General features: G+C 42.7%; 1 protein-coding gene across 3 annotated transcripts; it reads right to left on the reverse strand.

Moving 5' to 3' along the window:
- Positions 1-1,624: 1,624 nt before the first annotated feature.
- On the reverse strand, positions 1,625-115,921 carry SERTAD2 (SERTA domain containing 2). 3 transcript variants are annotated; one of them, XM_072743116.1, is made up of 2 exons: positions 115,192-115,921; positions 1,625-7,034 (listed from the first exon to the last, which is right to left on the reverse strand). In XM_072743116.1, exon 2 carries the CDS (start codon positions 7,028-7,030, stop codon positions 6,044-6,046), a length of 987 nt encoding a protein of 328 aa, XP_072599217.1. In that variant the 5' UTR covers positions 7,031-7,034; positions 115,192-115,921; the 3' UTR covers positions 1,625-6,043. The 3 variants fall into 3 exon arrangements, with proteins under 3 accessions (XP_072599217.1, XP_072599218.1, XP_072599216.1); XM_072743117.1 differs by lacking the exon at positions 115,192-115,921 and adding an exon at positions 27,101-28,250; XM_072743115.1 differs by lacking the exon at positions 115,192-115,921 and adding an exon at positions 24,345-24,634.
- Between the last annotated feature and the right edge of the window lie 28,258 nt (positions 115,922-144,179).

Genomic DNA, 144,179 nt, shown 5'->3' on the forward strand with positions numbered 1-144,179 from the left:
GCAAGAAGGACCGAGCTGCTTCTGGGCTTCTCCCACATGGTAGAGAAGAGAGAACTATGTTTTTTTCTTTTTTTTTCTTTTCTTCTTCTTCTTCTAATTCAACAGATACGCCGAGTGCCTACTACGTGCTAGGCACGGCTGTGGGCAGGAGGACGGACACTACCTGTACCTTGCATTTTCATTGCACTGCGAACATTTTCCGAAAGATTTAGGACCTGTGACTTTATCTCGCCCTCACAAGCACAGAGAGCGTGAACGACCTGCCAAAGTTAGCCCTCTAATTAATAGCAGATGCTCATACTGCGGGGACCAGCCACTCCACCGAGCAGCGCGCTCTTATTTCCAGCTGCCTAAGGAGAATCTTCCACCGGAATGTCTGGAGAGAGCTCATCCTGCCCGTTCTGCCCTGTGTGGGTTTGCTGGGGCTGCCATCGCAAAGTACCACAGACCAAGTGGCTTCAACAACAGAAAAGTATTGTTCTGGGGGCTGGAAGTCAGAGGTCCAGGTGTCGGCGGAGTTGGTTCCTCCTGAGGGCGGGGAGGATCTGCTCCACACCTGTCCCCCAGCTTCTCGTGGTTTGCTGGCAGTCTCTGGTGTTCGCTGGCCTGCAGACGTATAGGCCGCTCTCTGCCTTCATCTTCACACGGTGCTGTCCCTGTGTGCTCCTCTGTGTCAAGACCTCCCCGTCTTATAAGGACATTAGTCATATTGGATTAGTCATTTTAATCTGGTGATCTCTGTGAAGACCCTACTTCCAGATGTAAGGTCACATTCCGAGGTCCTGGGGGTGAGGACGTCAGCACATTTTTGGAGCACACAAGTCAGCCTGTAACACCTCCCCGGCACCAACCCCCCACATATTCCACTGCTGGCTGAATGGAACCTTCATTACACAGGCCCCTCGGGTCCAGCTCCATTCCCTACCAGCTGCTATGGTGGGCCAGGAAGGCCTGGACCAGGCAAGGCTGGACCCCGTGACTCCCATCAAAGAAGGTTGCCCAGCATCTCCTCCGTGAACCCCTGGAAGATGATGGTAAGGCGGGCAGGGAGGGGACCTGCTGGAAGATGAGGAACACGGTGGCGAACCACTGGTGCTTTGTAACGTCAAGTCCAGCCTCAAGGATGTTAGAGAAACCTCGGGGGCACTCACAGCAGATAGGAAGCAGCTGCGGCAATGGGAGGCAAGGAGAGGCGGGCCCGGGGTAGGGAAGCTGTGGTCGGGATGGAAAGGAGGCAGCCCGGGAGCGCGGATGTGGTGGCGCGGGGTGGCGGGGACTGCAGGGAGGCCCGGAGGGGCAACAGGGTGAGTGTGAGATGGCAAGGCTGGCAGATGCTTCACGCCAGGGCCTGAGAGAGAGGGGCAGGAGCTGGACACCAGTTTTCATAGTCCCAAGTGGGTCAGATCCCGCTGGGAAAGAGAAGTGAGAACGAGGAGGTCGAGAAGGGTCGAGAAGGGTCGGGGGGTGGGGGGGTGGGGAGAGCCAGGAGGCCAAGACAGTTTGAGAAGTTCAACAGCACCAACCCCAGCACAGGCCGCCGAGTGGGCCGTTCCTTCGCACAAGCAAACTGTGACACCCCAGCTGGTAGTGCTCCAGTCAGAAGCAAACTGCAAACACGCCTCTCTTCATCTTTTAACTGTTTATTGTATAATATAAAACTACAAAAGTAAGACTGCTCATTTCCATGTACATTTAATCTGTCCAATTGTTTAGATTACAGCCCGAACCTACGTGTGAATACAGCTATCTGGGTTCCGATGTAACGTCTGTAATATTGCATAGAAAAGGCACAGCTCTCAGGTCTGTGGGGGAAAGGTTACACCTCCTTTCTGACAAAAGCCTTCCTCAAAAACCATGCACCAAACATGTCACTATGTACATCTCTTCCAAAATCTTGTTTGTTTGCTTGTCTGGACTGCACTTCTCTTCCAAACTTGTTATCCCCAAAACACGTCTGAAATTTTTATTGGCTTTGTCTGCAATAGCATTTGATCCTGGCTAATTTTCAAGAACCATTTAGACTCATTCTTAGAAGCACTGAGAACAACTGTACACAAGCAGGACGCACACACCTCGCTGCCTTCGGCAGTTACAGGAAGTTAACCATTCACAGCCAGAACAGGTTAGGTATGCTCTTTTCAGTATTTTCGGAAAATGTATAAAGGTCCAATTTGTAACAGCAAGGTTTTGAAATTAAGACAATTCATACAGAGGGTAACAATCGCTGCACAAAGTAGAGTCTTTTTTTTTTTTTTTTTTACATCTGTCATTTAAGAAGGCTGCCCTGTGGTATTCATAATTCATTGTTTACCACAAAGGTGGTTAATAAATTTAAGCTTTAAAAACGATCTGTAAGATGATACTTTGGCTCTTTGGAGCTTATTTATTTAAGAAATTTTCCTTGATTGACCTCAGGGCAGTTGGGATACTCCACGGGGATATGGCAATAAAAAGCTCAATTGATAAAGACACTCGAGGTGTAGCGGAGGCTCTGGCTAGTTCTCACCCTTGGGGGTGAACGAGGGTCTCAGTGTGGTTGCCCCTTCTGTCATCAAGAGAAAGTGTTACTAAAAAAAGTTTAAAAATATCAACCCTTTGATGCTTGATTTTCTTAAAAATTTGGAGGTATTAAAACATTCCTCATCCATACCTTTTGCATATTTCAAATAGACCTATACAGAGAAGAGGATAAAACTGAACGTGGACGGTGCATACAATGAGAAGATCCAGGGGTCTGGCTCGGACCCCCTTTGAACACAGACTGACATTCCTACAAGAGAATGAATACATTCCTACCATACATTCTGCACATGGTACGATCCAGATGTTGTTAGAGCTCCACAGTAAAATAAATATATTTACACAGAAAAAAAAAAGGAATAAATAACTTATGAAAAAAATCACTTCAAATTCAAAGCTCTTATTATTCTGCTCTCATCTTGTCATTTCATTGCACATCACTGTCAATAATTTTCCTCTCCCAGCCCCACCCAGCACGTCTTTCTCATAAAGGCACCTCAAACAGCCTGCCTGACTCCAAATGCCACACCGTGTCCTTTAGAAAGGGGGAAGGCACTACAGCCAGGTGGAGTCTGGAAGCGTATCCCAACACTCAAACTGGGGCTTGGAGATCACACCCAGGCCCGCATTCTTCCCCATTGGGACTTCGCTTTGAAAAAAATAAGACGAAGATAACTTGGACACTTGATGTTTTTGTTCTTCGTAAGATGGGCCACTAATTTCCCATGTCTTCCTCAACAGACCTGGAATATCGAGCATCTATGACAAGGGTGTCCAGCGTTAAAAAGCACTTGCCTGCTGTTGTTGGGGGGTTTTGTTTTGATTTTGAAGCCCAGCCTTACAAATATGAGAGAGTCAGAGAACCATGTTTGGGCAACACTTTGCTGTGCTTATTTGAACTGTTGCCCAACATATGGGATTTGTTTAAACACACGATTTGCTAATCCAACCAAAGTACAGTTGTTCTAAGTTACTGTAAATCAGTTTTTAACAATGGCAAATCAACCGCCTTGCCCTGTTATTGTTCAGAATAATCAACACTATTGTGTCTGTGTACGTACGTATGTGTGTGCGGCATGTGAGGACTTTGCCGGGTTATCAGAAGGATGGTGTCTGGGCGGACTTGTTCTCCACAGGAAAAGGAAGCTCTTAAAATGGACAGGCACAGTGACACGGAAGCATCTACAACCACCCTCACCCTAACTGTATGGTCCCTGGTCCTGTCAAAGGAAATGACACATCTGCAGCAGTGAGAGGTGCCCAGGTGGAGGCTGCTCGTAGGAGAACAAGTGCAATTTGATCTGTTTCTCACTGCTCTGAGTTGACAATTAGCCTTTAAAAACACATTCAAATGGGGGGGGGGGAGTAAATTCGATTATAGAAAAATTTAATCCTATCACACACAAATCTTTTGCTTAAGTGAGCAGTTCCTTCATCACAAATGTATTTGCTTTGCCATGTGCATTATAAAAATAAAACTATCTATGGCTTGTTTAAAGTGCCATTTTATAAAGCTGTCTTATTTTAATTGGCCAGAAAGACTCAATTTTATCCATGGCAAGAAGTGAGCAGAATTGGTGACTGAATATTGACAAATGACCAACAACAAAGACAACAACAATAACACAAATCCCATAATTTAAAAATTCTTAAATAAATATAAAAGTTATTCCTAAAGAAGCCATCTGCATTTCAACAATATAAGGTTGTAACCAGCTAAAGTACCATTGGAAGAAAGAGAAAAAAAAAAAAAACTGAAACGAAAAGGCCATCAACAATTTCGGCAACAAGCATGATACATTGCAAATGTTTTAAAATTAAATGTACACCGCTAGGAATAAAAAGCTACTTCTCAAGTGTCCTGGGGGTGGGGGTGGGGGGTGGGGTGGAGGGGAGGCAGGGGGAAGGAGGAGGAACATGCATAGAAAGTCCTGTCTGTGTATTTGGGTAAAACAGCCTTGTAAAGTGTAGCTGAAGCGGTTGATTCAAGGAAGCAACCAGACTGGAAGCTGTGACATAATGGTACCAACTCCAGGTTCAAGAGCCAACGGATGTTACAAGACAGCATCCCTGGCCGGGCCGAGGTGAGCTGAGCTCACTGTGGTGATCATCAGGATGCCATTTTCAGCACTTAGCAACAGAGGGAACAAAAAGCTCTAGGGAAGGGAAGCTGGAAAAGACAATTGAGCAACACAGTGGATGGATGCCTTCTGGGGTAGTTTCTTCCTTGCGAGCCCTAAGCATTGCAAACAGGGTTTAGTTAGTTCCACGAAGAGGTCGGTTTCTTTTCAGAAAATTTTGTTCTCATGTAAAATTTCAGGTCATTGTAAAAATTATGCCAAAAGGGAAAGATCTGGGTTTCTGTCTAAAAAAATAAGAACAATTAAAAGCACAAACTTGGCATAAATACGGTGAGTATTCGGTAGCCTTCCCCTCAAGAGAGGGAGCTAAAGAGAACCATCACTTCAACCCCCCCTCCCCCGAGCTCCAAGGCCATCTCCCGCCAACTGCTTAATGCAAGTTTGATGAGCGGATATGGCTCTGGCTTTGGAAGTCACAGTGCTGGCGGGTGTTCATGCCAGGGGGTCGGTCGCCTGTGGGATTTGGGTGTGATGCATCGCCTGGCCCTTTCTTAAAGCAGTGTGTGTGTGTGTGTGTGTGTCTGTGTATGTGTGTGTTTGCATTTGGGGACATCGACTGCGGATTAATTTGATCCAATTTTCTCTTTGCACCAAACACATATAAAACATTACAACTCTATAAAAGTACAAGTGCAACTTGTACATCTGAAGTTTTGCAGGAACTATGTGAGCAAATCCTATCAAAATAGCTATCTCATATGTATAAACAGCATTTGTTTTTAGAAAAACAATATCATAAACTGCAGAATCTGTACAAAAATATAAAATAAATTTGGGCAGCAGTTTCTAAACAGCCATGTAAATGCAACACTTAGGAGGAGTAGTTAATGCCTCTAAAAAGGCTGAATTGCCAAGTCAACCTATACAGGGCGAAAAATGCCAGAAAAGGTACTGAGATTATCTAAATAATATATATATATATTTTTTTCTCTTTTTACCTCTTGCAATAAAACTTATAGAAAAAATAGACAAATATGCACATGCAATTTACAGCTTTTCCAACTTCTTCCTTGTGCTTCACTTGAACTGTTTATTTTTTTGTCAGTCGGCATAGCCACGTGGTCTTCAAAAGTGTTCCTTCCTATTCCAGGGCAGGTAGGTCTCTGGGAACCACTCAAAACGGCGTATTGAAAGTGGTCCTACGTGGATGAAGGCACTCCAACTCTGCTCAAAGCAAAAAAAAAAAAAAAAGAGAAAGAAAGAAAAAAAAGAAAAAGAAACAAACAAAAAATACCCGAAAAAACAAACTAGTGTGATCCTCGTGTAAAACGATCTTCTCTGGAAAAGGCAAGCAAGGGCGCATGCGCAGTGCGGAGAGCGGAGGGTGCGCGCCGCCGGGCGGGCGGGGCGCGGGGGCGCGGGGACGCCGGTCCGCGGGGCCCTCAGGAGCCGACCAGCACCTCCATGATGTGGTCCAGCTCCGTGAGGTCCATCTTGAAGGGCTGACTCGGGGCGACCGGCTGGCTGCTGTACGGCGCCAGCGTCTTGAGGAGGTCGTCCGCCGACACCGACACGGGCGCCATCTTGGAGGCCGTCCCCGCCGCCGACGTGCAGGGGTCGAAGTCGTACATGGACGTGTCGATGTCGGCGAACAGGATGTCGTCCAGGGTCAGGTCCGTCAGGAAGCCCGTGGACGTCGTGATCTCAAAGTTCCCGGGCAGAGGGTCCATGAGCTTCGGGTCGTCGGGCTTGGCGGCCGCGCAGCCCCTGGAGCCGTCGGGCCCCGCCGCCGCCGCCGCCGCCGCCGCGGCCCCGGGGGAGGTAGGTGTGGGGCACAGCTCCTCGATCTCGTCCAGCGCGGAGGCGAAGCTGTCCTTCTCGGGCGCCGGCGGCGGCGGGGGCGGGGGCGGCGGCGGCGGCGGCGCGGGGGCCGGCAGTCTGAGGGGAGCCGCGGGCGGCGCGGCCGGGGAAGTGCAAAACGTGCCGTCGTCGTCGTCCTCGAGCAGCGAGGCGGGCGTGAGGCAGGCGTCCAGGGGCGTAGTGCTTCCGAGGTCGCCGCCGGCCGGCGGGGGCGGGGCCGGGGCCGGGGCCGGGGGCGGGGCGCTGAGCGCGGGCGGCGCCTCCCGGTAGCTGTCGCTCAGCGGGCCGGGCGGGGGCGGGGGCGCGGGCGCGGGCGCGGGCCTCAGGCTGCCTTCCTGCTTGAGCTCCTCCTGGATGCGCCGCAGCATGTTGTTGATGAGAACGGTCTTTTGCAAGCTGGGCTCCGTGAGGGGCCTGTGGTTGTAGAGCTTCATAAGGGAAATGTTGAAGATAGTCTGGCGCTGTAAGGTGTAAGACACCTTGGACGGACCGTCGGAGGGAGCCAGGATTTTGCCTTCCAGCCCATCTTCATGCTCGTCAAACTTCCGTTTTTCCCCTTTACCCAACATATATCTGCAGAGGAGAAAGGAAAGGGAGCGGCATCAACCACACGGAAACTCATTTTCTGCCCTAAAAGGGACGCCGATTCGGGGTTCAGGGCTTGGACTCCAGTTGCTTGCCCCAGGTTGGTGAGAAGACGCGAACTGGCGGGGCAGGGCGGGTGTGTGTGGGTCTGCTGGAATGCGAGAGCATTGGGAAATCTACCTTTGTATGCTGGTGGAGCAATTTTTATCACTAGGTAGTCTGGTGAATGTATTTCTTGAGAAATGTGTACGACAGGGACAAGTTAAACGTTACCATGGAAACCATGATTTTGACTTTCTCCACTCGTGCGCTTGCGTTCGCCTGCCTAACATTACCATGCAGGTTCAGTTTCCCTCCCCCAAACAGATTTATTTTTAACGCCCAAGAAAACACCTACAATGCTATGACCTAACAGATAAAGGTGTCCCAGATTACAGCTTGAACACATCTCGAAGGATTAAAAGGACCAAGGTGGAGAAGGGGGGGGGGGGGGGGAGGAGGGCGCACACAATTTTGCTAGAACCCTGTGTGCTTTGCAAAACGTCTTTTCCTTCCTCAGCGTGCACAGAGCTTTTCTGCCTGTTGGGTGACATGTGGCGTAGCACCCGGCCTGTGTTAAGTGACCACAGCGATGGAGCGGCCACCGCTTCTCAGCCCAGAATAAAGTGGAGGAATGTGGCTTTCCCAGCCCAAGCGCCAGTGGCTCAATTTGATTGCGTACAGTTAACGTCTGACTGCAACCGCACGAATTTAAAAGTAATTTGTTCTGATTATAAGACCTGCTGTTTGAGTACGTGAGACATTTCATAACGAAATACCTACTGTGATTCCACAGATACACACGTGCTTCGGAAAAGAGCCAACCACCTCATATCTCAGACCTTGACATTTGGGAATGGCGTGAGTTTTAACACCTGCCCTGCCTCACCTGCCGCTCCCTGCCTACGCCGCCTCCTTGCCTGCTCTGGCCTTACTGAGGACTCCCCCGGCCGGCTGCACCTTCTGGAGAGTGTCCCTTCCTTTCAGAACTTCTACCGTCTAAACAGAACAACTGTTCTGTTTAGTTCTGTTTCAGTACAACTGCAAGCCCACTGGCCTTTGCCTCACAGATCTCACTTTCTAACCATTTAATCAGGAAAGTTGTTCTGCTGTCCAGACCAGAAGACGTGGTTCTCATTAAGCCGGGCCTGTGCTTGCTCCCCCAGCCCGTCTGCAGCACTTACCCACAGGCGAGTGTTAATCCTCTCCTGGGTGCCACTCACTGATATCTTCATATACAAGTAGTTTGTACTTATTCAATTTTTCTTCTAAAAGCGACTTGCCTTTTACTGAATTGCTTCAGCTGATTTTGATGGAGCCTCATTCAGTCTTTATATTTGTTTACTCATTCTGCATCTATGCTGTCGTGGGCACTCTGCCAGAAAGTGGGTAGTCCTGCCAATGAATAAAGCCTGGTCTTCAAGGGGCTGAATATCATCTCCTACACCTCATTAGCATTTTGAGTTGAGTCTCATCCTAAAGGAATAAAGCTAACCATAATAAAACCTCACAGATCTTCCTTGCAACACTTTGTGAAGGAAGACCACGCCACACCCCCCATCCCTCCAAGGCGGACAAACATGCAAGTGGGTCACAGGACACATGAGTTCCACTTGCAGTAGTCACTGCCTTCACGTGCCTCAGTCCCCGGGAGAGAGAGACAGCCGCAACCCATCAACGTCAGAATCAGCTTGCGAATTTGTTAACGTTCATGAAGAATGTACAGTTACTTGTATGAAACACTCTGCCTTATGTAAACATTAAGAAAATGGATGTCAATCACAAGGACCAAAGACCTGTCCCATACTGTTCTCTGAGGCAAGGAAGATACGCTAGTAATAACTCTTATATCTACTGCTCCACATGACAAAAACATTTCCTACTGTTTAGTGCTAAAAAGTCTCATTTGTATATATACTTTGCATAGAACATTTCCTATCTAAAGTATCTGTGCTCATTTAAACTTGAGTGTGAATCAGAGAGGAGGTGATTCCATTTCACGTTACAAAACATTTTTTCCTTTATGCCTTAGAAGTGTTACTGGACGACTGTGTTTTGAAACAGTTATACTATTTGTATCTGCTTAAAATTTAACCTTTAAAATACTCACTTCTAGGAAAATTCCATTTTTGCCAAAGAGCTCAATGAGCATGTGTAATTCTCATTATAAGGCTATTAAACGGTCTATGTTACTGGATACAGGTAATCGCACCTGATACATGTAAACCTGTGCAACAGTACACATATGCATACAAATACACTGTAAAACAGTGTTTCTCAAAGTGTGGTCTGTGGAAGGTGCCAGTCTGAATTGTTACTGGCCCCTGACGAGTTAAACAGAGATACTGTGTTATTTAGAAACTTTTACATCAAATTTACAGAATAATTGTATATCTGTATATCTAATTTCTAAAATGGGGCTTCTATTTTTGTCTTTGTACTTTGATTTCACTTCTCTAGTAAGTATTTTTATGTTTTACTAAAGTATTCATCTATGAAGGAGGAAAAAACAAGATGATCCTTTATCACAGAAAGTTTGAGAAGCACTGTCCCCAAATGTAAATCAAAAACAAAGAACAAACAACTAACAATAAATTACAGCAAAGACTTTCCTTTTAGTCATCGATACAGGATTGCCTTTTTTAAAGAATTGGTGCCAGGATAAACAATACTTTCTCAATAACTTTCTCAGCAAGGATTACTTACTTCTCTAGAAATAATTACTGAATCAATAAAACTCGAATATTTACCAAGCATGCAGTACTATGGGCATTTAGCAGAACTCCCACAGCTGAAGGAGACGGGTGGCAATGTTTTGGACGAGATTTCAAAGTGAGAGCACTTAATTTCCAAGTAGAATGATCCAGCTGGTCATAGCTGTGTGATAATCCTAATGATTTAGGAACAGCCTGGTAAGATGTTGTAATGCTGGAAGGGGAAGGTGGAGGACCCTCGTAAGCAAGATAGACAAATCGAACCTTGGATGCTTTTCAAGTGTGTAAATAAGAACCAATAAGAACCCATGATACAGTATGTCTCAAAGCAGGTTTGCCTTCATTTCTCTATAGCATTTTATGAGGCAAAACTGGCTCTACACACCCAGTGAGATTGCAAAACACACACGATCCTGATTCGTATTCCTGATTCTATCTACATTGTTATCAAAAGGAAGAAAATGCAACAATATAATAAAATCAGCCCCACATTTTCCCTTAAAGACTTTAAATTAAAAAGAAATTTTGTTAAAGGTCAAAGTTTTTCCAGAGTTTGCTTTAGCGCATCGTCTGAGTCCGGTCTTCCCACTGACCACGTTCAGAGGAGGCCTCCAGCTCCTGGAGTGGGAGGTTTTGAGAACTCTCACTCGCAGCGCAGGAAGGGTGTTAATGACCACCTTCTGGAGCAGGGCACGCTTCAAAGAAGATGAGACAAGCCACTCAAGAACCTGAGGGCAAAGCCAAATGGTGTCTCTGGGCCTGGAGCTGGGCTGGCCAAAGCCAGGGTCAGCAGCTCCTCAGAAGCCTCTTTCCCCAGGCACGCTAAGAAAATAACAATAGCTCTTGAAAGCACGCCTAGTGGAGACGCACGTGACCTTTTAAAAGGCCTCACTAGGCTGCAGCTTGAAGATGAAGCAGTAGCTGGGGCTCATTTAAGGGAACCCTGGGGCAGGGGGTGTTCCGCTGTTCCTGCCTCAGAGGCCCTGGCTGGGGACAAGGGGCCTGCGAAGGGGCCTGCCGTCCACTGAAAGGAGGGGCTTGTGACAAGTGTGGCTTCTAGGCCATCCAGAGCCCTGACCCCCCTCTTTGTCTCCTCTCCTGGCTTGTGAGGACTTAAGCCCAAAGCACATGTCTTCCACCCAAGTTTTCAAAGATCCAAGACCAACCCTAGAACTTAAGGGCTTGTTAGCGACCTCCTCACATGGAGGAAGGAGGTGGCTGCTTCCTCCCTTTTCTGCCCCTCCAAAGGAGCCGAAAGCCAACCACAGGCACTCTTCTCTTGGATATCCGGTGGTTCTTAATATAAGCTTCTTGAGATAAAACACCCTTCTTTCCAATAAACCTGTTAGAAACAAACTTCTAGCGTACTGATTCTCTTAACGTAAATTTTAGCAAGTATTCACTACAGCAAACTAAGTTTTGAAAATAAAGAGTGAAGTTCTTGAGTACCAACATAAATGAAAATGTCTCTGGGGTTTTCTAGGAAGTTTAATACTGAATACAACTCTACACCAAACCTGGCTTTCAGTTGCACAGCTTTCACCAGAAAGGACCCTGCCCTCAAAAGCTACAATCTGCCTGGGCAGAAGATCAAAAGTAACAAAGGGTCACTAGGGCAGTCTTCGGAAGAAGGAGGACCAGAAACACAGGGGCTGATTTTACCTCACCCTGGAGGGGTTTGCACTTCCAGATTTTACTTTATTTATTTACTTATTTGAGAGAGAGAGAGAGGATAACGTTATTATTCAGCCCTTAACTCTGTAACTCAACAGTATCAAACTACTTTCACCTTTTTAAAAGTTAAAGTTCTTAAAAAAAATTCAAAGTTCTATATTTACTATGGTATATATTTATTAAGAATTTAAGCTCTTTTGAACTATGAGAAAGAGAGAGAGAGAGAGAGAGAAGCGGGAGGGAGAGAATCTTCAGACTCCCACTGACCCTGGAGTAAGGTGGGGCTGATCCCAGGACCCTGAGATCACAACTGGAGGAGCCCTGGAATCAGCAATCAAAAGTCGCCTCCTTACCTGAGACTGAGCTACCCAGGTACCCCTGCACTTCCAGATTCTGAGTGACATCCATAGCAAGGTTATTATGGGCTGGGGTGATAGGAAAGACTTTTGGAGATAGGATTTGAGATTTAAATTTAAGGCGGGACTGCCTCATAATGCCTGTTTCCTACTCCAGATGGTAAGCTCTATGAGGGCACAGACTCCGTTGCCTTCATCTCTGGATTCTCAGGACAGGGCAGTCCGCAACACACACAGAAGACGCCCCATAAATAATTCCTGACCAGGGACACCTGGGTGGCTCAGTGGTTGAGCATCTGCCTTCAGCCCAGGGCGTGATCCCGGGGTCCTGGGATTGAGTCCCACATCGGGCTCCCTGCAGGGAGCCTGCTTCTCCCTCTGCCTATGTCTCTGCCTCTCTGTGTGTCTCTCATGAATAAATAAAATCTTAAAAAAAAATAATCCCTGGCTAAATGAATGGTAAATGGAAAGAATGAGGAAAGCCTCTGAAGGGCAGCCAGAGAACTGTAAGGCAGAGACAGAGATGTGTGTGTCTTTCCCTGAGTGTGAACTGTGCATGGGAGGGAGGATCTGAGGAGGAGGAGAACTGAAAGACCTCCCAGGTGACAGCTGTACGGGGCGGGACCTCGTAAGGCAACTCGGCTGGACTGAGGCACGTCGGGTGGGCAGGGAAACCTTAGCTCTCAGAAGGCTGTCTCGTGAATGAATGCCTGTCACACTTCTCGAACATGGGGAGCATCCGACCCACCCGAAGGGCTTGTAACACAGAATGCTGGCCCCCTTGCCGCTAAGATTCTCATCTAGCACATCTAGTGTGGGACCCAAGAATCTGTATTTCCAGGTTTACAAGTAATGCTGGTCTGGGGACCCTATTTTGAGAACCACAACCACCTCTTTTCCCCATCTGGCCATTTCATGTTTAAGCCTGTGGATATTTTTACCCAATTAATCTTGAGTCCAAAGGTCCTCCCTATTTGTGTCTAAGCAAGTAAGGAAAAAAAAAAAAAAAAAGAAATGAACAGTGCCTTTGCAATGGCAACTGACAACTGACATTAAAAAAAAAAAAAAAAAAAAAGCCTATGCCGAATTAAAGGGTCTTCAGCTTAACTTTAATGGTGTAAAGCTCAGCTTCTCAGCCTAATGCATCAGATCCCACTGCTCAGTGGGACCCAGATTCTTCTTGCTGTGATCTCAGAGTATAAGCTAGTGAGGCCTTAACCCCAGTGTCCAAAACGGAACTGAAACAGTACCTCTGTGTTACCCATGTGTTAAAAGGCTGACGTTTCATAGCTTTTGAATTGTTAAGGCATTAAGGAAAAAATGCAAACTCAAAATAAAGAAAGAAAGAAAGAGAAAGAAAGAAAGAAAGAAAGAAAAGAAAGAAAGAAAGAAAGAAAGTTAGTTCTCTTTAACTCCATGTTTTTCAACTTTTTAAAAGCTGTGCCTTAAAATTTAAAAAAAAAAAACCCCTCTTCTTTAATGCTATTTGAACTGTCAAACATAAGTATTATATTTAAATTAAGACTATTAAATCTAGGGACGCCTGGGTGGCTCAGCAGTTTAGTGCCTGCCTTGGGTCCAGGGCGTGATCCTGGAGTCCCAGGATCAAGTTCCACATCAGGTTCCATGCATGGAGCCTGCTTCTCCCTCTGCCTGTGTCTCTGCCTCTCTCTGTGGGTCTCTCATGAATAAATAAAATCTTAAAAAAAAAACTATTGAATCTACTTTTGCAAACTACCACCTCTGTCACCCACCCACATCCCCACCCTCCCAACAACCGGTTGCTTTAACCTGCAGGCTTTCCACAGCACTCCTAGGGACAGGCCCCAGCGCCGCCCCCCCCCCAGCATCCCTGGTCCTGTGTGGCCCTGAATAGGAAGTCTCCTCAGCCCACCAGGAGGGCTGACTTTCTGACTATGTGCTGGTCCAAAAGGGATGTAGATCATTTCTTCAAAACACCTCAAGGCCGAACTGGTTCATACCTTGTGTGCGTTTTCAAGAGCCTGTTCCAATTTCTTTTCGACTAGTAAATAAAAACTAGAAATCCAGTGTTTTCCCTTCTCAGGAGTGTTAGCAGGCTTCACGATTGACATGTTGTTTTAAAAGTCAGTTAAGGAGGCAGAGCTAAGCCATGATGTCTGCAGTCAGGGAAGGGTAGGTGGGGCGGGGGGGGGCATTGGCATTGCTCCTCGGGGGCCGGTCACCAGCCTGCACACTTGGGGTCTGTGCGTGTGTTTGTGTGCATGCTATACTTTCAAAAAACATGTTTTAGGCATCCCTGGGTGGCGCAGCGGTTTGGCACCTGCCTTTGGCCCAGGGTGCGATCCTGGAGACCCAGGATCGAATCCCACGTCGGGCTCCCGGTGCATGGAGCCTGCTTCTCCCTCTGCCTGTGTCTCTGCCTCTCTCTCTCTCTCAATCTGTGACTACCATAAATAAATTAAAAAAAAAAAAATAAAAAAAAAACATGTTTTAAAAATACGAGTTAATAGCTCTCGAGAAAAAGGCTCCCAGTTCAAAGGGGAGCTTTGGAAGCCACATCCCTAATCTCTTCAACTGTATCCTGCAATGTGACCGCTGGTTGCTGAACGGTACAGAAGTACCAAAGCTGACGCTACAAATCATAAAAACGAGACATTTACAGTGATGCCAACAATTCAGAACCATGGTTTGATCTCATGGATCAACTTCATCTGAAGAAAACAAGAACCTAAGACAAAATGTGTGACAAGTGTCTTCGGAAAGGCTAGCAGGGGCTATTTCCTCATCTGACATCCTGTGCTGCCAAAACCCACAGCCCTTTAAGTGGAAACACACACATTCTTTCAGTTTCTTTTGGGGGTAGTAGTAGAAGGAAGGAGTGCCCTTGGCAAAAATCATTGTGCGTGCGTGTGACAGTCGACCAAGACCCAAAGAGAGGCTGGCCAGAGAAATGGCTCAGAGACAACTTCTGAGCACGGAATATTCTCATTTCTCTTCTCCTCCCCCCATATACTTGCCTTAAGATGCATTCTGGGTCCTGTGTTTGAGGTGGTCCAAACAGAACTTCTGTGCCTAAGAAAGGACACCTCCCACCGGCCACACGGCACAACTCTGAGAAATGGTTCTCCTGTCAGACTGTCACACAGCAACTCCCAGGCAGGACGGAAAAGCCGGATCCAACTGGGGGTGGGGGTGGGGGGGCCAAACTTGCTTAGACAACTTTTTACACTGGTAAAATAGTACACCTTAAAAAACACACAGGACTCAGAAATCTGATAATGTCTACACGTTTTAACACCCTCCCTCCCCCAAGTAACAACAGAACACACCCAGAAACAAAAAGCAAAAAGGCCACCCTATAAAGGACGCGGTAGGTTGAGGGGTGGCGGGGGCAGGCGGACAGGATCACGGAAACAGCAACAGGAACAGGCCCAGTCCTCCAAGGGCTCGCCACCCACGGCTGTGCCGAGCGCCACGCTGCTCCTGGAGGTGGTAACAGAACCCCCAGCTCGGGGTGGGTGGTGGTGTGGGTGGGGGAGACTGGGCGGAACCAGCCCTCCCAAAGGCGGCCTTCAGACCCCAAAGTGACTGCCTCTGGCCTCGGGGAGTGGCGGAAACAGGGGCAAAATTCCAACGGGGAGCAAGCCTCTCTGCTTATTACAGGCAGGGCCAGGACTCCCAGAGGACAGGGGACAGTGTCAGTAACAGAACCCCTAAAGCTGCCCGCACTGGGAAGGGGTTTTGCTTTGTGTGTGTGTGTGTGTGTGTGTGTGTGTGTGTGTGTGTGTGTGTTTTAAACAGAGCAAAAAAAAAAAAAAATCCAACCGAAGCTCATCCAGGATGAGGTCCCTGCAGTAACATCCATGCTAATTGGTAAGTAAGACAAAGCCTTCCCTAACAAATCAGCAATGTAATTATGAAGCCAGTCACTAGATGAAGCCAGTTAGGCGCGCTCGGGCGCTATTCTGAAGCTGTAACCCGACACCACTGTTTGCCGCGGCGCCTCCTCCGGCTCTGCCCGCTGCGCTGGGGTCTGGGGGGGCTGGGGGGACACCGCCCCCCCCACTGCACTGCCTTGGGGACCCAGGCAACAGTCCTCTCTGCTTTCTCGACAGCGCCTTAAAGCCTAGAGATAAAACCCAAACCTGGCCAGGGAATCCGCCTGTAACTAAACTAAGAAACATAAAAACAAAAAACTTTTACTGTCTGCGAATGAATGTCTTCTGAAGTCCACATTTTAAGAAACTCCAGCTTTCCCTCTCAGGAGTTTTACTTCCAAACTTCCGTGAAACTGGGGACAGTTTCAGACACAGTTGGTTTGTCAAATGTAATCTTTTCTCTTGGAAAAAAAAAAAAAAAAGCAGAAATTTAAACCTGGACAACTAACTGCGTTTAGCAGGCAAAACAGACTCAAATTCTGGGAGAGAATGTTTCAAGTAAATATTTCTTTGGAATATATTATGGCCTTGCTAATAAACATCTGGAAAGAAAAATGGTCTTTTCAGAATGTAACTGTTCAGTAGTATAAAGGGTTTCTAATAGCCTCCTTATTGGTTCCTCTACCAGCTGGGCATTTTAGGTTCTAAGCTAACCCTGAAGAAGCTGGGGACACCAGTCACCTTCTTCCAAAGACAGGGGAAATGCTAACTATTTAGTTTATTTTACCTGGGGATTCTGGCTAAAAGCACCACACCCTTAAAATAAAAGACTAAGCAGAAATATACAGATTCCTAAATTGAACAAAAACATAACCAATACATGATGCCTGGACTTGCTTTAAAATGCTCTAGAAACAAACAAACAAACAAACAAACAAACAAAAAACCGGCCATGGAGATGAAATAAAATCGACAAAAAACGTCGACAACTGTTGAAACCGGGTAATAAGTACAAGGGGATGCGTTACACTCTACTTTTCGAGTGTTTGGAATTTTCCATAATAAAAAGTTAAAAACACCCTCCCAACGCCACGCGTCCATACAGACTTGAAATCCCACGAGTGTGAGAAATCAAGTAAGCGCACCACATCATCCGCACCGGCGGCGAGAACTCTTCCACGACTCAGGGTGAGCCTCCCCACAAGGCGCTGTCAGGCCGGGTAAACAAGCAAGCCCGGGGCAGGTCCACTCCTCTCCAGCTCCGAGAAGAGGCGCAGGCACAGCCGCGAGGGGGCGCGCCCGGCAGCGACCTGGGGATCTCCCCAGGCCCGCACAGGCCAGGAGGGGTCCCACCGTCCAGGCCAGGCGGGACCCTGCGAAGCAAGCCAACAGCCCTGCAAGACCCGACTAGGTCATGTTAGGCTACGGGTCAGGCTCTGAAAATGCTGTCCTGAGAGAAGGGCCGTTGCCTGTACCCAAGTGACACTTGCCGTTTCAAAAACCACAGGTCGAATCCCCTGGAGGAGTCCTGAAGTGAGAACGCACAACAGCAGCAACAAACATACACACATACAAACCCGAGTGAGGGCTTGGGAGAAGCCAACAGTCCAGAATTTCCAGGGGCGGGGGTGGATCCTAAAGCGGACTCCCAACCACACCAGGAGTCAGTCTTGGTGTCAGCATTAAGAATTGTACTAGTATTGAAAAGCCTTCGACAATCCTAGCGCTTCTTCAGAACAGGATATTGCTTCCACTGCTAAACAGACAGCTGCTTCAGGCAGTTATTTGGGAAAACTTCATAAAGGATGCGGGGAGGAGCCATTTAATTGTAAAATGTAACAAAGTTAACCTTAGATAATGAAACCAGTTACTGTGTAACTAGCTTGCTGAAGTTTTTTTTTTCTACTCAAATTACAAGTTGTGGTTCTATGATGTTGTATGTTCCACAATAATGTCCATAAGCCATGAACTATTATCACCAATCTTTACACTTGAAACTTTAAAAACATATTATTTTTATAATAATTTATTACAATTGTTAAAATTACGATGCTAATTCATACTAATTGGGTGTCAGGAACATCTTTTAACACACTGAATCTAAAGACTCATAATCAATTAAGGGAAAAAATTCTTAGACTTCAATTTCTTTCTTTCCCTTGAGATAATGTGCCCCTATAGGCGAGGCGGCCTTGCCCCACCCCCATTCCCGCGCATAATGAAAATATTTTTTTCTCCTGTATTTATAATTGCTTGGATGGGATTCTGGTTTCAACTCTCCTGTAGCGTCTTTTCCCCAAAGATACCTTGTTTTTCCCCTCACGTTAGAGACCCTTAATAAACAATGTCAAGGGGAATAAAAAGGCTTAGGGTAGAAACCAGATGCTTTGCCAAAAGTTAAGGGACAGTTTTTTTGTATGTTTTCTTTTAAAGAGAGCCATCGGATATATTAAACAGTCACCCTAAAACAGGCCAATGTAATTTGTTAGAATGAATCTGTATATAAAAAAAAATTGCATCTTTAGTTAAAACAAAAGGTTGTCTTCCAGGCTTTGTTAGCCAACTACTTGCCACTGAAACTAACAAAAACTAAGTATGTTACTTACATCAGGAAGCATTTCTATGCAAGTGTTTCTTATAGACTATGAAGGGTTTTTGTTTTTTTATTTTATTTATTTATTTATTTTAAAAAGATTTTTTTTTTAATTTATTCATGAGAGACTCAGATAGAGAGAGGCAGAAACACAAGCAGAGGGAGAAGCAGGCTCCATGCAGGGAGCCCGATGCAGGACTCGATCACTGGTCTCCAGGATCACACCCTGGGCTGAAGGCAGGTGCCAAACCGCTGAGCCACCCAGGAATCCCTATGAGGGGTTTTTAAACTCAAATTCAGAATGCTTTATTACTGTAAAAAAAATCATTTTAAAGAAGACAGGTTATGAATATGCCTCACAAATATCGAACAAATTTTGTCTTTTAACTTCCACATGCAGTCTAGTTATTTTTTTAAATACACTTAATGAGTAAAACTGAACGCTGTACCGTAATGGTACAAATGTGGTTTCCTTAAAAGAAATTTCTACAACATGACATACATGAGAGGACATACATGAGAGGATAGAAACTAACTGAAGGTATAGGATAACAGAAATATACTTAAGAGACACATGAAAGGGAGTAAACTATGGAGGGTGCAGTCCCCTATGAGTGACATCCATACTTGGCATGTTTATTTTAGTTACTCCTAAGAATTAGGCAGGCTAGTGATAAGGTTTTACAAAGACAATTTAAACTTTATATCATATACTTGAATAATTTCACAAAGTAGAAAAAAACAGACAAACTAAACCAGAGAGCAGTAGATGATAGTTTGTAAATATGGCCAGCATTCATTTTTAAAAGTAATTTTGGGGCTACCTTGAGATAAAACGTATTTCTTTATGAGGACTTCTGCATATTGATAATTAAAGACCCATGGAATGGAAAGTCACTTGGTGGAAGACAGTAGGAATAGCCAGAGTACCACACTGAACGTGGTAAGTATAGTTTTCTAAGGAACCGACCTCCTAACACTTCAAAGACCTTCAGTGACCCCTAAGCACAGCCTTCCTCCAGCCTACTGCACTTGCTACCCCTAACATGCCGTTCGCCCTGCCTATCTTCAGGAGTTTCAGAAGCAAGAAGGCAGGTGCCACTGGAAGAATCCACGCTTTGAGTCTGTAAACCGTTCGAGCTAACGATCGTCACTGGGTGAAATCGATTTTATTTTACGTTTCCGGATGCAGTAAAACATATTTTTAAAAAATCAGCCTGTTTTAAAAAGTACTCGGAAAAGAACATCACCAAACTCATGCCAAGCAGAGAGGCAGCACAAACATTTCTTCTTCAGCTGCAGACCACAGAGTTCAAATGCACATGGAGGCTCCCTCCAAGGAGAGAAATCTGAAAAGCAAATCTGTCGCATGCGTTATTTTAAAATGGGCTAACCACGCAGGGAGGATCAGTTTAAAACAGTTGCCACCTTGTTATCTCAGTTAGTGTGGCTAGAGTTTTATGCAAACCTGTTTTGGGGTAGAGATGACCTTGGGACTTTGAGATTCCCTGAGTTCAACTCCGGTAACACTTCTAAACACCAGGGTGGGGTGCTCCAAGCCCCAGGAGCTGCGGCGTGGCGTGGAATGATAAGCAGCCACCAGGAGAGGAGAGCAAGGAGCTAAAGGTTGATCTGCAGCAAGCAAGTGGCATATCCGCGTGTAACTCTGTGACCGTGGCACATTCAAGTAGTTCTTTTTTTCTTTTGTTCCACGGATTCACACAGCCCTCTCTAACCATGAGTGTGCCTACAGAAAATGCCCTTAAGAGCCGGAATCCCTTCCCTTCACTATTCCACACGGAACACCCTAGAACCACAGAAGATGCCTGGTGTAGGGGGCTTCTTGGCAGTTAACTGCCTATGAAGCTTATTACAGCAAAAACCTTAGAACCGCTTGGTAACTCTGCAAAGTTAAAGGTTCTTGCAGGGAGACAGAAAGATAGTAATTCAGACATGAATCAGTTTTAAGAATTTAGGTTTGCTGCTACCTGGAGTCACCAGAGAAACAAAGCTGCCTTTGGGCACCTAAAACTAGTCAGACCTGCTGTAGCGGTTGCACGGTGGCTCGAGCTGCCCTCCGCTCTCCTCCCTCCAGCCCCCGCCCCGCGCATCCGCATAGCTCGCTTCCCCCAGGGCGGTGCCGGGCCGGGCACACTCACCCCTCATCCCGCCGTCCCTGTCCCAGGCCTGCCTGTCCCTGGCCGGCCAGGCCTGCTCGGAGGCGGGCCCAGCGCTGCACGCCCAGCGGGCGAGTGTGAAGGGAGGCCACACGGGCCAGCAGATGCCCGGCTCCTTTCTGAACCCAGGGCGGCCAGGGGGACAGAAGACAGCTTGTGCGATCCTGGGTTCCTAAAATACATAAATCAAATAAATGGTGGTGTCCGTGTCAGTGAATCCTGGCAGGTATTTCCAGTTGAGTTCAGACGAGGGACAGAAGACCTTGACTGGAGACGAATGAGCCTTTCCAGGTTTTGGAACCCTCAGAACCACAAAGAGAGCCGAATTTCCAAAAGGGAATTTGCACTGTCTCAAGTGCTGAGGGGAAGTGAGAGGCATTGGTTTTGTTCTAGTAAAAGTCATATGTTTTCAAAGATACTGTGATTTTTTATTTTGAAATTTTTATTTGTGTTTCAATGAAAATTTTTTTAGACTGCCAAGCATGTTTTTGTTTGTCTCATGATCTTCAGGAAAAAAAAAAAAAAGAAAGAAAAAGAAAAAGAAAAAGAAAAAAAAAAAAGCACAAGGCATCTATTTATTACCCAGAATAGGAATGTCGTCTTATTGGCCTGACATATGCCATTCACAGATTCATACAAAGAATGAACTGCCACACAGTGCTCATGGAGAAAGACACTGCTCCACACAATGAGTGATGGGCGCTCCAGGGGACAGTTCTGTTCACAGGGTTTCCCAGCATCTGCACAGAGGGCAGAAGTTTGCTTTTCATACCAATTGCACTGGCCATTGGAGACAAAAAAAATTTTTTTTTTTTAAAGACACGCCAACTTTGGTGAGTAGCTGTTTCCTTCAAGAATATTAAAACTAAATATTCACATACTTCTTAAGCAGGAGTCCTAGCTTATGGATTTCTATCACCTGTTTAAGTTATAAGTATTAACAGTAGGTAGAAAATTATGGTTTATGTATATGCAAGTGTCTGCAGAATTTTTATGTTCTGTTGCTCAGTATTAATGGAAAGATCTATGAAGGTAGGTGCTACCCTTACTGTAAGGCCACTTTTTGCTTAAAACTGAAGCTTGCCCTCTGGTGCCTTTAGCATATATATGATCTTTGGACTCAGTAATCAAAGATACCTCTCTCTTTCTCTTTCTGTCCTGTGCCAAGAAACTACTGTGAGTAGAACCATCTCCTACAGGATATGCCATAACAATAAATATGAAATTTCTGTAGCAACAAGAGTTTTAAAAAAATTCTACAAGTGAATTAAAGTTCACACTCCTCAATATCACATTTATCTCTACATGTTTGTAATCTACATACAATACTGACAGTGGTCTTGATTTTTCTGATATAAATGGAAAACGAAATAAAGCTTCGTGCTTTTACTAGTAATCTTTAACAAGAAACCACAGCAAAAAAACCAAAAACAAACTCGAAAAGTTCCTGTTGTAGATTTTACCTTTTTTAGTTCATTAAAGTGTAAAATATTTTGACAGAGGATAGCCTTGTAATATAACTTGATACCAATAATTTGTAGTATGCTCCTTTATTTGAGCAAAAAAAACCTCCCCTTTATGCATTTGTCTGTATTTTTGACCTCCCCATACCTTTTTTTATGTTTTGTGTCTGTGTCTCTCTAAAGTACTGTTGTACTTTTATTCTGCCATTGGAGCGTTATTTAAAATAGTGGATACCAAAAATATCAGTTGCTACATACATTTGAGTGAGTTTTAAAATAGCAAAATTTTTACTATTTTCTATGCTCATTATTAATAATACAGTGCATAGCAACTGAGTAAAATTTATATTTCAGTTTCTCGCTAAAAAAGCTTCCAAGAGGGACAATTCAGTAAACGGGAGCCTAAAGAATTTCAAATCTGAATTAATATCCTTCTCTTAGTTCTTAAAGGGCAACAAGCCTGAGCAGCTGTTACCTAAGAAGCTGTGACACTTGCGTGACAATAACACTGTTCCTTAGGACACCTCTTGTTGTAATATACTTGGTTGGTATTATAAATTGTGAGTCCGCTCTCCTACCTGTTGTAATAAAGCAAGGAACAGACTGTTAAAAAGGGGGAGAAAAAAAAGACTATCAAATCCATTTCCTAGGATTTGTCACCTGACAGCAACATGGTTATGTATGTTTTAATGGGGGGGGGGGGGGGGTATTTCCAAGGGTTCCAAACTTGATGAGCAACATAAACAACTTCACATTAACATATAATTTCTCTAAATCAGTCAGTGAGGCTAAAGGAAACCTTTCCAACACTTGTCTTTCTTTTTTTTTTCCACAAAGAAACTGATAAAATTAACAGGAAAAGCAGAGATCCATGTAGCAGCTATTCTTGCTCAGGCCAGAAGCTGGGTCTTCCGATGGGTATTTTCACCCTCACAGCACACCCTCGCTCACTCAAATCAGAATAGACTGCTATAAAAAGTGGGAGCAATGGGAGGAGCTCTTGGAGTGAGGCATGCCTTCTGGTTAGCTGAGCAACTATCCCCTTCACCCCCCTCAGCAAAACAATGGAGAGGCTCTCAGGTGGACTGTCCTCCAGGGGTTGAGTGGAGCCAAGAGCCCACTTCAATCTTGTCAGAGACTAGTCCTTAATTATAAAATGCTACTTTGAGCACTTAAGGCCTCGGGGATCCTATTGGCTGCGACAACTTCTAGGTTCTTTACACACATTATGGACATTTCTTAACATACATTGGGAAATCAAAAAAGCTTATTTCGCGAACAAAGCTCGAAAACACGTTCTGCCTTCCTTAAGACTAAGCGGGGCTGCCCAATTCAGTTCGAGTAAAAACTGCAATCGTGTGAGGCTGTATGTCTCGCCCTGCTGACTGCCCTTCCTCATTCAGAGCCTCTAAAAACTTACTTTCTACCACCCGAAACATTCTGAAACTGCCCATGTTGAAAGCAAAAAGTTATCCTAAGACAGGCTACGTACACCTAACCTTTTTGTGAAATTTAAGACTAAACGCAAAAGACTCCTCCTATCTCTATCCCTGCTACTTCTGCTAAAGGTAAGCTAACTGAGGGCCAAGAATAAAAACAAGGACAACTTGGGATTTCCTCTGGATGCGCTGGCCCTCTGATGGCACCCTCGGTCCTAGTGGTACAAAGTCCAGGGCCAGGGCCAGCTGGCTCCCCTCGGCCCCCTCCCTCTCAGGCAGAGGCGGTTACCACCAAGATGACTTGTAGGTTTCTAACTTAAAAGCCAGCGTCACGTTAAGTTTAATACACACACACATATTCAAGATCCATTCACTTGTCACGAGCGGAAGGAGGGTGGAGAGGGGGAGGTTTTCGAGCTAAAAGCACAGGCAAACTCACAGAAACACACCATAGCAAGTTAGATGAAGACCCGGTCAAGGAACCCACAAGTGAAGCAGCCTTCACTCCAGCAATCCGAGCCTTAAAAAAAAAAAAAAAAAAAAAAAAAAAAAGTCTCGTGCGTTCACAACAACACAGCGGCCACAACACGCACACACATCCCAGCTGCAAGAGCGACAGCTCAGGCTGCCTCGGCCCCAGCGCTGGGCTCCGGGCAGCGCCGACCCCTCCTGACCCGGGCCCGTGACTGCCCGTCCCCTGCCCTTCCCCCAGCAGATGAGCCCGCGCAGGCCGGGGGGGCCGGCGCCCGCCCCCGCCCCCGCCCCGCCCCGCCCCCGCCCCGGGGGTCTCAGGGTGCGCGGCCGGGCAGCAGGGGGAGGGCGCGCTCCTCCGGGTACCTGCACCGGGCCAGGTCCCCCGGCCCCGGCGCCCCCCGCCGCGCTCCGGGCTCTCCGGCCCCGGCCCGGCCCCAACGCCGCCCCCCACCCGCCGGGAGCCCGGCGCATCCGAGGATCCCCTCCAGCCTGGCGCCGGGAGAACTTACCACATGCAGCTCCACCTGGGAACTAACGCATCAGGAGGGGTTTCCGCCCACTCCTCAAGCTACTCCCTGTCCATGCGGAGTCCCCGCTCCGGGGGCCCGAGGGTGGCGCCGGGGAGCGGGCGGCCGGCGAGACCGAAGCTAAGACTCCGCAGTCCTCCGCCGGCGCGCTCGGAGCATTATACAATGGTGGCGGCGGCGGCGGCGGCGGCGGAGGAGGAGGAGGAAGCGGGAGGCGGGCGGAGGGGGCGCCCTGCCCGAGCGAGCGGCAGCTCGTGCTCCAGCACCCGCCGTGCAGGAGTGACGTGCGGCCAGCGAGCCTCCCGCGAGCTCCGGCCCCGGCGCCGCAGGCCCCGCCCCCGCCCGGCCCCGCCCTCCCCAGGCCCCGCCCCCGCCCGGCCCCGCCCCCTCCCCCGGCGGTCCCGGGAGGCGCGATAAAGGCCGAGCCGGGCCCGGCCGCCGCAGGCCCCGCCCCCTCCGGCCCCGCCCTCCCAGGGCCCCGCCCCCTCCAGGCCCCGCCCCCTCCCCCGGCGGTCCCGGGAGGCGCGATAAATGCCGAGCCGGGCCCGGCCGCCGCAGGAGCAGGAAGGGGCAGGCGGAGCACGGAGACGTCGGGTGGCAGCGCCGCCCCCGCTCCCTCTCGGGCCGGCGCGCCCTTTATTTTCTCTTAAGCAAAGACTTACGGCGACGGCGAGAGGGACGGAGGCGGTCCGGCCAGGGGGCCTCCGCCAGCCGCCCGCAGTCCCCTCGCACTCCAGAAAACACTCCTGCAAACGACCGAGCGGCTGGTGACAAAGGCGGCGGCGAGTGCAGCGCGCGCACAGCCCGCTGAGTCGCGCGACCGCAAATATGACAAGCATCTGAGCTATTCGGCAACTCGGGGCCGGTCAGCGGGGCGGGCAGGGTCCCGCGGGGGAGGGGGGCCGCGGAGGTGAGGGGCCGGCGTTCGACCCCGGGGTCACCGGGTCCTCGCGGTCCCCGGAGGGCGGGGGGGGGGGGCGGCGGGAGCGTCTGCAGCCGGGACCCTCGCCTCCGGGCGCACGCGTGGCCCGCAGCGCTGCACCGGGGCTGCACCGGGGCTGCACCGAGGCTGCACCGGGGCTGCACCGGGGCTGCGGGGGTCGCCGAGCCAGCCGCACCCCGGGAGTAGGACGGAGCCCCGCCGCTCCTCCGGGCGGAGCGCTCGCAGGTAGGGAAGCCAGGCTCGGGGTCGGAGGCCGAACTTCCCAGGGCACCACCGTCCCCACCCCCACCCCTTAAGAAAGCACCTACTTCCACGTAGCAGGGGCATTTCTACCAACTGCGAGAGCTGAGCCAATTTACAAACACCAGGAAAAGAGAGACAGGCTCCCCCTGGAAAATGAACGCTCCGTTTAAAAATTGCACGCGCGTCCAGCGTCAAGATGCTACAGAAAAGTGATTCGGGCACCTTCGGATTCTGGCTGCCACTCCAGTCACTACCATCTCAGATCCCTGGCGTTTAGTGGTTCACTACACTAGTGATAGTTAAGGATAAGAAAGTGCTAAGGCCTAGCTAACCTAAAGGTGATGAGAAGTCGTTGCCATCAAGACGGGTCGAGACCTATTCAAGTCTTCTGGAATAATTTTGTTATCAATTAAATTGATGATCTTATTGAAATTAAACCTGGGTTAAAATGCTGGTAGGGACGGCGTTGTTTTCTTGTTTTATCTCTAAGGAGAATAAAAAAGGTTCTTACTTGACCCTCACTATAATTAAAATCTCACGGATTTTTCTTTTAAGTGTGACCAATGCCCAAGCCTAACTATTTGTGGATGTCTCTGGAAAGTTTCCTTCTAGTCGCGCTCCATATTACACATCATGGAAGTAGTGCTCGGGGCCCTCTGCAGGTCCTGCTCAGTCTCTGCCTGGGTGGCGGAGCATTCAAACATTTTGCTGCGAAAGCCAAGATATTTTTCATTTCCAGAGTTCTGCCTTTTAGAGACAACAGTAACTACTAACAGTTTCCTAACCACCCACTCACTTATACTTTCAAGCGCTCACTTTAAGGAAAAGCCATCGAAATAGAAGCTGCAGTAATCTCTTCCTGTGATATCTTTGCAGCAGAGGCCAGAGGCTCTGTTGAATTTAAAATTTAAATTGTTATTCATGAATGGAAGTTAGCAGCAAGTTAGACTTGCAGAATTTTTGTGACACCTGGGTACTCTCTACCAAATGGATTGCCAAAGGCAGCGTTCCTGTACAGAAGAACTGAGGTCAGAAAAAAGAAGAACTGAGGTCAAAGTGACAACTGTTGCGTCTCCAAGTTCTGACTTCCTGGGAGAGCAACCTGAGTCTTTGGGGGATAAGGTTTTCACCTTTCCACACTTTTAAAGGAAGTAGCCTCTTAAGAGTGTGCCCATTATATATACGGGTTCCACTTCCCCCACTTTTAGATTCTGGGATCTTTCACCAAAGCATTAAGTGGCAGCTTGGACAGCTGCTACTGTGGTGCGACACAAGGTGATTAACCGCCCCTCCCCCAGGCCGAGGCCCCCCCCCCCCCCCCAAGCCTGCACCGCAATCCCTGCCTGGCCCTGGGAGCCCAACTCCACAAAGATAGGAAGAGCCCTCCCTTGGGCTTTTGAAAGCAACTCCCTTCAGTATGCAGTGGTCTGATTTTTAAGAAAGCCTTGCTTATTCCTAGCCAATGAACAAGAAATGTTTCGTGAACATGTAAGTGTGGTTTTTCACTCTCACTCTTTGGAACATTTAAGAAGCCCGTTTAAAAGAATCCTACCCTCAGGATTTAGAGTTTAGAGTTTCTCCTTCTCACTTTCACGTATGAGAAACGAGGCCAGCCGTCCACACGTAACTATCAGGAACATACCCGTCTGGGGAGAAAACAAACGTGGCTCTTGTAAGTACAGAACTGGTGATGGCCATTTGCAAAAACACTCACTAGTCTAGTTCCAGAGAGGTGCTTCTCAAGCGTGCCTTGTATTCTGGGTACTAGTTTGCACTTCACTGCTTCTCTTTGAGAGTTTCTGTGCCTTCAGGTCTTGCAAACGACTAGACTACTTCATAACCGAAGGCCACTTTTAGCACTTCATTAGCATGCACCCAAGAAATGACACCAGGGCAAGCCGGCTGTAGAAACCAGAGAAACAAAGACTTTAAAACGGTTCTAAACTTTAATTTTTCCTTTCTCCTTTACTGTAATTTATCTGTCAGGTTCCACTTAAAATACTAGTAGTAATCATCTCCACCTATATACCTGGGAAATGTTGGCCTTATGGAGAAAAAATAAGATAAACATGTCAGTTACTGAAACACATTGTATGCGGCCAGCTGGGCTAAATCATCTTTTCATGGAAAATACAGACATCTCACTGAACCTGGACGTCCCATTTGCTGATAACTTAAAACCGTTAACTTCAAAATCAAGTTCTGGAAGTCACATCACCCAACTGAAATACCAAGGAGTTGATACTGGACACAGTGATCCGGAAAACTCTACTCTCTCACAAAGATGGCACAGACAGGTTCAGTACTTTGCAGCCACTAGCAATTTAAAGCTTCGTGGTAGCAACCGAGCACCTTAACACATCCACTTCTGCAGACTCCTCTCCAGCTCTTCCTCCACCTACTTTTGTCAGGTTTTTTCCCTCTTTCTCCCTGAAGTCATGGCTCACACAAGCAGAACTTCAACTCCAGAGAAGGGCTGCTTTTGCAAAGCTTCCCTAATTCTTACTGGCCTGTTTTGCATTGACAGTCCTTCCCTCATGTTCTGAGAGAGGGTTATTCTTCTGTTAGCGATATGCCTTCTTCTCTTTTAAAAATCTGACAGTAAAAAAAAAAAAAAATCTGACAGTAAAAAAAAAATCTGACAGTATTGAAATCCTAATTTGGGACAAAATCTTAATGATAATATTTGAAGAAAATGCTTTTAAAACCTTTTTTATTTTCCTAACATTGTTGATTAATCCCTTCTAACCATTACTAGAAAAGATAGTTTCTGTTGGGCATTAGCTTCTTTCCTATTCCATTTGCCACTACTTGACGTTAAAATCTTCAGATAAACTTTGAGGTCCAATGGGGAGCAGCCCTTTTTAAAGACTCCAGCCTTTGCTCTCACTCTTTTCTCAGCTAGAAAGCGAAGGCCCTTCCTGGTAACAACTCCAGTGTTTCCTTCCTGCTGGATGCTGCTCCACTAAAGACTGGTGGTGGCTTCTTAAAAGCATCTTTCCTTGTCCCCAGTTCCCTGTACAGCACCACCCTCTCAGTGGCCTCTGCATGCTGACTCTGTACTACTTGTCTGTAAACCATCCTCCCTTCTTGAGAAGTTCATAGTCTTCTCATGATACTTGGCACTACTGGCATCCACAGAAAACATCAAATAAATGTTAGAAATTGTGTGGCCTCCAGGCCTGCCTTGTCCTTGGGAACCAGCTTGATGAGATGATGAGTCCTGGAGTAGGAGTTGGAAGATTTTGTACAAATACATCACTTAACTGTGATTAATTGTTGACTTTTTAGTTTCTTAATCCATATGACACAGATTTAGGGGCAGCACAGGTTCTGGGGAAAAGAGCACAGATTGTTGGTCAGGAGATTTCAGGTCTAGTTCCTCAGCCACAGCCAGCAGGGCAGCTGAATCAGACCCTTGGCATCAGGGGGCCTGCTTTCACAGCCTTCAAAAGGAGGTGCTCAGGCTCAAAGACTTCTATAGCCCCTTCCCAGAGTTAGGAGTCTATAAAAAAGTGATTACAATGGAGATACCCCCATGGGGGAGTTTTAGGCTCCAATGAGATCATCTGCTCAAACTGGAGGAATATAAGGCTAACTTCACATTCACACATTTCAAAAAGAAAAGTACAAATAATGACAATATACTCTATTCAATAGGATATGTTCTTGGAATTACTTTCATATCTAGAAGACAGATTTGAGCAATCTATCCACATTCTCCTGGATCTGTTGCCCATTTTGGTTCAGGTCATTTAGCAGGGAAATCTGTATTCCTGCCGACCCCCCTGCCCGGATGCCCTTCCCCCACCTCCCCAACGTTTGGATAGTAGTGGGTGGTTTACAAGGTACTTTCATGTGGATTTACATGTTCACACTGCATAACACCTTCCCCATGCCATAGGCAGGACAGGTACTCCTTCCCACATCTTACAGAGGAGTAAACAGAGGCTTGGGTATGGACTTGCCAGTTGAACTCCTTTATCAAGCTGACTCCCAAGGACAAAGAAAGTCAGGAGGCTGTGAGATTTCTAACAATCACTGAAATTATTTGTGGGAGCCAGTAAAGACCCAGCTGAGGGTCCTGAGAAGAGAAGAACATGAAGTCCTCAAGAAAGGAGGGTGGTTTCTAAGCAGGAAGTACAAAGTTGACATGCAGAGGCCACCAGGAGCATAGTGCCGTGCCATGACCTGGAAACCACTTTGCTTTGACCCTACACTAGAGTCATAAAATAACAATTCTACTTCTTACCCAAAGAACTCCAACCCCGCAACCCTCCCTGTCCTTGGCTTTGTTAGCATCCTATTTTAGTCCACAGAATTAATAACCCATAAACACTACAACAAAAAAAGAAAGAAATTTCATCACACCCTTCAGTCCCCTCACTCATTTCTACTACGGTTCGCAAAACTGGCATTCTTGTTTACCACTTTGTCTCTAGCCTCTGGAACAGTACCTGACACAGCAGGTATTGTAAGTTTTCACTGAACGAATAATTCAAAGAATGCCAAAGAGTTTACAGCAGCTTCATAAACTCAAAGGGTTAATCTTTCCTGCTAATGTTTTCCTCTCACTGCCTTTTCACTAAGCGCTGTGTGTGTGTGTAAATAACACGTACAAATAACCATATACCATGAATTTTTAAGTGGTATTCGAGGACCTTCATAATTAGAAGAATCACTGTGAGTAATATAATATTGTCCTTGTAACTGCTTTTCAGCAATTCTAAAATATACCAGTTGGGTTTAACATAGTTACAAGGACTAATGGGCACTCCCATAGTACTGTTTATCTATACAGTCTCACTATGTGGGGAATAACCTTGCAGATAAATTATGCCCTAACTCTACCATTCTGTACTTCTTTATAAGGATTTTCTCTTCCTACTTTAGAATTAAGTCTTGGGGCACTTGGGTGGCTCAGTCAGTTAAGTGTCTGTCTTTGACTTGGGTTATGATCCTAGGGTCCTGGGATGGAGCTGGAGTCAGGCTCCTTGCTCAGCAGGGAGCCTGCTTCTCCCTTTCCCTCTCCTTGCTGCTCCCCCTATTGCTCCGTGTGTGTGTGTGTGTGTGTGTGTGTGTGTGTGTCTCTCTGTTGAATAAATAAATAAAATCTTAAAAAAAAAAAAAAAAGAATTAAAGGTCTCAATCAAACGATATTTAAAACCACAGCAGCATTTGATAATTACAGAGGGAGTGTGTGCAAAGACTCGCCTATCCAAATTTTCAGTGATTATCTGAATGGTTCAAATGCCCACTCATAACTGACACCTTTATGCATTCATGGTCATGAAATATAAAAATATGCCAATAGTCAAATACATTATGAATAGCATCAACCAATATTAACTTCCAGGAAAACTTGGCAAAATGATGACAGGAAAAATAATTTTTTGAAAGTATTACTCTAATGCCAGCTGTCTTTTATGTTTTAAAATCAAGCATTTATATGACTGGCTAGGCTAAATTCTCTTTTTGGCTACACAGAGTCTCATATCTCTTGTAGAAACTATCTAGGATGTGTACCTTTAAATCACCAATGAGTACAGAAGTCACTTAAGAGAACTCTGGTAATTTGGGAAATGTAAATAAAATATTTAAGTCATTTTTGAAGTCCCAGCTGTAAAAATTCTACTTTGAGAAGTTAAAAAAAAAATGCAAAGCTTTAATGTGTATAGATGCCCAGGAAATGCCTCTAACTTGAGGCTATGAGGTATCATTAGAAAATAAACATGTGGCCAGAGAACCCAGTTTAAATGTAAGCATAGTATACAACTAAAAATGAATCAGCTTGTTTGCCACTTTGAATTTTTACTGGGTTTTCTGGAAGATAGGTAACACTTGGGTAAAATGGTATAGACTTTTCTTAGTCACCAGTGTAGAACTATTTTTTTTTAAAGACTTGTTGCCAGAATAAACAAGAATACACAATTTTTTCAAAACTATCCAACTGTCCAATCATACTGGCCCCTTGCTTTAAATTGAAAAAAGGCTATATTTTTTAAGTTAAAGTTTTTTTTTAATTTAAAATTTCAGAAATGCACAAAGTGAAGTCAAGTAGGAAAAACCAAAGCAAGCATCCCAGATAAACACTGACACATCAGATACACTTGTGTGGCCAGTCAGCTGTTTTTCTAAACATGCTTTAAATATTGAACAAAAAATTTAAGCGTGCTAAGTAACACTTGTTTCAAAACTGTTTTCTTAGAGAAGTCTCGTTTGAGTTATATGAAACTCCTTAAATGGGCAATTATCAGAGAAACTGGCTTTTAAGGAGAAAATAATAGTGTGAATGAGCTATATGTAACTTCCCTTTTTAAAAACAGAAGTTGAATCTGAGACACCAAATTTAGAAAGGAGAGCGCGAGAATATCATGTTATAGCATAGACGCCCACTGGTGTGCTGTTCTGTTACAAATCAATGTACACGCTATGAATTTGAGTTTGCTCACACAATATATGTAGTTAATCATTCCTAAAGATGATTCTTTTAGGAGAAAACATAAATGTGAAAGAGTTGCATCATCAAAACACAAAAAACCCTCACTTTTTAAAGGGCCAGATTCCCTGATTTTGCAGTGATTCATTTGGCCTTATTATACAGAGCAGTATTGTCCACGCTGGGGATGCAGGTAACTAGCTTTTGTGGGAATAATACTTGTAATTTCAAGAACATTTATACTTCCTTTTATCAATATTTAAGAAATTAAGGCCCAGATTACAAAAAGATTGGCAAAAATTGTCATGAATCAGATGTTCATTTTCAATCCATTCTCATTTGTTACCACTTTAGAACTGTTAGACATCATACCTTTAGTTTGGGTGATAATAACAGCTATAAAGATAAAGACTCCAGAATTACTATATTCACATTTGGCTAAAAATGAAAAGTGAGAAAGCAGAAACCTTTCTGAAAGTTCTTCAGATGAACAGAATTTATGGAAAGCTATACCATTTATGGACAGGAATACTTAATACTTTATAAATATCACTTCTCTCGCCCCTCAACTCATCAATAAATTAAATGCAATTCTAATTTAAATCCCATTTTTTTTTATGGGACTAGGTAAGGAAATCCAGAAATCCTCTGGGATAGCAAAGGGTGAAAGATTGCTATAGTAAGTTTAAAGAACAAAATGGGGGATGTGTCCTGTCAGATATCAAGGCTTATTATAAATTTCTAGTAAAGGAGAGTGTTGTGTCATAGGGATAGATAAATAAATCAACAGAACAGAATTGACAGTGCAGAAATAGCCCCACGCATATATGGAAGCGTAAAATATGACACAGGTCATACTACAGATCAGTGAGAAAGAACAGATTATTCAATAAATAGCTAAGGGTCACCTGGTTAACTTCATGAAGAATAAAATAAAATGAGGTTCCTAATATTTTCCCAAAAAATACATTTCAGGTGGACTAAGTCTAAATATGTAAAACAAAATTTTAACAGGTTTAAGGAGAGAATATAGAAGAATATGTTTATGGCTTCGGGATAAGGAATGTGAAATTACTGTTTGATTCCTAAGATTCACTCTCTACTTGCCTTTGCCTTGCTCCATGCCTTGAAACATTGACCCCCTAGGAACTAAGCTCTTTTGCCAACTAGTTGCCAGCTGGATTCAGTGAAAGCAAGGCAAAGAAGGAGACCAGTGGGCCAGAGGGGAAAGAGGCTGGGGTATTCTCTCCTGATCCTTCCTTCTTCGAGCCTGTCATGGCACTATCCATCCCTCCACACCCACAGCTCCTGTGGGTGGCCCCTTCTCCAGGGTGTCAACTCTAACAAATTCAAGCAACACCATTCCCCCCACCCCCTTCCCCTTTAGACTTAAGGATAGGAACAGCTTCCTAGAGTTGTTGGTCTTCCATGCCTCAAATTTTGTCACATCTCTGTAAAAAAATCCCTTTACTAAAGTCTCAGGAGTTGTATCATTTGAATGGAATTCTGTTTCCTGACGGGACCTTTTGACTGTTCAGAAACAAGACACCCGGTACAGAAACCATAAAGAAAAAGATAGATAATTTGATGACATTAAAATTAAACATCTATTAAACCAAATAAAGGCAAGCTAAAGGCTGTGGAATGATGTATGTGATTCATATGATCAACACAAGATTCGAATTCAGAATAAAGAACCTTTCTGAATCAAGTTTTTAAAAGGCATATACATCCAACAGAAAAAGGGGATAAAGAGGAAATTTAAAGGTCCAATAAACATGTGAAAAGACACTCAAACTCGTCAGTAATTAGAAAAATGCAAATTATAAAAAGATAGTTCACAACTACCAGACTGACCATCTTGGGGCTGGAGATGATTTGGCATGATCTGGTAACTCTGGAGACACATACGCCCTACCCACAGACACGCAATCTTTCTTACTGGGGTTCCATGAAAAAGTAAGCCCTACAGAAAATGATTCAAGTGACTATTTCCTTAATTCTCCCACAGATGGTATAAAGCTAAAAACCAGCCGTGTGCTGGTAAATGTTTAGCTAGGTGGATGAGGAAAGGAGCTTTTATTTGTAGCATTTGTTGATTTCTGTGGTGTGAATACCCCCATCACGGCTGATTTCAAGCTTCCCAAAAGGACTCAAGACTCAGAAAGAGATTCACACAACCGCTCTCAGAAGCAGGTATCACTCTCTGGCTCCAGCCCAACCCTGGAACCATTCTAGACTTACAGGAGCACAGTTGGTAACTCATTACATATGATGGATGCCTCAGGGTACTGGAGCTTAATTCTCTGGAGGAATTCTGGATGAGAAGAGCTAAATCTAGAATCCAGAGAAACTCTAGCTTTTATGCCCCATGGAGACACAGAAGAATGTTCGTAGCAGGGATCCCTGGGTGGCGCAGTGGTTTGGCGCCTGCCTTTGGCCCAGGGCGCGATCCGGGAGACCCGGGATCGAATCCCCACGTCAGGCTCCCTGCATGGAGCCTGCTTCTCCCTCTGCTTGTGTCTCTGCCTCTCTCTCTCTCTCTCTCTCTGTGTTACTCATGAATAAATAAAATCTTTAAAAAAAAAAAAAAAAGAATGTTCGTAGCAGCTATTGCTTGTAATAGCTAAACACTGGAAACAACCATAATGTTCATCAAGATGAGAACCAACTGGTACACTTGAAAACTATAGTGGTTAAGAAGTACTAAAAGTACCATATATCGACATGGTTAAATCTTAAAAACATAAATGTTGAAGAAAACAAAGAAAGCTGTTAAATATGTACAGTATACTACCATTATACAAAATCTTTTAAAATGTGCAAAATATTGCTGTACATTTGTTTACAAATACACAGGTTTGCAGTTACAGAATATGAACATCAGAGATAAAAAATATTTAGGAAAGTGGTTACCTCTGGTAAACAGGAAGATAATGGAATCAAGGAGAGACACACAGGTGCCTTCTCTTTTATCTATAATGTTTAATTTCTTTTTTAAAAACATGAAAAGCAAGGAAGTATGTTGGACTAAACAATTTGAATTTCTTGATTTAGATTTCATCACGTTAAAAAAATACCTTTCTTTTCTTTCTTCCTTTTTTTTTTCTTTTCTTTCTTCCCTATGGTTCCTGTGAAGTAGAACTTCCTAAGTTTTTTCCTACAATTTCCAATATCTATTAATAAAGCACTGGGCAGTATTTATATTTGATGTATCTATTTATCCCCCATTATTTCAGTAATAACTTATTCTTTTCATTCATTTTGATATATTGTCCTTCTCTCTCTCTTAATAACAGACTGTAAAAATCCAACGATAACACTGTAGTAATCTAAAGTTCTTAACAGGAAGCCCAGCTGACAGGTCAAGTATAAGAGAATAATTGGTATAAAGCCCGGGTTTGGGGTGTATTTCTCACCTGCGAGGCTAACTTCTATCATGCTAGAAAGGATAAAGGCTTCCTCACAAAATATGGAAGGCTTGTTACTTCCTTAATATGCCAAATAACGCATTTAGCACTAAAAAGTGAGGTGTGTGTGTGTGTGTGTGTGTGTGTGTGTGTGTGTTCAAACAACGGAAACACATTTACCCATGAAATAAATATCTTTCACTTGTTGAGGTGACCACTGGCTGCTATACCAAATGCATTTTGATTCTTTCTTATTCTATGTCTCTTGATAGAGGGATAGAAATAAAGCCCACATGCTCTCTTGACCTCGGGGAACGTGATGTTGTCTCAGTGCACGGGTAATGTGACTTTTTTTCAGAGATTGTCTTGAAATAAGCCTATGTTTTAAATACACACTTTTCTGCGTGCTAGCAGGCATTCTGAAGCTAGGTGGTTCTAAATAAAGAACTCTAGTCAACAACAGGAAATAACTCCCACAGAAAAAAGGGGCAGAAGACAAACTCTCACCAACTCTTGTACACAGTTCACAACGGCCTTTTGTTCCATGCACATTAAGCCTGAAATCTTTACTTTTCAGAGCATGTCTGGGCCTTTGCAGAGCAATTAAACCTTTCTTTTCCCTTTGCCGGTGTCCTTGCCTTCTTCTCTCTTCTCTCCGAGGAAGTTAACCTTACAACTGACTTCTTACTATGAGGTAGCAGATCAGAAAACGGGACAGTTTCTATTCTGAAACATAAAGTTTTTGGTTTTTCTAATGGAGCTTCTCACGGAGGAAAAAAAAAATCAATTCTCAGTTCATTCAAAACTCATTTTTCCTTATACGACATACAACGCCACATAAACACGCACGTATGTTCTAAAGGAATCTGTTCATCTGCAGTACGTTTCTATGTTTCTATGGGCTAATGTTGACGAGGATACATCACATCAACCTCTAAGTCTACACTGATGGGATATTAACACTTTGCTAGTGACTTTTCAGCAAATCAGTACAACTGGAAGATAAATTTACATTCTATTCAAAGGTTCCCATCTTGAGTCTTTTATGAAAAACTGGGAGAAAAATCCAGATCCCAAGCTAACCAAATAAAAAGACATCTGAACGATAGTTTTCAAAGTCAAAGTGACTCCTACTGGAAAGGGCTGGTGGCATTCAACTAGAGGACAGCACGGGTACTCCTGACAAGAAAATGGGGCCAAGGAAAACAGCCTGAGTATGAGTGCAAACTGCTATTTCTTCCCTCTCCTCTACACTCAGCCTTGCCCTCACTACTGGCTCCTTCCTGAAGTCAATAAATTATAGACTCAACACTCTCTATCTTCAATTTTAAAACAAGAAACAATCTTCCTGTTCTTCAGTGCTGCAGGAATGCCTGTGGCTGCTCCTGTCTCTACCTTTCACAGCTCTAGTCCCACCTCCTTCCTCTGGCTTCTGCAGGACAACACTGTAGCCACCCCTTGGCCACCTTGAGAAAAGAGCACCAGTGCCCTCCAAGCACCAAGGCCAATGGACACTTCCCAGGTCCTCATATTACTGAGCCTCTCTGCAGCACTTGACATTACTGGCAGCTTCCAACCATCTCTTTCAGTGACTTTGTTTAAACTGTGGTCTGCTGGTTCTTATCTCTCTGGGCACTTATAGTTTCCTTTGCTGGCTCCTCTTCCTCTGACCCCCGCTATAAGCCAATAGTTCTTGACTTAAAAAAAAAAAAATCACCTCCAGTTGCAATTGGGACCAGAGAATGTCAAGGAGGTGAGTGGGAGATAGAGATGATTGGAATCTTCACTGGAGACATGAGTGTTTTGAAAAAATTTTGCCAGTCGATAATCACTATCTAAATGTTTGTATTCTCTATGGTTTTCTTTTTGCTCCTTCTTCTCTTCTCTCCTATAAACTCTCCCCAGGCAACCTCACCCACTCTCAGGGCATCTATATGCTAATGATTCACAAAACATTAACCACATTCCAGACCTTTCTCTTTGAGCTTCATATCTGACCTTTATATAGAGAGAGACCGCATATCCCAGTTTGTCAGGGTCATTCCTAGTTTATGTTTGTCCTGGCATAATTATTAATAGCACCCTGTTTCAATCTCAAAACGGTCCTAGTTTGAACAATAAAAGTATATAATTAGCCTCTTTGTATCCCATTGCCTATTAGGCATCTCCACTGGGTATCATAAAGGCGCCTCCAACTCACAGCACATCTAAAATCGGCCTAATCGTATCCTCCTTAAATCTGCACCTCCTCCTGAATGCCTCAAGACGGTTAAGGTACCTACAAGGTACCCCTGGTGTCTAGGCTGGAAATCTAAGATTCAAAGTATCTTCCTGCTCCCTTTCCCTCACATTTAACCAGACATACAGTCCTGTCAATTTTCCCTCTTGAATATTTTTCACATATGCCCCCTCCTCGCCATTTTTCCCATCACTGCCCTAGTCAGGACCCTAATCATCTTTCATCTTGATTACTGCAACAATCCATCTCCCTACTTCCGGTCTTGAATGCTCTCCCTTTACTGCATCTACACCTCCTACTGCGTGACTGGTAGCATGCTATGTACTAAAAATGCAAAACGAACAAGAGCGGCTCCCACCAAATCCACAGGGAAGACTAACTCATCAATGAAATGCAATCAGTTACATGGTGATAGAGACATGTGCAGGGTGACAATGGACACTTATGAGTGGCCACAGAGCCTGGCCAGTGTGAAAGCCATGGTGACGGCTTTAGGGTAAATGGGGATTAGTCAAGGTCATTAAAGGCAGATGGAGCAGCAGAGATGGGGAGGTGAGAAATACCATAGTATATGGGTGCAGATCTGAAGTGTAAATTGTAAACAAGGAGCAACAACATACAAGAGTAAGGAGTTTGGCCACACAGGTCTAGGAAGGCCTTGGATGCCACATTAAAGGGTCTGGACATCATTTTTGTTTTTTAAAGATTTTATTTTATTTTTTATTTTTATTTCTTTTTAGATTTTATTTATCTATTCATGAGAGACACACACACACACACAGAGAGAGAGAGAAGCAGAGACACAGGTAGAGGGAGAAGCAGGCTCCATGCTGGGAACCCAATGCCAGACTCGATCCCTGGACCCAGGATTACGCCCTGAGCCGAAGGCAGGCGCTCAACCGCTGAGCCACCCAAGGATCCCCTGGACATCATATTCTGAAGGCGGTGAGGAGTCATTAAAAGATTTTCCATGGGGGAGCGGCATGATATGATTTTTTATTTTCAGACATTAATTCAACATCTATACCTGAACTTGACAGAACAATCTTAGAAGTTATTTAGAATAACCAACAAATGGAGAAAAGTAAATTTTACTGAAGATGTTAAAAAGCTATAATAATACAGTTGGGTTCTGGCAAAAGAAAAAATACAAATGGATCTGCATTGAAAAACTTAAAACAGATCTTAGTATAAAGATCTAACATAGTCAAAGATGGCATTCTTATTAGGGTGAGAGGAATGTGTGTACAGGAGTTTGCTATTTAAGTGGAAAGAATGGATGTTAGATTTTTGCCTCAAACAATGTGATAAAACACTCGAGATGAACTAAAGAATAAAATATATTTTAAAAAAAACACGAGAACTAAAAGAAATTACAGAGGAATAACTGATCATAAAGGTAGATGAGACCTTTCCGAACATAAAGCAAAAGAACCATAAAGTTAAAATGGATTACACTACAAAACTATACACCAAAAACACCATAAGCAAAATTATTATTATTATTATTATTATTATTATTTTTATTTTTAAAGATTTTATCCATTCATTCATGAGAGACACAGAGAGAGAGGCAGAGGCACAGGCAGAAGGAGGAGAAGCAGGCTCAAGGCAGGGAGCCCGATGCGGGAATCGATCCTGGGACTCCAGGATCATGCCCCGGGCCAAAGGCAGGAGCTAAACGGCTGAGCCACCCAGGGATCCCCATAAGCAAAATTAAAAGGACAAACTAGGAAAAAATATTTGTAACACAGTTAACGAAGAGTAAGTAACCTTATTTCCTAACAAGGTCTCAGGAATCAATTAGAAAAACGCCAATACTAAATTGGAAACACATTGACACTGAATTGGAAAAATGAACAAAGGATACAAGCTAATGATCACCCAAAGAAAAAAATGCATGAAACAACAAACACCAATTTACCCAATCAAAGCAATACAAATTAAAATAGAAATATGATTGCCACACACCACGCTGGCTACAGATGTGTTAACACGGATAACCATGTGAGGGCACAGTGGGCTGGGCTGTCAGATGAAGGTGTAACTGGATTCAACCTTGAGAAGACAGGGTTTGTATTATGAACCTTTTAAAATATCCATATCCTGTAATATGGACCTTTTGCTTCTAGGAGAAGCATTAGTTTCTCCATAGAACTAATCAGAGCTGTGCGTAAAAATTATATTCGTTCAACAACTACTTATTGAATGTCTATCGTGTCCTAGGTTCTGGGAGCTGGAATGTGGCAGCAAACAAAAAACCCTACAAGGATCCCTGTTCTCATGGCCCTCCCATGCTAGTGAGGGGAAAGAGAACGCACAGAATAAATGAGGATATCATACGGCGTATCAGAAGTTAAGCGTTATCCAGAAGAGTAAAACAGGAAAGGAGGTTGCGGAATGTGTGCTTGGGTGTGTATGTGTGGAGCGGGGGTGTGATTTTGAAGAGGTGGTTAACAAAGCCTCACAAAAAAAAAAAAGGAAAGAAAGAAAGAAAGCCTCACTGAGAAGATGGCAGTGAGTAAAGACCTGAGGGAGGGGAGAACTGATGCCAAACACAGGAGCTTTCCTGGCAGAGGGAACAGAAAAGGCAGACATGCCTGAGGGCTCCATGTCCAAAGGGAGAGGGAGAATGGAAGGGGAGGAGGTACACAGAGGGGGCAGGTGGTGGAGGGCCCTAGAAGCCAATGCAATGACTTTGGTTGGCTTTTACCTGGAGTCAGAAGGGAGCCGATGACTCCTGACCCCTAACGATGCCCTCTCTAGACAGTGGCCAGTGATGCTTTTAAAACAAAAGTCAGGTCGTGACGCTCCTACTCAAAACCCTCCAATGATGGTGATTGTGTTTTAATGACCGATGTGCTTAGTGTTGCTTTGAGTTTTGTTTTTTTTTTTAATTTTTATTTATTTATGATAGTCACAGAGAGAGAGAGAGAGAGAGAGAGAGAGAGAGAGAGAGGCAGAGACACAGGCAGAGGGAGAAGCAGGCTCCATGCACCGGGAGCCTGACGTGGGATTCGATCCCGGGTCTCCAGGATCGCGCCCTGGGCCAAAAGCAGGCACCAAACCGCTGCGCCACCCAGGGATCCCTGCTTTGAGTTTTCAAGCTCTTCAAGTGTGCCAAAAATTCTAGTGTTTGAGAATGTGCCACGGACATTAAACAACTGAGAAGCAGTTGTGTAACCAGTGGGTGTAACGGTTAAGAGCTTGAGCTTCACAATTAAGCAGACCTGCCACTTAGGAGCTTTCCGCCACTGAACCCTGGGCATGTTAATCAATCTCTGATTCTTAACTATAAAAAAAAGAGGAGGGGGAAATATTATCGACCCCAGAGTGTTACGGAGATTAAATTAGATAATGTATTTGTTTTTCAAAGTGAAGGGTGCCACTGATGGTACATGAGGTGATTTAAAAGGTACAAGGAGCTGGCACTAAAGGATCTTCTTGGAAGAGAGAGGTAATAGCTTGGTGAGAGGTGGGTGTTGTTTGAGGGGATGCAATGGTTTCCCAGGAGGAGGAGGACTCAAGGTTTCTTGCTGCTGCCTCCCTCCATGCTGCTGGAGGTGGCCAGGTGATGCAGTTTGGGCTGGCGGGATGTAAGGGGAAGTCAGTTTGCCGGGAGCCCTGGGGAAGAATTTTACCACTCTGATTAATAAGTGAGGGACACACAAGCTTACAGAGAGAGCCCTCTCCCCTGTTCCTGGCTGTGTGTGAGGATGCGGTGCTTTCCTGTGTGCATGATGTAAAAAGGCTAAGCACAAAAGTCCAACACACTGAGGCTGGTGGGGCAGAGGTCGAGGTGGAGCCTGGGTCCTTGACATCACTGAGCTAGGGAGAACCACTGGCGCCAGGAATGCCCACTCTGAACTTCTGAAACAATAAATGGCTTATGGGTATGTTTATAACGCTGTAGGTGAGGTCCAAGGGCCATGGGCCTGTGAATCACCTAGGGACTAGTTTAACCCCCATCCTTGGACCCCGCTCAGCTCTGCTAAAAACATTATCTCTGCGGGAGAGGCTTGAGAGGCCTAAGAATCTATCTGCCTTTTATATTTCTCCTTTGTACTGGTTTCCTATTGCTGCCGGAACAAATTACCATAGACCTAGTGGCTTAAAGTGATGCAATTTATTCTCTTACGGTTTTGGAGGTCAGAAGACTAAAACTGCAGTGTTGACAGGGCTGCATTCCTTCTGGAGGCTTCGAGGGAAATCTGTCTCCTAGTCTTTTCCAGCTTAGAAAGGTCACCTGCACTCCTTGGCTCATGGCCCCTTCTCCTTCAAAACGCATCATTCCAATCTCTGCTCTGTTGCCACATCCCCTTCTTCTGCCCTAGACCTTCTTGCCTCCCTCTTATAAGGACTCTTGTGATTACTTGGAACCCACCCACGGAATCCAGGATAACCTCTCCATTTCAAGAGCCTTAATTTAACCGCATCTACAAAGTCTCTCTCTCTCTCTCTTTTTTTTTTTTTTTACAAAGTCTCTTTTATCAAGTAAAGTAACAGAAGGGGCTGGGGCGGGGGGAGGATGGATGAAGGGCGCTCTTCTGACCACACTTCAGCTGATTATGAGACCATCACAAATCACAGGTTTAAGCCACTGTTTGTTGGCTTTTCTGTAACCTGCACATGAAAGCATCCTAGTAAATCACTTACTGGTCATAAAAACTTAACCTAGTGGTCCTCAATGGGAGCAGAGATGAGGGGTAGAGGATGGATAAAAGGGTCTGGGAAAGTGAAGAAACATTAGAATTGTTTGGGTTTGTTTGTTTTTTGTTTTTTTCCTCCAAAATATGTGTGTGTGGGTCCTGCCCCAGACCTATGGAATTGAACTATCAGGTATAGACACCGGCACGTGTGGGTAGACAAGCCTCCCTGGGAGATTCAGCTGGAACCCCTGGCTAAATCCACTGGTAATCTCCAACCTTCGTTTTCTTATCTGTAAAATATGAAAATAATATATGTCCTGCCTATCTCTCATGATCATGTAAAGATCAAGCAAGGCAAAGTACATGGGGGCATTTTATAATTGGTAAAGAGCTATAGAAGTATCACTGATGATTAGAGGAAACTGATGCAGAATGATGGTATTGGGTGGTATGATTCATCCAAAGAGACTCCAGGTATGTGGAACTAACAAAGCAAGCAAAAATAAATCTTTGAGAAAAAAGAAGAAATCACAAAGCCCATGCACCAAATCCCATGCATTATCATGTATTTCCTGAGTGTCTATTTAATCTTAAAGACAATTTTAATTTTTTCCCCTCCAAACCATAGATTGTAAATGGAAGTCAGAAGACAGAATGGATTGTACATGATACTAGCCAAAAGAGGGTGTTGGAGGCAGCTAGCAATTTGAAAGAGGAGAAGGGTTTCAAATGTTGATAAAAGAATTCCAAAAATTTGGTGATGTGGGATTATTTAAGGTAGTGGTAAATAACACTATGCCCCTCCCTTGCTACTAACCCTGCCTTAAGGTATTCCAATAGAATACTTTAGCAATCTGAATGATCCTGAATTATGAAGAAAAGGTAGGATTACGCTCAATGCTCTCTGTGGGGAAAAACATAATAACAACAAGAACAATAATGGTATAGGGCAAGATTTTTATCAAACTAGCTCACATTTAACAAGTTTGGGTGCTTTTTTTTTTTAAGATTTTATTTATTTATTCATGAGAGACACACAGAGAGAGGTAGAGATACAGGCAGAGGAAGAAGCAGGTTTCCTGCAGGGAGCCTGATGCAGGATCCCAGGACCTGAGCGGAAGGCATTTGCTCAACCACTGAGCCACCTAGGCGTCCCAACAAATCTGAGTGCCTAAAGGGAAATTTTAAATATCTATAAAATGCATGTGTATAGAATGCCTGTATGCTATATAAAGTCATTATATGAACTATAGCTATTATAAATCTATACATAAGTCTGCTGATGTGAAGAAGTCCTCATGCATCATAAGAGCTCAATAAATCTGTGTTGTTTGAGAGACCAAAATTGCCACTGTCAGCTTCGTGAATGAGGGATGGTATTAGATCAGTCCATCTGCTGGCTGTAAAGTATATGGTAACAATTCCACACCTTAAGGGCTGTTTGGGTGGCTCAGTCAGTTAAGTGTCTGATTCTTGGTTTCAGGTCAGGCCATGATCTAATGGGTTGTGGGATCCAGCCCTTCAGTGGAATCTATGCTCGGTGGGGAATCTGCTTGAAGATTCTCTCCCTGTGCCCATCCCCCATGTGGAATGCACACATTCTCTCAAATAAATTAATTAATTTAAAAAAAAACGATACCACGTCTTTAAATCTATATAATTACTTATTTACACATTAGAAAGCATGTTGACATCATTTTCTTATTTGGTCTTCGAACTCCCTAAAGCCCCAAGAGCCAGCTACTATTATACTGTTTTTCTTTGAGGAACTGAGGTTCAGAGAGAACTTTCTCAAGATGCCACAATGACCACGCAGCAAAGCCCAGACTGGAATCTAGATCTGATTCAAAATCCACTTTCTATTTCCAAATTTACATTATGGTAAATAGCACTTCACTTAACCATGTAATAAAGACTCTTGTCAAGGCACATTTCTTTATTTTAAAAAAGATTTCATTTATTTATTCATGAGAGACAGAGAGAGAGAGAGAGGCAGAAAAAGAGGCAGAGGGAGAAGCAGGCTCCATGCAGGGAGCCCAATGCGGGACCTGATCCCAGGACTCCAGGATCACGCCCTGAGCAGAAGGCAGGTGCCAAACCGCTGAGCCACCCAGGGATCCCCTCAAAGCACATTTTTAAAAACAAATTCAGATGGGCACTTTAAGTGTGGGGATCTATCTCTCTACTTACCTACCCATCTACTTATTTACAAAGCACAATGAATCAGAAAAATTTCAATAGATCTTTTAATATACATATATTATCTCTTTCTTTTTAATATGCCCACACACCTGCTAAACTTCTATAAACAGCTTTAGCTCCAACTGAAATTTTATGACTGAATCTCAAACACTTAAATAAATAGAAAATGCTGCGTTGGTCTAAGCTAGTAAACAAAATCATTAGCTCTAAAAACAAAAAGCTCAAAATGTGCAGGTTTCACAAGTATTTGGTTGCTGTAGGAAACGCTGCCGTTATTCCAATGGTATATTTTACTCTTATTTATATTTCTAGTGGACTACTATGCTTCCATGCAATTTCAGCCCACATACGTTGATGACACAAGCAGAGCTTAAAATGCCATGATTCATCAAGGCTGCCACAGTCGTGCAGCCCAGTGATATACCCATCGGATGTGAAGCTGCACTCTGCCTAACGTAATTCATGCTCTTTTGCTCCTACCACACGTTGTGTGTAACTCCAGCAGAGCATATTTATCCACCTCTGACCCACCCTCCCACTTGCAGGAGAGACAAACTGTTAAACTAAAGTAAATAAAAAAGGATTCTGTAAAGAAATCGTCTTTTCTACATTAACAATAGAAAAGTCTTCACTCTGACTTAGGCCACTCATATCCATTACCTTTTGATTCTTTGCAGAAAAACCAAAGTACAAAATACAGAGTAGTCAGAGATTATTTAACATGTAGCTAAGCAAACTATAGTCAACATTTTCTGACATGCCTAATAACACTAACTTTGGAGTCAAAAGGTCCTGAGACAGAGTTTCAAGTTCCAGTTTGACCATATGTTGGCTATCAGACCTTAGGCAACTTGCTTACGCCTCAATTTTCTCAGCTGTAGATAGGGGACAGAACCAGGACCTGAGGCTGGTGTTATTGTGAAGGTTAAGTGAGATGATGCATGCAAAGAGTTATCCATCTCAAATGTAAGAGTGTCCAAATAGCAAGTATTTCAACTTAGCACAGTTACCCCAAATAAAATCTCTTAAGTATTCTCTTAACACCAAACGAATGGGAGAGGATTCTGGGAAGATGGGCAGAGTGGAAAGCACCAGGAATCTGTCACTCCAACTAGGCAACAAGCTGCACTAGCAGAATCTGTCTGATGTAACTATTTTGGAACTCTGGAGTCTGCTGAAGGCATACAACTTCCTGGGAAGACTTACACAGTAAATTACAGTGAATTTTGGTTAATTTCAGACAAGTTCAGCTCTTAGCACATTAGCAGCTACTCATCCCCCACCCCCAGTTGTATGAATGCTCCTGGAGAAGCTCCCAAACAGCTTATGTGAGCCAGGAGGGCAAAAAAGAACCTCCCCCCCTCCAAATACTGGGGATCTATGCCTTGATTGCTTTTTCCTAAAGTAAGCTCTCTACCCAACACGGGGCTTGAACTCACAACCCCAAGATCAAGAGTCACACATTGTACCAACTGAACCACCCAGGTGCCCCATACGCCCTGTTTGTTGATTGTTGTTTCCAGTCATGGAGGGGCAACGAGGTAGGCAGACATTTTTGTGGCACCTCCCAGTACTGCTGCAAGCCTTTCCCTCTTCCCCTGAATTGACTTCCAGGTGACTTAAAGGGCCAACACCCTTTGCCTCCACTTTCTTTTTTATTTTTTCTTTTCTAACCTTTTGGGGAGCTGGACATTAAAGGTTAGGACATTTAATAAAGAACTACAGTATACAGGGAAAATAAGAAAGTGACCAAGCACGCCCAGAGAAAAGCTCAGGAAAAAAAACCTGAGGAGACTTTAAATTTATACCTCAGGGGCAGCCCTGGTGGCTCAGCGGTTTAGCACCGCCTTCAGCCCAGGGCGTGATCCTGGAGACCGGGGATCCGACTGAGTCCCACGTGGGGCTCCCTGCATGGAGCCTGCTTCTCCCTCTGTCTGTGTCTCTGCCTCTCTCTCTCTCTCCTCTCTGTGTTTCTCATGAATAAATAAATAAAATCTTTAAACAAATAAAATAAAAAATTTATACCTCAGGCTGATCCTTGACACAGAGACAGCCTATAGCAATAAAAAAAAAAAAAAACCAAAACAATAAATAAAAATAATACAGAAAAACAGCAAATGCTGAGGAAGGGGGAGAGTCTGATTTCCAAGGTTGCCACACTATTCGATTCCAATGTCCAGTGTTCAACAACAACAACAACAAAATCACAAGGCATTAAATAAAACAAAACAAAACAAGAAAATATGGCCCATTCAAAGGAAAAAAGAAAAATCACTAGCAAATGTCCTTAAAAAAAGACCTTGTGGAGATATAAAGACACCCAAAGAACTAAAGGAAAATGTGGAGAAAGTAAAAAAAATTACATGTGAACAAAATGAAAATACCAATAGAGAGATAATCTTTAAAAAAAAAAAGTGAAAAAGAAGTTCTGGAGCTGAAAAGCATAACTGAAATGAAAAGTTCACTAGAAGTATTCAAAAGTAGATTTGAGCAGAAGAAAGAATCATCTGAAGATAGGACACTATTGAGTCTGAGGAGCAGAAAGAACAAAATTGAAGAAAAGCAAGCAGAGCTCAGAGGACCTGTGGGACAAGTGGAGCAAAAACATCCACCGTGGGACTCTCAGAAGAAGAGGGTGAGGAAGGAGTAGAGAGAATATTTGAAGAAATAATGGCTGAAAACTTCCCAAATTTGATGAAAGACATGAATATAAACATCTAAGAAGCTCACCAAACTTCAAGGAAGATGAACTCAAAGAGATCTGCACTGAGACATATTATAATAAAATTTTCAAAAAACAAAGAATCTTGAAGGCAGCAAGAGAGAAGTCAATCATCACATCCAAGAGCTCCTTAATAAGATTATCAGGACATTGCTCATCAGAAACTTTGGAGGCCACAAGATAGTTAGCTGATATATTCAAGGTGCTAAAAGAATGAAACCATTAACCAAGAATCTTATATCTGGCAAAATTGTCCTTCAAAAGTGAGGAAATATTCAGACATTTCCAAATAAATAAAAGCTGAGGGAGTTCATGACAAGTAGGCCCATTCTGTAAGAAATGTTCTAGGGAATCCAGCAAGGTTAAATGAAAGGACTCTGGACAGAAACTCAAAGACATATGAGGAAATAAAAATCTCAAAAAAGGTAAATAATACATGGACAATTATAAAAGCTAGTATTATTGCAAAACTAGTTTTTAGCTGCAATTTTTGTTTTCTACGTGATTTAAGACACAAATAGATTTAAAGAAAAAAATAATTATCAGTGGAAAAGCTAGTATTACTATAACTTTGGTTTGTACTCCAAATTTTGTTTTTTCTACAATTTAAGAGACAAATACATATTTGGGATGGAGCTACAAAGGAGCAGTTTCTACATGTTATTGAAGTTGGGTTGGTATAAATTCAAATTAGAGTGTTACTACTTCAGGATGTTAAATGTAATCCTTGTGGTAATTACAAAGAAAGTAGCTATAGAATATACAAAAAGAAATGAGAAGGAAATTTAAACATTTCACTACAAAAAAATCAGGTCAGCACAAAAAAGAAGACAGTAATACAGAACATGAGGGACAAAAAAAAAAAAGCTATTAAGTCATATAGAAAACTAATACCACAATGGCAGAAGTAAGTCCCTCCTTATCAGTAATCACATTAAATCAGTTGCATTTCTATACATGAACAATGAACAATCTGAAAAAGAAATTACAAAAACAATTCAATTTACAAAATCGCCAGGATTAATCAAGGAGGTAAAGGACTTGTACAATTGAAACTAGAAAAAATTACTAAAGAAATTAAGGAGGAAATAAATAAATGGAAATACATCGCATGCTCATGGACTGAAAGACTTAATATTGTTAAAATGTCAATACTACCCAATGACCTACAGATTCAATGCAATCCCTATCAAAATCCCAGTGTTGTTGCCTTTTTGTAGAAATAGAAAAACTATCCTAAAATTCATACAGAATCTCAAGGGACTCTGAATACCCAAAACAATCTTGAAAAAGGACAACAAAATTAGGACTTATAGGGATCCCTGGGTGGCGCAGTGGTTTAGCGCCTGCCTTTGGCCCAGGGCGTGATCCTGGAGACCCGGGATCGAATCCCACATCGGGCTCCTGGTGCATGGAGCCTGCTTCTCCCTCTGCCTGTGTCTCTGCCTCTCTCTCTCTCTCTCTGTGACTATCATAAAAAAAATAAAAATAAAAAAAAAATTAAAAAAAAATTAGGACTTATACTTCGTAATTTCAAAATTTACTACAAAACAACAGTAATCAAAATTGTGGTATTGGCACAAAAACGGATATATAGGTTAGTGGAAAAGAACAGAGAGCCCAAATACAAACCATATATCACATATAAGGGTAAATGACTTTTGACAAGGATGCCAAGACCCTTCAATATGGAAAAGACAGTTTTTTCAACAAATGGTGCTGGGAAAACCAGTATCCACATGCAAAAGAATGAAGCTAGATCCTTACCTGATACCATATGCAAAAATTAGCTCAAAATGGATTAAGTCCCTAAATATAAGACCTGAAACAATAACTCTTAAAATGAAAACATAGGACAAAAGCTCTACAACATTGAATTTGGCATTGGTTTCGTAGCAAAGGCACCAGTAACAAAAGAAAACAGACAAACTGGACTTTCTGAAAAATTTAAAATTTTGTGCAACTAAAAACACTGTCTACAGGGGCACCTGGGTGGCTCAGTTGGTTAAGCATCTACCTTTGGCTCAGGTCATGATCTCAGGATCCTGAAATCAAGCCCCGCATCAGGCTTCCTGCTTGCTCAGCAGAGTCTGCTTCTCACCCTCTGCTCTTCTCTGCTTGTGCTCTCTCTCATATACTTTCTCTCTCTCAAATAAATAAATATAATCTTAAAAAAATAAAAATAAAAATAAAAATAAAAACACTGCCAACAGAGTAAAAAGGCAACCCACAGGATGGGAGAAAATATTTGCAAATCATACACTTGATAAGGGTTAATCCCTTATCTTTATCTTTATCTTTAATGTCCAGAATATAGGGAGAACTCCTAGAAGTCAACAACAAAAACAAATAACCTGATACAAAACATGGGCAAAGGATTTGAAGACATTACTCCAAAGAAGATATATGAAATGACTGACAAGCCCATGAAAAGATGCTCATCACTAATCATTAGGGTAATCCAAATGAAAACCACAATGAAATATCATCTCACATCCATTAGGAGGGCTAATATCAAAAAAACAGAAAACAACAAGTCCCGGCAAGGATGTGGAGAAACTGGAGACCCTGTGCATCAATGGTGGGAATGTAAAAATGGGTGCAGCCATTGAAAACAGTAAGGCAGTTCTTCAAAAAATTAAAAACAGAATTACCATACGATCCAACAATTTCCTCACTTCTGGGTGAAGAATCAAAAGCAGGGTCACAGAAAGATATCTGTACACCCACGCTCACAGCAGCATTATTCACAATAGCTAAAATGTGGAAGTAACCCAAGTGCCTATCAATAGATGAATGGGTAAGTGAGACGCGGTATACACATACAATGGATATTATTCAGCCTTCAAAAGGCTGAGTTTCCTGAAGGAAATTCTGCAGGATGCTACAACATGGATGCACTTCATGCATGGATGAGGACATTATGCTAAGTGAAAAAAGCCTATCGCGAAAAGACAAACACTGTATGATTCCACTTTTATGAGTAAGTACCGAGGGTCAAAATCAAAGACAGAAAGTACAGTGGTGGCTGCCAGGCCAGGGCTGAAGGTAGGGGAGAATGGGGAGTTACTGTTGACGGGTATGGAGTTTCAGTTTTACAAGATGAAAAGAGTTCTAGGGATGGATGGTGGTGACGGCTACCCAACAGTGTGAATGTATTTAAACACCCCTGAACTATATACACTTGAAAACGGTTCCTATGTTAAATGCTGTGCTACGTGTCTTTTACCACCAAAAACAAAAATGAAAACAAACAAACAAAAAACAGAATGAAGTAACCGGGGGAGTAGCTATAACATGGATAATTAACAAAACTGGCCGTAAGTAGTAAAAGACTGGGCTTAAATTTATGATTTCATTGTGGGGAAAAAAATGAATGAAGATATCAAATGATTATTAACAACTGAAATGGCTTTGTATTGGTCAGTAATGACCACAACAGCATCCTGGCTTACTCCTATAACCCTTTTCTCTGAGGAACTCCATATGTTTTCTACATATATTAACTTTTCTCACGAGGTCAAATGAGAAATTTTCCAGAGGATATCTGCATAAGGTAAAGGAGAGAAATACAGGATTCTAGAACCACCCAATGAACCCTTGTGCCAAGTACTATGCTAAATGTGTTACATATGTGCCTCATTTTCTCCTCCCAGGGACCCCGTGAGGGATTCGGAAAGGTTAGGTAAGCTTTTAAAGGCTATTCAAGAGAAATGCAAACTGAGTCTCATTAGATTCACGAAAGCTGAGTGTGCTGAACCGAACAGCCTCTTCATTAACCCAGTAGTCACCCCTGATCAAAGAGGTTTGCAAGGCGAGCCCTTGTGAGTGGTACGTCCAGTGAAACAAACAAAAAGGTCTCAATATTGAGGTCAACATAGTCAAGTCGTCGGTGCTAGACCCGCAGAAGACGGGAAGAGAAAAGGAGGAAGAGAAAGGGGGGGCGGAGCTTTGATCACTGAAACAACTCCCAAACACTTGCACGAATTAAAACCACGTCACCTCGGGTACTCTACCCTTTAATTCAAATGTAAGCTCACAGATGGGTGGCTTTGACATAGGAAATTAAACCTTAAAGAACACGTATGCAACATATTCAAGTCCAGAATATATTCAAACTCGGCAGAGTGTCATATAGCCACTAATTAACATTAGGATTTGGTCCTGAACATAGTTTCTAACTCAATCAGAGCTTATTTCTAAGTAATCATTCTCTGGACTTTCCCCTCCCCCAAAAAAGTAGTATTACAGCATTATTACTAAGCAAAATACTAAAAATACTAAAACACAATGGAAGCTATTCTTCCCTGAGCACATATACAACTCCCATTGTTATTAAGAGAGCTGAGCACACACTCGTTTGGAGGAAAAAAAAGAAAGAAATACCGTGTAAATGCCTCAGAGCTATTATAAGTGATGCATTAGCTTCCTACGATTAAATAGAAAAAGCAGAGACTGGTTAGATTTACAGTTTTCAAATATGTACATGTCCCACCAATTACTTACTTTGTGTTAATTTTAATTTAAGGAATTGTCCCACATGAAGTGGTTGCATCACTGATAGATTAGATCATGACACTCTTTTCAGAAAAGCAAAGATAAGTTTAGTAAGTTCAAAAAATAGACTAAATAAAGGTTCCCTTCTTCATCTGAGAAAACATGTGAGTTGAAGTCAAGTATGGGGACTTCTGGAGTCAGTTTCATAATTACTTACAACCCCACAAGCAGTTAGAGCAAAACTTCTTTATAGGAAAAAACTTTTAATTCACAATTATGTGGTTGCATATATACTCACCACTAGCTGTGCAGAATCATAAGGTCTCAAAAGCAAGTAAGTACACTCTTTGGGTTTTGAGACCTTGGTCTTTCTTTGAAGAATGGGTGTGGTGGTGGTGATGGGGAGGGGGGGACCCTTATAGCCAGAAGAAGCCTGGAAAGCTCACCCAAGACTTGCATATGAAAAAGATAGATAAGCCAACACTGGGCCCACTTACTGAAGATTAACTGCCTGGCTGCAATATCACGGATGTATTTCTTTTACTGCCGTGTATGTGTTGAGGAGGTTGACATGATTTTTAATTGGATGTTACCAAAATGAGTTCATGACACTTTTTATTTTTAAACTAACAAACATTTTTTTAACTACAACATTTATTCCCCCCAGTGGACAACCACTTGGCGCCCCTAATGGCTTCATAGGAGTTGGTTTTTAAAACCTGGAAACTGATTGGGTGATATTTAATCTCCAAGATTAAAATCACTTAGTGAATATTGTATTGTTCCACTGTTCTCACTGTCATTTTGGCATTTGGGGCCTCGCTCTGCTGCTTCTGCTGGCGCACTTACCAGCTAATGAAACCTAGCCCAGGAGCAGCTGCCTGAATCTATGTCAAACTGCATCTGGCACCCATCTATCTTCCAGCCATCTAAATTCACCTCTGAAATCATACAAAAGCAGCGCAGAGCTCCCTGCAGCCACACCAACACACCAGTCTTTGTTTCATGGAGACTGTAAAGCAATTTTAGACCTCTTTTTTTTTTTTTTTAATTTGCTACATATTTTAGAGTGGCAGCTTTTGAAAGGAATGATGGAAAGTTTTTGTTTTGGATTTTTTTTTTTTTTTTTAATCATGAGACTATCAAGTCTTAAAAATATCCTGTTAAAATTTGGTAGACCATCATTAGCACAGTTTTGGCTGAAATAGTACATTTAGGGGCTTGCCAGTAGAGACACACTGGTGCCGACAGATCCCAGACAAGGAGGCGAGTCTGCTTAAAATTCTTGAGTTGTCACGGTTATTAAATATGCTGTGCCACAAAACCTTCCAGTACTCAAGGTTTTCTCCATATCAGCTCTGCTAAATTATCAAAAATGAGAGTTTTAGTAGGAAAATATTTACATGTGAATTCAAGGAACATTATTTTCAAGGACCATTGTGTGAGAAAGGTTTTCCTGGTGAGGAATCTATACTTAATACACATATATATATTTAATATGTATGTATTTAATTTATATAATATATCTTTTAAAGATGAATCCTTTTCCCAAAAATAGTAATTAATTGGATCATTCTGTAACAAGTGACTCTTCTGTCATCCTGAGGACAATGACTTTAAAAAGGAATACTATTTTCTTTAACTGCAATGGCTAAGGCTTGAGCCAGTAACAAGGAGTGTAATAAAAGAGAGAGAGAGAGAGAAAGAAAGAAAAGAGTGAAACAAATATGTGCAAAAGGATCTACACAGAAAGCCAAATCTTAGATAATGCCTCAAGCAAACTTAGTTCTTAGATCAGAAATAAGTGAAAAACAGCTTTTCTTTTTTTACTCATTCATTGATTTTATTCTAACATAATGTTAGAATTAAACATATATAATCAATTTCTCTTTTAGACATATGTACCCGCATCCTATACTTTCTATTATGCATTTGCCATCCAAACTTTTTGAGGTGCACAGTTCAGTGGCATGAAGCACACTCGTATTGTTGTACAACCGTCACCACTATCCACTTTCAGAACTTTTTTTTAATCATCCCAAACAGAAAGTCTATACGTTTTAAGATTTTATTTATTTATTCATGAGAAACACAGAGAGAGGCAGAGACACAGGCAGAGGGAGAAGCAGGCTCCATGCAGGGAGCCCGATGTGGGACTCGATCCCGGGTCTCCAGGATCACACCCTGGGCTGAAGGCAGACGCTCAACCGCTAAGCCACCCAGGCGTCCAAGTCTATACGTTTTAAACAATGACTCTCCATTCTCTCCTGCCCCTCAGCCAGCCTCTGACAACCTCTATTCTACATTTGTCTTTATGAATGTGACATTTTAGGTACCTTACATAAGTGGAATTGTGCAATATTTGTTCTTTTGTGTCTGGCTTATTTTACTTAGTATGTTTTCCAGGTTCACCTATGTTGTCACATGTATTAGAATTTCATTTTCTTTTTAAGGATGAATAATATTCCGTTCTAGGTAGATACCACATTTTGTTTAGCCAGTCAGTCATCTGTCGATGGACATTTTCGGTCATTTCTACCTTTTGGCTACTGTGAGTAATACTGCTCTCAACACTGGCCTACAAGCGTCTGTTTGAGTTCCTGCTTTGAGTTCTTTTGGGGATGCCCTAGAAATGGAATTGCTGGATCATATGGTAATGCTATAGTTTTTTGAGAAACCGAAAAGTAGCTTTTTAAAACAGCTCCTAAAACTTAAATTTGTCCTTGTAATGACTCAGTTTCATGACTGAAATTCTTCCTCTCTGATGTGTGGAGGTTACCAGTTCCCTACACATTGCTAAACCCAATGGTCATTCTCGGTCCTTGTCCTACTGGACCCACACAGTTGATTGGCTGATCACTCCCTCCTCCTTCAGGAAATCACCTCGTTCACTTGGCTTCCAGGATCCTGCACTCTTGGTCTTGGGTCTCCCTCTCTCGCTGGCCATAGCTTCTCAGCCTCTCTCAGCTCGTTCCTCTCCCTCTCCCTGACCTCTATAGGGTCCCCGGGGCTCAGTCTTTGGACTTCTTAATTACATTCCTTCCTTGGAAATTTCATCCAGTTTCATGGCTTTATTTATTTTTTTTTTCATGGCTTTAAATATCATACAAATGCTGGCAACCTGCAAACTTAAATGTCTAGTCTGTATACCTCTCCTCTGAGCTCCGAACTGGAATATCCAACTGCCCATTCAACATCTCCACTTAGGTGTCACAAATTCAACATGCACTCACCTTCCTCCCAAAGCTGTCCCTTTGGACACCACACACACCAAGCCCTGCAGTTTCCCCCATCTCAATGGCAACACCATTTGTGCAAGTCCTCAGCAGAAAAACCTTGGAGTCACCACTGGTTCCTCTTTCCTTTGTACCTAACATCCAATCTGACTGCAAATCCTGTTGGCTCTGTCTTCAAAATCTAAATACAAACGAATCATTTCTCATACCTGTACTGCTATCACCCCTGTCCAAACCACCATCACTTCTTGCCTAAAATACTGAAATAGCTTCTGAAGTACTCTTTCATGCTGTTACCCTGTTCCTCTACTATCTATTCTCAACACAGCAGCCAGAAGGATGACCCTTTTGAAAATGTTAAGTCAGGTCATGTCACTGCTTCATTCAAAATCCTCCAATATCTCACATTTTACTCAAAGTAGGACCCAAAGATGACAACATCTTAAAGGGCTCTCTCTATGCTCTGCATTTTCATTGTCTAACTTTATCAGTAAACTACTCTCCCTCACTCATTCTGGTTCCTCCCACACCAGCTTCACTTCCTTGCCGGTTCTTGAACATACTAGGACTTTTCTTTTCTTTTTTTCTTAAGATTTTATTTATTTATTAATGAGAGGCAGAGACACAGGCAGAGGGAGAAGCAGGCTCCATGCAGGAAGCCTGATAGAGGATCAGGTCCTGGGCTGAAGGCAGTGCTAAACCGCTGAGCCACCCGTGCTGCCCAATACTAGAACTTTTCTACCTCAAAGCCTTCACACTGGCTGACCCTTCTGCCTGGAACTCTCTTTTTCCCCATACCTGCTTGGTCTTTCCCTTACTTCCTTTAAGACTGCTCAAAAGAACTGTCCTTTGGGGATGCCTGGGTGGCTCAGCAGTTGGGCGCCTGCCTTCAGCTCAGGTCCTGATCCCAGGATCCTGGATGAGTCCTGCATTAGGCTCCCTGCAAGAAACCTGCTTCTCCATCTGCCTGTGTCTCTGCCTCTCCTTCTCGGTCTGTGTCTCTCATGAATAAGTAAATAAATCTTTTTTTTTTTTTAAACTGTCCTTTGTTTCTAAATCCTCTTTAAAATCGCAAATTGCAGCTCTCTCACTCCTGCCATCTTTTCTGTATCAAACCCCTAACCCTAAACAACCCCTTAAAACTTTTTTTCATAGCACTTCACATCTCCTAACATATTGTATAAGTTATGTATTATGCTTGGTTTTTGCCCCAGTTAAACTGTAAGCTCCATGAAAGCTGGGGCTCCCTTCCCACTGATTTTGTGTATTTCTGGCATTTAGAAGAATGCCTACCTTGAGGTAGATGCTCAACAGTTGTTAAATGAATGGGTCAGCAGACAGACACCCTTCATTTTGGGATGTGTTTAATATGGCCACCTTCAAATATTCTGCAGCTCTCACTCTTCAGGAAACCCACAAACGTTTTAAAGCATCTTCTATGAGTCCGGCACTGTCCTAGCTGCTGGGGGAATAGAGATAACCCTTTCCTTTACAAAGGTCACAGTCTAATGGAGTTGTAAGAAGTTCATAATTTTTAACTTTGAGATAAGTATATTTTCACATGCAGTTGTAGAAAACAATACCAAGAGATAATACCATGTATCCTTTACTCAGTTTCCCCCAAGGGCAGCATCTTACAAAACCACAGCACAGGATATTAGCTTTGATGTAGTCAGGATACAGAACTTTTCTGTCACCACACTGATCCTTGCCTTTTTTTAGCCGTATCAACTTCCCTCTCTCTCACCCTCTACCTTTCTCAACCCTTGGGAATCACTAATATGTTCTCCACTTGTGTACTTTTATCACTTCAACATCGTTATGTGCATGGAATCATAAAGTGTGCAACCTTTTGGGATTGGCTCTTTTCATTCAGCACAATTCATGCAAGTTGTGGCGTATAATCATTAGTTGGTTCCTTTTCGTTGCTGAGTAGTGCTGCATACTAGTTAGTTTAATCATTCCCTCGTTGAAGGATCTGAGTTGTCTCCGGTGTGGGGCTATATGAACAAAGCTGCTCTAAACATTCACATACAGGTGTGTGAATGAACCTGAGTTTCTGTTTTTCTGAGTTAACTGTATGGGTATGCAGCTGCTGCGTCATGTGGTTGTGGCATGTTTAGCTTGCAAACTGTTTACCAAAGGGCCTGTGACATTTTACATTCCTACCAGCAATGTATCTGTAATCTACTTTTTCTTAGCAGCCTCACCAGTATTTAGTGTCATCGCTATTTTTTATTTTAGCCATTCCGATAGATCTGTATGCATCTCCTTGTGGCATCAATTCGCATTTCCCCAGTCTGATGTCCAACATCTTTTTGCCATCTATCCCATTTTATCCCTTTTGGTGAAATGTCTCTTCATGTCTTTTGCCCATTTTTTAATTGGATTTTTTTTAACTGTTGAGTTTTGAGAGTTCTTTATATATTCTAGATACTAGTTCTTTGTCAGATATTTTCTCCAAGTCTGCAGCTTGTCTTTTCATCTTTTTAACATAGTCTTTCATAAAGCAAACTTTATCTTTGATGGCTTAACTTGCCAATTCTTCCTTTCACAGATCATGCTATGTGCAATGCAATTTATTTTGTAATGGATCTGGGTCTTTACTGAGTAAGAGTTTGCCAGATTGAGAAATGAGGAAGAACATTCAGGGCTAACGTGTCAGAATGGTAATACCAGCTATGATTCCAGTTGGCTTAAAAAAATATGAGAACTGCAGAACTCTGATAATCCTTTCCTTACAATAATACTCTATGTGTAATCAGAAAGTTCTATACTCTTTACAAGATGGTGAGGATGGGAAGTAATAGCTGTATGTTTGTAATATGCAATATCTGGGACTTGGCTAATACGGAGAATTTCTTTAAAAACAATTTACGAATGCCAACCACTCTAATATATAATTCTAGATACTAGAAATGGAACTCAGAAAGAATTTTTCTATACAAATAACGTGGAGGTAATTAGATAAAGAATATTATAAGTAGAGGGGCCGCTCCTTTATTTGACAGGATCATGTTCATAGAATGCTCTACATAAATAAATTTTCTAAATAATTAACGAAACTTACTTCTTTGGGAGTGCCAAAATGTTTTCTCTTTTCACCACAACGGAATACTCTGGATCATTGTTACTGAATCTAAGTATTTTACTAAGTGGTAATGTTGTTAAATGAGCAAAGCTTTGGGGCTACCAGAAAACTGTATGCCCCATATCAAATTTCTCTGAACTGCCAGCTTAGTTTTAGCCTCGGCCTTTTGTATGTCCATATTCGTTACTGGACATTCTGCTCTCAATTTTCAGAGTTGTCAAGATGCCTACTTCTCACTACACTTCCTCCTAATCTGCAGTGGTTTGGGAAGCCTTGTAACTATGCTAATAAGAATTCTGTCTAAATTAAAAGTAATAGGCTCTGAATGAAGACATGATTTTACTCACCTCTGAGTAAAATGCATTAATGCATGGCCACGTGACATCCATTTTAATGCTGTTGAAAGCTTTGCGCAGAGGCTTCTAGCTTGCCCCAATATATATTCTCCCTTTCTTCAATAACAATGTAATTTTTAGTTAAGGCCATGACTGCCCAACCAAAGACTAAATTCCCTAGCCTCTTTTGCAGCACTGGGGGGTGGGGAAAGAGGTGGCCAGTTGACTAAGTTCTGGAAAATGAGATTTGGGCTGAAATGACAGCTTATGTGACATATGTGTGTGCCCATCCCCCCCACCCCTCCCCAGCCTGTTTTCCCTTTCCAGTGGCTGTTTTAGTGGATGTTGCACCATCCTGGACAAAGGTAATGCTCCAGGGTAGTGGAGCAAAAAGATAGAAGGTGATATGATAACAGTTCTTGTGTACTGTTCCCTGGTCCCTTATCTATGACATCTTTTGAGTATCACTAATATTTTCAAGAAATGCTGTAACATTCTTAGTAAAAAAATGAATTCTAAGTTAAAATACATATTACGTAGACCTTTCTGAGAGGAATGTTGTAGGAGGCAGCCTCTTACATGGTCCCCATCGACTCCTGCCTGCTGGTATTCAGGTCCTTGTGAAATTCTCTCCGCTTGACTATAGGCTGACCTGTGACGCATTTCTAACAGAGAGACGAAGCAACTGTGAAGGGATTTCGCCTTCAAGATTAGATGTACAAAATGATTGTGGCCTCCATCTTACTCACCCATTCTTGCTCAACTGCTCTGATCGAAGCCAGATGCCATGTTGTGATCTACTCTAGACAGAAACCCACAAATTAAGAAATTTCTTCCAATAGCCCATGAGGGATGGGGGCCTTCATTCCAACTGCCTGCGAGGAGCTAAATCCTGTCCTCAACCATGTGAGTGAGATTTAGGAGATCCTCTTTCAGTCAAGCCTTCATTTGAGACCACAGCCCGGCTTGGCAATGAGAGATCCTAAGGCACTCAACCAGGCTGCACCCAGATTCTTCACTCACAAAAACTAAAATGATAAATGCTTATTGTTTGAAGCTAAGTTTTGGGGTAATTTGTTATACAGTAACAGATAATATAGCCGTCCCAAAATATAAATATCGATGATAAGAGATTGCAATTTCAAAAAGTTATATATATGTGCTGTCAAAGTGAGCAAAAAAAGGTCATATATAGATTTCCTCTCATGGTTTTGCTGCTTTTATACATACTAGAAATTTGTAGGTAGTGCTTATGTGAAAAAGAAAGGAATATATTACCTAGAGTATGGAAATAACTTTGTTTAGAGTTACACAATTTGGACACTAGCAAATCAGATTTTGAAAGTGACCAAATAATTAATTTTTCTAAATATTTTAGGACTAACGTTTTCACATCAAAGTAATGCTCTATATTACATAGTCATACAGATATCTTATTTTTTTCCACCAAAATAAAATAGTATCTTGATAATAGTACAATTTAGTCTCAAACTCTAATTGTGGCATTTATAAAATGTTATAAAATCCATGAGATATCAAGAATACTAAGCAAATTTCTATATGTTCAAATTTGGAAATGTTTAATTATTAGTAATTTAACTATTTATATTTTGGTAATCCCAACCCCCTAAGTAGACTCTAGTACAGAAAGCAGCCAACTTTTTTTTCCTTCAGATTCATTTTTTTAAAACACAAATACAGCAGAGAAAAAATTTTAACAACTTTATTAAGATATCACATACCATATGACCCATCCATACAAAGCATCTAATTCAATGGCTTTTAGTGTAGTCACAGAGTCATACAACAAACTAATTTTGCACTTGATGTTTTGAGAGGCCATGATGGAAAGAAAAGTAGCAAAAAGGGACTTTCACAGAAACTATCACCCTTTTCAAAGGCTAAAGTCCCATCTTCCAAAGCTAAACTGCAGGCATTTTTTCAAAGTTTACTCTTCTTCAGACAACTGGCTAAAATTCCTAGATTCTGGGGCGCCTGGATGGCTCAGTTGGTTAAGCATCTGCCTTTGGCTCAGGTCGTGATCCCAGCCCTGGGATCAAGCCCTGAATCTGGGCTCACTTCTCAGTGAGGGGCCTGCTTTTCCTTCTCCCCCTGCCACTCCCCCTGCTTGTGCTATCTGGTGCTCTCTCTGTGTCAAATAAATAAATACAATCTTTAAAAAAATAAACTAAAATTCCTAGATTCCTTTTCAGTCTTTAGTTTAATGATGCTGTCCTCCATCCCTCTAGTCTTACAGTTGTTCCTGGCCACTGCTCTTTCCCCTTCCTCCTAGCTGCCGATCCAGAGGCCTCCCAAAGCACATGATATTCTCTAGTGCAGAGCTTTTGTACAGTGTGCAAAACGTCACAGGTGGGTGGCAGGTATGCTGAGATGCTGATCCCTCAGTCTGTAAGGCAGCCCAAAGCAATGGAAACTCTTCAGCCAGTGCAGAGGCAAGGCTCACCCTCTTCAGCATTTTCTATGCATCACAGCAGGAAAAAGATTGTGAAGCATTATTCTAATTTGATTTATTTGGTGAACAAACATCAACACCAATCTCGTTCCATCATGCTGCTGCAGACTGGGGCAACAAACCAGACTGGGGCAAAAAGACAGTCAGTCCCTTATGGTATGGCAAAGGGGACGTATAAGTATTTCTAATACACTGTGATATGAGCTCCAAAGTAATGATGTCACAGGATGTAACATAGAAAGCTCCTAGAACTGGTTTGAGAAAAGAGAAGAGAGAAGAAAAAAAACAGATGAGAAAAGGCTGCCTCTAAGCCAAGGTGCTGCCTTCTCAGGGAACCTGGAAGCGAAGTGCCACCTTCTTCACCTCATCACCACATCCCAACACCAGCACAGTGCCTGGCTTATTCCAGGTAGTAAATAACTAAGCTGTAAGAACAGAGTTCAGGCCTCTTCTTATGCAACGTGACCCAATAACCAAGGGTTCCCTTTTGTCACACTCTGAAGAATTACAAAACCGTTGGAATGCGTGATCTTTGTCTTTTGTCTCCTGGGATTACTTGATCCTTTTGGGGGACTCCTATGATCTGGTATTTCTCAATCCTTCATTAAATGTAAGCATAAGAATTCATTTAATTTAATTCAACAAACAATTAATGAGTGCCCACTATGATAGAAAGAAAGCCTTTTACTGGAAAGTTTACAGATTTCACAATATTCTTTTTTTTTTTTTTTTTAAATACTATCTGCCAAATAAACTTGGTAAGTAAAACTAGGTTCTAAGAAAGTTATGCCCTTTCTTTTTCTTCTTCTTTTTTTTAACGTAAGGAAGAAGCTCTGAGAAGAAATAAACAAGAACCACCTTGCCCAAGAGGAGACACCTGGGAACATTAAGAAAGAGGGAAGGCATAGTAAAGAACTTGAACTCAGAACAGGGAAACAGTGCAATGGTCACGTTCATTTTGTATCTCCCTGGCAATTTATGAAGGCTTCAGACTTCATCCTCTGCAACAATGCATCTCAGAATTCAAGTTTGCTTGGTGTTTATTTCCCTTTATTTTTTAAATACAGCTCCAGACAAAGAAAAACAACCCCTCCTATTAGAGAGTGAAAAAGAAAATCACGGAAAGTACAAAGTGACAGCCAGAACACCTTCTATTTACTTTGAACTATAAAAATATCACTGATGCACAGCTGTCAAATATAGCAAACTCAAAAAATGTAGAAGGAGGACGTGAATACAGGAAATAAGAGTGCAAGCAATTCCCAACAATAAGGCGTGTAACTATTACTCTGTCACACTCAGTCCCTGGGATCCACAGCACTTAAGGAATTCCTGGTGGCTGAATCTACACATAGGAAGAATGATACTCGGTCCTTAAAACTGACTTTTCTCTGGGCCAAAGATCATCTAACTCTGAGCACTGCACTCGATCTAATCAAACAATCCAAACTCCCCCAGAAAAAGAATCCTAATAAAGTGTTCCTTGAGTCTGCCCTCACAGCCCATTACCTCTCAACCTTTTGTCTGCGGTAAAGATTCACACTTCAGAAGGAAGATTATCAAAACCAGAAAGAAACTGTTCTTGAGAAGCAGGTGGACAAACATATTACAATAGCTTTGAGACGAATAAATGAAGTTAAAAATTAGAATCTGGAATTGAATTCCACCTATAATCCTGAAATCCTAATTTTGGTTGTTTTATCTTTGTGCATCCTTCCTTCCCCCACTCCTACCCCCTACACGAAGAAACGTTTTAAAAACACTATTAGAATGTAGCAGAACTGACTGGTTTGGTTTTAAGTACTCCTTCCTGTATCTGGGAGGCTCATAATCAGTGAAGTGTTTCAAAAGATGAAGAGCAAAAGGAAACTGAATGAGGGGGCTGGATTATGTAATTTGATTCTAACAGAAACAGAAAACTGTATAATCCCTGAACGGAATAATCAGATAATGAATCATCAAGAAAGGATATACATTTACCAAATATCCTAGAGATTAAGTGAATTTTCCCTGATTTTATTTTTCCCTGGACTAGTATTCATTTTTTTGCTGAACACTATAAGTAACTAGCTTATTATCTTACAATTCAGATAAAATTGAATCTTTAAGATCACTTTAATTAAGGACAACATGATTCCTTACACATTTTTACCTCACTTCATCTTTTGCTTCAACAAAACACCACAAATTGTAGCACAGATTATTTATCAGTAGGCTTGATAACTGAAGAGATCAACTATTACACTTGTACATCATCATTTGGCACATTAACGGTTTGGTCTCTGTACAGTTTTATTTCTTTTGTCAGGTATTTGTTTATAATCTATGGTGCTGTACAACACCCTGTAGTAAATGTATACTATGAAAACATGTTTCTTGCAAATGAAATCTATAAATGCTCACTATGTGTTTTTCAGCATCTTTAACTGGATTTTCCTGGAAATTTTATTATTGTTCTTGATCTCAAACTTTTTATTGCCTGTTTTATATACATTTCTTGTTCAAAACTGAAAACAAAAAACAGAACATAGAAATTGTGAAGGGTTCTTTTTTTTTAAACAAATACTATTTCTCCATAAGTATAACAAATCTTTCCAAGGAATCTGTCTGAAATAAATTAATCATAACTAAATTTGCAACTAAGACTTGTTTAAGGGGATTCCTGGGTGGCTCAGCGGTTTAGTGCCTGCCTTCGGGTGTGATCCTGGAGTCCCGGGATCGATGTCCGCATCGGGCTCCCTGCATGGAGCCTGCTTCTCCCTCTGCCTATGTCTCTGCTTCTCTCTCTGTGTGTTTCTCATGAATAAATAAATAAAATCTTTAAAAAAAAAAAAGACTTGTTTAAATAACTTGTATTATATCTCAATAACCAGATCTCAAAACAAGGCTATGTATCTTAATTAAATAAAAAACAATTAAGCAGTCAATGTTTTAGTTTTCAAAATTTCATTTTAAAAAGGTACTGTGTCGTATTTTAACGATGCAAACAGGAATCAGACTCATAATACATTCAATTTTATTGTTCTTTGCAAAGAACCAGTTTTTGTTTCATCATTTAAAAAATATTCTTTGGTCTTTTTCCTATTTTGTTTATTGATTTCTCTTTATTATTTTCTTCTTTCTATTTACTTTAGGTTTAATTTGCTTTTCTTTTCCTACTTTATCCAGGCAGAAACAAGTCATTGATTTTGGATCTTTTTTCTTCACTAATATAAGCGTATACATACAAATGTATAGTATATACACTTCTCTCAGCACTGCTTTAACTGCATCTCACAAATTTTAATACATTGCAATTTCATTTTCTTTCAGTTCAAAATATTTTCTATTTTCCCTTACAATTTCTTTAAACCACGTGTTATTTTAAAAATGCAAAGTTTAATTTCCAAATATTTGGTAAATTTCCCAGGTGTATTTCTGTTGTAGATTTCTAGTTTGATTCCATCACGGTCAGAGAATATATTCTCCATGATTTCATCTTTAAACATTCACTGAGACTTTTTCTATAGCCAGTAATATAGTCTATCTTGGTGAATGTTCTAATACACTTAAAATAATGTACTTTCTGCTACTGTGCTCAGATCACAACCTGAGCCAAAATCAAGTGTCAGATGCCCAAGTGACTGAGCCATCCACATGCTGCCCCAGCACAATTACTCTGAAATCTATTTTGCCTAATAAATAATAATAATAAAGCTTTCTTTTGATAAGTGTTTGTACAGTTTATTTTTCCCTATTCTTTTACTTTTAACCTTTCTGTGTCTTATATTGTAAGTGTATAAATAATATATAATTATAGATGGTATTATATAGTTGGGCCCTTCTTATAGTTGAATCTTATTTTTTTTATCCAGTCTGATTCCTTTTAATTGTATTGTTTACAGCATTTACACTTAATGTAATTATTAAACTAGGTTGGCTCTAAGTCTAGCATTTCATCTGTTCTTTGTTCCATTTTCTCTCTTGTCCTCCCTTCTTTTGGGCTGAGTATATTTTACTATTTTATTTCATTTCTTTATTAGTATTTGCAATATTCCTTTTAAACCTAACACAATATACCTCCAAATAATATACAACTTCACATAATGTAAGAACCATTCCTGGTACTACTGATGTCATTCACCTTTCTTCTACACTATGCAATAAGACTTACAATACAATCTATTTGTTTGCTTTATAGTAAATTGTCAAAGAGTTTTGTTTTGTTTAATATTACATGGAGAAAACTCTTTTCATTTATTCACATATTCCCCACATCGAGTCTCTTTATTCTCTTGTGCACATCAAAGTTTTCATCAGGGATCCCTTTCCTTCAGCCTGAAAATTTTCCTATTATATTTCTGGGTGTGCAGGTCTGCTGGCCATAAGTTCTTTCACTTTTGTTGTTTTGTTGTCTCAGACATTTATTTTGTCCTCATTTTTGTTTTTTTTTTTTTTGTTTTTTTTTTTGTTTTTTTTTGTCCTCATTTTTGAAGGATGTTTGCACCTGGTATGCAATTTTATATTGGCTGTGTTTTCCTTCAGCATCTATAAGATGTCATTCCACTGTCTTCTGCTTGTATAGCTTCTGATAAGTAGTTTATGATACTTTTCAAAAAAATTCTCTATATGTAAAAGTCTCTCTAAATAACTTTTTTCCTCCTAGCTTCTTTTAGCATCTTTATCTTCATATTGGTTTTCATCAATTTGGTTATGATGTAGCTTGGCATGGTTTTGTGTTTGTTCTGCTTCAGATTCATTTAGCTTCTTGAGTCTGTAGGCTTAGTTTTCAGAAAATTTGGCTGTGTCCTTTATTTTGTCCAATATTTTTTCCCTCCATCCTTAGAACTTCAATAGATATATCAGACCACATATGCTGTCCCACAGGTTATTGAAGCTTTGTTCATTTTTCTTTTCTTCTTTTTGGCAGTCATTTCTCTCCATGCTTTGTATTGAATAGTTTCTGTTGCTATGTCTTCTAGTTCACTGACCCTTTTACTCTCCATTTCTAATCTGCTGTGAATACCATCCAGTAAATTTTTCATTTCAGACATTGTACTTTTTAGCTCTAGAAGTTTCTGTTTTTAAGTATTTCCATTTCAGTCCTTATTTATGATTACGTTTCAAATCCTTGGTCATACTGATAATAACTGTCTGCTAACTCATCATCTTAGTCATTTCTAGTCCTCCTTATACTAAGTTTTGTTTTTTTTTTTCCTGGTAAGGAATCATATTCTCTACTTCACATGCCTAGTATTTTTTTATTGGATGCTGGACATTATAAATGTTGTATTTTTAAGTGTCTGGATTTTGCTGTCTTCCTTTAAAAACTGTTACTTTGTTTTGACCAGCATTCAAGTTACTTGCAGATCAACTTGATCCTTTCTAGGCTTGTTTAAAGTTCTGTTAGGATAGCAGGGTTTCTCAACCTTGGTACTGATATTTTGAGCCATATAATTCTTGGTCAGGGGCCTGCTCTCTGGATTACAGGTTGTTTAGCAGCATTCCTGGCCTCTACTCATTAGATATCAGTAGTACCTCCCAGTTGTGATGACACAAACTGTCTCTAGCTATTGCTAAATGTCTTCTGATGGGGAAAAAATTATTCCTGGTTGAGAACCACTAGTCCAGGGTAGCTTTTACTCTAGGTCTGGTTCAGACCTATTTCCAAGGTGTGACCTTTCTGGTACCTCTACCAAATGACCCCCTGGCTACTCAGGACTCAAATAGCATAATGCCGTAGGTGAAGTCTGGGAATCATTAGCTTACAGGTTCTCCCAGTTCTTTGTCTGGTGTACAGAAAACAGTTAACATAGCAGGCCAGATTGCTATCTTTTGAAAGGCCTCCTAGGAACTTGGACTTCAGAAGTGTTCCCAACATACTAACTGATAAGAGTGGCTCACTGGACCTAAACTGTTTGTACAAACAATATGGTTTATGCTGAACATCTGCTTTCTTTGTGAAAGTCTGGAATTTTGGTATGTGTCAGGTAGAACAAGCCTACGTGACCAGCTCCTAATAAAAACCTTGGTACTAAGCCTCTAATGAGCTTCCCTGGTAGACAACATTCCACACGTGTTGCCACAGGTGATTTCTGGGGAAATTGTGTCCTGTGTGATTCCACTGGAAGCATTCTCTTGGAAGCTCACACCTAGTTTTTTCCAGACTTCACTCCATGAACCTTTTCCCTCTGCTGATTTTTGCTTTATATCCTTTCATTGTAATAGATCTGAGCCAGGAGTATGACTATATGCCAAGTCCTGTGAGTCGTCCTAGAACATCAAACTGATGGTGATCCTGGGATCACCAACATACCCAGCTTTGTGGAGTTTAACCACAGACATGCATTGCTTAGTATTCAGCAACAGACTTCAGGGATGCCTATGTAGATGTCTGCATAGCTCTCCCTCTCTAGTGCATGGCCTCGCAAATTCTAGTCTCTTCAGCCTCACTGAACTCTAATCTGTCTCTCCTCAGTTCAGCTACAATGTGGACAAACAATGCTCCAGGCAGAAACCTGTAATGATCTCAGGGCTTACTCCATTTCCCTCTCTGAGAGATCACAATCCTGTACTGCCTGTTGAGCAGTTATGCATCTGCAAAGGGCCAGGCAGCCACCCATTGTCACTGATAGTGATTATATCCTCTGTTACTACTATTTTTATCAATGTTTTTCTTTTATTCACTTAGCATACCTCTTGATAATTTTTTTGCTTCTTATCTACATCTCATTGAATAAGACTATCTCCTATCACTCTGTCCTACATGCCTGTTTATCTGAATCACATTCATTTATCTGTTCCAATAGATATTTATTATGCACCTAGTATAGGGGAACCTAGTAGGTTAATTAAGAGCAAGAATCTATAACCAGGACGCCTGGGTTCAAATTCTGTTTCCTCCCTTTAATAGCTTTGTAGTCTTGGACAAAGCTCTTCTCTGTGCCTCAGTTTCCCCATTAGTTAAATGGATACAACAGTATCTCCCACACAGGGTTGTTATCAGGGCATGTGACCCTCTCAACAACCCTATATGAGAGAGACTGTTAACAAAGTTCTTAGAATAGTGCCTGACACATAGGAAGATCTACAAAGGGGTGCCTGGCTGGTCAGTCAGTTAAGCATCTGCCTTCATCGAGGTGGTCATCTCCAAGGCCTGGGGTTAAGCCCTGCGTCCGGCTTTCTGGTCAGCAGGGAATCTGCTTCTCTCTCTCCCCCTGTCCCTCACTACCATTCTCTCTCTCTATCTCTCTCTCTCAAATAAATAAATAAAAATCTTTTTAAAAATAATTTTAAAAAGGAAGATCTACAGAGCACTTGCTGCTGCTGCTACTACTACTACTAATGCCAAGCATTATCATAGATGTGAGTAAGACAAAGCCCCCCCTTTTTTTACAAGAAACTTAGGACCCATTAGAGGGTACACAAAAGGAACAATGTAATAATATTTCAGTAGTTTATATAATTACAGTAAGATAATATTTACTGAGCACTAAATAGTTTTATCTGCCACTTAATCTTTATAGCAACTCCACAAGTTAGAGACTATTATGACATCCATTTTACAAAGAAGGAAACTGAGTACTTAAAGGTTTATAACCAAGGTCATATAGCCACTATGCTGCTGGGATTTGTACAGCATGATACAGTTAAAATATTGCTAAATGACCACACTGGTGACTGGGGCTGTCCAGAGCCACCACTAGCCCCCCTTCCCCACAGAAGAGCTGAGAAGATTGGAGCTGGAGTGTGAGGAAGAGAGCTGGGCTTCCAGTTGAGATGACAAAAGGTTGGAGAGAGATGTAATAACAGGAGATAGAGCATTTAGGAGCGTAAACTAGAGTCTGGGTTGAGGTAACAAATTTAACTCCAGATATGCTGAGTCAGGGGAATGTAGGACATTTAGAAAGATCCTTTGTAATACCTTACTGGAGATCAGACGGAAGGTCTTACCCATTATCTCCTTTTCTTACCTTAATTAATTATTACCTTTAGTGTTGCTTTCAACCCACATGTCCAAAAGTCTTCTGGATGTATGAAAAAGAGCACTGGTGAATATGTTTGGAGAAATATGTCTATGAGTTTGGGGGGGAAAGTGGAAGGGTTAGAAGACAGTGGTGGATGAAAATTATCACATTTTTAGAAAAGTGACAAATACAGCTTCTGGTGTATCCTTACAATACGAGCACAGTCAACAAACAGTTCTTAAAAGTAAATAGGAGGTAGCCAAACAATCGGATTTACTAGGTATTAGGGAAGGTAGAATTCAATTGTGCAACACTGGAATTTGCCCAAACCATTAGGGGCAAGTAGTTAAATGTAAAAGGTGCTTCTGATCACCTGGATGATAAAAATGTCTGCCATCCTTTGCATTAAAACAAAACTTCTAATCATACTGGCTCTTCAGTTTTTTTCCTTAATTTTGAAAGTAATCTACCACACTTAGATGTACAACCAAAGGATAGAAAAGATAATACCCAAAAAGATATATGTAACAAAAAATCTAATTAGTGATTTTTGAAATAGTTTAATCTGTGTATTAACAACAGTAGGTCTGTAAAAAGAAACCATGTGGAGAATATACCAACATTTAGTTTATGTTTTCACAAGTATATGCTGACTGTCTTATAATTAAGTACACAGAGCTCAGAACAGCCAACGCTACAGAGAGCTTACCCTGACTGCTAACCATTACAGAAGAGGTTGAAAGATATTTGCTAATGACTACCATAAAAGGAACGGATGACTAAGAACGGAGAGGATGTGTGACTAAAATGTCCCACTACAGTTCTTTGAAAATTCCCTGAATAACTAGGCATGCCAAATGTGGTCTGTCATAAAATTATTTGATGCTAAACTCTGTAGTTAGACAACAAATACATGCTTTGCCCAAAGGATAAAGCCTTTGTATAAATCACTCAATTGCAGAGTGCCAAAGCAACAAGATCATTAATAAGTGAAAGTGTTCATCAAATTAAAGTGTGGCCCCAAGTTTTAATGCCACTAGGCTAGATTAGGCCAACTCCACAGATAATTCATTTCCATTCCATTCCAAGGGTGTTGGGCTACACATAGGGCTACTGCTGTTCTTTCCTATACCGGAAAATGTACAGAAAGTTTCTCACAGATCCTCAAACATGAGAATAATTCAAGTCAGCACATTATAGTCTTATCTTTGGTGAATCAACTTTTACACCCCAAAGGCTCACCACAGCTACACTCAACTGCAGATATCAAAAGAAAGTCCTACTACACAGTTGGGAATGCATCTTATTTCTTTCATATACATGCTGTCTCTGCATATGCTGACACAGTTGATTTTCCAAAGAAATGTTATTTTCTCCCAAATAGTAATTCCAAATTGTAATGATAATTAATAGTTACTATACAAATAATGTCATTTTGTCCTTAAACTCGTGAGGTAGATATTACATCATTTTTCAGACGGGGCTGCATGCTCATGGTCACATCATTTAACATCAGATTGAAACTCAAGTTTGCCTGACTCTAAAACTCATGTTTGTTTCACTACACTTCACTGTTTCTTGATATTTTTCTGTTTGTTACCAGCACTCATGGTAGAAAACACATTGAGCAAGTACTGACTCAAATGGGGAAACAGTTTTGAATAACAACAGAAATATCTTGTAACACACGACAGTGACTTTTCATGCCATGTAACTGAGAGTATAAGTATTTATCTTTTCAGTTTTATATTTTTGGCTTTCCTAAACATGTTTATAGCGTGCTATCATATTTTGATAAAATACGGGTTTTTGGTAAAATGTCCATTTTCAGCATGTATGAATCTTCAAGAACCCATGTTCTTATGTATACAATGAAAAAGAAAAAGTTCTTCATTCCTCTACACAGCTGTCTTTCATTCAATATAATTGATTCAAAATGAAGGATGAAACTTACTTTCTTTATTGGGTTTTTAATATTTCCTCTACCTAGTGACTGATGTACAGGGAAAAAGAACTTATTTAATAAAAAAAACATTTTAATTTTCTGAAACAATAAATTACAAAGTGGCATTTTGCTCTACTGAAAGAATGCAGAATCCAGTATTATTAAAAATGTCAAGTACCATCATTACAGAGGACATCTGTTGCTTTTGTTGCATCTATTATTATTCTTCCATAACAGCACCGTACTTTTCTTTGTGAGCCACCCCTCCCTTTTTTTTCAGTCCAGCTGATTCTACTCTCAATACAGGGATGGGCACATGACATAGGCCTGGCCAATCAAAGGAGTCCATCTCCCTTGCCACGGTGACCAGTTCATACTGATCAGATGCATACATGTCCCAAGACAGACCAATGAGATCCAATGCCAAGATCTTTGCACAAACGACTGGGAAAGAACTGCCCTCTTTCTGTTAAGGATACCAAAAAGGTAAGACCATTGCCTCTGGCTGTCCCCACTATCACATAGGGTCAATATACCTAAGACTGAAGACACCACAAGAGAAAACAATGAAGAAAAGTAAGGAAAAATTACATACATATTCTTGATGCTATTATTTGAACAGTAGCAGGTTCAGAATGGGAAGGCTGGTGTTAAGAGCCTATCCCTGTCATGTGGCTACAGACGACTCAGCTTCTCTCGACCCCTTGTTTCTAGCCTTCCAGGCAATTCGTGGTGATTCAGGAGAGCACCTGGTCCATTTATGGCTTAAGTAGAAGAACAAAGTTAGTTTCTGTTTTTGCAACCAGGAACCCTAGCTGGTGCGATAGGCAAACAATTTTATGATCTTAGGCTGGAGAAGGCCTGCCAAAAAAGATAGATCTGACTACATAACAATCTAAAAAATAGTAATAAAATAAACAAAGAAAAATAAATATGTGAATATGCAATTCACAAAAGAATACTAGTCAATATATAATTTAAAAAATTTCAAATAATGAAAAGAAATTAAGGTAAAAAGGCGAACCAGAAAGATACTAGTCTCCCAAAACCACAAATCCTGGGAAGGCAAAAACCAGTTTTGTGTTGTTTATCATTGAAACCCTAGCATACCCTGGCACATAGTAGGCACCCAGGTATATATTAAATAAACAAGTGAATCAGTTTAGGAAATAAGCAAATGGATATAATATAACATATAACGGATTTTGTCACGTACTATTAGGAGGAGCACACACTATACAGACAGTGGAAAAGAAATCGGCAGTATTAGAAGTGTTTTATTTTATTTTTTTAAAAGATTTTATTTATTTATTCATAGAGACACAGAGAGAGAGAGAGAGGCAGAGACACAGGCAGAGGGAGAAGCAGGCTCCACGCAGGGAGCCTGACGTGGGACTCGATCCCGAGTCTCCAGGATCACGCCTTGGACTGAAGGCGGCGCTAAACTGCTGAGCCACCCGGGCTGCCCTTAAGTGTTTTAATGTACATTCTACTAAACTCAGCAAAACTATAACAAATTTATCTTACTAAGAAAAATGGAAAAGTGTGCAAAGATGTAAGTGTAAGTGATATTCCCAGCAGTACATTGCTTCCACGAAAACAAATGAAAAACAATGCAAATGTCTGGCAATAATGGTTCAGTGAGTATATTATTATACATCCATTCACATTGGAATACAATGCTGCTATTTAAAAAGATAATCTATATTGACATGGAAAAGATTCCCTGCCTGAAAACAACAGAAAGCAAAACGGCTTCTATAGTATGACTTTACTTAATGAAGTTATTAATTTCTATATATCCCCTAGGGGAGGGTCCAGAAGTTTATTCATCAGAATTATGCCAGCAGATTCTGAGTGGACGATTTAGGGGAATTTATACTTCTATGGTTTGGATTTCTGCAACAAACAAATATTGTCTTTGTAAACATACAAAATAATAAAATGACACACACGTGCCTATGCATGTAGAATTAGTACAATATCTAAAGGAAATAAATTTAGTATGTCGTCAGATAAGATATGAGAGACTCTTAATCACTATGGTATTGTAAGCCTAAAACTGACCAAACTGGCTTACCCAGGAATAAAATCCTCCCCCCATCACACCTTCATTCTAGTGGTGTAAGACCCAACACAGATGCTAGAGAAGCTACCCAGGTAATGCATTCTGAGAAAAGAACTAGTTTTATCTTATAAATAATGCTTTACTGAATTAACACGAAAAACAAGTAAACTGAGGGAACTGAGGGGGCAAACCAAGGCTGTCAGTTGTTCAGATGGTCACTGTATCAGTTCTGATCACCCAGAAAACCCACACTAGAAAACCCATCCAGGACGCCCGGGTAGCTTAGCAGTTGAGTGTCTGCCTTTGGCTCAGGGCCTGATCCTGGAGACCTGGGATGGAGTCCCGCATCGGGCTCCCTGCGTGAAGCCTGCTTCCCCCTTTGCCTGTGTCTCTGCCTCTCTCTGTGAGTTCTCTCATGAATAAACAAAAATAAAATCTTAAAAAAGAAAGAAAGAAAGAAAGAAAGAAAGAAAGAAAGAAAGAAAGAAAGAAAGAAAAAAGAAAAGGAAAAGAAAAGAAAAGAAAAGAAAAGAAAAGAAAGAAAAGAAAAGAAAAGAAAAGAAAAGAAAAGAAAAGAAAAGAAAAGAAAAGAAGGAAAGAAAGGAAGGAAACATCCAAAATGCAGTGGAATTTTTTTTTAATTTTTTTTTTAATTTATTTATGATAGTCACAGAGAGACAGAGAGAGACAGAGAGAGAGAGAGAGGCAGAGACATAGGCAGAGGGAGAAGCAGGCTCCACGCACCGGGAGCCCGATGTGGGATTTGATCCTGGGTCTCGAGGATTGCGTCGTGGGCCAAAGGCAGGCGCCAAACCGCTGCGCCACCAGGGATCCCCATAATGCAGTGGAATTCTTTTGTCCAACACCGTCAGAATGTCTCTCATTTTGCTGCAAACTATAACATATTCACCCACCACTGATTCCAAAATCCTCAAACATATTATCAATTTAAAAAGTAGTAAGCAGGGGCCCCTGGGTGGCTCAGTGGGTTAAGCATCTGACTCTTGATCTCGGCTCAGGTGAGGATCTCGGGGTGATGGAATCCAGCCTCTCGTCGGGCTCTGGGTTCATTGCAGAGTCTACCTGAGATTTTCTCCCTCTCCCTTTGCCCCTCCTCCACGCCCACACTCTCTAAATAAATAAATAAATCTTTAGAAAAAGAAAAAGTAAGTAAATTGTTTGGCATGTAATATAGAAAGCAAGATTGATGCAGAAAGAGGTAATGTAATACAAGTTGTCAGTCTAATAACAGTAAATAGCACAACCAGTGCATCTAAAAGTCTTGTTTCAATGGCCTGTAATATCCTTAAGTACTCAAAATCTCAAGAACTCTGCCTTTGGAAAAAAAAAAAAAAAGAATTCTGCCTTTGAAACTGAAAACTCTCTGCGGGGTATCATAACTTGTACAATCCATCCAAGTTAATATCGTGAGCTTTTTCTCTTTCTCTTTCTTTCTTTCTTTTTCTTCTTTCTTTCTTTCTTTCTTTCCTTTTTTCTTTCTTTCTTTTTTTAGAAACAGCACGTGGGGGACTGGGGCAAAGGGGAGATGCACAGATTGAGAGGGAGAGAGAGAATCCCAAGCAGGCTCATGTCCAGCACAGACCCCAATGTGGGGCTCAATCTCACAACCCTGAGATCATGACCTGAGCTGAAATCAAGAGTCGATGTTCAACCTACATCGGAGCCACGCAAGTGCTCCAAACTCTCTCCATTTCTTTAAGAAATAAGATATACAGCAAATGCAAGAATGTTAAACTCCATCTCAGAACTTACATATTCAAGTACAGGCAGTGTAGTGTAATGGTTAAGACTTTGGGGGCAGATGGTCTGTCACATACTAGTTACGAAATCCTGGACAAAATAAGACCTGCTTCAGAGCTATAATGATTAACTGAGTTAATACACATAAAACACTCAGAACAGTTCCTTATACAGAGAATGCTCAATAAATGTATTAGCTATTACATGATTATGGGGCATAAATGACTCTAGTACTCTAATGCAGTGGGATAGCCATGGAACTAGCCAGGCTAAGTTTAAGTTTTAAGGCATTTATAATTCAACTCATTATGGTTCTGACTTTTTAAAAAAGTAGTGAATAATTAATTTTACGTCTTTGAGATGCTTTAAAACTCTGCATTAACTAAATGTTATTCATAAGCTTACACAGTACAATTGTTTCAAAGAGTTCAGAGGCTTAATCTAATTAATTTTCTGAGCCAAAATGTGGTAATTTTTTTTTCAAATAGGCAATTTGTAAAAGTGAGTATGTTTATCAGTTGCAGGTTTTATTCTGAAAAGAAAAAAATCTTTGCAAACATGACACACATACTTCAAAGAACTGGTAATGAGTTGTTTACAATAGTAATTACTACAAATTTGAAAGGGACCATTACAAAATCCAGCTATATAAAAAGCCTCATACTAAGAAATGCTCTAATCTTGGATGTACCTTTCCCCCACTTCATTATATTAAAATGAAGCTTGCTTCTTTTTGCTTCTTTCTCACTCCATTTTGAGCCATCCCTTCATTTCACTAACAGATCACTAGACTTCATCGTCCCTTTTCAGTAGGGATGCTCTTTTAAAATAAATGTCTCTCTATTTTTGCGAAAAATCATGAGACCTAAAATCTGGCCAACTCACGGTATCACTTAATCGACAAGAGTGCCTTCAACACATAGCAGAGTTGGTTTTGGTGAAGATGATCTGTAAAACACACATTACTAGAAATCCACAATATCCCAGCATATTTGCCATTTATCTTAGTGTAAAGGTCTCTGGTGTGATGACTGGTGATTCTGTTCTGTTGTGAGATTTGAGGAAGTCCCCTTTGCAGCAGGTTCAATTATTTAGATGTCATAAATATGGCCCCTGTTTTTGGTTAGTAAAACATCTTAACCACTGTATTCTACTCTCTCAAAATAATTTGGGACAAGCAAGAAAAAACACAGTAGTGTGAGGGGCATATGGGTAGCTCAGTCAGTTTAGTGTCTACCTTCAGCTCAGGTCATGATCTTGAGGTCCTGGTTTTGGGGTCCCTGTCCTCGTCCGGCTCTCTGCTCAGCGGGGAGTCTGCTTCTCCCTCTCCTTCTGCCCCTCCTGTACCCCTCTCTCTCTCTCTCTCAAATACATACATAAATTTTTAAAAATACAGTAGTGTAAGCTGCATTAGCATGCATTTAATTTACTCAAATTCAACTATTTGTGCTCAGTTAAAAAAAGGAAGCTGGAGGGGATGCCTGGGTGGCTCAGCGGTTAAGTGTCTGCCTTCGGCTCAGGGCGTGATCCTGGAGTCCCGGGATCAAGTTCCATGTCAGGCTCCCTGCATGGAGCCTGCTTCTCCCTCTGCCTCTCTCTTTGTGTGTCTCTCATAAATAAATAAAATCTTTTAAAAAAAAGAAAGAAAGAAACTGGAAAATAGCAATTTAGGTAGCAAAGGCAACTCCCTCTGTTTTACTTATTTTATCATGCTCAAAAGGACAGGAGAGGGGAAACGAATTTTGCACCTTTAGTCCATTTCAGTATTTAAGTATCCCTCCTTAATGACTCAAGAGAGTATTTAATTAAGCGGAGTGTGGTTTTAGTATTAAGAGACCTTTTTCATATAACATTAGTTATATGCAAGTCAACTATTTCATCCGGGCCCAAGTAAAGAAACCGTGATTAGTCCAGTTTTCTAGGGAAAACTGGCTCTCTGGGGAGACGGAATGTCAGTTCACTGTGCACCTTCCTGGGGATTTACAAGAGCAAGTTTGACCAAATGCAATTTCTGCCTTACATGCTATCTTCAAAACTTATCTCCTGCCTTAGATGCAACTCCACCATATGCATGAGCGCTGTATGTGCTACTTCAACAACAGTGAGTAACAGAGGCCAGATAATTACAGAATGCAATTCATGCTCATCTAGGCCATTACTGCGGCTTTACAGCCTCTTACAACCTCTCACAGCATCTGTTCAGTTTCTCCCCCCACTGTCCACAAAGTCCCAAATAGATCCACACCCCATTTACAGTTAGTGGCTGACAATAACACCTACTTTATAAGATGATGGGGGCTATGGAGTATCAGTTCCTTCCATTTACTTCACTTTCAACTCCCTGTCTTGAGGAGTCAGCCCCTCCTCCCATGGACTGGAATCTGGTCTCACTGCGTTCATTACTGAAATGACTCTTTGAAAGCCACTGATGACTTGGATGCCAAGTCCAAGCACGACTTGGTCTTCATCATTCTCTCCCTACAGCAGCGAGTCTCAACCTTGCTACCAACGAGAAGTACAGTACAAAATAAACGCTGATGCCAGGGCCCCACTTGCAGACTCCAATTTAACCGGTCTTGGGTTGGCAGAGGGCTGGGTCCTTGCTTAAAGCTCCCCAAGTGATTCTAATGTGCAGTCAGGGTCAGGAACCACAGCTTTGGATGCCTGGGAGGCTCAGTCAATTAAGCACCTGACTCTTGATTTTGGCTCAGGCCACGATCTCAGGGTCCTGAGATTGAGCCCCTCATAGGGCTCTGTGTTCATCAGGGAGTCTGGGGAGATTCTCTCTCTCTCTCTCCCTCTCTCTCTCTCTCCCTCTGTCCCCCACCCCCTCACTTGTACTCTCTATATAAATAAATAAAATCTTAAAAAAAAAAAAAAACCATGGCTCTACACTGCCTCTGTTCATCAACTCACCCCTTCCACTTGAAACTACTGGTCACCATGATACCCTGCTCCTCGGGTATTTCTATTTCTATTGTTCCTCTTCAATACCCTTGTCTGGAGTATCTTCCTCTGATCCATTTGCTCCGCCAATTGATCATTTTCCTCTCAACCCTTAATTTAAGGTTCCTAATGATCTGAAAGCCTACATCTAATCTTGAACTCAAGCCTCAGCTCCAGACCCTCCCCTCACATAGATATTGTCCCTCTGAATTTAAACTCCACATAGCAAAGCATCATATTGTGCTAGTTGCCACTCTCCATTCTACTAATGGCTATTTCAATCTTTCTGCATTTTTCTCAAACCCCTACCACATCTCTCTTTGTTCACAGCAGAAAACCTTGCTCCTACTTCACAGAGAAAACAGAAGCCTTCACACTCTCTTAGCACCACAACAGGTGGTGCACCCTGTCTCTGCCTCCCAATCCCTCTGGGGTTTTTGTTGTCAGCCACCATAGAGACCAGGACCTGTGGATTATTTCCTTTCCCTTTTCTGGATCCTTCCCATCAGCATCTAAGTATACTGAAACCTTCTTCATTTTCACAAAAGAAACTCAGAAGATTGTTCAACTCTACACTGTCTCTTAGGCATCACCATCTCTCTTCTCTTTGCAGTCAAAATTCTTAACAAGTGCCTATATTGACTTTTTCCCCTTCCCGTTCACTGCTCAACTCACTACAAGTTTCCACGCCAGCACTCCATCTAACCAGTTCTTGTCACAGTCAGCAAGGGCCTCCTTGTTACTAAGTCCATAGAAACCTTTCTAGAGCTTAGCTTTCCTGAGCTCTGGACAGGACTGTAAACTACTGTACCATATTCTATTGTTTTTAAACGTCCTCTTCCCCTGCCTTCCAAAACGCTTCACCTTCATTTCTCTCCACTTCTCTGGTGAGGGTCAAGTATTTCGTAGGATGCTTTCCTCACCTGCTCACTTACATCCTCTCCCTGTCCACCCTCATCTACTTCCACACACCAACTGTGGGCGGTATCTGCTGACGCCTCCTAAGTATTTCTTCACCCAGATCTTTAATGAGATTTGCACTTACACGCTCAAATGCCTAACTCTACTTCTCCTCTGAGAATTCTGTCTTCTTGGTATTTCGAATTCAACATGTCCAAAACCGAACTCATTCTCTTCTCAAGCCTCCCCTCAGATCAGCCGCTCTTCTTCTTTCTCAGTAGGAGGCATTAGCCTCATCCATTCAGTTTCCCATGTCAGAAACCTGAGCACCATTCTCATCCCCTCCTCTTTCTAAATGCACAGCGTTCGAGCAAGCACCAAGTTTTGCCCATTCCACTCCAACTGTTCCAGTGTATTTCCAGCTGAAATTGTCCTGCTTTGAATTTTACTGGGACAGAATCCTAACTGGCCAGTGTGATCTCTGGTGTAGATCTCATCATGTCACTCTGCTGCTTAAGACTACCCAAGGTGATGCATTTTATATAGAAATGGGAATACACAGACAGGTTTATCAGATGGAACAGAGTTCAGAAACAAACCCAGAAAAATAATTTTGTATGTGATGATGCTTAAAGCAGCATTTAAAATCAGTGGGAAAAGATTCAATTAATGTAGTTGGGATAATTGGCTATTATTTTAGTCAGGAAAAATGAAAGTAGTATCCTTACCTCATGTAATGAACAGAAATAAATTCCAGATAAATTCAAGATCTAAATGTAATAAAAGAAATCATAAAAGAACACGGAAGAAAATATATGAGAATATTTTTACTAATCTGAGGATGATTAAGGCACTTGAATAAAAGACCCACACTCGAAAAGGCTGTATAAGGACCCTGGCTCACCTCCTTAATGTCATCTCTCTCACTGCTCCTACTCCTCCTCTCCAGTCATGAGAACATCATCTTGTTCCAAGGGAAGCACCACACACTCTCTCTCATTTCAGGGGCTTTGCAACATTCTCTTTATCCCTTCTTTCTATTTATTGAACAGCCCATTTTCTTCCCTCTGATTACAAAAGCTGTATTTATCATATCTTAAGTTTGATTCTATGTCTTTTTTTTCCTTCTGGATTCTATTCCATTCCATTGATCTGTTAGTTTCTTCCTGTGCCAATGGCATATTTTTTTTTTTATCAATGGCAACATTTTTTAATGTACTAATTATGCTAGACTTAAGGTAGAACTATACCCATTAGGATTATTTCTTTCACTATTTCTTTCTTTCTTATTCCTTTTCACTATTCTTCTTATTCAAATATTGAGAAACAGTAGAATCAGCTTATCAAATTCTATTTAAAAATTCCATTAGGACTTTTGGTTGTAATTGCACTGAATCTATAGACCACTTTGGGGAAGACTGGCATCTTCTCATCTAGGAATATGCTTCTCTATATATTCAGTCCTTCAGCAAAATTTTGTTATATGTCTTACAGAATTACCATTAAAATCTTTCCTGAATATTACACAGTTCTAATTGCAATGGTGACTGGGGCTTTATTTCACTACATTTTCAAAGTGATCACTGATGATGTACCGGGAAGTTATTGAATTCTGTATATTTTCTTTGCATCTGGCCACCTTACTGTTTTTTTCTCACTAGCTCTAATGGTATTTATTTCTACTAATAGTTATTCTAGGATAGTGAAAGAGTAGTAGATTCCACAGGAAAGAAAAATGACAGGTAGTTGAAGCAGGTCTGTATGCAAGATAATGAGGTCCATATAAGAGGCTGAGTTTAAAGTGATAATGTTATACTTAACTAGAGATATCCTTAAAGTATACAGAACTGGAACAGAGAGGAGATGTGAGGTGAGGGTTGAATAAGAAGTAGGAGTCATGCGCATACAGGTTAAGAGCTGAAAACAGCAATGTTGATGCCAAAATTTGCTACAAAAAATAAAATGAAAAAGACAGTTTTTTTCATTGTGTGGTAGTTTCATATAACAATTACTGAGTACAGACCGATAAAATGTATTTTTCCAAAAAGAATTTCAGAAGACCAAGGGTGGGGTCTCCCAATAGTGGGTCTGACTATTACATTACTACTGTGAGATTCATGTGAAAAAAAATCCTGACGATCAAAAGTAAAGGCAGGAAACGGGTGGCGGGAAAGGGAAATGCTGAACTACAAGGTCATGGTCAGGAAACCAATTTGGCGAGGTATGTGGAAAACCAGCACATATAGAATCAAGTGCCACATACAGTAGTGCACAGTCCAAAGGCAGCTTTGTTTCCCTAACAGGACTCGAGTGGCAAGGGGAAGGCCAGTGCCTGTGATCCATAGAGGGAACCACCTTGAAATTCCCTGTCAAGCTTGTTTTCTTTTAGTCACTCTTACTACTGAGACAGACTTTCAAATGGAGCTCAGACAAAAGGCTGCCCAGGTCCTAAGAAACGCATTAGTAATAAATGCCTGATGTTTGTCAGCAATGTATACAAAGTCCCCTTTTAATTCATTTCCACTATTTTTTCAAACAAGTCAATGAATAATACTTATAAATCACACAATGAAAGAAAATTAAGATCTACTATGTGCAGCCAAATGGTAATTTTATGGAAGAAAGGTCACTGTGTGTGTGTATACACTCTATGTGTGTGTTCATGTGTGTGTGTATTCATTGAAAAAACAGCGGAAGAGCATTTGTCAAATTGTTAAAAGTATCGCTAAATACCACAATTCAGCATAATTTTTATTTTTTAACTTAATCTTTTCTGCATTTTTACATAGTTTTCTATGATGAATATATGTTGATTTGATAATATAAAAATACAATACCAGGTGTTATAAAAAATCAAAGATCCAGATAAAATTTTAATATCAAAGAAAAAAATCACAACTGTAATACAGAATTTCAGATTACTCAGGAAGATAGGAATTCTGATTAAGTCTCCAAATTTTCAGAATATAAGTAAAAAAGGAAGATGTACATCTAAATTTCTGCTCTGGAGAAAGCTAAAATAAAAGGGTCTTTTAAGGGGTAAGTGTGAAATCCATAAAGTCAGGGTAGCAGCATGAAAAGAGAACGTAACTGATGCTCTCATTACATTGTAGACTGGGAAAGAGGTCAGAGAAGATAATCACCTCCAAACTGACCTCTTTAAAAACAGCAAGTCAAGATGGGGTCATACTATTTGGAAAATGAATGCAACATCTCTCTAAACCCAATGAGGTGTACAGGGTTAACTGCAGGAGGGAGCTGCTTCTTGGCACAGTCATGGGGGAAAGGCAAAATGGGTGGCAGCTAACCCTGCCTTCCCCTGAGACAGCTATTTCCTAGGCTGGACTCTCACCTTCCAGCATCCCCAACCAGGCTGCCTTCCAGGTGCCCGGGCCTTCTGGAGAGTCCCTACCAAATCCTATAACCCAGACTCCCACCCTCCCTTCCTCAGGACACGGACTTTTAAAGCTCAAAAGGAAGAGGCTAGGAAAAAGCAGCTAAGTGCACAAATTAAGAGTCCTCTAATTTGAAGCTAGAAGACAGTCTGCCAGAAGATAGCTGCCTAAAGCCAAAAGTAGTTTACTTATGATCAGATGTGAAAAATGGGTATGTTTATTATGCTCAGTTGAACACACACTGGTTTGGTGTCTTCTACAGATGAGGTACTTGCTAGGGGCTGCAAGGGGGATATAAAGAACAATTACCCTCCTAAGGGAGCTAGTGCTGACAGAGGTGTGTGTGGGGCGGGAATAAAGTCGGTCATACAATAATGAGAAGGAATACTGCACAGGGGGTGAGAATGGGCTCTGGAGTGAGAGAACTGAGTCGAAACACATGGTTTCCTACCTGTGTGACCTTGAGCAAGTCACTTAACTTCTCTGTGTCTTAGTCTCTTCATAGGTAGAATAATGATAGCAGTGGTATCAACCCACAGGGTTCATGGGAAGGGTAATTAAAACATAAGACCTAAGAACAGTCCCTGGCACATAATTTTGTGTCCCTATGTAGCAACATGCTAATATTTTCTATCTTGTACCTTATATTTAAAAAGGGGGGTATCATTAGCCCTGTTTGTAGGTGAGGAGACTGAGGGCCAGAGAACCATGTTATTTAGATACAATCGGGAAGGAAGAACCGAGTTATACAAGCCCATTTCTGCCTGAATGCAAAGCTTAGGACTCTTATGACTACTTACTATTACTATGAAACAGTAGCAGTCAATATTTGCTTAGTTCTTACCCTGTACCAATTACTGGATGCAGAATTGCAGCGATTCCCACAAGATACTATTTGACCCCATTTTATGGAGAGAAGAAAGCCTACACTTCGCCCTGCACCCATGCTGGAAATCATTAAGCTGGGAAGCAGCAAAGCCAGGATGGAAGCCTGTGTCTGCCCTCTCCCAGGGTAAGTCAGCCCTGGCCAGCGGTGCTCTACCGGGGGAGCTTTAAAAGCGAGGGACTTCAGAGGGTCCTACCCCTAGAGGTTTCTGGGGTGGGGGGCCGTGGCAGCCAGTGTCCTCACTGGGGGTTCTCAGGAGCCTGCACAAGCATGTTTTGTCGTCGGTCTTAAATGCCAAGGTGAAAAGTTTACACTCAATTCATCTAGAAATGGGGAGTCAATTAAGGTTTTTTCAGTGAGGTTTTTCAGTAAGCGGTGTTTTAGGAAAATTAATCTGGGGGTAATGAATAGGATGGACCAGAGGGGAAAGAAAAGTGTGGCAGAAACCAACTGGCAAGGAGACTATTCTCAGCCACAAAGCTTATTTTAGTCTTAACATAGCTATATATCAGACACACAGAAAATAAGCCCTTGGAAAAAGACCCACCTAAACACGAAACGACTTGCAACTGCAGAAAAATGTATTTTAATATACCAGATCAATATATAATAGCTCAAATAAGAATGAGGTTTATCCTTTTTAAAATTAACAAAAGAAAAATATACAAGCGTATGTACAAAATACCGAATTTTTAAAGGAAACTCTGAGACACAGTAGGTATGTAAATATGATTGAATTGACCTAGTATATTATGAAGAAAGGAAAAAATGGGATTTTAAAAGAATTTTTTTTTAATTTTTATTTATTTATGATAGTCACAGAGAGAAAGAGAGGCAGAGACATAGGCAGAGGGAGAAGCAGGCTCCATGCACCGGGAGCCTGATGTGGGATTCGATCCCGGGTCTCCAGGATCGCGCCCTGGGCCAAAGGCAGGCGCCAAACCTCTGCGCCACCCAGGGATCCCTTAAAAGAATTTATAGTTTAAAAAAACTAGTGAGATGAACTTTCTGGAAATATTAAAGAAAAGAGAAGATCATGTGTGGGATTTATTTTACATAATAAAGGATATCGGTTATTTAGATAATAAATTCATGAACTTAAGTTATTTTTAATTTATAGTACAGCTATAAATGTATTTATGAGATCCTAATTTTAAGGAAATAGTATTTGTTGTCAATCGGAGATTAAAAAACTAAAATCAGGGGGATTCCTAGGTGGCTCAGTGGTTGAGCGTCTGCCTTCGGTCCAGGGCGGGATCCTGGAGCCCCGGGATCAAGTCCCACATCGGGTTCCCTGCATGAAGCCTGCTTCTTCCTCTGCCTGTGTCTCTGCCTCTCTCTCTTTCTCTGTGTCTCTCATGAATAAATAAATAAAATCTTAAAAAAAAAAAAAACACTAAAATCAAGGCAGCTCAGTCAGTTAAGCTACCGACTCTTGGTTTCTGCTCAGCTCATGACCTCAGGGTTGTGAGATCAAGCCCCACATCAGACTCTGCACTCAGTAGAGAGTCTGCTTAAGGATTCCCTTCCTCTGCCCCTCACTCGCATATTCTCTCTCTCTATCTCTCAAACAAATAAGTCCTTTTTAAAAACCCTAACATCAAAATTGCAGTAAAATAAGAAAGTTTTATAGTTTCTAGGTTTATTATCATTAGAGCATTGAGCAGATACAGAAAGTACTCATTTTTAGAAAGGAACTGACACAAGCACCATAAAGTTATTATTATACCCTCTGACTAAATAAATCTACTCCCAGGAATCTGTTCGAGGAAAGTAACTGAATAAAAGCAAAATGGCATACGTAGAAGATACACAAGCAGCGTTTTTCTAGTACCTAAAAACAAGGAATAATCTAACGATCCAGAATTAAAGAATGCTTGATAAATTATGATTTATAAATCTAACAAAACTTGTATAATGCTAAATTTCTATAATAAAAATGACATAGAGATACAGGAAAATGATTGTTATATTTTAAGTGCATATTGCAGACAACATCATGGCATGAATTTTACTTATCCTTATATAAATAGTATACTTGGAATAAGGCAAATGTCAAAAATAAAAACAGTAGTTCAATGGCTTTGATTAGGTGTCTTTCCTAAAATAAAAACTTTAAATATTGTTATATTGTCTTTATACCAATTTTTAAATTTCTTTAAGGTGGAAGAAACTTCCTAAGGCAAGGCCACCTCCCATCCTCATCCCATATCATAACCTCTCTCATGGATGGTTTTTGCCTAATTAGTCTCATTTGTAAGACAGCAGTAACAAGCCTTTCTTCTCATTCTTAATATTTATATTAACTGGAAATAACATAAATCATGATCCCTTCTCAAGATTCTGAGTCCAGGGCAAATCCAGGCAAATCCAGGAAAGGTGTCCCCACACCCACATGCCTTCCTGAATTTTTGGATAGCACAGCTCAGCAGCCACACGGGTTGGCTTGCAACAAAACCCTTCCTATTTCTAAATAAAGTATTTCTCTGTGCTCATAAGTGGAAATGCACTCAGATTCTCCCAGAGTTCATTTTATCTGGGCCATTAGATAAAGAATGCCTGACAAAGGGAGAATGAGATTCAGGGAAGTGAGAGCTGCAGATGGTTTTCCAGAGAAGTCTGTCTACTGCCAGGTTTTTAGAAATAATTTGGGGGTGGTTGGGGGGAATCAGCAGTTATAAGCAGGTTGCAATAGGAACACCTTATCTTAAACAATTTTTCTAATGTTCTACGCTCAATTTCAGAGAAAAAGTCTTGGGGAAAAAGAGGTAGTTTTCAAAAAATTTTTTTCCAGCTTTTTTTTCTGCACCCTTGCATTATGAGAAATAACCCAAATCGTGGTTTGAAATGGGCCAACACAGATCTTGCAGAATAACATGTAGACATCGGGCAACCACAGGTCGAGCAAAAGAACTGAATTTCCTCTCCCCTGATCCAGTTGCCTCCCCTCCCGTTTCCTGTTCTCTCCAGTCACCCCACCACCACTGTCCACTGCCCATGTACTGTTCCCTCACTCCTTCACGCAGCCTCTATGTCTTCAGAAAAGACAGTACATCCATGAAAATGCACCTGCTTCCAGTCCTCTATCCTGAGTACCATCAGGAAGATTCGCCTTCTTCTTCTTTAAAAGGCAGCTCTCTCCACATTAGCCTCTGCTTCAAAACACCCATTAACTGGCCAGATACCTCAGCATAAACTTCAACTCTCTCCCTAGCTGGCCCATCCAGTGTTCCTATGTACACCTTGGGCTTTTCCATCTCCGTATCTCTGCTGACAACATTCCCTCTCTCTGGAATGCCTTTCCTTCTCCATCCTCATGATCCAGAACTCTACCCATCCTTTAAGATTCAAGTCAAAAAGCACTTCCTCTGAAAAGCATTCCATGCTAGCACGTATGAGTGCTTCCTTCCGCTGAACTGTCATCCTAATCTCTGCCTCTATTATGGCATTCATGACATCTCAGAAATTTTATGGTTACTTATGAATAAACTTATTTCTTCACCATAAAAGCGGTGACAATAGCCTCTTCTATGCCCCTCACGACCATAGACTCAGCAAAGGGCTAAGTTTTGGTGAAGTTAAGAGTGTATGTCCATACTCACATGTGCATGAGTGCATGCCCATGCACATGTGTACGTAAGAAGACCTCACTTGTTTAGGACTTGGAATGGGCAGGTGTCCAGGCTAACCTCCACAAGTATACTTAACCCACACATAGCTCGAGTGCCTCCAAGCCCTGGCTGCACATCATTTCCCTGAGGTGCTGTTGGGTCTCACCCCTGAAGAGATTCGGATTTGAGGGACTGGGGCAAGTTCCAAGCACGGGTACTTTGCAGACGGCTCTGTGCCTGAATGTGCAGCGGGAGGGCAGAAAAGGTCTTAACAACCTCAACCTGAGGGTGGGGTCCTGGCAACAACATGTATGTGGCTCAATAGGGAGGAGAAAAATGATTTCTCCCCCTTTTCTGGGGGAAGAAGGCACCCAATCCCATTTCTTAGTCTTCCTCTCCCCATTGCACAGAACCTCATGATGCTCTAAATCCCCTGCATTTCCCACCTTCACCTGCCCCTTTCCCTAGAATCTCTCTGCCAAAAGTTCTCTCCTATCCTACCACTCCTGAAACGTCAGTTCCTCTAGGGAGCAGAGTTCAATTAGATATTTGCAATAAAACATGGTCATAAAGAAAATGTATGCTAGAGGGATCATTAATGAACCTTTCAATTTTTTGCATTACATGGTAAGAGCTACTATCTCCCGAGAGCTTACTACATCCTAAGCATGGGCCCATGTCTGGTGTACGTACACAAGTCTTAATTTAATCCTAGAGTGACCTTGAGAGGGAGTTATAATTATCCTCATTCACAGAAGACAAAATAGACTTGGCAGGTGAAGGAGAGCCACCTGCCCAAAGATTCCACAGCTGGGACGTGATTTCAAGTCTGAAGCATCAGACTCCAAACTCATGCTCTTATCTTCCCTGCTACATGTTAAAGAAGACTCTTGCTCCCCCCGCCCCCTCCCCACACACACTTGTTAACTGTGTTCAGTGGCACTTGACGAGGATGAGTAAGAAGAACTCTGGTAGCAAGGCAAGAAGGCAGGAAACTGCCACAGTGTGACCAGACTGGTTCTGTTCCTGGCCTCCACCCCCCTGGCCACTGTTTCCATAATCTTCCCTCCTTCCTCTACTCTGACCCTCAGATTCTATGAGCACAGATAATGCCTCCCGTGGCAGCAGCATCTGGGTCTGGTTAAAAGGGGAAAACTGGGGCAAGAGCAACAGCCATTTGTGTATAGGGTTGCTTATAATTAGACTGCCCTATTTGAAATGCATCAGTAAAAGTGCAATTAGTAGTTTCATTTCTTAGATTTCTGTTATATCTCACTTTGTGAAAGACTTGGGTTAAGACCTAAATCTTAGAAATAATATCCTGGGAGGAGTTAAGGAGAAAAATATGTACTGAATGTGGGTCCTGGTTGTGAAACAACAAGGCCTATATTATCCAAAAATGTTTTTATTTATCTAGGGACACTAACCCTTAGCAAAGGTAAATATCACTTCAAAAGAAAAAAAAAAAAAAAGATTAGCCCGGACAAACTATAAAAAGAGCCTTAATTTATTTTCTAACATCCTTCACTCTGTTGGCAGAGATTCTCAGCCACTTTCGTGAAGACTTCACATGTCCACTTAAATCAGAGCTTGTTCTATGGGCATATCCTCCAGGGTCCAGCAATCTTTGTCTAATCTGTTGCAACCAAGCTGGGATAATGCTCTTCTCTCAGGGCGCACACTCTTGCACACACAAACCCAGAGTGTGTGAACCTCTGCCAAGGAACGAGAGGAAAGTCCTGTTGGAAGACCAGGCACATCTGCAGCCCAGCTCCACCGCTCCGCAGTCATCCTGACAACTGAGAACCGGAGAATAAACACTCCTCTGGGCTTATGGCGCGGGGATGGGGGTTGAAGGCCATGATTAGTAGCCGAGAATTCACACCTCAACGGACTCGGTTCCTAACAGACAAAACTGAAATGATTTAGGTCTTTGTGGTTTTCTAAATGTCCTCATTCCAAGGCTCAGAACATGAGGAAGCACAGTAGATGGTGCTCATGTACATACAGAACACTGACCGATGGTCCTGATCAAAAGTGGGAGAGCCTGAGCTCGGCCTGCAGCAAGAGGGCCAAAGAGGTAAACACAAAAGAGTCCGCAGCTTGGTAACTGTCCCGAATTCCTTACAATTCATCTAGCTTCATGGGAAAAGCAAATCCTAGGAGTCACGCAATCTAGACTAGTCTCTGCTTTGGTACAGTTAGTTACTGATCTTTTCTGTGCCTCGGTTTTCTTACCTATGAAATACAAATCTTAGGACCTCGGTGGGCTTAGTTCATTGTCACAGAGATAAAATTTGGCCACTTATAACACACGACCATAAGTAAGAAAATCCAGTAATGCTGAAATCTCATTACTATTTCTTCTTTCATTTGTAGTCACCAGAGTTTTATGATTTAATAACAGCAGAAAGAATCAGAAATGGTTTTAGTCTCCATTTAAGTCCTCACTCAAGTCACTTTTCACTCTGTTCCCCTTCCAGAAAATAAGGATATAGGAACAGCTTCTACAGAAAGGTTCCTAAGTCTCAAATAACTAAGTACTACATGAAGTTTTGAATTTAAAAAGTTTCCTGGTCATAATTTTTACTGCCTTCGCCACGTCAGTAATGAGGAGGAGGAAAACGCACCTGAAGTATTTGAATTCCTACCTCAACTTGTGATAGAACCAAAGGAACCACAGCCCAAAAAGCAGAAGAGGTTGGACAAATACATCCCGCATCCAGTATAAAGAGGGGAACACTGGAGGGTGGCTCCTCCCTTCTCAACACCCCATCTTGCTAAACCAGAGACTAGCAATATTAGCAAAAGTCAGAGAACTGGACTTGTAACTAACAAAAACAGAGAAAAGTGCATAAATACAGATGGACCAAGTTGCACATTATAGAGCGACATCCCCACCCAGGTCAAGAAATAGAATATCGCCAGCATCCCAGAGGCACCCTCCCCACTAGACACCCCTCCTCGACCCCCACTAACATGTATGGATCCTGGTGTATCCTGGTGCACAAGAGCTGTGCCTTCTCTAGGGCAGCAGTCGTCAAGCATAGTCCAATGAACACCTGGAGTGGAGAAGGGGTCCCAGGATCCCAGACCCCTTCACTACTGAAAAACTGGAAAACTGAGGGGGCACCTGGGTGGTTCAATCGGTTAAGTGTCTGCCTTGCACTCAGGTCATGATCTTAGAATCCTGGGATCAAGCCCCATGTCAGGCTCCCTGTTCAGCGGGGGGTCTGCTTCTCCCTCTCCCTGCAGCCCCTCCCCTGAGGCTCCTGCCTGCCCCCCCCACCCCCCATTCCCAGCCCTATCAAATAAATAAATAAAATCTTAAAAAAAAAATTGGAAAACTGGGATGGGTTCAAATGACATGAACAAAGGCAGGAGTACCAAACTGCACAAGCAATCACTGCGTTCCTCGCCTCCGCACACTAAGGAAAACATGCCAGCTTCGCGTTAAAACGGAGCAGTAAAAATATTAATTTTGTTCCATCTCTACCCTTGAGAACATGTCTTTTTAATATTCTGTGACAAAACGGGAGAGTACACATAAAGCACTTCTGCTGCATACCAAGGTTCGAAGGTTGCCTGGAGAAAGACACTTGGGCAATTGTTTGCCTTTGAGCTGACGGTGGCTGCTTTTTTCACGGGACACCATTTTTACTGAAGGAATGACAGCCAGACGAACTCTGGTTACTGAGACTTGAGTATCTGGCAGACAAGGAAGCCTATCACTTCAGAAAAACAACTGACAGTTTTGGTGCCAGTGATAAAATTCGGGCTTTCAAGTGAAAATCGGAATTTTGGAAAACTTGTATCTGCCACTAGGGTGCTTGACAGCTTCCCAATACTTAAACACTCTTCTGATGAGATCAGTAGTGGAGTTAAAGAATGTGACATCTTAATGTTGTACAATGAAACGTGTCAACAATGAAAAGATCCGCATAATTCAGTAAACTAGTATTTTCCAAATAATTGGATGTTTGGTGTTACAAAATCATGCATGAGTAAAAACCTATGCAACGTGCAAGATGAACTAAGATATTTTAATTAATAAATAACTACAAACTCATTGACATGGTTTCAGGTTTCATACTGCTACCGAGTTTTAAGAAACTACCATTTGTGGGGCACCTGGGTGGCTCAGTGGTTGAGCATCTGCCTTCGGCTCAGGTCATGATCCTGGGGTCCTGGGGTCAAGTCTCACATCAGGCTCCCCAGAGGGACCCTGCTTCTCTCCCTGCCTGTGTCTCTGCCCCTCTCTCTGTGTCTCTCATGAATCAATATTTTAAATATAAAAAATATTATAAATTATAAGATTTATATATAAATTATAAAAATATCATAAATATAAAAAATATAATTTTTTTTAAAAAGACAGAAAAACTACCATTTGTAGTTTTAGTTGGACATCAAAGAAGAATATAATTGTTCGAAAAGGTTATTAAAATACTCCTCCTTTTTCAACTACATACCTGTGCAAGGCCACATTTTCTTCATCACTTCAACCAAAACAACATACCACAACAGATGAATGCAAAGGTGCAGATTAAGGACCCAGTTGTCTTCTATTAAGCTAGACATTAAGTAGATTTGCACAACTATAAAACGATGCCACTCTTCTCACTAATTTTTGGTTTGTTTTGGTAAAATTTAGTTATCTTTCATATAAAATGTTACTTATGTCAACACATAATGGGTTTTCAATGAGTAAACAAATATTTTTTAAATTTCTCTGTTTTCTAATAAGGCAGATGATACCATTAGCTATAATCCACATAAACAAAAGTTCTTTGAGGTCCTCCATAATTCGTAAAAGTATTAAGTGAGATCAAAAGGTTTGAAGAACTGCTGCTTGAAGGTATAATCTGGGAGTGAAACTGCTAGGTCACAGGATATCTTATCTTCAGCTTCGCTAGATACCACCAGACTTATTCCTAACACAGTTGCACCAGTTTACACTCCCACGACAGTTCTTTGTATTCTGAATATGAGTCCTTCATTGTTGCTGTCCTAAATGCTTTTCCCAATCTGTTTGTCCCATCTTTGTAGTGAACGGAAGTTAATCAATCGTAGTCAAATTTATCACTCTTTTCCTTTATGGTCAGTACATTTTGTGTTTTGTTTATGAAATCTCTCCATATTCCTGACTCTATATTCTCCAATATGCTCTTCTCAACGTTTCACCGCTTTGCATTTCGCAAGTGAGACTCATGGCACTGCATGCTTATCGGTTTAGGACCTCTATGAGCTCTACTGGGCCTCTCTGCATTTCCATGTCTCATTCAGGAGTCATTCCATACCTTGGCTTTTCAACTGGCTCTTGGGTAAGTAAATATATCCTCCGTCTCTTTATAATGTTACAGTGATCAGCAAAGCTGCCCTTCACGCTGCCACAACGAGGTTTTCAAGAAAGTCGTGTTGATGTTTTAAGAGAGAATTGAAAGCACTTTGGGAAATTTTCTAGGTCTACAGATTTCAGTATTTCTCAGCAAAAGGTAAATCTAAAACAGAGTGAAGTGCATAATTGACAGAGGTCTGGGTAGTGGCTCCAGGATTCTTCAGTAGGAAAAGCACCATCATATTCACCATGGGAATTGGGAAGGGCTTTCATGTCACATATTTGTCACCCTGAGACTCCAGCATCTTTTTAAAATGTAAGTTATTTCTTCAACAAGACTCAATAAATATTCATGCCCAAGTATCTGTTTTCATATGAACTGTCTGCTACTTTTAACGTCTAGCATAGTATTTTTTCAAACTAGAGATCATTATCCACTAATGAGTCATGAAATCAATTAGGTGAATTAAAATCAGTATTTGTTTAATGAACTACAATAGAATGTAATAGGAAATATCAAAATGCCTTAAATCATAGCAAAGGTGAATACTGCTTCATGAAAAATAAATATTTAACGTGGGTCTAATGTGCGTCTCGATGTAAAATGTATTTTTTACCATGAGTTTCTGTCAAAATCCTCGAAAGGCATTAGCCTGGCATGTTGTAGTGAGCACACATGCTACAGAATTTTCTTCCCAACGATCATCTCTTATCCACGGAAATACCCATCCACCCACCCACTTCTAGTTGTGTGGGTAAACACATGCGTCGCCATGTTCCTACATGACCCCCACCCCTGATCCTTGCTGAGTGTTCCAGGAATGGACACATGACCCATATTGATCTGATGAGTTCCCCGACTATGATTTTTTTTTTTTAAGTTGCCCTTCAGAGAACTTTCTGGTGACAGAAGCTAAAAAATAAACTGCTGGTGGCCATGCTTCCAACTCTGTGGGGAAATGGTCTGCCAGGAGAAGGAATGAAACAAATGTGCAGAAAGAGGTGAAAGGAGAACTCTGACCACGTTCAGGCCAACTGCAATCCTACACTTCACATGCGTACCACAGTTGGGTGACCCAAGCCTTTCTTAGATTCTGTAAGTCAAGTCTCTATTTTCAAAGTTACTTTGATAGGTTTCTGACACTTTCAATCAAGCAGGCAGACGTGCAGTGCCTGTTTTTCTCCTCAAGTCTTGGGGCCTGAAGTGATGAATTGAAAATTTAATCCCAATGAATGACGACTTGGGTTCTTGCCCTAAAAATCTATGGAACTCCCCTTCCCCCCCGCTCCACCATTTATCATCTAAGACGGAAAACTAGCACAACTCAGAAGGAGGCTACAAATATGAAAAAGGCTGTTATTGAAGTTCAACTTTGGTCTTCACTACCAAAATGAAATAAAGAACACTTGGGGAGAGACACGGTAAATGGAGGTAGGACCCTCAAAGCCTCTTAAGCAAAGTTCACATCTGCACCATTTATAATATTTTGCCTCTGCCTTGGGCCTGATCTGAAGCCGGTAGCATTACAGTAGAAAGGTACTGCACAGGCCTCAGTCAATGGGATATCTGTTTATTTTTTAAAAGCCAATCCAAAAACCATTCCATCAAGTTCTGAGGCCCTGGAGACTTGAGGGAGGGCAGCACTGCCTGATTACAACCAAGTACTGCTGAGTGCGATTCAAGGACTTGGAGGCAGAAACGTGAGAGAATGGAGAGAGACTGGCTGAAGAGCAAAACCTGGAGCTCACAGAGGTGAGTACGAGCCAAGTCAAGAGACGGGGAAATTGAACACAGCTTTTAAATTAAAGAGAAACGCCTCTTCCTCTAAGAATGTAACATAGCTTCCTCCTGTATGTGCTTTACTGGAGGCTAGTTTGCCCTCGAAATTTATAATCCAGCTGCCTTTGTGTGTGTACCTGAACATTTCATGCACAATACTGCACAAACTGACCCACTTACACAATGCAGTTTGTTCAGCTTTGGAAACAGCTACTGAGAAAGACAAGTTTAATTCTGGTGCTAGGAAGGTCTATAAAGGCATTCCATGAGTGTTTTTGTTGGCAAAGTAATCTCTTATATAATGGGACTTGTAATTATTCTGATCATTTTCTGCATTCCCTATCAATTCAGCTTGACTTGGAGACTGCCCAAATCATGAGAGGCTTCAAAAAGGTTCTCCAGGTTTTCAGCTGAAGAGCACTCATGGAGGGCTAGCAAGTGTGTGACATGCTTGCCATCAGCTCCTTGAAAATGTATGCCAAGGAATTAAAAGTAATCAGCAGAGCTTTTGTAACAAGGTACAATAATATATGATGTTCTCAGTCAAAACTTGTAGGGACAACACCCAAAGAAAAATCTGATGCTAACAATTTCATTTGCCGTTTTTTTTTTTTCGGTCCAGATTATTTTATTTACTCACTTGAGAGAGGGAGAGTGTACACGAGCGAGAACAAGAGCAGGGGGGGAGCGGGAGAGAGAGAAGCAGACTCTCTGCTGAGCAGGGAAGCAGGGAGCCCAACGCGGGGCTCGATCCCAGGACCCCGGGATCGTGACGTGAGCTGAAGGCAGACACTTAACTGACTGAGCCACCCAGGTGCCTCTCGTTTGCTTTCAATTTACTTTTATTTTTTTAAAGATGTTATTTATTTATTCATGGGAGACACAGAGACACAAGCAGAGGGAGAAGCAGGGTCCCTTTGGGGAGCCTGATGCAGGACTCGATCTCAGGACCCCAGGATCACATCCTGAGCCGAAGGCAGATGCTCAACCACTGAGCCACCCAGGCATCCCTTCAATTTAATTTTAATCTTTATACCTCAGTTTCTCAGGGAGGAGCAGCATTTTTCTGAAACGTTCCAAAGTGGTCGCAATTGTCATTTCTTCATACAGATAGAAGGTTATATAACAAAGAGCTTCTTCATAAATGTTTCCAGAAGGCCGAGGTCAAATCTGAGTTATCCATGAATTGATCTATGACAGTTCTGGTCTTTCAAATGTCTGAACACTGAGCACTGGGGGCGCCTTAGCTTGAATGAAGTCTCCCCCGTTGGTTCCCACACTCCTGCGGCTCTGGGTCCAGCACCGGGCTCTGCACAGGGCAGGCACTCAGGAATGTCTACTGGAAGCTCCTGTCAAATTAGCTCCTGGAATGGCAATTGTAGCCTCTGTGTAGGGACGTAGACTTTTATTTATTTATTCATTTTTGGGAGAGAGAGGGAAAAAGGGAGGGGGGCAGAAGGAGAGGGAGAGAGTGAATCTTAAGCAGGCTCCACGCCCAGTGCAGAGCCCAACATAGGGCTTGATCTCACAATCTTGAGATCCTGACCTGAGCCAAAATCAAGAGTTGGTGCTTAACCGACTAAGCCACCTAGGCACTCCTGGGAGATATACTTTTTAAAAGAAAGAGCACACTCATCTGGGTCTGGGGAATGAGCCCTAAGTCTTATTTCTTGCAATTAAATGAAGTTTCACTCTCCTAATGGAAGAGCTTTACTGTAGATTAAAAAAAAAAAAAGTATATTAAAACTGAACGGTCCCTAAGGTTCATTCTGCACTACCATTCTGCTTCTAAGTAAGAAATAACAAGACTGCTCTTTTTTTTTTTTTTTTTTTTATTGGAGTATTAACTTCAAAGTCAATCAAGAAGCTGCCCTTTGATAATATATGTGCTCTTACCCTGAACATGACCTGGTCAGCAGTCCAGATTTGCTGGCTGGGGTTTTCTGGGGAGATACGAGCATGAGAGGTGGGGAAGACTGCGAAGCTGGATGTCATCAAAAGTGCTTTGCTCCTGGGACGCCTGGGTGGCTCAGCGGTTGGGTGTCTGCCTTTGGCCCAGAGTGTGATCCTGGAGTCCCTGGATCTAGTCCCACATCGGGCTCCCTGCATGCACTCTGCTTCTCCCTCTGCCTATGTCTCTGTGTCTCTCTCTCTCTCTCTCTGTCTCTCATGAATAAATAAAATCTTAAAAAAAAAAAAAAAAAGATTAACTCTACAAAAGTGCTTGCTCCTGGCTTGGTGGAGGGAACACTGGGGCAGGAGGTCAAAAGCCAGGGATCCCAGTCCGTGCTCTCCTGCTTACTCCTAGGTACCCTGGACAAGCCATAAACGTCCAGAATTCTCCTTATGCATAAGAGCAGAGAGCACGACCCCACGAGGTGGCAGTGGCCGTGGCTATGGGAGAGGGTAATGCCCCTGGAGCGCCTCCAAACCATGATGCACCATGCACCTCGACGTGGTGTCATGATTTGTAAGACGTCTGCCAAATTACCGTTTTTCAACAAACTCTGAACAGTTAAAAATAAAAAGCTAATGCTTCTATGAAGGGTTAAAAGTAAAATTCCCCCTTTGTTTCCCGCTCACATCAGAACCGCCCCCCCCGCCCCCCCCGCCGGGGGAACAGAAGCCAAGACCCTTACCCAGGAGTCCCGGCCCAAGGCCCGCAGGCTGAGCTCCTCACGCCCGCCCCTACCTCTACCGGCGGCGTCTAGCCCATGAGGACCCCCACCTGGGCTGCAGGAGAGGCTGAGAGCCTGGGGCACGGCTCCCTAACCTGCAGGGCGGCAGAGCCGGGCCGTCCTGCAGGCCGGGGGCTTCCCCAGGCTTCCCGCTGCCCGGCCGCTGGGGGCAGCGGTGACTCCAGGTGTCCCACGTCGCTGCCCAGCAGGACTGAGGGGCTCCGACTGGAGGCCGGGACTGACCCCTTATTCCTGGTCACCCACAGGTCGAAGGGAAGGACAGTGAAAATGTAGTCACCTGCTTTCTCTCTTTTATGTACTTGGTCTCTATTCCTCTGGCCCGCTGGGACTGTAAAAGCCGGCAGTATCATCTTTTAAAGGCAAAAACGATTTTTTCCCCACTCGATGAAATAATAAATAAAATGCAAAATAAACAGCTCTTTTGGTTCATGTTAAGTCATGCAATAAAATACATTTCTTTTCACCCCAAATGCACTTTTTTTTCCCTTGGGTATATATTTCAGTGAGCTCCTGTACAGATGCTAGCTTATCGAGGTTGCCAACATAGTTGACTTCTGATTATCATAGCTTCATTTAAAATTCATTTTTGAGTGCCTACTGTGTTCCAAAGTGCAGCGCTAGATAGCAGCCTTTTAAAAAAATTGTATTTGCCTTTTGGATACATGGAGTTTTAACTGTTTTTCTGTCAAGGCTAAGGTAAAATCAAAATCAGTTTGCATTCCCTAAACATACACCTCAAAATCAGGGTGGCTGGCTCAGGTTAGGGCAGTCAGCGGAGAAGTTGAAGTACAAGTAATTTCTTGTGGATAATCTACACATATTTAAAACCCTCCCTGCCTAGTCCTAATGTCACAGTGAAAAACCATCTCAGAGTCACAAACAGAAAACCAAGGGTTATCTACAAACCTAAAGTAGTCCAGGGACGCCTGGGTGGCTGAGGGGCTGAGCATCTGCCTTTGGCTCAGGTCATGAGCCCCGCCCCGGGGGGGTCCTGGGATCGAGTCCTGCATCAGGCTTCCCGCAGGGAGCCTGCTTCTTCCTCTGCCTGGGTCCCTGCCTCTCTCACTGTCTCTTACGAATAAATAAATAAAATCTTAAAAAAAATAGTCCAAAGCCATATATATGCAACTAACTATAAATCATGGAAGGTAAAACTCTTCTTTTTCACTTTTTGCAGCTGCCTGAAAATATACTAGAAGTGGCCACGTGAGAAAGACAACTATTTTACATAACAAATAAATTATATTCTTACCAGTGGCTCAACTCTCCTCTCCTTCCCAATAAAAATCTGACTTCTAACTAATAGAACGGCTCTTTCATGTTGGTTTTGTCTCTTCCAGTTAACAACACAAAAGAACTGTAATCATTCATTCTCTCAATTTTATGTTGCTTTCAGAAACCAAATGAAAAACAGGATCATCTTGTTAATAAATCTTTCCAATTACGCTGGGGAGTGTAGACTTACACTAGATTTTCCAAAAGGCTCTGAGACAAGGGAGTGGGTTGCCTTACTGTCAAAGGGTTCCCAAATGCATCAAGATTATCTGATTTTAATGCGCAGATGTCTTAACAGGAAAAAAAAAAAAACCTCATAAATCATCATCTCCACACATTTCAGAAGGGAGAGGAAGTAACAGAATAGAACAGTTAACAATTACTAAAGAAGTTACTTAAAACAGTGGGAAGAGAGACAAAACCGTGTTTAGAAGGCCTGAATCTCAGCAATACCACCACTGGCACACTTTTTAATTCTCTGGACTTGAGTTAGCTCATTTCTAAAACGGGGAAAAAGTCCAGTTCTCCCGCTCATCACACAAGTTTCTTGTTAGGATTCTATGTGCAAATTCAAGGATAAAGACTTTAGAGACAGCTTGAAAGGCCTACCCCGGATTCCTGACAGTAACAAATTTCCCTGCATGAGGTTTACTCGAGTGAGGCTGAAGGTGACCAAAGCCCGTGACAGGCCTTCAACTGCGCTGCCAACGGAGAATCTCTAAAGTGGGTCTGCTATCACCGCTGCATGGGGTGACGTCAGGCTGTTGTTTACAGGAGAAGAAAGGCTGCCAATTTCCAGGGAGCAGAAGACCGCAGTGGCCAGCCTCCTTCAGCTGCTCGGGGGCAAGAATGGACTCTTTATGTGTGGCATGTGTATACATGCGACAGTTCATGGGAGCCGGGGGGGGGGGGGGCAGAACACGAAAACTGCTTTGTATGTGTGCACCAGCACACGCTTTGGGTCTTAGGTTTTCACTAAGATGCCTGATCAAAATTGATCAAAATGCAACTTTCACTTTTGTCATTCTGAAGAAAAAAAAAATGCCACTCCCTGAAACTTCATTGTTTGATTTTTTTTTAAAGTATTTTTAAAGCAGAACAGTCAATTCTTCTGGTTTTAACAGACTGCTCAAGTTCCACAAACATTCACTAACACAAAGAATTACGGAAGATCTATTTCAAAGCACAAGATAGATTCATCAGAGTGCAGTAACCAAGTTTTATAAGGAACGACTTCATTTTCAGAGTGGCTGGAGCTGCTTCCTCCTAGAAGTTCAGGAAGTACTCACTCAAGTATTAACACACACCAACTGAATCCACTTTGGGGAGATATTTTGTTAAGTTTATTACTGTAAAGAGGTGGGGGGGAAGGTCTGGCTTTATTAACATATGCCCATTCATGAAATTTCCTGGCAGAAAGCAACCTTATATTAAATCAAATTTAGAAGGGCAAAAGAAAATAGGGACTGTATTCATTATATTCTTTCTTCATTGATCCATCACCTTCTGGGATAGCAGTCAAATCAGGAATAATATGGCAACAGAGCATGTTTATAACTGGCACAGAAATTTTACTTCAGACAATAAATCTAGTGTATATCTTAACATTTGAACACTGAAGAAGAGACATGGGAAATAGTTTTGGTACCTGAAAATGTATTTTCTTGGGTCCTGCTATAAGTATAGCTGAAAAGAGGAGAAACTACAGCTCGGTAACAAATGAGAATGAATTCTGAGTTCTGCTTTTGGCTTTGCAGCTGATTATCATATAACGCTAGATCAAACACTTAGCCAAGGCAAGCCTTAGTCTCTGTATCTGAGAAATGGGGATGATAACAACAAATATTAGTCTCCAATTTTTAGGAAAATGTAAGAAAAAAGAAGCTAACTAGTGAAAGTCTTATGTAACATTACAATACACTACAGGAACTAGAAAATAATGGAAACATGGTCTGGGAATCCAGCCTGATATTGGCCAACTCCTTTGAGAGTTGGGGAGGAAAACGTGTTAAACAAGTAGGAAGTGTTATTAGCACTTCTTTCATTTTATAGTTAGACATAACAGTAGCATGAAAAATATGGCACCAGTTCAACTTTTTTACGGCCAGTTCCAGCAAATAACATTGGCGACATATTCTTAACACACACCAAGAAACCTGAAAGGCCATCTCTGGGCTCCTCCTTAACGTGGAATGACCAAAATAAAATAAAATAAAATAAAATAAAATAAAATAAAGGATGCCAGAAAACCCTGCAGGGAAATATGGAAGTAGGTATAAATTATACCTGAAAACGGCTGTCATCAGCGTCATTCCTTCACATGGTGAAGAATACCTGAACACACAAGTCCATGATGATACAGAACAATGGTAAAATGGTGGCACACAGGAACATTAATAGTCTGACAGTCACAGATGTTTTACAGTCACAAGTATTTTATTGACTGAACAGAGCAGTGATTACAGCAGAGCTTCCCACATCCTGAACCAGTACAGAGTTCATGAACTTTTTTTTTTTAAAGAAATAAAACTGCATATAAAGTAAAGCGGTCAACTGATAAAGCAACCAGCAAGAGGAATAGTAAGAGAAACCAAACTGATGGTAATCCTCATACTTAGTATTTTTCCCTATCCACCTTACTTAAAACTCTAAAATCAACGATTTGGGATTGATTTTTGTTGCCCAGCTGCCAAATTGACAGGATCGCTATAGAGCGCACTGAGAAAAATGAAGGTGTATGAAGAGGAGACAGTTTTAACTGGATGGACCAAGTGCCCGAGTTTCCACTTGACACATCACGCTGTAACTGCTACATTCCCGTCCACCAAAACATCACCCACCGTGCGGCACACTATTTAGAAAAGTCCTAACACACGTGCTTGCTATACATCTGCTTCACAAACCGCCTCGGTGAGAGTACAAAGGGTTCCAAGAACTCAATACACTAATGCTCACAGGCGACTACTGAATCATTGCAACTTCAAAGACACAACTAATAAAAGAAAACTCAGTTCCATCTCAGTCACTGACTGAACAGGACAGAACTCCCCTTTGCCAAGAATTTCTCGCTAGTCATAAACACGTCTCTTTTCTTCTCATCACATAATGGTGTACTGAGCGTGTACTAATACCTGCATCCAATATTCAAAAGTTAAAGAATAAATATTCCAAAGTGCATCTCAATGCACTCTATATTCCTCAAGGAAGCAGGGATACTGCTAGCTGGAATGTCAACCCCTTGGACAAAAACCAAATGGAAAGCTCTGAAAAGGCTAACTCTCACACCAACCATGCCTACCAGGGTACAAATGGTAATGGAAGATGAAGCAGAATAAGCAAACAAAAGGCTTCCACTTTATTTTAGGAAATGGCAAATCCATTTAAAAAAAAAAAAACACCTTCTTGTTCATACAATTATTCAAAAATAAAAGTCACAGTTTCTGCAAAGGAAGTGAAACTGAGGCCACCAGAGCAGTTGCCAGAGGCCATATGAAATGATCACACAGATGAACAAAAAGTGGTGGCAACAAGCACCTCTCCTCCATCACCCCCAATATAGATTCTTTGCCCATCTCCCCGTCTAGTCATCACACAAGAGCAAAACATTTAAAAAAAAAAAAAAAAAAAAAGAAGAGTGGTCAAATGCCTTGGTGATCCTAAATTAGTCCAAATAGAAAATGTGTCGGTTGTCATCATATTGTTCTCAGGGCGCATAAGTACTGCAAAGAACAAAACCAAAACTTCATGACCCACATCAGTGTAGCACACTCACCACTTGGTAGTCTCTATGTTAGCGGTAACATGTGAGAGGAGCCTCAGTGTAACTTGACAATGCTGAGAAGACAGGGGCGTCCCTGTACTCCCAGGTTTTCATGCTCAGTTGGGAGAAAGACAGGCTGTACCACCAACAGGGTCCATGACTTGGTTTACAATAAATCTAAACGTATTGGCTAATTACAGACAAATTTTCTGACATTCAACTTTTTACTTAAGATTTTATTTATTCATGAGAGATACATAGAGAGAGGCAGAGACATAGGCAAAGTCCCCGCTGGGAGCCTGCTGCAGGACTCGATCCCAGGACCCCGGGATCACGACATGAGCCAAAGGCAGACGCTCAACCACTGAGCCACCCAGGCGTCCCTCAGGTTTTTTAATAACACAATTCCAGTACTCTCAAATGACCCTTTGCTTTTGTCCAGCTACATATTTTTTAAAAATCACTTCTCAAAACTCAAGATGACCAGTAAGTACCCCCAAATGCTTCATGACTCAGTCACACAGCATATAGTTGAAGATTTATAAGTTGGATGGCACAATGCTCGAAGTGGCAAAATGTATTCATGGCCCTAAAATCTTCCATGGTACTGGGTCTTCTGCAAATAATAACAAAAATGATTCTCCAAGTATAATTTCTTTCCCAAATAATTTTTAAAAGCCACTGTAAATGTATTTTTCTTAGCTGGTCAAGAATTTTTCATTGATCATGCTGTGATTTTCAGTCAAAATAGGAACTCCGTATGAAAAGTGAAAATAAATGACCCGACATGAAAGCAGTTTGCCCTTAGAATCTATTCCATACAACTTAGACCCAACACAGAAGAAGCTCCAAGACAGAATACAGAAATGAAAGAAAAAAGGAAGAAACAGAGACAAAGCTCTGGCAATTACTCTGTCATTAAAGTCCTGGGTAAAAAGAGGCGATTAATGCACTGCTCTCCAACCCACTATCACTTAGATTTTTGTTCCATTCTCTCAAGAAGCACAGTAGAAACATTTCTCAGTAGGGAGTTATAAAAGTTGAGTCAATCTCAACCTCTAAGCCTTGATTGGTTTTTACGTGCCTGATTGAGTGTCTGAAGACAGGGATACATGCCGATCCAACTACTAATCCCAGCAATTAGTATGGCCAACTGTATAACTATGAACAAATGTTTCCTACGTATGACTCTTCACATCATGGCAAAACTCAGGCGTATTCTAGTTAGGAAATTAAATTTTAGTTTGAGCTTTTGGAGCTTGATCTTTGCTTTCTTTTCATTTCTTTTTTTAACACTGCATAGTGGAAATAAAAATAAAATCTGGTATTAGATGGGAAACAACAGCCATTTCACTTTTCATTTTAGCCTGTGAGCCACTGGTAGCAAACCTTAACTAAACAGTAAAAGCATTTGTTACACAGCAAAGGGAATCTTGTCCACAAAACTTTCTGGCAAGGCACTAAAATTAAAAATCTGCCCAGACAAAATCAAGTTTCATAAGTTATAATCACATGTCACCATTTTTAAAAGTAACCAATAGCAGTCTGAGGAAATGCAATACAAATTTCAAACTTCTTTTTCTAAAACTCTAGCACTCTTAACTAAAGTTATAGCCACAGCGTCCCTTAGCTGGCTTCTTAAATAAAATTATAACTTATTTCAGAGTTCTGCTTTGATTGTGCTGCTTCATAACTAAATGTTTAGAGAACATTTAGTATAACATTCTTATACATTGAGATGTATAAGAAACATCAACACACACTTAAAAAGTCCCTTTAAGAAATATCTCTTTGGGAGCACCTGGGTGGCACAGTCATTTGAGCTTCCAACTCTTGGTTTCTGCTCAGTTCTTGATCTAGGGTCATGGGATTGAGCCCAGCGTTGGGTGCCACACTCAGCACGGGGTCTACTTGGGGTTCTGTCTCCCTCTGCCCCTCCTGCCTGTGCACGCATGCTTTCTCACTCTCTCTGAAATAAATACACCAATCAACCAATCAATCAATCAAAATAAAAAATATCCCTCTGGCTAAAATGATTCATGCCAGCAGGTTTGACTTATAAATGGAACCACTCAAAATCTGACCATTTTCAGTATTCACAGAGCTTACTAGATTAATAGATACCTCAACAACAAAATTAAAGACAAAGAAAAAAAACCGTAACGGAAAAAAGATGGGCCAAGGTTCAGCATCTTCTAAGTCGGGAGAGATGCTGGGTTTGTCATTGTTCTTTTATTTTCTCGTCATGGAGGTTAACAGGAATTCAATATTCTACTTGAGAGGTCAAGAAGGAGCAATAGCTTCCTTTTAAGAGTGATCTGATTATTTAGGAAGAGAAGTCAAAACCAAGGTGATGATCTTCCCATGTGATTGGCTTGTAATAATTCTGCAGAACTTCATAGGTGTTTCAGAAGTGCTTTAAAAATTCCATAGGGAGAAAAATATGACAATCCTTCTCTACATATTTTGAAAAGGGCACGTCTGAACAAAGACCCTCCAGTGTTCACACATATTGGAAAACACGACTTTGGAAGATGACTTTCTCACGGTAGGTGAAAGAAGGTCAAAACCAAACAATCAAAAAAAAAATAATAATAACTGCTGGTAAACAAGACACAATTCTTTTTAGAAAGTAGGTTCTGAAGAAGTCAGAGTAGCTACACTATGATGATAAGCCTAGATTTTCCCAAGGTATCAAAGATCTGGGTTATACTGGACAAATAAGATACTATATTTCAAATATAGCAATTTATTTTGCTGACTTTTTCACAGGTCATGGTGCACTTATTTTATTTTAATAAAAGGGGAAAGAATCTATCTCAACTTTGTTGTTTTTACAGATAGTGACATTAAAGAGATTTCTGCTCACATTTGATCTGGATCTTGATAAATACATACCCACTGTTGACAGTTTCACTTCCCTGGCTCTGAATTAATATAAAGTGAAGCTGAAATATATAAGAAAACATAATATGGGCCAAAACAGGTTAATGGAGGGTATCTGACCAATCTACAAAGCTCACATAAAATGCTTTGCCTTATATACTGAGGTGAGAGGATGCACAAGAGACCAGGTAAGGAAGAGTCACTTATTATGTGCTCACTAGTATGTAGTGTGACAGTGTCAAAGGAAGACAGAATTTTTTATAAAATGAAAAGGAGAGATATAAAATAGGAATTGGCGTTATTAAGCATCAGTTTTGTGTTTGTCGCTTTACCTATTTTATGTCAGTTGATAGTCACAGAAGTAGTAGACACCATTGTTCCTATTTTACAGCAAAGAAAACAGAGGCTTGGAGGAGTGATGAACACTGTTAGTGGTATACCCAACGTCCATTCCTCCCTTCTTCTCCCTAAGAAAACCCCATTACCGGTCGCTGGTCGGTAAGTAGGCAGAGATGTCCAATTAGACAGAAAGACTGACAGATCACACCTGTGGGGAGGTTTCTGACTTCCTCTGATTGGCATAAAGTATGGATGTGAACCAGCTTGAGGGAGGAGCCCAAAACTAGTTGGAGCCAGTAAGGAGTCTGGCATGGCGGGGCTATGCAAAGAACCCAAACGACAAAACTGACCAACCCCAGAGCCTGCCCTACCTCTGGATTTCTTGTAAAATAATAAATTTCCTGATCACTCCAGTGAGCCTGAAGGCAGTTTCTGACAGCATCCTAACTAATATAGAATTTTGTATCTACAAGGTCACCTGCAGTAAGTGGCAGAGCAAGTGTTTGAACCAACATCATTCTGCTCGAAGCTGGGATTTTTTCCATTAAACTCCACTGTGGCATGAACTTTGGTAAGTGACTTTTTTTCTCATTACATGATCATGCGATGTGAGAGCTAGGAAGGTTCTTACCTCGCCATACATAAGAAAATGCATTTATCTCAATAAAACGTTTTAAGCAAACACAGAGGAAAAACACATCATTAGCAAGAACTCCCAGAATTTCATGTTCTGAAGAATTTATTTCATATGCACTTAATTTTTAGTAGAATATGAATTCATATGCCTTTAATAAATGGAATTGAGGTCTTAAAGAGCATTCTAAGTTATTATTAATTTTCTTATGTGTCATAATGGTATTGTGGTTATGTAGGAGAATGTCCTTATTCCCAGGAGATGCGTCCTGAAGTATTTAATAGTAAAGAGTCATGATGTCTGAAACCTATTTTCATATGGTACAATAAAGTATATATGTAGAGAAAAGAGAATGTGAGCCATAAAGCAAATGCTGCAAAAGGTTAATAATTACTGAGTCTAGGTAGAGAGAATACAGGTATTTGCTGAATTATTCTTCCCAGCTCTCTACATGTTTGAAAGTTTTACAATAGAAAGTTTGAGTGTGGGGGAATAAAGTTTGAGTGCGAGGAAATAGTGTGTATGCACACTGAATAACCTGGCGGCATTAAAAAAAATTCTTAAATGAGGGCTTCACCCTGGGATTGTGCCCTGGGCACGGGTAATCCTAATGTGTATGGTTGGTATGGTAGAAAGAGCCTCAACTTTCAAGTCACAACTCTGACAGTCCCAATCCTGTAAAGATAACTCTGAAAAATTTTCTAGACTATTTATTATTCATAAAAAATTGTCAGGGTTTTAAACTTAAGCATTATTCCAACAATAAAGAAATTTCCCTGAAACATACATCGGGTGACATAAGGAATACTCAATTAATAGCAAATCATCATTTTAACAGAACATATATTAAGCCTTCTCTGCTGTGCTCAAGACCATGGGGCATGAAGAGTGGAGCAGATTTAGTTCTTCCTAAACAAATCTATTCATAGAGTCTATAGTTCAGCATGCCAAAATTTAGTTTATAAAATGGAAAAAAAGGGGGGGGGGACAATATTTAAGAGGAAGCATTAAGCCATTTAACCTCTTTTAAGAAAAAGAAGGTCTTACTAAAATCATGTTCTTTACTCCATGCCAAAGATGAGTCATAATCTGTTAAACTACAAGGAAAGGAGGATTTCTTGAAAAATATACAACTCTAATTCTCTAAATTCAAATGTGTACAATTTACTTAAAGATACTCCAGTGAGCCTTACATATGGAAAAAAGCTCTCTAAGGTCCCATATCTAAATTTCAGCTGACGCATAGGCCTCCTCAGTTCTATTTGTCTTTCTTAAAATATATGTGTCTGGGGTATAGGACGGAGGTGAATAAATGACAGATAAAATAAAAGAGAGAAATAAAAAACAAATGACAAGCTTTAAAAATATAATTCTTATAATGGAGATTTTATCTTGAAAATACACCTTAAGACCTAAGTGGCTTTTTAAAAGTTTGATATACACAGATTTAAAGTACATAATTTCGTAGGTTCTGACATATGTGTATATCCCTGAAACCACCATAGCAATCAAGATGATGAACATAACTACCCTAGGTGGCCTTTCAAATCAAATAGATGTGAAATGGTTCTTGCCCTGATAGTTTTCAGGAAAAAAAATTCTTGATAGAAATTGTTTTTTAAAACAATAACAACACCAATAAAGAAATCTATACACAAGTGTCCAAATACCTTCAACAGATGAAACATTTTATCAACAGATAAAATACACATCAAGGCTTTGGATTTTTTTTTCCTTCTAATTTAAATCTAAGAGACAAGCACGTGATGTGTTATTCTATCGTAGACGAGGTCCAAATAAACAGATGTACTCTAAAAACAAAGAGATGCTTATTAATACCTTCAAATATCTAGGGAAATGAAAACAAAAGCCATAGGCACACAGATTTTTGTTTGAGAATTTAAATACACACATATCAGGAATTTTGGCCAATTCTGAAGCAAAACAATTTAGAAAGATGGTATCTACGTATTATAGCATTACATACAGACTTGCTAAATTTGGCACATCAGGCCCAGAGCATGCCTATCTCACAGGCAGGGCTGCTCCAGGCAAAACTAAGGAAGAAAGAGTGACGGCCAAAAGCCTCAGCAGTCTACACTTCTTTTCCTTACCTCTGAGTGCTGCTTCTGCTTTTCAGGAAACTCCCCTTGTTTACAGGGCCTCCATTAATAGATCAGTCTTCTCAAACCTATGGAATAATTTTTTGGCCTCAAGAACCTGAACCATATCCATGGCGTCTATATGCACACTCCATTCACAGGCGAAGTTTCTGCCTCTGACACGCTTTGCTAGTGAATGTTAAGAAATGCCTAGGATGTGGGCTCCATTCCCTTTCCTTTCCCTTCCTTGCTGAACAGTTGCAGTGGCTAGAAAGGGGACTGCACTGCCCTTAGGTGCCTACGGCACCAAGAAAGCCTCTTTTAAGGCTTTGCCCAAACTGAACAGGATAGATGGAGTCCCGTGAAGGCTAGCCAGGGCCTCCAGGAGGCAAGTCCATTTGACCAAGGGCTCAGCTTACTGGAGCGGCCTGCAGGAGACTTCCCATCAAGCTAAATCCCATACTGCCTAACAGAAGAGATTTGATTTCCATGTGGGGATATTTTGTCTCCCAAATAGGGCTGTGAATACAATTATGAACAGGTGCCATGTCTTATTAGTCTCTGATACCCCCAAGCACTTGGGACATTTATCAAATATTTATGAATAAAAATTTAAAAGTAAAAATCATTATATTATATCGTATCATGTTAATGCTGTCTATACAGCAAAAACACTTAGATATATCTAGTATCTGGGGTGGAAATGTACATTAAGGGTTTTATTTGTTTGTTTAAGGAATTACATGGTTTTGACAATCATGGAGACAAAAATTAGTTTTTAATTTTTTATTTATTCATGTGAGAGACACAGAGAGAGAGAGAGGCAGAGACACGGGCAGAGGGAGAGGCAGTCTCTCTGTGGTTAGCCTGATGAGGAACTTGATCCCAGGACCCTGGGATCATGACCTGAGCCAAAGGCAGACTCTCAACCACTGAGCCACTCAGGCGTCCCCCCAAAATTAGTTCTTTACGTACACTAGACAAAGCAAACTTAAGATTTTCTTGTTAATTGTGCAATATAGCTGAGATGACCACATTTCCATTGTGCAATTTTCAACGTTACACATTTTTTTCAGGCTCTGTCACAAAGAAAACAAAGCAAAAGGAGAAAACAACTTTAAAAGTGTAAAGAAGGACCACCTGTGTGTGGCTCAGTCAGTTAAGCATCTGCCTTCAGCTCGGGTCATGATCTCCGGGTCCTGGGATCCAGCCTTGCATAGGGCTTCCTGCTCAACGGGGAATCTGCTTGTCCCTCTCCCTCTGCCCTTACCCCCCACTCATGTGGGCCCTCTTTCCCTCTCTCTCTCTTTGAAATAAATAAGCAAATAATCAAATAAATTAAAAAATGTATAAATGTATAAAGAAAACCAAGAAGAAATTTCAAACTGTATCCACTGGTAGGTTACCCAGGGTTCAAAAATGAGGCTGATTGCAGGATTTCTGGTGGAAACATCCAGCAACATTATAGGCATTTAACACTTCAGCTCAAACTCAAATGATAATTGTCCGTTCAAATGGAGTTTTGTTTCAGGAGTTAGGATTCCTTTTATGCCAAGTTGAAGGACATAAAATCCGTATGAAGAAATCTTACTTTTTTCCAGACCATTATTACACAATGTTTAGTTATGACTACTGCATATGGTAAATAACAAGCTTTATACACACCAGAATGGACTGGAATGTAATTTCTACAAGGACAGGAATATTTGACTCTTTTCCCCAGTAAGAATAGCTGGTACACAGTAAATGTTAAATAAATATCTGTTGAATGAACTGAATAAATGAATGAATGGAAGTGAGGAAAGGGATACAGGTGTGCCTTAAAAAAAAAAAAAAAAAAGATCAAGTTTTTCTATGAGGCATAGGTTTCACAAAGTACAATTCTGGAAAAATCTCTTCCTTAACACTAAAATACAGCTTATCTAATCTTATATTTATTGAAGTTAAAAAAAAAGTAGCAATGGACTGTTTATTATCTAAATCAAAAGGAGGAGTCATTTTGTTTAATAAAACTGAAAGGTTTTCTACTATTGATGTCTGAATAATGTCAGATATTTAGGGAAACTATTAAACATTCTCTCCAAATCAATGGATGTGGGTCCTTAGGAAACTTTCTACCCAAAGGATTTTTATGTAAATCTTTTTTGTTTAAAAATACATATTCATTTTCATACCCTTTGATTTTCTGGGTGAAAAGAACCCTTAAAATCAAAACAAAAGTTAACTCAAAGGGATACATTTCATTTGAGTTGAAGCCATGGAAGACAATAAAGCTGATGGTTACTTCACCAGGAACCATTAATCATTCAACAATGGTGAACCCTGGAAAACCTCACAGTGGACATGGTCTGACATTCTGTCTGGTTTTAAGGAGTTAACGACAAAACAAAACAAAACAAAGGAGCTGCTCTTTCCGGCTAACGTGATGTTCTCAGGCCAGCCGCCCCCAACGTGGTCAGGTGGCAATGGTCACTGCTGAGACAGCTCCAGAGCTTGCCAGCACGCTGGACACAGAGCAAAAGGCGCACCAGAAAGCCTGGATGTTTGAGATGTCTCAAGGTAACATGGATGGGGAAAATGCTGTGGGTATTCCCCAATAAGAGAGGCAAACAGAAAAGCAGTAAATAATAAGCATGTCACAGTTTTGCCTTTTTAGTACCTCACATAAGCCAAGACCTGGTTGTAGGTTTACAAAATGGTCCCCTGAAATCTTGTGTTGGTAAGATGATCCGAGAGTTCATCTGTTGAGATAAGGCCAAGCAAATTTTCTATACAGAAAATGTTATATGTTGCCACAGTCTCATAAAAGCAGACTGAACTAAATGAAAACCCCTCCTCTATGCCTTACACAGAGGCAAAGGCAAAAGAGAGCTAAGGAGAAAACCTGCTGTGATAGAGGGGAAAGAAACCAATGCAAAAAGGAGATGGAGCAAATTAGAAAGATGCTGCATTAAAAGAAAGAAACTCGTGGAAACACCAAGAAAACTGAAAACAATGGTAGTACAAGGGGTAGAGGGTTGTGAAAAACAGATCAAATTTAGATAAAGGATGAACTGTCTTGATCATTTTATTTAATTGCTTAAAAGTAAACATACAGTACTATAGAGTTATACATATCACCACATAAAATTATAAACATCAATGTAGACTTTAAATTCAAAAGTGGAGAAGAAATCTGATCATTCCCCAAGTTTCTATCATTTGGAAACTTAACAATAAGGACAAAAGGACAATATATTTTTAAAAGTTGCTTTCTGCTTAGCAACCTTGCATTTGAGGATCATTGTTCCCTATACCTAATATTAAATGGAATAAATAATATTTCTCATATGTCCCACTTGTCTTAATAGGTATTACTCTGAGTACACTAGAATTTCATTTCAACTTTAAAAAGTGAGTAATGTCATGAGGTTGTGACAATGCTTCTCTAGTAACCAAGAGAGAGGAAAAGCTAAATTCAAAGAAACTTACATAATGTGCCAACTCTGGGCTTTTTACTTTTAAAGACTGCTAACTTCACTTTTAGAGACAGAAAAAAAAAAAAAAAAAAAAACTAGTTGCCTAACATACAGCCTTTCCACATGTGTCTTCACTCACCTTCCCAAATAAAAGATTAGCTATAATAAATGAAATCTTCCAAATCACTATGCATATTCTGAAATGCGCATATTTCAGTGCATTCAAGGTACAAAATAAATGAGCATAGGGAAAGCTCTTACAGCCAAGTAATCCTTTTAAATTTAAAAGTAAATAATATGATTAATTTTTCTCTTCGAATATACGTCTAATGGAATCTGATATATCTCAACATTTCTTTCCTACAAAGTATGTGCAGGTTTTACAAGCTTTAACTGAATGAAATGAGTTATCTCCTCGATACACACTTTGTTCTTCAACATCAACATCTGCTCTAACTCAGGATATACCAAAATTCGGTGGCAACATTAAAATCCCATTCAATTAAACCGGAGTTCCTTGTCTTCTTAAAAGGTAGCTTACACATTCTTGTGAACACATCAATAAGAAGTCTCTTCAAACACAAAGTTAAAAGGAAAAACGTCCTTCAGACAAAAGATCTAAAAGGTTACAATTTTTAAATAATGATAAACAAACATCCATTTCTAAATGCTAATGTTTATTTTGTGTTTGCTTGCATTTTGTCCTTCTCCAGTGCTTTTAAAAAGCACTTACAACCCCTACAAAGTCCTCTCTGAGTGAGGGCAGGGCAATGCCTTCCCTCTTCCCACTGAAAGGGTAAGAACATGGAGAGTAGAAGTGAAGCGCACCCGCTCAAGGTCACGTGCCAATCAGTAGCACTGCTCAGTCTAGAACTTCATGGACCTTACTTCTAAGTTGGTCAGTAGATAATGCACATATTATTTCCTCTCTTTTCGATCACTAACAGAGTGCACAGTTACTCGTTTTCTCAATGTTTAAAGACAGGGATAGAAATCACAAGTCCTGAAAGTTATTTCTATCCCTCTCCTCTACTTTCCAAGCAATTCTTCATCAGAAACATTGCTTTTTTAAAAGTTGGACCCATCATATACATCTGCAAAATGCTAATAAATACTTTACAAAAATGGTAAAGAGATATGAACAACAGAAACAATGTCATGCTAAAATGTGTCAAGCAAAAAATAAGTAACTTTCCATCAAACAGACCAGATGCTGAAGTGTAGTTTCTAAGTGTCCATAAGTTAACGTTTTTAAGTTTCATTTGAGATTGGCTGCTTTAAAAGTATATGGATAAAAAAGGGCAAGTTTATTAAATTAATTGTTTTAGCCAATAAAAATGCAATACATTCAGCTAAATTGGGTAACCGATGATTCAGTTAAACAAAGGATTATGTATACCACGGTGTAGTAGATAGCGCACATACTTGAAAAGTTTTAACAATGTTATGAAACACTGTACACTCCTGAGTAGATTAGTATTCAGGTTTCTTTGCTGAGGATCTCTCCTTCATGAAAGTCATTTCTTGCATTTTATAATTTCAGAGGGCACAGTAATTAAACTGCATTTTATTGACAAGTAAAACAGAATGATTCTATAAATGAAGCAGCTGGTAGGCCCCATCAATTTTGCTTATTTAAAAATATATATATTCCCCAATTGTGTAATGCCTATTAAGTGTGCAGTGAAGTTTAAAGTTTAAGTGTTTTACTTACTAATTACATATTCCTCCTTTATGATTCCTATTACACTATTTACTACAGCTATTTCAAAAGTTAATTATTTATTAAGAGTGCTCAAGAAAAAGAGTTTTAGTCTTGAGTGGAAAGAGAAATGAAGATTTGGTCCTTAAGGAAATGATGTTTGTTTTATTTTCACAGTGTGAGTATGATAAATTCTCCTTATTATTATTAATTCTGAAGCCAATAACAACATCATATCATCATTTGGGAAACTCAAAATAGAATTTGTATAATTCATATTAATTATAGGAACACCTAACTTAGCGACAGAAAGTTTGGGAGTCAGAAAGTCTCACAATAAAAAATGGACATGTCAGATAACAAAGGATAGTATTCAACATGCACTTTTCAGACTATTTTAAGTTTAATTTTCAAAATGAAAAATATGTTCTTAATGAAATGTAAGTAATACAGCAATTCCCCTTGTTTACTCTCTATTTACAAAAATAATAATTGAGAATGTAAAAATTCAATTCAGCAATATTAATAATATTCTCCACAGTTCCACAGTATCACTTAAAATGTCATTCAACTAGTCATAAACAACTTGAGAATAACAGTATTTAAAACTTATTATTTGGCATTCATTAAGCGTCTTTATGTACCCAACACTCTCCTAGGCACCAGAGATTAAATTTTGAATGAAAAACGAGTCTTACCCTCAAGGGGCTTTCTGTTTAGTATAGGAGAAAATTGTAGATAACAGCAAATGTGTGATAGGTACCATTATAATAGAGATATATACATTCTGTGATGCAGATTTAAATGAAAGAGGGACCAACTCATCTAATAACTAAATATCATGAAGACTCATATAAACTCCAGCTTAAAAGTATAAATCCAATAAAACATCATGCATATTGATAAGAATTCTGCTTATTTCATTGATGACAATATATCTTTATCTTCACCAAAAATGTACTTCTAAAAAATACAGCCATTGGTGTTTCAAAACATACACAAAACACTACAGAGAATTAAGTTCAAAAAGACCTACCAAACACTAGTCAAGATCTTTGCATATATCAACTCATTCTAAACTCACACTAAACCTATGAAGCAAATGCTACCATTATTCCCACTTTACAGATGAGGAATCTTGAGTTAACTTGACCAAGGTCACAAAGATAACAAGAGGAAATTCTGGGACTTGAACCTAAAGGGTCTGGTTCTAAAGGCCACACTTTGAAGCACTACACTAGACATCCCCTCGGCAGATGGTGATGGTGATGGGACAGCGAACACCCCATGTTCTGTGACATGCACTCTCTTATTTATCTTTATATCAACCCTTTGAAGAGAAGTCATCCTTTCCAATTGCAGGAGAAAACCAGCACGGGCCACGTTTGAAACTTGCCCAAGGTCAGGCAGCCATTAAGGGTAGGCGGCAAGATTCAAACTCAGGCAGCAGGGCTCCACTATGCTATAAAGGCCTCTCAATGATTCAGTCTCAGACTCATGAAAAAGGCCACAAGAAAAGAATTTATTAAACAATTCCAAAAGGCTTTGTATAAGTCTTCCTGAAACACTTTGCAAGGTTTGGGGGCTTATGACAAGCATTTCCTTACGATAGCATTTACATTTGAGTCAACATTACTACTTTGGGTTGATCATAAACACATTTCTGCTCTTTAAAAAGAAATCTTTCTGCAGAAACTTGGCAGATTTCAGTACAGGAACAGTCTATTCTTTAAAATTAAATTTAGTAACAACTTATTCTGGTTAGTCTGAAAGAAAAGGAGAGAATGAACTACTAAGAGGCCTTTCCTGTACTTTAATATTTCAAAACATGTTTGGTTTGGCCTAATTTGAATCTTGTGGACAACTAGACCAGAACTTGATTCAAAAAGAGTACTACCATTTTTAAATAGGCTGAATTCTCAAAAGTGACCTCAGAAGCCGATTCAAAGTAACTATTTCTCATAATTTTTACTTTTATCTCAAATTAAATATGAAAGATGCCTAAGGCAAGATTCTCATAAAGGATATAGGGGCAGCAGGTATGTGTACCTTCGAGTCACCCACAACCAAGAAACCAAATTAAATCCTACAAAATTCTGTAGCATGACATTTCTTAAGAGCAGCGAAGTATACAAAAAATGGATATCAAGAGGAAAAAAAATCCATATTTATCCTTAACACATCCCACTGTGCCTAGGGACTGAGAAAAAAAAAAATTCTGTGCAGTAATGCCTCGCTTGAATAGAAGTGAGATAGAGATGAAGTGTCAAGCTGGATTTCCATCTTACCTTGCTTTCTTCCAACAGGTTCAAAGACTTCATGGTCTTTAATACGGAATGCATATTCTTCCCCCAAAAGGGAACCCATAAAACTATTTTAAAATAAAAATACTTAAGCCGTGGCCCCTAGGCAACCTGTCTTCCCTCGCTCTATCCCCACACATTCGAATCAGAAATATCTTTTGCTTTGCCTTTATTAAATAAAAGTTGAACTGTGATTTAGAGTAAAATGCACTCATTAGGGGTTTTACACTTTTTGCAGGTCAGTGAGGTCTAGGGGATCCCATCGCTGACTATTTATCGCTCACTAAGCATCCTAAAGACAGGAAGGAAAAAAAAAAAAAAACCATGCCATTACCGCTCATTTTATAAGCGTGATAATGCCCCGATGGTGGAAGTCTGGCAATACCTAGAAATACAGCAAAGCTGGTGAATAAGGAGTCGAGGGGCGGGGGAAGAGGGAGCGAGGGAGGCAGTCGCCACCTCGAATCCACGCCGGACCAGGAACCTCCAGCCTACAACGTGATCCCTGCCCTCCCCGGAGTGGACAGGCTGCATTTTTCCAGATCCACACCGCCTCCCCCCAACCCCAACCCCAACCCCAACCCCAACCCCAACCCCAACCCCACACGGTACTCACCCTTCTGCGAGGAAGTCTGCAGCGGGTCCAGCTCCGAGACCGGCCGGGGTGGCAGCGAGGGAGGGGACGTCTGGGCTGTGGGCGGGGGGGGGGGGGTGTCGGTGCGTCACTCGAGTGCAGGACGGTGAGTTCGAGGGGTGGGAGCGGAGAGGAGCGGGGCAATCAAGTCACCGCCGGAGGAGGAGGAGGAGGAGGAGGAGGAGAGACGGGGGTGGGGGGTGGGAGGGAGGGGTGGGGGGTGCAGAGCCCCTTCCCTAAAACAAACCCACCGGCCCCTGCGACCCCCCGGCCCCGGGGAGGGAGAATAAATCGGGGGAGATAACAGACGAATAAATCTCTAAAACGACGGGAGGCGAGGAACAGACTTTAATTTAAAGGGGGCGGGGGGGAGGGACTGAGCGAGGGCTGGAGGGGAGGTGGAAGTGGCTCCGGATCTATCCCATGCCTTTGCAGTCCCCAAGCAGAGGAGGCTGGCACAGGGGAAGTTGCAGCGGCTCCCGAGGAGAGGGAGGAGGAGGACGGGGAGGAGGAGGAGGAGGAGGAGGAGGTTACACCGTAACAAGTACAGACAGACAGCCATGGATCGCAGGGGCGCCGCGAGCAGGGGCGGCCGCGGCGGGGCGAGCGGCGGCGGCGGCGGCACCCCCTGCTCGGCTCGCTCAAGACATTTAATTGGATTGATGGGTTGTGCAGTGACTCACAGACTTTACAGAGTCGTACAGCAGTCCCCGCCCAGCTGGACAGGGGAGCTGCGGCGGGGCCGGGCGGGGAAAGGGGCCGAGGCAGCGCCGGCAGGGGAGGGGGCGACCGGGAGGGCGAGGCGCTGGGGGGGCGGGCAGCGCAGCGCAGCGAGTGGCCAATGGCGAGCCCCGCCGCTCCGACGGGCGTGGGCGTCGGCCAATCACGGCGCGGCTCCATAGGCGGCTGGCTTCGCCCCTGGCCCAATGAGTCTTCTAAGGACACTGCCGCGAGCGGGGCGGGGGAAGCAGGGGTGGGGGGTGGGGAGCGGTGGGTGGACGTTGAGGTGGGGGGTGGAGGGAGATGAGGCGCCGGGGCCCGGCGGAGTCACTGGGCCCTGCTAGCGCCCGGAGTGCGCCGTCCGCCAATCGGGAGGCTGCGCGGGGGTGATGGACGCAGGCGTGCGGCCAATGAGGAGGGAGGAGGTGCCGCCCCGAGCCCGAGGGGAAGGAGTGGGCGGGCCAACGCCTTCCCCTGCCTCCCGCCCGCCCGCCCGCCCGGCTCGGGTCAGTCACGCAAATAACAGCGTGAGGGCTGGGGCCGCGCGGGGGAAGGAGGGGAGGGGAAGGGAGGGGAGGGGGGCGGCGGAGGGGCCGCGCTGCTGGCGGCGTGACAGCCGCAGGCGCTGGCGGTGCTGCGGGCCCCGCACCGGCTGGAGGAGGCGGCGGCGGGGGCTGGCTCCGCGCTCGGCTCGCAGGCGGCCGCTGCTACCGCTGCTGCTGCTGCCGCGGGGCGCCCCTGCGGCCAAACCCCACTCCCCACGGGCGACCGAATTAGGAGTGGATCGGATCCAAACTTTGCCCCGGGTCCCCGCAGTGCCCACACCGAGAGGCAACTCCTGTGACGTCCTGCGGGGCGGGGCTCGGGCATCTGGGGAAGCTGGAAGCCCGGGAGCCGGGGCTTGGCAAGGGCATGAGCCTCCGTTGCTTGCAGGTCTTCTGGGGAAGTCGGGGCAGGGCGTGGACAGGTTGAAACAGCTCCCGGACACATACCATTTCTTTACCGAGCTCCCGGAAAAGGCACTTTGCTAACCCGGCAGGAGCGAAGCCATATGGGCTTTGCTTTTTTTTTTTTTTTTAAATAACGTGTGTGCGCCTCGGCCTCCCTCCCGCTGGTGTGCCCACCCTCCACCTGGTACCCCGAGGGCAGTGCTGGGCAGCGAGCGTCCTCTCACTGCTCGTTCCCAGCAGCTCTGGCTTTTTCTCCATTTCCTGCCTGCGGTCCAGTGATCATCTTACAGACCTTAACACTCTCCACGCGCTTCTACTTAGAAGTCACTTTAATTACCCATCTGACTAGAGATGCTCACAAAAGCGAAGGCAGTGGCAAAAACCCACTTTCTTTCCCACAAGGTGCCTTTCCGCGCGTTACTTGAAACTTAACAATTGCTTCCTCCCAGGAAACCAAGGAAAAGACAAATTATATACTGCGTGCCTGCAAGAAGATTTTCAACTCCCCTTAGAATGCCTGCTATTCATTTTTCATGGACAAGTCAACTGGAGAGACCTAAGGGTTGACTTGAGGTCTTTTTTTTTTTTTTCTTTTAAGATTTTTATTTATTTATTTGCAGAGAGAGGGCGAGCAGGGAGAGTGGCAGGCAGAGGGGGAAGCAGGCTCCCCACTGAGCAGAGAGCCTGAAGTGGGGCTCCATCCCAGACTCTGGCATCAAGAGCTGCGTGAAAGGCAGTTGCTTAACCAACTGAGACACTCAGGTGCCCCTGATTTAGGGTCTTGAAGTGATCGAGATTTTTTTTTTCATGATTATGAGATTAAAACCTACAGTGGTCTGAAATTCAGAGGACAGATAATAAGCTTAGCACAACAGCTTACTCTAGCCATATTGAGACTTTCCTAGATTATTGTCATTTTAAAGTACTGATCCTTCCCCTGAGCCCTAACTGTGGGCTGACTCTGAACTTTAGCCCTACTCGGTGGTATCAACCTGTAGTCTTGAGTCCTGGTGAACTTGTTATCTTAGATACTGTATTAGTAACACAAAAGAAGATTTTGAATCTGGACATACACTAGGATCTTTCAGAAGATCTCCAAATAGCCAGGTTTAGCATCCTGTGGCAGAAAATGCCCCCAACAAGGGGAAACCCTTATTGGCATGCTTTTAATCTCTACCATGTGTCATTTTCTAATTCTGTGCCCTCTCAATTCCAGTATTTCTTAAATGGTTGTCGAAGGCCCACCCAGATTCCTAGGCCTGTGTTCAGATCTATTGAATCATCATTTCCGTAGGCAGGACCTGGGCATCTGCTTTTGTAACAAATACCCCAGGTGACTTGAATAAATATTAAAATCAGCATTTGATTTGAGAATCCCTATTTATTCCTTCCTTTTGAAAATTTGAGCACCCGTATTATTTTTCTTCTTTCTTATTTTCCTTTCTCACGCAGAACCTATTTCCTTTTTCCTGTATATTTCCAAGCTCTTATTTTGATGATCACTTCCCTTTCTACATTTCTTGCACACAAGTCTATGTTATACAACTGGCAGGGTAATCCCCCAAAAAAGAGATTGAAACTGGCAAATTGTCTTTCATAAATATCATAGGCATACCTTATAACTATGACACTTAAAGCTACAGGGAAGTCATAATTTTATAAGCTTAAAAATATCACTGTAGTCGATATTATATATGAACCTCCGATATGTAGAGACTTAGTAGTTTATAGTTTCAAAGTGCACAGATATAGAATTTTTCATATGTAGGGGTCACATTTCAAAACTCAAATTTGACCATGCAAAAAACATATTTATATTGTTATCATAATTTTTCTAACCAGTGGAATGAAACTAATGATATACCAAGAAGTGTGATGATTACCAAAAAAGGAATATATGAGATTTTTGTTGCCTCAGACCTAGCTGAGAGGCTCCAAAGTACACACATGCAACAGTTAAATAGGAATCTGAGAAAAAGTCTAGGAAGGCTTTAAGTGTGTTTAATCACAGATGAGGATTTAGTTAATTTTTTATCTAGTTTTCCTTTTGCTTACTTATGTTACTCTGTTATGATTTAGAGCCATATGTTTTAAAATCTAAAATAAAAAGTATACAAGCAGTATGCGATTATCAACTATTTGCTTTTACTGCTATTTAGATATTTATATGATTGTAGCTGACCTCAATTAGATTATAAGCTAGTTATAAATTAGTTTGAATATATACTACCCACATGGATCAGGAAGTAAAAGCACATCCTTTATTGAGAATAAAGAATAGGTCTCATAGAATTCCCACAGATAGAGACTAGACAAGCATGAGCTCACAATCCAAATTACAAAACAAATGAAGTAAAAAAGCCATCGTGATTGAAAGGAAACAGAAACAGAGAAAAAGGAAACTAGCAGAATTAGATTCTAAATGCAAAAAAGGACAGTTTAAGAAAAATACTGGCCCATTTCACTTATGAATGTAAATGCAAAAATTCTAAATAGAATATTAACTCACCAAATCCAACATGCCTACTCCAGTGAACTCAGAAAAACCTTGAGCCTCATTTTCCTATCTTTATACATCTCTCTAGCTTCCTATCCAGCCATTTATCATAAATATAATAGATCAAGTAGGGTTTATTCCAGAAACTCAAGCATGATTTAGTATCAGAAAACCTATGGTAATTCATCTCAAAAAGACTAAGAGAGAAAAAGCATTTGAGAAAGCGTATCACTTCTTAATAATAAGAACTTTGAGAAAATTAGGAATAGGAAGAAATTGAACTTTTTGAAGGACCAAAACGTACAACAAACTATTAATAGATTTTATTTGAAACACATTCCATTTAAGTATGGGATGAAGATAAGGTTGCCATTGCTGTTTAGCATGATACTAAAAGTCCTGGCTAACAGGATAAGATTTGTAAAAGGAAGAAGAAATTAAATCGAAGAATACAAAGGAAAGAGATAAAACTGGAATTGTTTGTAGTAACTTGATCAACCATATAAAACATCCAATAGAAACAAGCTATTAGAAATAATCAGAGAAATCGGCGAGGTGACAGAGATGCGTTTCTCCCTTTCTTCCATAGTACTATACTTTTTTTTTAACATGACACAAGGCCAGCCAGAACACAGACAGCATTTGCCAGCATCCCTTATAGCTAAGTATTTCCATTTTCCAGGCAATAGGTTAAAAGTGGCATTGGAACGTAAGTCCTAGAAAGGAGAAGATATGCCTCGTCCTTTTTCTATTATCTGAAATGAAGACATGGCTTGGAGCTTTAGCAGTTATCTTAGAGCATGAACTGACTTGGGTATGGAAGCCACACACAGTGGAGCAGCAAGACAGAAGGCATCTCCTTTACCAGCACCGGCCTTAGAATATCTACCTTGAGTCTTCTTGAACTTCCTGAATAAACCTCTATCTAATTCATGCTACCGTTATTTTAGCTTATGCGTTTATGTGTGTTGAATGTTGCCTATAGCCAAACCCCATCTAACTGATACAGCAAGATCCGCAAACACAAAATCAATTCATGAAAACCAGAAGTACTCCTACACAGTAGCACTAACAAACTGGAAAGGAAGATAGTATTTACAATAGCAGCAAAGCTATAAAGTCTCTGGCAATTAACCTAAGAAAGAAGGAACAAACCTTTATGGAAAAAAAATGTCAATTCTGTTAATAGACTTCAAATAAGACCTAAATAGGGTTATGTATAATGTTTGTGGATAGGATAATGACATTATTAAGCTATCAAAGATCTCAAAATGTATCCATAAACTCCATGCAAACTATTCAAACCTGTAGCAGGATTCAAGGAATTTAAACATTTTCAAATGCATATGGAAGACTAAATTCCATATAATCTGGTCATTTTTAAAAAAAATCAGAGAGGGGAAATTTACCCTCCCATATAGTAAGATATATTCTAAGTGACAGTAACAGGCATGTAGAACTGTGGAACAGAAGAGAGATCTCAAAAACCCTTACCTCTAAGAACTTGGTATGTGATAATGGTGATGTCACAAATCTGTGAGGAAATCACATTGACACAGTCAACTATTGCTGCAATAATAATACTACATAACAGACAACCCCAGAAAGTCAGCGGCTTACAGCAGCTATTGTTTTTTCTCCCTCTCAGTTCTGTGTGTGAACTGAGATTTGCTGATCTCATCTGGATTCACCAAGACTTGATTGGGCTCCACTGAATTCACTGGGCTTAGCTCCAGGACACAGGTTAAGTTCAGGTCTTCATCACATGTCTCATTCTGGCAATTACAGAAGCTCAAGAGGTGAAGCCAAGTCATTCAAACACATTTAATACCTCTGTTCCCATCACATATTCAATTGGCCAAATAAGTCACATGGCCAAGTCCAACATCAGTAGTAGAAGGTGCTACAAAATCACGTGGCAAAGGGCATGTGTGTATAATTCAACAGCAGGAAAGACATGAAGGATTGAGAACGACAATCCAATCTAATATAGAGGTTTTATTTCATAGGTAATTTTGGGAAAATCGGTTCACCATGGAGAAAAATAAAGTTGCATCCATATGCAAAGGTGAGCTCTTAATGAATTAAAAAAGCCTAAAAAGGAAAGAGAAACTGTTAGGTGTATAGAGGTTAAAAATAGAGTTGCTTTGGAGTCTTAAGATAGGAAAAGACTTCTTAAATAAGACTCTAAAAACATAAACTATAAAGCCAAAAGAACGCTAAACTTGACTGCATCAGAATTAAAGTTTTCTGTTCAACAACAATACCATAGACAACTTAAGAGAGAGTTGATCGATTGAAGGGTATTTCTAAAGGCTAAAACCAAGAAAAGATTAAAATCTAGAATATACTAGGAATTCTTGCAAATCATCGAGGCGGGGGGGTGGGGGCAAACAGGAAATAGTAGAAAAATGGCCAAAGGATATGAACAGGCAAATTTACGAAAGGGAACCTTGAGAAAATAACAAGTAGATGAAGAGATACACCACCTTGCTCATAATCAGATAGATGCATAGTAAAACAACAACATACTTCTTTACATCCATGAAAGAAACAAAAATGTGAAAGTTGGATAACACCAAGTGTTGGCTAGGATGGGCGGGAGCGTGAACCCTTGTACGTCGCTGTTGGGGGTTAAGCCCTGGTACGGCCGTTTTGGAGCATCACGAAATATAGCATCTGTTTTCCTGATGGCCCAGCAGTTCCACTCCTGGGGATACACACATCTAAGAAACTCTTGCATGGATCCCTAAGAGGGCACAGCTGAAGACGCTCATCACAGCAGCACTTGAGGTAGCTGTATGTTGCAGGTAAACCTGAGTATCTAACACCTGTACTAGAGGTAAGTAAAATGTAGCAGGTGCTCTGGGAAAATACGAACTAATGTACTAAATGTACATCGTATAGCACGAATCAATCTTTAAAATGTTTCTGAAAAGGTAAAGAGTCTGAAAAGGTAAGAAACGGGACAAGAGCATGTAAGCCACTGGGCTCTGGCTGTTTTGCATTACAGGGATGTTTTTCATGTCTGCTCTTAGCTGGGGCACCTTGAGGGAAGGGTAAGGAAGGTGCTGTTACAGCTCCCTTCTTACTCGAATATGTCCTTCCTGTTTCCACGCGAAGCCGTGGCAGGTTTTCATGCAGGGCCTCCCCCAACACCCCAGGGCGATTCCCCCTGCAGGCTTCCCCAGTGTCTCCCAACGTGGCATTGCCTATCACGCCCCTGCGTCCACACACATATTTCACATACGTGCATCTGGTTGTAGGCTTCCTTCGCAAGCTGGGGGGGGTGGGGGGGGGGCAAGCAACGGCCCTTGAAGAGTGAGCCAGAGTCAGAGATAGGGAATCCTGCACAGCCTTGCCGCTCTTACCGCCTTCCAAGGGACAAACACCCAAACATGACTGGATTTTTCAAAAGCTTTATTTCAAGACTGACCTAAAAATGCATTTGCTTGTGTATTTTTATGTACCTCTTAGTGTGCTGTCAGTGCTAATAATAACCATAAGGATGAAACAATAGCGGCTGATTGTAATATTAGCTTTGTGTCAATAAGCTGGAGACACACAGGCCTTTTAAAGTTGATTGGGAAGGAGGAGATGAAGAAAGATAATGAGCTGTAGAGATCTAGGTTAGAGATCAGAAATAGCTCCCTGAAATCAGGGTGGGTAAGCAAGGCAAGGAATTACCAGAGGGTTTGGGGATAGATGAGTAGTTTTCTGAAAGATTTGGGAGTTTTCTAACCTAAATACGGGGGAATGGATGGGACGGCCCTTGAAGTTTCTCCCAACCCTGTCTCATCATGAATCTCCTCCGAGCCAGCATCGTTGGAAACACAATGGTTTTCCACAAAGATGTACTGAGAATAGCCCCTGCTTGGGTTATGCTGCCTTAAAAGCCTGTCTCTGCCTAAAGCTTTCCTAATGGCTCATTACTAGCATATGAAATTCTGACCCTTAGTAATGGCTATGATTTCATGGCCTTCAAAATCCCATATGCAGGAGCTTGCGTGAGCCCAGATAGGGAGCTTCGTGAAGCCCAGCAGCCCACACCCCTTCCCAGTGACCAAAGCGACAGCCCCACCAGGCTTCTCTCCAACTAGCTTTGGATCTCTGATTTTTGCAAAAGCCAGAATGAGATCCCGCAGAGATGACTCTTCCCAGCATCACTCATTTGGGGGCTGCAACACTCGGTATTGGGGCATTAATGTTAGCTGACTTGTATTACATAAATCTCACCCTAAATGGTCTAATGATTTATCCTTCGGTAGTTTTTGTAACTCCTAGAAGCCGTGTAATCCAATCACTTCGAATTATTTGTTCAACAATTACTTACCGAGTTGTAGGGAGTCTTAGGAGATGTATTTGGAAAAGCAGATGGAGCCCAGATTATAGAACCTTAAGTGCCTGGTTAAGAGTTTCAATTTATAGGATAAGGCAATAGGGAGCCTTTGAAGGTGTTTCAGGACTGGCATGGCATGATGAGAAGAGTGTTTTAAATTTAATTGAGCAAACACTGAGGGAAAGGACAAAGAGTTATTAAGTCCCTATTACAGGAAAGGGGGAGAGAGAGAAAGTCCTTGCCTTCAAGAAATTTATAGTTGCTGAGTGTCGTCCTGTTTTTGTTTTTTAATAGAGAGGGTACTATTTTGAGATATTAGCCAGTGTGCTTCCTCTGCATTTCCTATACCCTAGTCCCTTCCCTTGGGGTATGGATACTGCACAACAGAGACTCAGAAAGAAAGGAGAGTGAATTCTTGACTTCCAGGTCTGGAAATGGGCTTTAAGACCTCACAGCAGAGACGATTCGTTTTAGAGGAAAGCCACAAGGCAACGTACACTGTAGACTTGCAAGTACAGTTTGGGGAGGGGGGGGCAGCATAATTTGTAGAGTCCAGAAAGAAGTGCTAAAATAAAAAGGTTTGCTCTTTCTTCCACAGTCTCTCAACCTATCATGTTTTTTAAACACTTACTTGATGATATTCTAAGTAAATGAAAATTTTAAGACTTAAATTGTTACCTGAATTTTCTTGTTCATTTTTTTTTCTATTGCGAAATACCAATTTTAAATGCAAATATAAGAGCATTTAACTTACAAGCAGAATCCCGGAAGTGATCCAATTCATATGCTGCAGCTCGTATGTGCCTATGTATTTTATTCTTCCCAGAAGAGTGGACAAACCAAAACTAATTCAACTGTTTTTATGTCACTTCCTGATCTGTGTGCATTTCTACCAACACTCTACTTCAAGGAAGGATTGGGAGGAAAGGAACCATGGGGTGCCCTACATTTCTCTTTCCTTCTAGGTCTTCATTTTCAGCCTATGTGGTTGCCTAATAGAGACAGTATCAAAAGTAAGAAAGGATATGATAAGGTTCTTTGCCGGTTCATGTTTTTAGAATGCCATTGCCCTTTTTTTGCCTTCAAAACAAGTCCTGGTTTGAACAGAAAGCCTGACCTCTCAGGGCTGTCAGTGCCCCCACTTACTCAATCAAAGATGAGACACACTTGCATCTTGCTGAACTCTGGAGGGCCTGGGACAACTGGAATTCTGTGCTCATGGTTGGGTTTGGGATGTGTGTGGCAAGAACAGCAGATATACATGTGCCCTTGGCTCATGCTCCCTTGTCCAGGATGGGGGAACTTAACACACAAAGGTTCAAAGATAAAATCAAGATTGTAGATACAGAAGAGCCCATCCGAGGGTGCGACTGCGCCAGTGATGGTACATCTGTGACACTGGCCCTGTCTGGAAGGACAGATGAAGGGCCAGGCTGTCCTGCCTCAGCTGAGAGAATGATGCTCTGGGCTGGTGGCTGGGGTGGGGGTGGGGGGCAGTGAGAGCAAAAGCAGAGGCTGTAAGCATGCTATGTCTCTGAGAGAAGGGGCTCTGCATTCCACCCTTGAGCCCCACACTCCTAGTTTTCCACCAGTCACACTCCAGAAACCACTGGAAGGTGGAAAACTAAAAGCAGGGAAGGACCTGAATCTCACTTTCAAGGTTTCATAGTATTCGTTGAAAACATGAAAAATACAGAGAATCATCAGGAAGGAAATTAAAGTATCTAGAATTTGACTGTCCAGGGAGAAACACCATTAACATTTTTGCCCAAATGTGATCTATAACATGTTTGTACGAAATCTGTCAACGTAATAAGCATTACTCACTGAATATGCCGCTAGGAAACAATTTCACATGTAACTTTGCATTTAAAAAAAATATTTAAGATTTATTTATTTATTTTAGAGATGGGAGGGGTGGGGGAGGGGCAGAGGAAGAGGGAAAGAGAGAGAAACTCAAGCAGACTCCCCGCTGAGCATGGAGCCCTGTGCAGGACTCGATCCCTGGACCCATCATGAGGTCATGACCTGAGCAGAAACCAAGAGTTGGACACTCAACCGACTGAGCCACCCAGACACCCCTGTAACTCAACACTTTATTAGGGTGAATATTTGGCAACGATTTTGCCCAGTGAATTCTAGACGGAAGAATCTGTCGACAGAGAGCCTGGACAGGAGATAAATGCGAGAATCGCAGAGGGGATCTGGGTTGGGGGTCTGCAATGAGGAGAGAGAGGAAGAGGCTGGTTGAGGCTCACAAATAGAAGGCTGAGGGGGGGGGGAAGCAAGTCATCAAAGAGTCCATCTGTTTATAGTTCAAAGGTATCCACCCAAACACTTGGATATCCACAGGTCTAATCACGCGTGGCCGGGAACTGGAAAAGCTCTCTGCCCTGAGCGTGTCCACCTTGCAGCGTGAGTAGCAGGCGATTATCAGGTTTTCCAGCTTCCGGAGCAGCCACCCCAAACCAAACCGAGCATGTTGAAGGGGAGCAGTAGCTGCAAAGTGTCTCACAAGATGTTCTGCAGGTTATGACAAAATTGTCAAAAACAGACAGTTGGGTGGTGAGCTCTCCTTTTCTGCATCCCAACAGGGGAGATTTGCTACCTGAGATGCTTCCAGCAGGTTCACAGACAGTTTTTATTTTATTATTCTATACATAGTATATTTTGTCTGGTACTGTGTGCTGTATAATACACACACATAGACACATATATACGACGGACACCTAAAAGCCGTGATTATTGCTTAGAACAAAGCTAAGGGGGCAGCCCGGGTGGCTCAGCGGTTTAGGCCCAGGGCATGATCCTGAAGTCCTGGGATCAAGTCCCACGTCGGGCTCCCTGCATGGGGCCTGCTTCTCCCTCTGCCTGTGTCTCTGCCTCTCTCTCTCATTCTCTGTCTCTCATGAATAAATAAATCTTAAAAAAAAAGAAAAGCTAAGGTAGAGAGCAGAGTTAGCTTGAATGATTTTTTTTAAACCTTTAGAAATAATATTACAGCTGGTGCCTAGAGATAGTACGATAGTAGATAGTACGAATCACGAAAGTGGTTCACTTCGGTGGTACTTGAAGGTGGGAAACATCTCACGGGGACTTTGCAGTTCTTGAGAAAGTGGCATATGGTCTGTGAGCAGGCTTGTCCTATGACCTGAAACAGAACTTGTGACCCAGGAGACTATTGTAAACCTCTCCCCATTCCAATAATAATTCTATTTTGAGCCGTTTTTAACTGCCAGACTCTGACAAAATGTTCTACATATGTTAGATTGTGTACACAAAAATTCGCAATATTTTCGTTTGTGCAAAGACACCCTTCCTCCTCCTTGTCTTCACCATCATCCCCATCACAGAGCATTGGTGCTGGGCCCTCTGACGGAAATCACCCTGGCAACACCAGTCCTACCCCATTCCTGTTGCTGTACTGAAGAGGAACAATAAAAACTCAAGTAAAAAATACCTACAGTATCACTTTGCAATATGTAAGTGTATCAAACCAACATACTGCATACCTTAAATGTGCTCAAGGTAATATGTCAGTAATATGTGAATAAAGCTAGAAAGAAAAAGTACCTATAATGAAACTGAAAATATACATGATTTGGCTGATCTCTGGTATAACCTCATAGTGCACCCCTCTTGTCTACACCAAGACCTCTTTTTTCTCTCTCTGTGATGGAGGCACATGCACTCTGTGCACGTTACCTCACTAGAATATCGTGAAATCTAACCAATCGATCTTTTTTAAAGAAAGATTTTTAAATAAAATCTTTTAAAAATAATAATAAATAAATAAAAAGGGGATCCCTGGGTGGCTCAATGGTTTGGTGCCTGCCTTCAGCCCAGGATGTGATCCTGGGGTCACAGGATCAAGTCCCACATCGGGCTCCCTGCATGGAGCCTGCTTCTCCCTCTGCCTGTGTCTCTGCCTCTCTCTCTCTCTCCCTCTCTCTGTGTCTCTCATGAATAAATAAATAAAATCTTAAATAAATAAATAATTTTTAAAAAGAAATATTTTATTCATTCATGAGAGACACAGGGAGAGAGAGGGGCGGGGGGCAGAGACAGAGAAGAAGGCTCCCCGAGGTGCAGGAAGCCTGATGTAGGGACTCGATCCCAGGTCCCTGGGATCACAACCTAGCCAAAGGCAGATGCTTAACCAACTGAGCCACCCAGGTGCCCTCAGTTGATCTTAATTATAGAAAATCACTGGAGGAAGTATGAATTCTAGTAAATAAAACTTTGTTTTAAGCAACAGCCTGGTGTAAAATAAAATGGGTGAATCATAAATCTCTTTGAATAATTATTTTATAATAGATGCTAAATAGACCTTAAGTCTGCCTCTGCTCCCATTCATAACATGCCCCATTAATAGAGAAAAAAAAAATCAACAACAGAGTGCTTTCTTTACAAATGCTGGTAATAGAGTTCTAGCAACCTCTGGGCAAAGCATTTCTAAGATGATTCATAGTTCAGGTAGAGCCAGGTGAAAAGAGTCCTGAGGATAAAAGCTTAGCTTAGCTTTTTTTGGTTTTGCTTCAACACAGTAAATGTCTCTAAAATGACAATAACCCCAAATACAGAACTGCTACAAATTGAAGAGAGATCTATCACATATGGTTAAATTTATAAAGAACTTAAAGGTATTATTAGTTAAAAAACTGTAATAGATGATGCATTCTCATGGAACAAAATTCAAGGATACAAAAGGACAGATAATAGAAAATATGTTTCTCCCCCATTTTGGCCTTCTGTTCCTTCCCAAGAGGCAAACACTGTTACCAGTTTCATAAATATTTCCAAATATGGGGGCAGCCTGGGTGGCTCAGCAGTTTAGCGCCTGCCTTCCGCCCAGGGCATGATCCTGGAGTCCCGGGATCGAGTCCCGCGTTGGGCTCCCTGCACGAAGCCTGCTTCTCCCTCTGCCTGTGTCTCTGCCTCTCTCTCTCTCTCATGAATAAATAAAATCTTTAAAAAATACTTCCATATATGTACACATTTTATACATATAAAAGTTAATATGTGCACTTATATTTATTTTTGAAAAAAATGATAGCATTTTATATTGTCTCTGCGTCTTTCTTCACATAACAGCGCATCTTGGAGATACTTCCCTGTTGATATGAAAAGGGGTTGCTTTAATTTTCTTCAAGGCTATGTAATAGTTCATTACACACATGTGCCATTATTGCAGGACATTTATACGTGTCTAATCTTTGGTTGGTACAAACACTGCAAAGATCAACACTTCACATGTATGTACTGCATCTGCAGCATAAACTCGCAAGAGTGGAATTGATGGGTCCAAGGGTATAAGCATTTTTTTTTTTAAGATTTCACTTATTTATTGGAAAGAGAGAATGCAGAGAGAGAGAGACAGAGTGAGAGAGAGAGAGTGCACAAGTAGGGTGGGGGAGGAACGGAGGGAGAGGGAGAGGCAGGCTCCCTGGGGAGCAGAGACCCTGATGCTGGACTCGATCCCAGGACCCCAGGATCATGACCTGAGCCAAAGTCAGACGCTTAATGGACTGAGCCACGGAGGTGCCCTGGGCATTGGCATTTAAAAACGTGATGGCCACTCTCAAGTTGCCTCTCACCAGGGGCATTTTGAATGTACTGTAACAGTTGCTATTGAGGTCATACTTTAATTTCATCAAAAACTTACACACTATTAGGATATAGTACCCTCCGCAGCAAAATCATGTTATAAAAACTGTTATAACAGACACCCGTCACTTTATAGACTGGGTGTTAGCGAGAATGACATATTGACTATTATTTGGGTTGCATTTCGCTGTCTTAGAATTACCTTCATGGTAACAGATCTGTGGTTTAGCTATACTTTTTTAAAAATAGACCTACACAGAGCTCAGAAAATTTGGGGGGGGGGGGGTAAAAATACTTTATATGGTATTTTAAAGGTGAACATATGTCATTACACGATTTGTTAAAACCCATAGAATATACAACAGCAGGAGTCAACCTGAAGGTAAAGTACGGACTTTTGGTGATTATGATATGTCAAGGTAGGCTCATTGTTGGTTACAAATGTCCCATTCTGGAGAGTGATGTTGAGCATGGGGGAGGCTGTGCATGTGTGGGGGCCGAGGGCATACAGAAAATTTCTGTATATCCCCTCTCAATTCTGCTATGAACCTAAAATTGCTCTGAAAAATTGTCTTGGGCAGCCTGAGTGGCTCAGCGGTTTAGTGCCACCTTCAGCCCAGGGTGTGATCCTGGAGACCCAGGATCGAGTCCCACCTCCGGTTCCCTGCATGGAGCCTGCTTCTCCCTGTGTCTCTGCCTCTCTCTCTCTCTCTCTGTCTGTCATGAATAAATAAATAAAACTTTTTTAAAAATTGTCTTAAAATAGGCCTGTGTGTACATATGCATACCTTTTTCTTTAATAAATCTAAAAGCCAGTATTTGGTTAGTTGACACCAGAGTTTGGAAAGTGAAACTGAATAGAAACCGAGATGAGAGATAATCATCAGGCTTCCTCTTCATTTGACTGCCGCACAAACAACCAAATTATGAGAAATAAATTACGGTCTAAAAAAATTCCCTGTTTTAATTACTGCAAATGTTCATGTGACTAGGTAAGAATTATTTTTAATCACCTGTCATCATACAGATAGTGCGCATCTAAAAGCATAAAGTCAGTATCAGAAAGCCACAGTCTCAAAAAAAAAAAAAAAAAAAAAAAAAAAAAAAAAAAAAAAACCAAAACAAAAAAGAAAACCCTAAGACAAATCTGCTTTTGCTTGAAATGTGCAAGGTTTTCCCTTTCTGGGCTTCCTCTCCCAAATAAACCGGCCCGCGGGAGTCGCCGGCCTGGGGCGAGCAGAGAGCCCCGGCGCCCAGCATCTTCCCTGGGATCCCCCCGCGGTGGCGCCTTAACCGTCGGAGCCAATTTTGGGGGCGGATCTCGCCGACTCCCGAGAGGCGCGTTTATCTGACACGTTTAGGAGACGCGTGAAGTCGTGCGGGCTGTGAAGCTTCGGAACCGCGGCCTTCCCGGGCCTTCCCGGGCCTTCCCGGGCCTTCCCGGGCCAGAGCGCGCGCCCAGGCCGCCAGGACCAGGCCGTCCTCGGGGTCGGGGTCGGGGTCGGGGTCGGGGTCGGGGTCCCCGCCCTGCCCCCACCAGGGGGGAGCGCCTGCCCCGCGGCCCCGCGGCCTCCGCGCATAGACGGTGCGTCCCTCCCCCGCCCCGCGGCCGCCCGAGCCCCGCGCTGCACCCGACGGCCGCCCCGCTTCCTGCACTGGGGCGGGGAACGGGGGGCCCGGGAACGGGGGGGGCGGGGAACGGGGGGCACGGGGGGGGCTCCGGGGAGCGGGGGGTGCCCGGGAACGGGGGGCAGCGGGGAGCGGGGGGCAGAGGGGGAAGGAGGGGAGGCCCAGGGAAGGGGGGTGCCGGGAACGGGGGGCGCCCGGGGAACGGGGATGCCCGAGGGGCGCTCGGAGAACTGGGGCCACCGGAACGGGGGGGCGGCCCGGGGAACGGGCGGGTGCAGGGGGAATGAGGGGGGGCCCCGGGAAATGGGGGGTCCTCGGGGAACGGGGGGCGCCGGGGAACGGGGGCCTCTCCCGGGCGCGCGGTCCTCGGCGGAGAGGCGGGGGGCTCCGGGCCCGAGGGCGCCCCAGCGGGGGGGGCCGTCGCGCGTCGCCGCCGGCCGCTGCCCCCCCCCCGGGTCCCCCCCTTCCCCCTCCCCCCTTCCCCCCCCCGGGTCCCCCCCGGGTCCCCCCTTCCCCCTCCCCCCCCGCCGGAGGCAGAACAATAACCCGAGCGCGCGCGGGGGAGCGGAGACCCCGGCGGAGGGCGGAGGCCGGGGGGGTTCCGCGGGGGGCAGCCCCGGGCACCGCGCGCCCCTGGGGGGCCCGCCCCTGGGAGGCGGGGGGCGGGGGGCGGGAGGGGGCGCGGCCCTGGAGGCGGAGGGGAGGGCGGGGGCCGGGCGCGGGGAGGCCACGTGGAGGACGAGCTCGGTCTGCGGAAATCCAGGATCCGCAGGCGCCGGCTGGAGGCCGGGATCCCCCGTAGCCCAGGGGCAGGAGCACGGGCGGGGGGAAGACACTCCCGGAGCGTGTGCGCTTGGGTCCTGTTCTGTCTCGGATCTGAACCTCCGAAGTCACTAGTGGAATTTCCATGGGCCGGTCTTTCTGTAAACAGATGGGTCTGGGCTTCCCCACCCAGGCTCGAGGCTCCCTGGGCTTGTTCTTCCAGCCCGACCCGCTCGAGGTGTCCAGATCGCAATCTCCCTCCCTCTCCCTCTCTCTCTCTCTCCCTCTCTCCCTCTCCCTCTCCCCCTGCCTCCCTCCCTTCCACGCACACAACTTGGTCCCCTTTACACTTTTCCTTTCATTGTGGCTTATGTGCGTGCACCCAAGTCCTACAGCTCTTCTCCCTTCTGCTTGGCGCCTCCATCGGGTTCCCCTGCCCTCCTTCCCTGAGTTGATTTTATTTCAATCTTTCATAATTTGGCTCCCTTCCATTCCTACTTTCTTTTGTTTTTCTTTTACAAACAATACATTTGCATGTTTGTTTGTTTGTTTGTTTATTTTTCTCCCCATTGCCTGAAGTTCTCAAGGACTCAAGGGTTCCTGGAAAAAAACCAGGAAGGTTTCATGGCATTTTATGTCAGGGACGGGTGTTATACAGTTCCACTTTCGGAAAGTCTGCGCTAGCTGGGATTTTTATACTTATATATAGGTCAAGCCATCTTAGCTGAAGAAGTCACAAACTGTAATGTCTTGGGTGCTGGGCTGCTTACTTATAATAAAAGGCATGCAGGAAAAGCAGGAAAAATGTGTTTTCAAATCGTCTCTGAATGTGGATTTTATATCCCCCCACTCCCCCCACCCACATACACACTTAATACGTTAAGTTTCATTTTTATTTTTGTTTCTTGTTTTAGAGAGAAGGCTCGAGCAGGAGGAGGGGCAGAGGGAGAAGCAGAAAGAGAATCCCAAGCCAACTCCACACTGAGCAGGGAGCCCAAAGCTGGGCTTTATTCCAGAACCCTGAGATCATGACCTGACCCAGAGTCAAGAATCCCATGCTTAACCGATTGAGCCACGCGGGCACCCCCATACACACTTATTAGGCAAAATTTTGATCATACAGTATTTGAAAGTCATAGAGAGCCATCTCCTTGGTCATCATCTTGCACTTGTTCCCATCTGTGAAATGTCTGACTCTTGGCTCCTTCCTCTGAGCCTGGTATAAGAGTATAAAATACAAACATTTATCAAAACACAAATCGGAAATAGCTCCTACACTTGGGACCTGAAAAAAAAAAAAAGCCAGGCAAAAGAATGGCTGAAGTTTTAACGAAAAGCATACCTTTTGTGGCTAACATGTTAGGAGGTGGGAAAGGATGTGAGTGGCGAGAGGAGAGGTAGGAGTAGGGGTTGTGCAATAATGCATTTCCAGGAGTCAGCAGGCTTCGCCAGGGCTGGCCCTCAGGTTAGGTGGAGACTGAACATAGCACAAAATCACCTACCTCTGCAGGTGGAAGGTAGCGGGCAGATTGGTCTTTTCCAGCACCAGCTGTGAGTGAGGGGCCTTTCCACCATCTTGCCACCACTTCCGCCCACCTTTCTGAATTACCAAACCCGCATTTCTCCAGCCTGGACCTAAGTTGAAGGTGGATCAAGAGCAAACCATAGGTTAGGAGCCATCCTAGTCACATAAGCCACCTTCACGCCTTCAAAAAATTATAAGGATTTGGGGGCCCCGCAGGTCAGGCCTAGCCCCCAAGAGTAAGACTCAAAACTGGTAATGTCATCATTTATTGAGACTTATGTTATGCTAGGCACTCTCCTGTGAGTCTTTATGTTGTATCTCATTTAATTATCACAGTATTTTGAGGTAGATATTACTACCCTCATTTTAGACTTAAGAAAACAACAGAGTAGTGGCTAAGGGTGTATTCGCCCAACGTCACAAGGCTAGGGAATGGTAGCTGGGCCCTTGACTCCTGCTCTAGCCCCAAAGCCTACACTCTAATCCCCTCTCAACCAGGGCAGGAGATAAAGGCTGTCCCCAACAATGAGGTCGTGGGGACTCCTCCTGAGGTGGGGGAGGCCTGCAGTACTTTGTTTAGGTCTTTGTTTAGGGGGGGGGGCCAGGTCTTTGTTTAGGGGGGGGTGGTGTAAGTCTGCACGGGGTCACTATGACGTTCACCTTTGCCCCTTTGGACCTTGATTCTGGTTTTTCGAAGGAAAACCTGTCCACCTAGAGAGCAAGACTTCCTTGAGAGGTCAAAAGTACTCCTCCCTAAACCATGCCGGCAAGGTTGGGGGGTGGGCAAGCTTCCATCCATTGTGGGCAGAAGAGTTGGCTCTTCACAGCAGCAAGACGGCAGATCCCTTACGGGGACCAGCCACAGCAGCAGCCCCTGTTAGCTGTGATGAGGCGGCCCGGGCAAGTCACAACAACTCAGCAGTGGTGAAAGAGAAGCAGGGTTACAGTGGGAGGGGCCTTGAGCAGAGACAGGCTGGCGATGGCCCCAGAGATGAACCAACTGTAGGTCAAGCAGGCATCCAAAGAGGCCCAGACACTAACAGGGCTTAGTGCAGGCAGCCCCAGGCTGGAGGTGTTTATCTAAGACGGAGGAAATTACCGGGTTTGAGAGCAGGGGCTTTGGAGCCAGACAGCTGGATTCAAATCCTGCCTCCTTCCCTTCCCAACTCTGACTTGACAAGCCAATTAACCTTCTGTGCCTCAATTTTCTTATCTGCAAAATGGGTATACCAATGCTGTGAATGGCTCTTTCCTAGGGCTGTTAGGAGGGTCAAATGAGAGAACGTACACAAAGCGCCGAGAACAGTCCCTGGTTCGTTGTAAGTCCTCTCTCAGCTAAGTGCTCTGTGATAATCATCCAACTCGGGCCGAAGACAACAGGGGGATTCCCGCTTCTGGTGTACATTCCCCCAGTAAGAAAATGAAGCAAAACCAGACAACAGAAAGACTGCTGGAGTTAGAACTCCAGCAAAACACTGGAAAAAAACATCTTGGCGTAGCGTTAAGACCCTCAATTCCACTCCCCTCCACCCCACTCCCTACCTGCCCTGCTCCAAGAGCTTGAAACGAGGATTCCACAAAATGAGCAGGAGTGTGGGGGAGTGAGGCACCCATTTGACCAGGTGCCAGACGACCTGAGCTTAGTACAAGTTGTAATCTTGAGCGAGTCACTTAATTTCTCTGAGCCTGAATTTCCACATCTGTAAAATGAGTCAGTGGACTTTTTGTTGAAGGGGGGCAGTCTGCCCATCATCTTCCCCACTTCTTCTGGGAACTGTTTCTTTCCCACACCCCACCTGTTGTGATCTCCGTTTTCTTACATGCTTCTTCCCTGGCCATAGTCGATTGGTCCAGGAGGGGGCACCTGTCCGGAGCTGAGCCAATCAGATCCCTTCCTTGAGGTTTTTTGGTTTGGGTTTTGAACTGGAACTGGGAAAAGAGAATCAGCACTTCTGAGTCGAGTGTGCAGAATGGAGCTCAGGACCGCTTGGCAGTTGTTTCCACCACGTGAAGTCTAAGAAGCTAAAACATGCAGAGATAAGAGATCATTCTGGTGGCATTTGGACCAGGTGTCTCTGGGACCGACACATACCCCTGCCTTGCCCACAGTTAAATGAGACACTCAGATTGATTCCAATTAATTCACCCTTTTGCTTAACCTGGTTCAAGTTTGTTTTCTGTCATTTGTACCCCATCCCCCAAATCCCTGACTAATGCAGACTAATTTATTTGTAGAATCCCTTTTTTAAAAAAGATTTTACTTATTTATTTGAGAGAGAGAGAGGGAGAGAATGAGCAGGGTGGAGGAACAGAGGGAGAGGGAGAAGCAGGCTCTCCACTGAGCAGGGAGCCAGATGTGGGGCTTGATCCCAGGACCCTGAGATCATGACCTGAGCCAAAGGCAGACACTTAACCAACTGACCACCCAGGTGCCCTAGGATCCCTTTAACTCTCAATGCCTGTGCTTTTATATAAACAATAGATGAATGGTGTTCAAATAGGGCCATGTGTCTGAACCTTGGATAGCTGTGTGAAATATCAAAGATTAAAAAAAAAAAAAGAAAAAGAAAAGAAACCTCATTTAACTCACTTAAAAGTGGAGAAGAGGTTCAACACTCTTTATAGCCTTTTATTATATCTAAATGAAAGAAATAAATAGGTCAAGAGCTGGTGTTTTGGTGAACTGTGAGGAAATCAGCCATTAAATTATAAAAATTGATTTCAAGACTGTTGACGTAGTGACCTGATTTTGAAATTGAATCCATTTTTCCTATGCCTAGTGTAACACAAGAGGGAGAATAGTAACTCTGGCTTGGTGAAGACCAAGAATTTAGAAAGACTCGGTCACAAGGTGGCAATTTTGGCCCAAATTCCCTAGTTTGTCTACACTATCTAGTTAGTAATGAGTGAGTGAAATCTTTTCTGTGTTTTGGTTAAAAGAGATAGTGTAAATAGCTATGTAAGTCTCTCATTTCTGATTTCTATTCTAATCCATCTGTGTATTATTAAAAATAACTTACATTTTAGCTTTTAATAAATATTTTTTATTTTGGCTTCTTCAGCATTTATGGATTTCAATGTATAAAATATTGCAATTTTTCCCATCATTAAGATAACTCGGGAAGAGCAGGTGACAATAGATCTTTCTATTTCTTTTTTTTTTTTTATCTTTCTATTTCTAATGATCTTTTCTCAGTGTTAAACTTGAGATATATGCATATGTGTCTCTGTTTATATCCGTAACTGTACTTATTCTCCTATAGTTAATTCTTGATAGTTAATGGTATGAGGGATGGTATTTGCATATCATGTTGAAATCCACGGAAAATGAGGAGATCTCATTTTTTGGTATTATTGTCATTTAAACCTCCTCCCCGGAAAAATACCTTAAATCTGAGCTTACACATATTGTATGGTACATGTACCATACTTACATGGACATGTAAGACCACTTCACGTTTCACAGACTCCCTTAATTCACTTTTTATTTATTTATTTTTTTAGTTGAAGACTGTACAAGATGTAAAATCACAAGTAAGGAAGAAGTGAGAAGAGAGAGGGGAGGCTGGGGCTTGTATAAACCACTACTGAGACATTGATATATTTGAATAATAAAACCAAGGTGATGTGGGATGGATCCTGAACATCAGTGGTGCCTAATGACTGGCTCTGACTCCCCAGATCATCCTCTGGAGGCTGGCAGAAGCCTAGCTGTCAAGATCACCCCTCCTGAAAGGTAGGAGCCACGTATCTGGGAAGATTTTCACTGTATTCCCACTTGATACCCTCCTGCGTAATCCTTCCTGTCAGGGAGCTCCTCACCAGCCACAGACAACTCAGCGACGTGGTGTGTGATCTAAGCCTTAATATACCCTCTTCTTTGGCCCTAGAACCTTCCCTACTCTAACCCCCTGCCCAGGCACCTCCTCACCCTGCGTCATGGCCACTGTGTCTGGACCACAGAATATCCTGCCCCCCTTGGCTCTGTCGTGCCTTACCTCTGGGTCCCACCTTATTACAATTAGAGGGCCCTGGCCAGGGGTTTCCTAGGAGACAGCAGGTGGGCGGAGACGCTCTGGGAGCTCACTCAGACCCTTGGCTGAGCTTGGCCTTTAACCTTTCACTCCGATTGTTGTATGTGGCCACCGTGCCCAATGGCTGTGCCTGATTTTGGAACAGTTCCTGCTTTGGCCCAGGCCAATCCGGCTTATCCTCAGTTTCCCTTTTCCACCCTTTTCAGCTTACACAGCTGGAGAGAAATAGCCAGTTTTGCCTGACAGCAGTACGCTCAAGAGAAGACGCGACACCACTGTGAGCATCTGCAGGGTTACATAGCTCCCCTTCCCAGGGACGCGTGGAACAGAGCAAGCAGGACCCCATATGCGTCAGTGGTGGCTCTCCTGCCTTTGGTTCAAGCCACGGGTCAGAAGACTGACAGACAATAGACCAGCACACAGATGGACGAGCGATGGGCTGCAGAGCCCGCACAGGTGGATGAGTTCAGAATAACGTGTGAAATGTATTTTGGGTACAACAGGACGTGCAATCCCTCCCTACGACAATGTTAGTCAACAAATATTGCAGCTCGGTATAGACCTCTGTACAACTTGCTGGAAATGTGTTAAATGCTAGAGAAGTTACATCCAGAGCCAGCCTAGAGATAGATGCACAGCCGGGGGGGAGACTTCTGTGGGAACTGTAGATAATTTTATGGTTACTGGGAGACGTTGCTTTGCAATCACTCTTCACTTCTTTAGGCCCTCTTTGAATCTTTTCAACTTTTCAAGTGCACAGCCAGATTTTCAGGAATTTGAGGAGTGCCTAGCTGGCTTAGTCAGTAGAGCCTGCGACTCTTGATCTTGGGGTTGTAGGTTTGAGCCCCACGTTGCATGTAGAGAGTTCTTAAAAATAAAAATCTTAAATAAATACATAAATAAATGTGGCTCAAAGTGGTGGTCTTGCCATACCAAGAGATAATAGGAAGGTCTACAGCTTGGATTCCTAAATCCTTAGGAATTTGAAAATGTGTCATGAGCATAAAAAAGACACATTTGAATTATTAGAACAACTGTGATTAATTGTATGGTATAGACTAGGAACCCACACAAGAGAAATAGCATTGTTCGGGGAAGAGGAGCAGGAGAAAGAAGAGACTCTGGCATGTGTTTGGTCGACATCATCATCTATTTTCTGCAATGACAGTGGCCTGAGGACATGGTCCCAGACCCCTCAGAAGAGGGCCCCTTACCTATGATGAGAGGAAGGACTGCATCCGACAAATGATTTGCTCATTCATTCATTCCATTCATTTAAAAAATTCAGCCGGGGCACCTGGGTGGCTCAGTGGTTAAGCATCTGCCTTTGGCTTGGGTCATGATCCCAGGGTCATGGGATCGAATCCCACGTCGGGCTCCTTGCATGGAGCCTGCTTCTCCCTCTGCCTGTGTCTCTGCCTCTCTCTTTGTGTCTCTCATGAATAAATAAATAAATAAATAAATAAATAAATAAATAAATAAAATCTTTAAAAAAAAAAAATTTTTGACCACTAAATACATACCAGGAACCTCGGATATACTACATAATGTGTCCTGGGGCATGAGATGATGCAGTGACAGGAGATCTACTGTCTCTGCCTTCCCTGAGTATGTTATCCTAGTCCAGGAGGACAAAAACTAAGCAAACAGCAAACAGTGACAAGCACTGATGTGTTAGGAAGAAAATCAACAAAGGGATAAATTAGAGCACCGTGTGTTTGGGAGGAGAGACTCTTTTTAGAGAGAGCAATCTGGGAAGGCTTCTCTGAGGACAGGATCCTTTCTAATTTTTATTTCTCTCATCAGCGCTTAGCAGCCCGCAAAACAGCCTGTGAAGTTATACAGAGACTTCAGGGAAAGAAGCTCTGCATGCTGTCCTGTATGAAGTACGCTCTTTATATTTTTCAAATGAATAAAGAATGGTATGGAATCACCACTCATAACTTAATGAGGAGAGCTCACAGTCTCTCAGAGGTGAAAGAAGGGCAGTCTACCCCTTAGGAGGACTGGGAGTGGACAGTGTCAAAGAGGAAAAGGAGGGGATTTCAAAGACCATCACAAACGTGTTGAAGACCTATATCCCCACAAAATCGTACACAGGAATGTGTCTAGCAGTCTTAGTCCAGAATCGCCCAAACTTGGAGGCAACCAAGACACCCTTCAGTAGGTCAATGAATTAAAAAAAATTTTTTTTTGTGGTGCATGCAGACAGTGGAGTACTATCTGGTGCTGAAAAGACAGGGAGTGACCGTAGATGCATATTACTAACTAAAAGAAGCCAACCTGAGAAAGCAGGTATGGTAGGGTATGATTCCAGCTCTGTGACATTCTGGAAAAAGCAAAACCATGGACCCATTAAAATGATCAGTGGTGGCCAGGGGTCGTGGGGAGGGAGGGATGAATAGGAGGAGCACAGAGGATGTTAGGGCAGTGAAACTACTCTGTGTGACCCTGTGATGGTGGACGCGTGTCATCGTACATTTGTCAAAACCCATAGGACGTACAACATCAAAAGTGAACCCTAAGGGAAATTCGGGACTTCAGGTGATCATCAGGTGTTGATACAGGTTCCTAGAGGGTGACCCATGTATCACTCTGGTGCAGGATTTTGGTGTAGAGCAGGCAGTGTGTATGAGGAGGCAGGGCGTATATGGGAAATCTCTGTCCATTTTGCCATGAATCTAAAAGTGCTTTAAAAAATACAGAATCTATTTTTTAGGGCAGCCCGGGTGGCTCAGCGGTTTAGCACTGCCTTCAGCCCAGGCCGTGATCCCAGAGACCCAGAATCAAGTCCTGCATCGGGCTCCCTGCATGGAGCCTGCTTCTCCCTCTGCCTGTCTCTCTGTCTGTCTGTCTCTCTGTCTGTCTCTCACGAATAGAAAGAAAGAAAGAAAGAAAGAAAGAAAGAAAGAAAGAAAGAAAGAAAGAAAGAATCTATTTCTTAAAAATCCAGATTGAAGCATTTACATCAGCCATTGTGAGTCTGACTCATGTGAGTCCACTTCTGAGAGCTGGAACCCCCACAGTGTGCCAGGTCTGCCCGTCAACCTGGACTGCAGTGAATGGACCCAGATTGTTCTTCCTGCCTCAAATGTTGTTCTTTTCTTTTCCACCAAAGTCTTGTTCCTCACCGGTTATGGCCTGGATGTACTTAACGTCCTTCTGTCTCCCTCTTGGGCCTTGCCATGACTCGTTCTGCACTCCTCTCGCCCTTGGCAGAGGTTGGTGCCCTCCTCTTTGGTGGCACACATCAGCTGGTGCTGCAGGTCATGGCTTCGGTATGTCACTCCTGTACTGTGGCTCCTCAAGGGCCGGGATCATGTTCCCACCTCCCCAGCGTCTGGCAGTCTGGCACGGTCGAAGCTGTCTAGAGAAGTGACATTATCCCACCTGTGTCTTAAAGCAACGGCGCTGGCAGCGATGTGAAGAAGGCTCGGGGGGGTGAGAGGCCAGGGGGATGGAGATCCTCCCAGGCTCCCAGCGATGGGGTTCAGCGAGAAGTCGGCCAAGGGGCCAGTGGGAAATGCGGGTTAGAATCATTAAACCTCAGTGATGGATTAGATGGATGGTGAGGAAGAGGTGAAGGAGAGCTGGAAACTCGGGGACTTCTGGAGACTTCTAACTGGTCTTTTGGCATCAGTCCTTGCTCTCCTAAGAACTGTGTAGACGGTTCTCAACGCAGTGGCCGGTGAGCTGATTAAAAAATTAGGATCATTTTCCCCTTGCACTCAAGACCTTTCATTGCCCGTTCTGGCCTCACCCTCTCTGGACTCGGTGCCCACCCCCCTCTCCGGTGCCTCCCCCTGTCCCACGTTGCTGTTTCCTTGGCCTGTCATCTCTTCCCCGACCTGGTGGCCGCACTCCCTTCAGATGTGTGCGTGGCAATCGCCTTCCCAGGTCGTCCCTGTGCTCCTCCTCGCCTTACACGGCCCTTTCCTGTCTTGCTGTCTACCGTGTATAGATGTTAGGTATTCTTCTGCTTGTCCCCTCGGACTAGAGCTCCCTAAGGACAGGGACTTTGATCTGTTTTGTTCGCAGCCCCAGCCCAGGGCCCAGGGCCCAGGGCTCAGGAGCGGCCTTGTCCAGCACGTCGTTGAACAGATGGTCTGCAAACCCCAACTGGTTGATGCAGTGGCTTCTCATGACTCACTTCCAGAGCAGGTCGTGAGCATCCCCTTGTGTCCCATGCGACGTCCGGCAGGCCTTGGACATGCGACAGGTGACCAAGTGGACCCTGGGGGGCGGGCCCTTTCCAGGGTCCTGGCCCTGACCACTCCCCTGCCAGGGCTCCTTTAATCTGCTTTGCTCACAACTTACTGTCCCGACAGGAACAAAGTCAGGTGGGTGACAAGCCGGGGTCCTGTGAAGAATGAGCCCAGAAGATGCAGTTCAGCAAGGGCACCTCCCAGGTAGTGGTGCAGGCAGCCCCGAGGACTGAAGTCCCCGGGAGGCCAGGATCAGGCTAGATCTCCCCCCATGTCAAATGAAGCAGGTAGAGCCCTCCCCCCCACGCCCCCCGTTGTGGGAATCAGGGCTGAGGAGTGTGGCGCAGGGGCGGGAAGGCCTGGACCAGGTGAGCCCAGCAAACAAGGGCCTGCACCCCGCCTGCCACCCCCCACCCGGGGCGGGACGGCGCTGATGGCCTCGGAGGTGTCCCTGTCGTCTCACCCTCGGGCCCCTTGGCGGCCTTACCTGCCGCGGCCCAGCTGCACCTGCACCACCTGCCCAGCTGCACCTGCACCACCTGCCCGGCCCACCAGGCATTTCAGGCGGCGCGTTGCCTTCCTCTGTCCGCAGCAGCCTTGACCCTACGCATCAAACAGTAGATGAACGCGTCTGTGTCGTGCTTTAAAACTGATTAGGACCGGGTCCAAAACTAATGTCAAGGAATTCCCCGTCCCCAAATAATGGGCCCTGCGGCTGGGCTAGCAGCACGGAGGAAGGAGGAAGGAGGGCTGCGGCCGCTCGGCCCTGCGGACAGGGAGGGCGCCGCCTGCCCCTCCCGCCCTCCATCAGCCCCGGGAGCCTCTGCACCTTTCTGCTTCCTGCCCCGCCCGCCTCGCCCTGCTGCCGGCCACCCTCTCCCGCCGCCCGGCTCACCCCTGCCCTCCCCAGCCTGGCTCACCCCTGCCTGCCCAGCCCTGCGGGCCTCACCCCTGCCCGCCCAGGCCTGCCCAGCAAGCTCTTCGGCTCCCTTGGCTCCTGGCTCCTCGGGTTAGTGGCCACGGGCCTGGGCAGGTGCAGAATTATTTCTTTCCCTTCCCGCCGCCACAGTGGCTCAGGAAGAAGCCAGTGCCCCGGCCCCGCCTGCCCGGGGAGCGCAGCGGCCCTGGCGGCTCTGGATGACCCAGCGGCCTCCGGCCTCAGGCCTCAGGTTTGAGAGCGGGGATCCTGCCGCTCACTCCCCCCCTGTGCCCCCCACAGCCCCATCCCCAGCGACCCCCAGTGCCCAACCGCTCCGACCCCTTGGCAGACACGACGCACTCGCCGGAGTTGGACCTCGGCCCACTGCTTCCCAGTTGCCAACCAGCCAAGACAACACCTGCTTCTCATTCTCTTCAGGGCAAGTGTGAATTTTCCCCTTGTCCTTGCGCTTGAACCCTTCTCCCTGTTTGCTTTTTTGACATCTTCTAACCTCAGTCCCGAAGGTGTCCGAGTGAGCCCCAACATCTGCTCTTCACCGTCCAGGATGGCCCTTGAGTTCTTGCAGCCAGTCTGGGAGGGTCCGGGGCGGCCGACTTTGCCTCTTGGGTTTTGGGTTCCTTTGTCTACATTTGGCTGGCACAAACACTTCTAAAAAATGGTCTGCAGCTAATGCCTTTTAGTTTGGTTCCCTTTAACGAGGGGTTTATAAAACCACTCTTACTATGCAGAACACATGTTCTAAGTATACAGTTACTTGACGGATTGAAACAGTGCTGAGGGAAGCAGAACACATGTTTCAAAATATTCCTGAAATGCATAATTACCCCGTGGACCAATCGGGTACATAATATACATTTTAATACACCATTTAATTGCTGTTTACCTAGGAGACAGCAACCTTTCGGGTCTCTTGGGTTAAACTACAGATTTTTTAGAAACTGTCTAAACACATATTTACTTGATTCATTTTGGTCTCCTGGGTGAAGAATCCTTTTGCAGAGAAGTGGCTGTACATGCAGAACAAGAGAATTAAATGCTCTGAGGTAGTGGCTACCCATGGAAAAAAACAAAAACAAAAACAAAAAACAAAGGCTTCATCGTTCATGATTCAGGGATAACAATCCTAAAGCGTGGGCTGAACCCAAGGGCCCTAAAAATAATCTGTCCCAGTAACTCCACATTCCTGAAACTCAACCCCTCCCAACACCTGAATATTTTTTTCATCGTAAGTCTTTCTGATAAAAATGTGTACGTCGCATCACAGGGGCTTTTTTGAGAAAGAAGACCAAGGAGATACAGCTGGAGAGCTTCATCTCTCGAATCCAAGTGCAAGGGAGCGCTCCTTCTCTCTCCTTCCCCTAAAACCTGCTTCTCCTCACATGTTGCCCATCCCAGCAAGTGGCACAAATACCCACTCGGTGCTCAGATCAGAAACCAAGTGTCACCTTTTACTCTTTCCTCCCTCCCTCCCTCTCTCCCAACATCCATCCAGTCAGAAACTCTATGGCCATATTATTTAGCTTCTCTGGGCTTGGTTTCCTTGTCTGTAAAACAGGGATCACAGTAGTACAGACCTCATACGATTGTCACTGTAGGCTTTATGTTCAGGACAGTTCTTAGCACACAGTAAGTACGACGCAGGTACGTTCTCCTTTTTCCTTCTCCTCTCCACCTTTAATATTTCTAGAATCTGTCCACTTCCCACTACCCCCACAGCCAATGCCCTAATTCACCTGTGCTCCTCGCTGGTTTTCCAGCATTC

This window comes from Vulpes vulpes, chromosome 16 (genome assembly GCF_048418805.1).
Source record: "Vulpes vulpes isolate BD-2025 chromosome 16, VulVul3, whole genome shotgun sequence".
Lineage (NCBI taxonomy): Eukaryota > Metazoa > Chordata > Mammalia > Carnivora > Canidae > Vulpes > Vulpes vulpes.

Bases quoted from the DNA above. Each gene is read 5' to 3' on its own strand.
- SERTAD2 (XM_072743116.1), bottom strand. From the start codon at position 7,030: ATGTTGGGTAAAGGGGAAAAACGGAAGTTTGACGAGCATGAAGATGGG.